General features: G+C 37.9%; 3 protein-coding genes and 1 long non-coding RNA gene across 8 annotated transcripts in view; 2 read left to right on the top strand and 2 right to left on the bottom strand.

Annotated features, from left to right (window-relative positions):
* Positions 1-6,969, bottom strand: part of LOC101882631 (adhesion G protein-coupled receptor G5) — a 32,242-nt gene extending 25,273 nt beyond the window's left edge. Inside the window, exons 1-5 of one of the 2 annotated variants that reach the window (XM_087262226.1) lie at positions 6,633-6,969; positions 6,371-6,445; positions 4,274-4,519; positions 3,992-4,160; positions 1-97 (exon numbers count right to left, since the gene is read on the bottom strand). The exon at positions 1-97 is cut by the window's left edge and continues 48 nt beyond it. In XM_087262226.1, the coding sequence (XP_087118352.1) occupies positions 1-97; positions 3,992-4,160; positions 4,274-4,519; positions 6,371-6,434 (576 nt within the window). In that variant the 5' untranslated portion in view covers positions 6,435-6,445; positions 6,633-6,969. Of the gene's footprint in view, positions 98-3,991; positions 4,161-4,273; positions 4,520-6,370; positions 6,508-6,632 lie in introns of both variants that reach the window. The other variant, XM_087262225.1, reaches the window with a different exon arrangement.
* Positions 6,970-18,246: 11,277 nt separating this feature from the next.
* LOC101882566 (adhesion G protein-coupled receptor G2) lies at positions 18,247-60,087 on the bottom strand. 4 transcript variants are annotated; one of them, XM_087262231.1, is made up of 13 exons: positions 44,278-45,439; positions 43,550-43,671; positions 33,857-33,932; positions 32,941-33,073; positions 31,746-31,862; positions 31,535-31,657; positions 31,401-31,449; positions 31,213-31,313; positions 28,191-28,315; positions 27,060-27,328; positions 23,240-23,345; positions 20,854-21,131; positions 18,247-19,098 (listed from the first exon to the last, which is right to left on the bottom strand). In XM_087262231.1, the coding sequence occupies exons 2-13, from the start codon at positions 43,650-43,652 to the stop codon at positions 18,974-18,976; spliced, it is 1,605 nt and encodes a 534-aa protein (XP_087118357.1). In that variant the 5' UTR covers positions 43,653-43,671; positions 44,278-45,439; the 3' UTR covers positions 18,247-18,973. The 4 variants fall into 4 exon arrangements, with proteins under 4 accessions (XP_087118357.1, XP_087118358.1, XP_087118359.1 ...); XM_087262232.1 differs by lacking the exons at positions 32,941-33,073; positions 33,857-33,932; positions 43,550-43,671; positions 44,278-45,439 and adding an exon at positions 60,004-60,087; XM_087262233.1 differs by lacking the exons at positions 31,401-31,449; positions 31,535-31,657; positions 44,278-45,439.
* mmp15b (matrix metallopeptidase 15b) lies at positions 56,689-132,220 on the top strand. Its single transcript, XM_087262224.1, has 10 exons — positions 56,689-57,448; positions 90,417-90,565; positions 92,731-92,853; positions 92,948-93,255; positions 102,126-102,287; positions 104,339-104,565; positions 116,011-116,149; positions 120,751-120,901; positions 122,642-122,760; positions 123,207-132,220. The coding sequence occupies exons 1-10, from the start codon at positions 57,326-57,328 to the stop codon at positions 123,674-123,676; spliced, it is 1,971 nt and encodes a 656-aa protein (XP_087118350.1). The 5' UTR covers positions 56,689-57,325; the 3' UTR covers positions 123,677-132,220.
* Positions 85,582-89,630, top strand: LOC147843276 (uncharacterized). Its single transcript, XR_015496492.1, has 3 exons — positions 85,582-87,454; positions 87,569-87,878; positions 88,046-89,630. It is a non-coding gene; the product is annotated as an uncharacterized LOC147843276 (long non-coding RNA).
* Positions 132,221-136,585: the final 4,365 nt, after the last annotated feature.

Here is a 136,585-nt window from a genome sequence, read left to right as displayed (position 1 = left end):
CGTAACCACAGTCATAGAAAAATCCTCAGTAACATAAGTTGTGGGTAGAGTAGAATTTGTCGTAGTTATTATGTCATCTATGGCTTTCTTCTCAACACTGCAGAAAGGTGGAAAATCAGGTATCTTTACACAGCAAAGTAGAACAGAAACCAAACCTGAAGCGTCATGAGTTTTCAAAAATTTAGGTCCTACTTTATATTAAGTGGCCTTAACTAATATGTACTTACACTGAAATGAATCATTAGTTACAATGTACTTGTAGTGTAAATACATGTTTTTACATTGCACTTATGACTGATTATTAAATACCTGCAGTGGTTGAATTGTAAAAAAAAATTTGAGGGATGGTACAAAAAAAGAGGGATGGTACGGGGAGTGGGTGCTTGTCCTGTAGCTACACACACACAATGATAACAAAATAGGCCTAAATACATTTTTAATTTAAGAAAATATATATATATTTTTTAAATATCCCCCAACCATAATAAAGGCATCTTTACACAGCAAAGCAGCACAAAAACCAAACCTGAAGCGATATAAATTTTCAACAATTTGGGACCCACATATAATAAGAGGCCTTAACTAAGATGTACTTAAACTAAATCAAACATTGTTACAATGTACATAAAGTTTTTTTACAGTGTGTTTATGATTGATTATTAAATAACTGCAGTGGGCGAATTGTAAAAAAAAAAAAACTAAAGGGGGGATGGTATGGAGGGTGGGTGACGGTTGGGTGGTGTCCTGTAGCTACACCCACACGATGATAACAAAATAGGTCTAAATACATTTTTAATAAAAAAAATGACTTTTTAAATAACCACCAACCATTAATAATCTTAAGCATGTCATTTTTAAGAAAATCATGAAATTAAAAGAGACAATTAATTAATCGACAATGTACACTACCGGTCAAAAGTTTGGGGTCAGTTTTTTTTTTTATTTTTTTTTTAAAGAAAATAATTTTGTTTATCTAGGCAATTTTTCTTAATTGTTAAATATTTTTTTATAAATTGTTTTTATTTTTTTTATAAATTGTTTTTAATTATCTGCTTTTTTATTGTATGTAGTTTTAATAACAATAATAATAATAATAATAATAAAAATAATAATAATAATTAAAACTAATTTTGATTTCTGAAGGATCATGTGACTCTAAAGACTGGAGTAATAATGAGTAATAATGCTGAAAATTCATCTTTAAATCAATGAAATAAATGATTAATCGAAATTATAATCTACTTGTGAACAGTTATTTTATAGTGCATTAACACTTTACGATTGTACAATTTGTACTGTATTTTTGATAGATAAATGATAGATAAATGAGAGGGAGAAGCTTATTTTAAAACATTTAAAAATCCCACTGACCCCAAACTTTTGACCAGTAGTGTAAGTCTTTGACTACTAACAACTGTTTGATTGACTGAATATACATTTACTTTTTTATTTGCAACACTTTGTTTACCTTATATGGCCTAACTACATGAGCTTTTTTATATATGTAAACTGAAATAATATAAGGAAGAATATCTTAACAATCTTAATCAGTATTGTGTTAATTTGAATTATTGACAATTGCAATTTAATAAATTATATATTTTTATATGCCTTTAAAATTGTTTTGAATTTGAGTTTCTTAATTTGAATTTCTTAATTTGAATTTCATAACTTCAATATTGATCATCTGAAATTTAAGACAACTGAGTTTTTGAAGGCTGAATTTTTTTATAGACGTACTTTCAGACAGACTTCAGATTTTTTTGTGGTCTGAATTAAAAGACTGCAGATAACCAGTTTGTAAAAATACAGTTTCAAGTTTTCAAGATGAAAAAATTCAGAATATCACATTCATTCAAAAATTCAAAACCAGAAATTTAGATTGTGAAATTCAGATTCAGCAGAAAGTAGGTCAGGAGTGATCAACAGGGAAGAGTAGACAATCACCGAAAAGTCAAACTAAGAATCACTTGCCTCTGCTTGATTTATGGTTATGGAAGAATTAGAGGTTACGAATTGTGAGGGAATTTATTTGAAAATAAATGAATTAATAAATTTTAACTTTAAAGGCCCTATCATACACCCGGCGCAATGTGACATAAGGCGCGAAGCAATAGTTGTTTGCTAGTTTCAGCTTGGCGCAAGAGCTGTTTTGACGTTTTGCAGCACACTGTTTAAATAGCAAATACATTTGGCTCATATGTGCACTTATATGCGTTCTGGTCTACAAAGGAAGGCGTTCTGAGGCGCACTGCTGGCACGTTGCTATTTTGAGAAACTACTGTATAATAGATTTTTCAATAGACCAAAACAAAGCCTGTCTATTGTCCGGCGCAGAGCGCGTTAGTTGTGCTTAAAATCACTGCTTAATACACACAAAATGTAGAGCAATGCGCAAATATCTTTACATATGAAAAAGAATTAAAATATTGAGGATATATCAAGGATATAATAAGGATAAATATAGGATATAAATATAAAGGATTAAAATATTACAAAGCATGTTATTTTCTAGCCTACTTAAATTTAAAAACACTGCCTTCATGCCTTCTTCATCTCGGGAGGCTTTTTCTGTTTATTCATGACAATGCTTTTGTATAATGTTATTATTATTGTTAGTATTATTTATTATATCCATATTTATATTTGTTTTATAAAAACAAGCTTAGATTTGTCCACCTGTCAGTTTTCAGACCATATGGGGCACAGCATGTGTTTTAGTATATAACTCAGGTTTTTGAACACACTTCGTTATTATTGTTAATTTATTAGTTTGCGGGAAATTAGAACTGAATTTAGAAATAGTTTTGAATTAGTTTGGCTAATTGATGTCTGTGCGTACAAGGTTTCCCCATCCACGAGAGTGAAAGTGAAAGTAGATTATGAGATGTCTTATCTCCCATTCTCGCGCTGCAGATGCTGTGTTTAACTGTTTTCTTGCTAGTGGAATGCACAGTTATTCCACTTACAAAGTTCACCATGTAAATAGCAAATGCGCTTATGGCTTGACGCAGCTGGCCCTTAAAGGGAATGGGAGATGAGACTCTAATTGGTTTGTTCTCAAAACACACCTATAACTCATTAAGAAAATAAGCTCAACCCTTTTAGACCATGCACTACGGCGCAAAGTGGATTTTTACGTCCTTATATTAGCAAAAGTGGATTCTGACACGCCCTGAAAGCGTTTGCGCCCTGGCACATAAAACAAACATTATTTTAAAAACATAATTCAGTCTTTAAAAATTCAGTTTTCTTAAATTTCAGATGTTCAATATTCAAGTTATGAAATTTGAATTTAAAAAAATTTTAATAGCATGTAAATATTCAGATTAAATAAATTACAATTGTCAAAAATTCAAATAAACACAATTCAAATTTAGATTGTTTTGGCTTAATATTACCTCCATACTGTTACACCTTAACCCACCCTTTAACCTACCCATAACACCAAATCTGTCCCTAACCCTACAAGTATCCCACCTCAAGAGCACCAGAAATGTTCTGCGATGCATTATGAACACAGTAAGTACATTGTATTTACTCTCTGTATTAAGTACAGTTGAAGTCAAAATCATTAGCCCTTCTTTGATTGTTTTTTCTTTTTCAAATATTTCCCAAACAATGTTTAACAGAGCAAGGAATTTTTCACAATATTTCCTATAGTATTTTTTTCTTCTGGAAAAAGTCTTATTTGTTATATTTTGGCTTGCATGAAAGCAGATATTAATAAAAAAAAAAGCCATTTTAAGGTCAATATTATTAGCCTCCATAAGCAATATATTTTTAGATAGTCTACAGAACAAACCAGAAGAAACAATTTTCTCTTTGTTAAACAGAAATTGGGGAAAGAATATATCTGGGGGCTCATAATTCAGGAAGGCTAATTATTCTGACTTCAGCTGTATGTACTGGTAGAAACCCCCCAGAAACAAGGTTTCACCCACTTAACTAAAGAATTGTGCATTTTAAAATACGGCAGCATTCATTTTACCCAAAGTAGGTGTCCATCAGTTCTTCGATCACAGCCTTGCACATTTTTTTAATATTCATAATGTTTTTCAGGTCATCTGGTGTAATCGTTTGATTTTCTGTCATTTTTAGTAGCTCCCTTATTTTGCCCAGAATGCATATATTCACAGTACAACTTGTACTAGTGTTTGCTGTAATAGATGAAAGAAAAACTTTCACAAGTTAACACCAAAAGATTAGTCTCAATTGCACATTTGTTCACAATTCTGTTGTTTAACTGGCAATGGAAGAAAAGAAGTCTTACATATGGTGAAGGAGAATGTATTGATGTTCTGATTTTCATCCGTCACACATATATCATGTGGTTGTTCGTTGTATAAGGTTTCATATTTTATGTTGTTGGAGCAATAAGCATCACATGAATTTGTTGTTGAATTACATGTTATTCCATATATGCTGTCCGAAATATTAATGTTGTATCCAGAATTCAGTGAGATATTCATCTCTATTGTATTTATCGATTTAGAACTATTTTGCAGACTTAGACTTCCTGGACAACACAAATTACACAGAATTACACAGTGCAATGCAATGTAAGTAATGTGATGTAATGTAATTTAACAGTACAGTGTCATAAATACACAGGTCATAAATACACAGGTCAAATACAAAAAGACATGGTCAAGCATCAAAATAATAAAAAGTGACACAGCTTAATTCTTGATTTGTACATTAAAGTGTCGTTTACAGTATCATAATTGTTCATCATAATGTTTTTTATTTTTATTTATTTATTTTTTTTACTTAGTATTATTTATATTTCCAAAAATATGTCAGATACACTCTGCAAAAAAAGGATTTTCTTATTTAGATTTAGGAATTATTTTGGTTGTACGATTATAGTCTGAAGATTAATTACAAAAAGACCGCATGTCTTTGGACTGTGGGGGAAACCGGAGCACCCTGAGGAAACCCACGCGAATGCAGGGAGAACATGCAAACTCCACACAGAAACGCCAACTGAGCCAGCCGAGGCTCGAACCAGTGAACTTCTTGCTGTGAGGAGCCAGCACTACCTACTGCGCCACTGCGTCGCCCAAAACTCACTTAATTTTGACATATTATTTCTTAAAACAAGCAAATTTTTTTTTTTGCTTGTCTAGATCAGGAGTTCTCAAACTTTTCAACCTATGACCCCTAAATTAACAATGCCATTGACTTATACCTCATGACCCCCAATATCCTCTAAGGTGGTTATAAACATACAACCCTTGCATGCAACGGTGCACACATATTAATAGTTTTACTTTTACTTTCCCATGAGTAAATTTTTTGTGCAGTATTGGTACTTTTACTCCATTACTTTCCTTCAACCTGCAGTCACTAGTTTTATTTTTCCTGTCTATGGGGATTAGAAAAGTAATCTGAGTATTTGTAATTTGTTACTTTACACCACTGGAAATTTCCACATGGATCATATTTGATATATGCGTTTGTAAGACCTACGTATATAATATCCATCTGATTCATACTTAAAAAAACCCTGTTGTATTTGATTTGATATGCAAAAGGTAAATCAGGACAAAGAGAAAACCCCCTGAAATGTGCTTTGTTGTCAAAATGTTCAGGTCAAATTTTTTTTATTTTTTATTTTTTGTAATAAAAATTAACATTGATGTGAGCAAAAAAACTTGCACAAATGCCTGATGTATCAAATGTGATACAAATTAAATATGAAAAAAAAAATACATTTGAATATTCTCCAATTTCTGTTTAACAGAGTGAAGATTTTTTCAACACATTAATAAACATAATGTTAAGTAACTCATTTCTAATAACTGATTTATGTTATCTTTGCCATGAATACAGTAAATAATATTTTACTAGATTTTATTCAAGACACTTCTATACAGCTTAAAGTTTAGGCAGGTTAGGGTAATTAGGCAAGGTATTGTATAACGATGGTTTGTTTTGCAGATTGTTGAAAAAATATAGCTTAAAGGGGCTAATAATTTTGACCGTAAAATGTTTAAAAAAATAAAACTGCTTTTATTATAGCCGAAAGACTTTCTCGAGAAGCAAAAAATATTATCAGACATACTGTAAAAATTTCCTTGCTCTGTTAAACATAATTTGGGAAATATTTAAAAAAGTTAAAAAAAATCAAAGGGGGGCTAATGTTTCTGACTTCAACTGTGTATTGCATTTTTTCTAGATGGTTTAATAAACATCTTAGTTCCAGAAAATGAGAATTTTCTGCGAATTTTTTTGATATCTCATGTCTTACGGGGTTAATGCTTGACAGATTCAACGTAACAAACTTGAATTAATCAATCAAATGTGAAATTAATAATTAAACATAATAAAATGATTACAAGAAAGCAAGTGTTTTAATAGTTACCACTTTCAATGCAAGTTTGTGTACCATCCAGGCCACAGATCATGACCAGAATTAAAAACAGCATCCTCTCTTCAGCTTTGTGGCAGATTTATCAGTTTATCAGGCAAAAATATAAACATGGAAATAACAAAGTTAATCTGAAGAAAAATTAATCAAATCTGTCATACATTAGTAACACGTTTAGTCAGTTATTAACATCTCATCAAATGTCTTAATAAAAAGAACGCTCTGCATGCAGAAATGAAGAAATTGGTTTACTCACTGTGCTGTTTTTTGAGCTGGTTGAAGTGTTGAGAGCTCTGTATGATCGCTTTAGAATTCACACGCAGAGTTGAATATTAAGCCTCACTCAAATATTGTGGTTTCTGATGTATCCAGTGACATTTCCCATCAGCAGAATACAATGTCAAGCCTTGTCAAGCCTTTTTTTCTCTTTTAATGACACTCATTGACATCATGCTGCAGACTGAACGGTTGTAAAAAGAATAGATCAGTCTAATCTTATGTTTGCCAAGACTTTTTATTGAGAGGTGAGCAGAGCTTGTCATTGATCTGTGTTGATGACAGAAGAGTTGTTTGTGTTGGTAGTTGTCTTACCTGGTCTTGGGTTTAGATATGCAAAGTTGTATGATCTTGTGGGGGGAAAACCCACTGTCCTACTGAGGAAGTTTCCACTGTTTATTTGGAATTATCCATACTTGTTTTTGTTGTTTTAGACCACATGCAAGTTAGACTGTTTGCATTTTGTAGTCTCATTATGCTGAAAAGCATACAAGGATTTTATTTTATTTTTATCAAAGAATCAAAAATCAAAAGATTTTTATCACAAATAATCTTTTTTTCATTTTGTAAATGCATTTTTTGTCTCACATTCAGAACTGCAGGTGAAGAATCACAAAGATTCTGAATGTTTTTTTTATCTTAAATGTGTATTTTTTAAAACGTGTTTTCTGTTTCACTGTGTCTACAAGACATTTACTCGAGAGATGTTATGCTCAAAACATTTATGTTTGTTGTTTGTTCAAATACTTATTTAAAATGAACAGGAATAGGAATTATTAAGTTTTTTCACTGACAATTCATGTTTTATGTCTAATCCACTAAATTGTGTAAAAATAATGAATAAGTTAACTTAATTCCTTTATGTTGTGTAGACACAAATCGATTAGTTTAACTGTTTTTACAAATTTAAGTAGATTGAACATAGAACAATAAACTTGTCCCTCCAAAAAACTCAAGAATAGTTAAATAAGCAATCTGAATAATTAATAACTAATCTGAACAAGCAGCTGTCATTTTTTGAGTATGTATGGAGAATTAATAAAAAATGTCGTTAAGAATTGCACTTTTTTTGTTTGTTTTTTCAGCTTTCTATTATTAATTATTATTTTTTTAATTATTGCTTGAACTGACAATACAAAAACATCAATAAGTCCAGGGCATCACAGACAGATCTTTAAAAGGTTAATATTGTACATATTCAAAAGAAGGTAATGATTCGCATTGAATTGCCTCGTACTATTTTTATTTTTACTTTTTCTTACATTTTACGGGTGATAACAGACAGACAGACGTTTCGGCACAAAGCCTTCCTTAGTGTGACATGTACATAGTCATAAGAAAAAAAAAATAAAATCACATTCAAATACAAATAATAGCCTGCCTGCCTGTTATCACGTGGTGTTCAGGTCCTAATTAATTGGTTCAGGTGTGTTTGATATGGGTTGCAACTGAAATCTGCAGGAAGGTGGCTCTCCAGGAACAGGGTTGGCCACCCCTGTACTAGTGTCTCCTTGTCTTATTAATACTAAATACTAATAAATAATTACTAAATAATAAAATAAAATGTAATTATTAATTAAATACTAATTAATAATTAATACTAAATACTAGAATTTACTGGGTAAATTTTATGTAAAATTTTAAAATGTATTTCTGTTGCCTTATGCAATATTTCCCAGGTAAAAGCCAGGTTCTATTCCAGTCTATATTCTCCACCAAAGACCTCCAGTGAAACTTTCCTTTAAAAGAAATTTTCCTTTTAAATTGTAAAATTCGACGCACAAACCTATTGTTACATTTCTTATCTAACAGACTAACACCTAAAAGCAAAGGAGAATGAATATTTTAAGAAGTTTACAGTGTAACATTGGGTTTTGTGCTGACATTTCTTTTGGGGTGCACTTACAGTACTCAGCTGGTTTGAGTTCTCTTTATTTATCGGTTTTTACTGTGCTCAAATTGCTTAATTTACTCAAATGGATTAAGTTCACAGTACTCATTAGGACTAGTTTTTGAACTTAAATGGTTTGTTGCAATCAGTTTCCTCAAAATGTTTTGAGTTACCTCAACTTTTTGGGCTTTACAGTGAATGACCAGGGAAACAATCAGCCAGACATTTTGTGCAGGAGTTCCATTGGCATTTTTCAGCACATTAATTTTGACCAATCGAAAAGCAGTTTAGGAAATACGTTCAGTTGTCACATGACTGCATTTTGGTTCTTTTTAACTGGTTCGGACCAAAGCAATCAGTGTGGTGTGAAAAGAACCTAAAAACTGCAGAAAAATGCTACAATGTATCATTTGTTGCCCTTGTTCCAGACCAAATGAACCGAACCACAGATGTGAAAGCACCCTAAATTACACTCTTAGAAATAAAGGTACCTAATCTGTCACTGGGGCAGTACCTTTTTAAAAGGTATATTTTTTGTTCCTAACAGGTCCTTAAAGGTACATGTTCTTATCTAAAAAAATACAAACGTGAACCTTTTGTTAAGGTACCTCGGGACAATTTTATACCTTTATTTCTGAGAGTGTAGAAATGAAAATTGTAACTTAGAATTATAAATTAGAACAATATGACAAAATTAGGAAAAATACATTATCAATCAAAATACATCAGTGTCAAAAATGTAAAAAAATTTTTTTTTTGCACTGTAATTTTTATTTGTGGTTTTTATTGGCTGTTGGGGTTTTTATTCAGTTATTTGGTGGCAAGAATGAATTTAAATTAATAACAACAATAATATCAGATTTATGTTTTGTAAAGTTTTGACTAAAAAGTGAATGATTTTATATAGCACTTTAAGAGGACTTGGTTCTTTTCAGAACAGGCCTCGCCATGGTCAGCCAAAGAAGCTGAGTGCACATTCTCAGCATCACATCCAAAGATTGTCTTTGAAAAACAGATGGATGAGTGCTTCCAGCATTGCTGCAGAGTTTAAGTGCTCAGACTGTAAGCCGCACACTGCATCAAATTGGTCTGCATGGTTGTCATCCTAGAAGGAAGCCTCTTCTGTAGATGATGCACAAGAAAGCTCGCAAACTGTTTGCTGCTGACATGCAAACTAAGGACCAGGATTACTGGAAGCATGTCCTGTGGTCTAATGAGACCAAGATAAATTGATTTGGCTCAGATGGTGTCAACCGTGTGTGGCGGCAACCAGGTGAGGAGTTCAAAGACAAGTGTGTGTTGCCTAACATCAAACATGGTGGTGGGAGTGTCATGATCTGGGGCTGCATGAGTGGTGCTGGCATTGGGGAGCTACAGTTTATTGAGGGAAACATAAATTTTAACATATACTGTGACATACTGAAGCAGAGCATGGTCTCCTCGCTGCGGAAACTGGGCCGCAGAGCAGTGTTCCAGTATGATAATGACCCCAACCACACCCCCAAGATGACCTCTGGCTTGCTAAAGAAGCTGAGGGTAAAGGTGATGGACTGACCAAGCATTTCTGCAGACCTAAACCCCATAGAACACAAAGTCAGTTCTGCAGTGTTGTCCTATGAAAAGTTTTAAATAAATATTTGCAGAAATATTTTGTGACTTACTGTATGTATTTTGTGTTGGCCACTTTTTGTAAAACCCTGAGGTACTTTTACGCTGGCCATCTACGTGTTTCTAATGTGTCTCCTGTTTTTGTTGCTGCAGTCAAGTTCATTAAAAAGAAAAAAATAATGCCTGCATGTGCTTAGCATGTTAATACAACAGTAATCGGGTAGTGTTTGTGTTGCTTTGGCTTTTTCGGGGTTAGTTATTATTATTTCCCGATTGCAATAGAAAAAGACTGGGAAATCTCTGTGGACTGATGGCATTTCATGCCGTTCAGCCTTAAAATCTTAAAATGTAAGCAAAATCACCTGTTTTGTCATCACTTTAGACATTACGCTAGAGATTCATTCAATACTAGCTCTAAAGTGAAATTGGTGAAGTAGCAACAGCATCTGTTCTGACGTCAGCTGCAGATGTAAATAAATGGTGGAAGAAAGTAGTTCCTCATACAAAAGGTTTTTTTAGACTCTCATGTTTTATTTTCTTTATTATATACATGAATATGCCATTAAACTGTATAAAAGCTATATCAAACTTGTAGCAGTGCGATATAACTGTGTAACATCACTGGTGAGACACTAAGCCATGCCTCCCACCAGTACCCAGCCATATTGCACTGCTACTCATGTGATATTGCTCAGATAGTATATGATACAAATAATAATATCTACTAAAAACATGAAAATTAGGCTACAGTTTACACCGCTTAACAGAACTAAACAAAAATGGGAAACTGGAAAAAGGTTGCCTGGTTTAACAAGTGTTACTACATTCAGAATCAACACTATGAAAGCATGAATCTACAGTGTAAAAACATGCTAGGTTCCATACAAATCCTTCATTTTGTTTCGCACAAATCGGTTAAGTTAAATAAGTTAACTTAATTGTTTTCGTCAATTTAAGTGGATTGAACACAGGGCTTGACATTATCTTTTTTTGATCTCCAGCCACTGTGTCTAGTAGATTTTCAACTTTATTTTCACTAGCCACAATTTTGTTGTTGGGAAAATATACTTTATATGCATAAAATTTAACTTTGACATGCTAAAATTACTTGATTTAGATTTTGTTATGTCCATATGCCTCCTCATTCATTTCACTTTTGTTGCGTGTTGTGTTTGACCTTGCTCTGTGTACATAAGCAAATGGGTTGTGCTTTCATAGTGTTTCTAATAATCTTTTTTTTCTCTTGCCACACTAAACATTATTTCCTTACCCCAAAATTTAAATAATGTATATGATAATGTCCCAGATCACCAGTTAACTGTAGATAAATAGAGAGTTAATCTCCTATTAAAACAATGTTATTGTAAAGGATGATAATTAAAACACATTAACAAGAATAACTATAAGCAAAAGAAAGTAGGCGTAAAACACTGCGATAATAAAAGCCTGATCATCCTCTCATTCAGTACTCAACTGCTTTCTTTTGCTCGCACAAATGTTATCAGTCGTGCTAATCGCATTTGTACACACATTGACAAATGATCTTAAACAAAAGTTCTAATCTTTAGTGATGAGGCAGTACTGGCAATTTAAAAAATATTTTCATCCGGTCAAAGTGGCTAGTGGAGGTGGCGGTTTGGCAGATGCTAATGTAAAACCTTGATTGAACATAAAACAATTAATTGTTTAATTAATAAAAAAGACTTGAAAAAAGAAGTGCGTTCATTTCATCTCATTAAAAAAAAAAAAAGTAGTATGGGTTTCCCAGTGATGGGTGGCAGCTGGAAGGGCATCCTCTGTGTAAAACATATGCTAAATAAGTTGGCGGTTCATTCCACTGTGGTGAACGCAGATTAATAAAGGGACTAAGCCAGAGGTGTCCAAACTCGGTCCTGGATGGCCGGTGTCCTGGAGAGCTTAGCTCCAACCCTAATCAAACACACCTGAACCAGCTAATCAAGCTCTTACTAGATACTAGAAACATCCTGGCAGGTGTGTTGAAGCAAGTTGGAGCTAAACTCAGGACACCGGCCCTCCTGGACTGAGTTTGGACACCCATGGACTAAACCAAAAAGAAAATAAATAAATGAATGAATGAGTATGAACAACCAGCAAAGCTCATTTGTGTGTATCCTGCTTTGTACCGGCAGTTCAAGTTGGTGGTGGTGATTTTGAAATAATCCCTGCCCCTTGATTTCCTGGAAATAATTTGCTGGACATTATAATCAATTAAAATCAAATTGTTGATTTTAATAGACATTAAAATCAAATTGTTAACAGGAACATTTGTACTCATTTTCGTATTGCCTCATGGATAAAATAAATAAGTTGTGCCCAATGACACACTTTACACTTTATACTTTTACTCAGCCTTGCAGCAAATGGACATTTGTAAAGCAATTGAGTCTTTTAGCTACAGAATCTGAAAGCCCCAGCTACCATGGCACTATTTCAGCTTTATCTTTAAATCCAATAGAACCTCAATCAACTGGATGAACTGACTTTTCTGCTTTACAGTAATATATTTGCTGCTAAAATTCATTATGCGATAGAAAGTGTTTTATTTTAGTGCACCCTTTCACCCCTTCAAAATACCACAATCAAAAGGTTGGAGGAAAGATTCAAACTAAAATCTCTGAAGGTTAAGCAGTCAGAAATTTGCATGACGTATACAAGACCTTGCTTTGAATGACTTCAACCCATATTTGCTTTTACAGGACTTCACTAGTCTCTCACATCACTCTGCTTTGATCTAGTTTCTCTCTTCTTTCAGTTTCTTTCATGATTTATGACTGTAGCTTTGTTAGCGATTAATTTGGTGCCAAGGATTTTCCTCAAAATTTTAAAGTTTAGGTCAGGACGCTGGACTGGCCATTACATTTTTTACATGTTCTTTTTTTTGTTTCAAGGAACTGCTTTACCCATTTTGCTGATTGATAAGGCTCATGCATTACAATAACTTACTGAGTAGGAGATGAACACCAGGGATGTACTGTATGTTGCTAGAGGAGCTTATAATAAACATTTGCATTCACTCTGCCATGTAAATTTACCAAAGGCCCAACTGCTGCTTCAGAAACCACCAGCAAACCATGACACTTCCTCCTCTACCTTTTGCTGACTTTTCTTGTACAAGTTTTGGGTTTAGTGTTTACCCAGTTTGATGATAAACACAATGTTACCTGTCAGGACCACTTTGGACCAGTTCTTTGTCCACACAATATGCTAATCAGCAAACGTTAGTCAAGGCCTTTTGATTCTTTCTGCTGATAAGCATGAGGAAGCCGGAAGAGAAGAAATTTAGGTCAATATCTGCCAATTTTACAGATATTTAAAATCCGTGACTAGTCTCCAGGTCTGGCCAAATCTTGTTGCAAAGCTGCTAGTTTCACCCCGATATTATCCAACCCTGTTTTAACCCTGTTATCAAAGTTTCAAATAGATAGATATTTTCAATATCCTCTAGGATGTAGAGCAGCCAGCCACATGACGTGCCACTTCTCCCACCTGTCCATCAAGTATTCAGCTGCAAACGTCCCGGCAGTATAAGTGGGCTCTCCCGAGCCCAAACTTCTCGTCGAGAAAATGGTGTCAATTACGTTCAGAGACCAGTTGATCAAATCCATAATTCCTTATTCGTTTGGATAGCAGGGCACAGAGAGCCTCAGAGATAGAATAAGACGAGACAAGAGGAGCCAGCCAGGAGAGATATAGGACAGAAAGGAAAAAAGTGCAACTGCCTTCACCGAGAGCCAAAGAAAATGTTGCTTCTGTTGGAAAACATAATGTACTTTTGAGGCTTTTTTAGTCGAGTATATAGTTGTTTAGATTGCAACTATGCAGTATATTTATAAGAATAGTGCCTATTTAAAAATATTTATAATTTCGGAGAGGTTTGGTCATAGAGTGGGTTTTCTCCAAAGTCTCCAAAATGTTGGGAAACTACATGACAAAATCTTTGTCCTCTTTAGCGCTGAATTGGTGCACAATTTTAGCTGCAGTGTTAAACCGATAGACCCTTTGAGATTCTCTGCACTCTTTACTCTGGATTATGCAATTCCTTTAAACCGAAAATATTGACAAAATGAAATGGCCTGCCCAGAGTCCTGACCTTAACTTAACAATCTTTTAACAAAGTCAAAAGATCAACAAAGTCATCGCTCAGTTAGCTACGGTCATGAACTGTGGAAGAAACTGGAAGAAGATCCACTGACTTTTCTATGTTTGTAACAATTATGCCAAATGTCTGTGCTCTTGATATCTGCAAGTAGTTCTTGAGAGCATCTATTGCGCAGTTCAATTAAGATGTGTTGGTTTCTAGAACATCGTCAGTACTGTTAACTGATTTAACAGAGAATTTATCTCCATCTAAAAATGTTGCAGTAATGTTGAGCAATGTAAATTTTAATCTGTAAACACCATTTTTGGCTGATAAATTTAGGTTGCCTGAATATTCGGTGCATCAGCAGCGAAGAGAAAGAGCTCTAGTGACAACCCTATCAGCTAAAAGCAGAACTGGAGATTACGTGGATGGATGCCGTACGAATGTAAATTACAACCATAAAAATAAATTCAATGCAAATTGTTTACAGGAAGATTTGAATTTTCCTATCGACTCATAGGTTATGTAAAAAAAAGTTCCAAATGACGGAGCTGAGTACATGTCATTTTGTCATTAAAGAGAAAGAGAAAAATCCACTGTTAATTACTTACCAATCCGTTATGAGTTTCTTTTTATTTGGTGAACACTGATATGTACAACAACTTAGTATTTGGATTGTTTTACAATAGACAAATGAAAAATAAATTACAGGTATTCTTTATTTTAGAAAATATGTGAGAAGAGAATAAAAATAGATAAAATGGTATTTTAATTGTTAACATTGTTAACACTGTATTTTTTTACAAACTGCTGCCTGTAAGTTACTGTAAATTCTACAGGAAATTGTTAACAGTGCACAAACAAAGATGTTCTGAGGAAAGCTGGAAAGTGGTAACCACTGACATCAATAGTTGGGAAAACAAACACTTCGGACATCAGTGGTTTCTGTTTTTTTAGCATGTTTTTCCGAGTATCTTCTTTTGTGGTTAGTTGGTTCAAGCTGGTTTGTGACAGCTGAAGCGTGATAAATGATGACAAAATTTTCACTTCTGGGTGAACTATCTTTTTGAGCAAGCTCCACCCTGATCAAAAAGTAAAAACCTGATATGGTGCATGAGGTGTCCACATTTAGACCAGTGCACTTTTTTCTTTTTTGGAAGTTTTAGCATGAACACACTAATGTTTCACAAATGGAAAATGGAAAAAAAATACTGTGCAACAGAAGCTTTTAAGCACTACACACTGATATTAAGAGCCCTGACATTTGGCATTTTTCAATTCTGTGATTTTTATAATATTGCATATATGCATATTGCATTCTATTTTCTTTCAGTTGGTCAGGACTCTGGACAGGCCATTTCATTTTGTCAATGTTTTCAGTAATGTTTTATGCGATATAGAATATGAATACTTGGAATTGAGCACTTTGGATCTTATTAGCTGTATCGATCTCTATTTATACAAAGAAAAAGACAGTTGAAGTCAGAATTATTAGCCCTCCTTAGATTTTTTTTTTCCTTTTAAAAATATTTTCCAAATGATGTTTAACAGAGCAAGGACATTTTCACAGTATTTCCGCTAATATTTTTTCTTCTGGAGAAAGTCTTTTTTTTAAATTCATTTTGGCTAGAGTAAAAGCGGTTTAAATTTTTTTAAAAGCAATTTTAAGGTCCAAATTATTAGCCCCTTTGAGCTATATTTTTTAATATTTTGTCTACAGAACAAACCATCATTAAACAATGATTTGCCTAATTACCCTAATCTATCCTGCCTAGTTAACCTGATTAAGTTGTCTTTAAATGTCACTTTAAGCTGTACAGAAGTGTCTTGAAAAATATCTATTAAAATATTATTTACTGTCATCATGATAAAGATAAAATAAATCATTATTAGAAATGACTTCCTAAACGATTATGGTTAGAAATGTGTTGAGAAAATCTTCTCTCTGTTAAACGGAAATTGGGGGAAAAAAAAATAAACCGGGGAGCTAATAATTCAGAGGGGCTAATAATTCTGACTTCAACTGTATGTTTATTCGGAAAGTACGGTTATAGCACCTTTGTGAGTCATTCCAAACTTGTAAGGCTTTTTAATCACCTTTTTAAAGGCAGCATTGCCGATACAATAATATACTTTAAGGTGCACTTCTCATTTCCTTGAGAGCTTTATCTCAATAAACTATTTGCTGTTTATTAATAGTTATTAAGGTAGAATGGTTTAGCTATAGAAATAGGGATGTAGAATGAGATTATGCTGTATTTTAAAATAATTAATATACACTGCTATTTTATTGTAACAATAGACAGGTAATTAGCCAGCAGTAAATAGTTGGAATTGGTACTTAAACTAAAGTTCTACGAATAAGTCTGTAAGCAATTGTCCACTCCCATTCCTTTAGCCGTTCAAGTAAAATAACCCATGTCTCTGAGTCCTTAAATGCAGTTAAAACAAGGATGAAACTAGTAGGTCTGGTATATAGTCACAACAATATGAACAATGAACAACAGCCATTTTATAATATACAATATTATCAAATAGTTTTTTAATGTTTTTTTGGGTGGATCATGCCTTTTAATATATGCTTTGGTTCTGTCTTTTTTGACAGACAGACAGAATTTTTTTTTATTATTCTCCATATAGAAATGTTCATTGCTGCAGCTTCATTAATAAATAAATAAATACATTTTATGATGAGAATAAAACATTACACTCTAATTCTTTATTTAACTGAGAAATTATATAATTAAAAATATATATTTTTTCCCTTTAAATGTATTTTGTTTTACATTTTGTTTATTTTTGGCTTGTGGTTATCTTTAATTGATAATATGCTTGGCCTCTAAGAATTACATTTATAATATGTTATATTTCTATTGTATCTATATTACTATTATATCTATTATAAAAAAATAAAATAAATAAAACTAGTTTTATTTGTTTATTTAAGCGTCTACTTTTGTTTATTTTCTGGATCTGTATGTTGCATCAGTGCACTCATTTGTGATCATTTGGTGCAGAACTTTCCATTTTAATATTCTTTCTTGAACTTTCCAGTTTAAGATATGTACATTTCAAGTTTTAAGATATATTCTTGTACTTGTGGGCTGAATTTAGAGTGTACTTTGTTTTTAAAATTCAAAGCCTGAATATAATAATAATAATAATAATAATAATAATAATAATAATAATAATAATAATAATAATAATAATAATATAACAAAAATACATCCGATTTTGAAGCGATGACATACCATTTTCAAAAAGTAAATTCCAACCCTTTCACAGTTTTGGGTTGGAAGGTAATCCGCTGCATAAAGCATATGCTGGGTAAGTTGGTGGTTCATTCCGCTGTGGTGACCCCTGATTAATAAAGGGACTAAGCCAAAAAAAAATGATTGAATAAAATAACAACCCATGATAAATTTCTGTTAATGATCAATAATAATCATTTGAGTTCAGTGTTGCCTTTACTGGCCACTAGATGGAAGCAAATACATATCCGTTTGAATTGCTGGCACTGAGTTTGCAAAGTTAATCTTGTACAAGTATTACAATTGCTTTTGTATATGTTTGTACATTTATTCACAAACAGGCAAAATTAAAATTTTAAATGTTTTAAATATAAGTTTTATAATATTTATATTTATACGTTTATTTAATAAGTATTAATATGTAAGTTTTCATTCATTCATTCATTTTCTTGTCGGCTTAGTCCCTTTATTTATGTAAGTTTTGTTAAAATAAAAATCTCATTGCTTCATTTTATATAATTTTTTCACTATATATTTTATCATTTTGGCCACAGTTTAAAATAAGGTTTTATTAGTTAATGTTAGTACTTAAAATAAATGTACAGAATTTAATAATCATGGTTTAACATAATATTAATAATACATTATCAAAATCAAACGTTATGCTGGTTAATATGAACTAAAAATGCATGACTTTATTGTCATGAACTAGCATAAACAATATAGATAAATGTTTTGTTCACTGCTTGCTTTTTATTTTAGTTATAGTTTTGTAACCACATCAGTTTAAACTTGACAGATATGAGAAATGTAAGGAGTTGAAATGAAACAAGATAATATATTTCTGCCACGTACACATCTGACAGAATCACTATGTTGTCAGTATTTTTGCATAGACTCAGTAATCCCACTGAATGACTTGTGGATCTCATTAAATGTTTTTCCAATCATTGTCATTCAGCTAACTAAATTAAATATCGAGCTTAATAAATGTACATTGTAAAAAAAGATCAATTACATTTAGGAGCTACGAGATTAGTACAAAATTAAATCCTTCTGCAACAACCCGTATCCATACACTAAATAGTGAAACTAAATCTATACATTTTTGAAAATCTATATACATCTATACATCTTTTTTAAAAGGTTTGTTCACCCCAAACCCACAAAAGCAAACAAAATACAATATCTATACAGAAGAAAGGTGGATATACTGATTTAAAACAAAGTTGATGAATGAAAAGAAAGCTGACATATTCCCTCTTCCATATGTTAATCCATTTATAATGTCCATTACAAGAAAAAAGAATGATTATGAGTGTAAGATATGCCTGAATTGTCCCCTGTGGCTTTGAACACTTACGCCTTGTCCGCTATCAATATCTAGTGTGCTTGGCGTGTCCTAAAAAGTGACAGTAGAATATTTTGATTACCCCCATATATGCGGTTTGGATGCAGGATTTTACATATTAGGTATTTTCTATTGCTTTGTTTTTTTCCGTGGTGCTGTTGTCAGTGGATAAAGACTTGACATGAGTGGATTTCTTTTTCTCTGGCCTTGCTGTCATGCACGTCCACTGAAAGATAAAAAACCCTGCCAAAAATATAAAAAATGCAATCAATTACTGTAACTGTATTATCGTATTAGTAAGATTAGTCAGTACCAAAGCCAAAACTAGAATTAATAAAACAAAATAACTTAAAACCATAGTGCAAAAATTAGTACACCCTATTGTATATGTTAGGGAAAATGCTAAATAAACTTTTAATTATGAGGGAAAAACAAAGAAAACTATATGAATATTAAATTCAGTTGAAATTGTTGTCATTTGTAATTTTTTTTTATTTATGATCCTTTTTTGTTCACAAAGCTGTTAGGAGACCAAGCTCTTATTTTAATAAATATAACTACAACATACACTGTAACAACATACACTTACCGGCCACTTTATTAGGTACACCTGTCCAACTGCTCATTAGTGCAAATTAGCAACGCAACGCAAATCAGCCAGTCACATGGCAACAACATGTATGCGCAAATGCCTTGTTGATGACAGAGGTCAGAGGAGAATGGCCAGACTGGTTTCAGCTGATAGAAAGGCAACAGTAATTCAAATAACCACACGTTACAACCGAAGTATGCGGAAGAGCATCTCTGAATGCAAAACACGTCCAACCTTGAGGCAGATGGGCTACAACAGCAGAAGACCACACCGAGTGCCACTCCTGTCAGCTAAGAACAGGAAACCGAGGCTACAATTTGCACAGGCTCACCGAAATTGGACAATAGAAGATTGGAAAAACGTTGCCTGGTCTGATGAGTCTCGATTTCTGCTGCGACATTCGGGAGTGGGGGGGTCAGAATTTGGCATCAACAACATGAAAGCATGGATCCATCCTGTCTTGAATCAGCGGTTCAGGCTGGTAGGGTGGTGTAATGGTGTGATGGATATTTCCTTGGCACTCTTTGGGCTTATTAGTATCAGTTGAGCATTGTGTTTACACCACTGCCTACCTGAGTATTGTTGCTGACCATGTCTATCCCTTTATTACCACAGTGTACCCATCTTCTGATGGCTACTTCCATCAAGATAACGCCCCACATCATAAAGCGCGAATCATCTCAGACTGGTTTCTTGAACTCACTGTACTTCAATGGCCTCCAAAGTCATCAGATCTCAATCCAATAGAACACTTTTGGGATGTGGTGGAATGAGAGATTCGCATCATGGATGTGCAGAAGACTAATCTACAGCAACTGCGTGATGCTATCATGTCAATATGGACCAAAATATCAGAGGAATATTTCCAGTATCTCGTTTAATCTATGCCACGAACGATTAAGGCAGTTCTGAAGGCAAAAGGAGTACTAGTGAGGTGTACCTAATATAGTGGCCGGTAAGTGTATCTAGTCTATATTCAATGAGATAGGGATAAAAATATTCATGTACTCATGTATACTCTTTTGTGCTATTATGCTACAGTAAAAACTGCTTATCTATGTTATTTCTTGTACAAAATACATCAGCTATGTCAATAAAAAACACTCTGTTGAGTTCAGTTTACACTTTGCAGAGTAAAATTTTCACCAAAAGCTGACAGAGCAGAGATCAAGGTTTATATTACTATCATAATGCATTTTATAACTGTAGTTAAACTGAAAAACAGTCATTCGTGATATATATGAAAAATGTCAATCGACAGATTTTTTTGTTTGTTTTTGTTTTACAGTGAGTGCTTCTGCAAAGTCTTCACACTAACTCCAGTTATAAATTACAAGTGTGAAATGTTTGATGATGATAAGCCGTGACTAAGCATTTTGTGACTAGCCCTCATTAGAAAAACTTACCTTGCAATGTATTTGAAATGCAGAATAGGTAGAGTACAGGGTAGTTGGTATATCCAGAGCCAAGAAAGACCAAGCCCCATGATGAACCCAGCAGACACATGAGCCCCAGCACTGTGATGGCATCCTTCAGGGATTTGAACTTATTCTTACTGTCCACTTGCTTCAGCTTGAAGATCTGTCTGGACACTGTGATCAGGACTACTGTGTTGAATAGGAATACGACAGAGACGTAGGAAAGGTTCACGCCGTACAGGATAAGAGGCTCTGTGATCCAGCAGCTGTAAAACACGGTGCACATTTCTGATAGTTAAAGAGGGCTAAACTGTTAACAATGTTCTGAAGACTCTACGGTAACTTACTGTAAATCAATTAGAGCAAAAATACTGTACTTACATTTACAGCACCATTTATGTTGCTCTATATATATATATATATATATATATATATATATATATATATATATATATATATATATATATATATATATATGTATGTATGTATACTGTATTGTATGTCTTTACTGTAAAATATACAGTGATTTTCACAAAGCAACTTTATAATACAGTAACATGCTGTATAACTGTTCTACAGTAAAATACAGTTCATATTACATCTCAGTTCATCGATAACTTACTGTAAAATCAACTACAGCAAAAAGCAAAAACACTGTATTTGCATTTACAACAACATTTATCTTATTGTATTTACAATATTTTATATATCTACTGTAAAATATACAGTGATTTTCACACAGCAACTTTAAAATACAGTAACATACTACATATCTGTTCTACAGTAAAATACAGTACATATTACATTTCAGTTCACTGGTAACTTACTGTAAATTCTATTATAGCAAAAAGCAAAAATCCTGTATTTAGATTTACAGCACCATTTATCTTGCTGTATTTTATATTTATTTACTGTAAAATATACAGTAATTTCTATAATTACTGATTACTGTAAACTATTGTGATTTTTACAATGCAACTTTAAAATACAGTAACATACTGCATAACTGTCCTACAGTAAAATACAGTTCATATCATGGTTAAATACTGTGTAATTTACAAAACATGTTAACAATGTCATAAAAAATGCAAAAAAAGAGCTGAAAGCAGTTTAAATGAAAAATGTAGATGATATATAAGGACTTACAATGCATTTGAAGCATTAGAACTGGAAACCGTAGTTTCTATTGTATATCCTTACTTTAAAATATACAGTAGTTTTTACAAAACAACTTTAAAATACAGTAACATACTGTATAACTGTTCTACAGTAAAATACAGTTCATATTACATTTCAGTTAATCGATAACTTACTGTAAATCAATTACAGCAAAAAGCAAAAATACTGTATTTGTATATTTACAGCACCCTTTATCTTGCTGTATTTACAATATTTTATATATCTTCTGTAAATTATACAGTGAATTTCATAATGCAACTTTAAAATGCTGTAACTGCCCGCATAACTGTCCTAGCAGTACATTTCAGTTAACCAGTAACTTACTGTAAATCACTTACAGCAAAAATACTGTATTTACATTTACAGAACTATTTATCTTGCTTACTGTTTACTGTAAACTATACTGTTATTTTCACAATGCCACTTTAAAATACAGTTACATACAGCATAACTGTTCTACAGTAAAACACTGTGTAATTCACAGAACAAGTTAACAATGTAATAAAAAAATGCAAAAAAGAGCTGAAAGCCAGTTTAAACGAAAAATGTAAATGATTTAAAAGGACTTACAATGCATTTGTAGCGTTAGAACTGGATAATGCGATTTCTATTGTATGTCTTTACTGTAAAATATACAGTGATTTTCACAAAGCAACTTTATAGTACAGTAAAATGCTGTATAACTGTTCTACAGTGAAATGCAGTTCATATTACATTTCAATTCACTGGTAACTTACTGTAAATTCAATTACAGCAAAAAGCAAAAATACTGTATTTAGATTTATCTTGCTGTATATACAGTATTTTTATATTTACTGTAAAATATACAGTAATTCAAAAATGCAACTTTAAAATGCAGTAATAGACTGCATACCTGTCCTACTGTAAAATTTTATACATATTACAGTACATTTCAGTTCACCACTGACTAAATCATCTACAGCAAAAATGCTGTATTTTCATTTACAGCACCATTTATCTTGCTTACTGCTTACTGTAAACTATACAGTCATTTTCACAATGAAACTTTAAAACACAGTAACATACTGCATAACTGTCCTACAGCAAAATACAGTTCATATCACAGTTAAATACTGTGTAATGTACAAAACATGTTAACAATGTAATAAACAATGCAAAAAATAGAGCTGAAAGCTGTTTAAATGAAAAATGTAGATGAAATATAAGGACTTACAATGCATTTGTTAAATTAGAACTGGATAACTTGATTTCTTTGTTGCCATAAAAAGAATAATGGCTTTGAAGCGACAGCAAACTTCCAACCACAGCAGCAGGGACTCCTGTTATTAAGAGGAAGAGATTGCAGGATGAGCCACAAAACTGAAGAAACCTTTTTTATGTTTCTAGTTTTATAAAATCATGGTCAGTTTCTTTGTGCATATTTTGTTACACTTTGTAACTTGAAAACATACTTTGGTTGGACCAATTATCCTAGTGTAAACCTTTCAAATATTGAAAAATCTATCAACATTGTTTGGTGAACAATTACGAGTGTTAACAAATATAAACACAAGTACGGAGGGGATGGAAATGGATACTAGTCTCTAAAAAGTAAGTATAAGTACAATAAAATTGACTGTGTTGTAAAAAGATGTACGTGAACCCTTTGGGATTATTTGGATTTCAGCATAAATTTAACAGAAAATCTGTTCTGATCTTTAACAGACAACAACAATAGAAAAATAGTTTGTTTATACTAACACCACACACATATGATATGTTTACATTTGGTTCAATTGTTTAATGAACACAACATGTAAACATTTACAGTGCAGTGTGGAAAAAAAGTATGTGAATATTTTGGTTTAATAGCTGGTGGGCCCCCAGTTATTGGCAGCAATAATCTCAACCAAGCATAGCAAATCAGACCTGTACAACAGTCTGGAAGGATTTTGGACCATTCCACTTTACAAAAGTGTTTCAGTTCAGCAATATCCTTGGGCTGTAAATCGCTTTCTTGAGGTCATGCCACAGCATCTCAATCTAGTTAAGGTCAGGACACTGACTGGGCCACTCCAGAAGGTGTATTTTTTCTGTTAAAGCTATTTTGTTATTGATTTACTTCTATGCGTTGGGTTGTTGCCATGTTGCATCACCTATCCTCTAGTGGTGTAACTGATCACAAATCTCATGTTTCGGGTCACATTATAGTTTCTTTAGTCACAGATCGGACTATTTTTCTAATCAGCCAAAACGGAGAGGAGACAAATGTAATTTTCTTTCCATTTATTACAAAAACAGTACTGCATGACACTTTTGGTTTTAACAAACAGAACTCAGAACCTGTGATTTTATTAAAAACGAAATGAATAAATAATCAGCTGTATAAAAAAATAAATAGTAAATTATTCAGAACTGTGAAAAATTCACCGTTACTACCACTGTTGCTGATAACACTACATGTATAAAGTGTATATGTTATATAAAATGTACATTTAAATGTATATTTAGTCTCATTTTTAATAAATGATTTAGTTATTCACTAATAAAACTTCATGTTTCATTGCTTTATGATAATTTTTGAGGAATTATTCAGCAGCATTTTGTTGATGGCTGGTTGTTGCCACCTATTGGTTAGATAATGTAATTGCTGCTGACAACTTTAATTTTTAAGCATCTTTAAATGCATATGACGGTGATTTTAATCTTTACTATAAACATCAGTGGTTTTTTTTATCTAAACTATAAACTGTTATTTCTTAACTTCTGTGTTTTTTGACTGTTTGTAACTTCATAACTAACCCAAAAGACTTAAGACTGAATCTCTTAGAATTAATAAACATATTTAAATCACCATCATAATTTATGTTGCGTGGGTGTTGAGATCCCGATCTTTTAATGATTATCGTGCAGCTTCCACTGATTGCATTAATGCAGGTTAAACAAGTAGTGACAGAAAACATCTAATAAACCCACCACATCCCGAATAACACACCATCACTTCTTCCATCATCGTTATATGTTACAGGAAAGCCTAAATGCTTCATAAATGTGATTTGATTGACGCGAGAGGCAACAAATTTAGGATTAATCTACCAGTAAAAAAATTATTAATCTGTGGGTCATGTGTGTTCTGAACTGTGGGTTGTGATCCATATGAATTTTCTACGATCTGAACAATCTGTTACACCCCTACTATCCTCTGTGAAGCTGCAGTTGGCAGACAGTTGGTCTTGAGTATTTCTGCAAAATGTCTTGATAAACTTTGGAATTAATTTTTCTGTTGATAACAGCAATCTGTTCAGGCCCTGAAGCGAGAGGGGTCTGGATGCAGACCGGGTGCAGGTACAAGCTGTGCTGCATTTGATGCTTTTCAAGAGTTCCCACTTAGATATGCTTAGTGTGTATAGACCTTTTTCTTGGAACGCAAAATTACCCATGATGCTTTGCATGTATGCGCAAGGAGAATGCTAAGAACTTCCGGTCAGTAGCTGATGCATGTAAACAGTCACATTTGGACAGCTTTGAAACGATAGTTTTAATTTATTTTACCAGCTTTTATCATCTTTGAACTAATTCTGTTGTCCATCTGCACCATCTCCTGGACTGATCACTGAAAAAAATGTGATCTAATAGGATGGAAAACAGCTGCTGTGAGGCATTTTCCCCTCGTTGTCAGACGGCATCTTCTGCCGTTTACATGAAGCCTCGTAATCGCTAAAGTCAACAGTTTCTCTTTATTTCAAATATATAACCATCCCAAACAAATGTAGTTCACCAAAATGTTTGACAGACACATACGTAGCCTGTACTGTCCCACTGACCCACTGATTTAATAACTGTTACAACGTGAAAATATAGGCGTGTCATTTCGAAATGACAGAAAAACACAAACCATGGTAAAAACAACACATGAAAAGAAACATAAACGGCTCGCGATTAGAATGAACCGCAAATCAGCCAGCAGAGGATACGTAACTAATATTTATTGGTCATTTTTGTTAATTGCATGACTTACATAAGTTTCATGCTAATAATACGGTTCTGACAGATTAAAACGGTTTTAACAGACACATTTCTAAGTTGTGTGTCACAAAAACACTCTGTAATATATTAAAAACGTTATTGAAACCCATTTTCGGAGCGCAAATTACCAGTTGTAAACTTTGTAAAAGGAAGTTTTTAGCATTCTACCGGAAGACGCTGGTTGCTATGGCGCCCACCATGCAGCAGCCATGAAAAAGGTCTATAGCAGGTTTGGCATGCTGTCCCAGGAGAGAAACCTAAGCTTGGAAATACTTGAGCCCAAGGCTGCCACCTGGTCAATAAGCATATAAGGGGATCCTTATATCCTTATATAAGGGAGTTCAGGTAGGTCTCGAGAGCTTACCCTTAGAAAAGAGAAGAAAAGGAGGAGATGGGGTGGAAGGGGGGATTCTTTCCAAACGAAGATAGAGCAGTAGGGAGAAAACGATCCATTTATAGTAAGCTTGAATCACTCTGATTGGATTATTACTGATTACAGATGGGAAGCCAGTCATGCTCAATCAAACCACGTGCTCCACTTGAAATTAGTTTGTGAAACTTCACTTAATACACACACACATGCAGTAACTCCTAACATAAACGTTCAATAAAAAACATGGAAACATATAATGTTTGTGTGGTGTTTGTTTAAGCAGACAGAGTTTTTCTATTGTTGTGACTTAGATGAAGATCACAACATATTTTTTGTCTAATTTATGCTGAAAAATATATAGATTTTCCAAGGTTGATTGTAAAACAAAAAAGTATATATAATTGATCTTAGGATGTTATGATCAATTAAGTTTTACAATCATTTTAGTTTGAGTTATCATTATCAAGACAATGCTTGAAAAGTTGGACTGATATATAACAGTTAAGTGTTAAGACCTTAAGTGCATGATTCACAAGTTTGCTTTTTATTATTTTAAATAAATGGGTATTAAACAGCATTTCTTCTAACTGTACAAACAACCTTGGCTGCAGTTTTTTGTATCTTGTTTTTGGCTCTATTTGGTTGTGATGCTCACCCCATCCGATCAGAGACAGCTTGACCATGTAGTACTTGATGTAAATGTTGAAGACTCTGGCCAGAAGGAGGTAGAGATGCATGGCTTCAATGGCCATCCAGGTGAAAGAAGACAGCAGGCTGTAGTGTATAGTCACAGCTATAAACACACACAGTCCGTTCATGGACAGTGAGGCCACCCATTCGCTTAACATGAAGCTCGAGTTGAGGAGAAACAGAGCAGCACTCAGAGACACATGAATGCTGCTGGACACCTCTGTCCTTACTTTCCTGTGAAACACACGCAATAAAACTGGTCAAAGTGCTCACTGAGACTGCATTTGTTTAATTAGAAACCAAGTTAAAACATTGATCTTATTAATAAAAGTCTTTCAATTGTAAAAAAATTTGGTATTTGTATAAATATTTGGCAAACTTAATTTTCAGCATTGCTATTCCAGTCTTTAGCATCCCATGATCCTACAAAAAAAAAAAAAAACATCTACTATATTGATCTTATACTTAAGAAATATTTCTTCTTATAATAAATGCTAAAAACTGTTTATTTTCTTGGTATTTTGTCAAAACCAGGGTAAGATAATAAATATATAATAATTATGGTGTTAAATAATAATAACAATAATAAAAATAATACTTTGATTTAGCACTAAACATTAAACTGATCAAAACTACCTGTAAATATAGTAAGTAATGTGTGTAATATAGCCCATTTCATAAGTTCACACTTAACTGATGATTGATTATATAGCTTGTTTCATGCTGTCCCGGGAGAGAGCCCTGAGCTCATAAAATCCTCGAGCCCGGGGCTCCCTCCCGTTTGCAGGGCGAGAGGGAAGTTTTAAGACTCAAAATCACCCCACAGTGGATGAAAACATCCCTAACAGCACATAAGGGTTAACAACCACCAGACAAAAACAGAAACCAGAGCATTGGAATGACTTCTGAAGGATCATGTGACACTTAAAACTGGATAAATTGGTGTTGATAATAAGTTTAGCCAACATGAGATAAAATCAAAATATATTTCTAAAATATAGCATATTTTACAGTATTATTGGTTCAGTTTACAGTATGTGGATGCTTTTAGTATCAACATAAGGAATAATGTGTATGAAAACTGAAAGAACAGTACTTGTTTAAAATGAAGGAGAGAATCGCAGATGCAGAAAACAATGTAGATAGACTGCAGCCTACATAGCTGATGTACGACAAGATCTCCCACTGGCTGGCATCAATGTTGTTGTTGCCCACCTCCACCTGGATGGGAGGAATGGAATATAGTACATGAGACATTTAATTATACCTATATTAGCAGAGCAGGAGTTGTTGCATGTTTATTAATGGTCTTAAACAATGATGGTCAGTTTTGGTCCTGGAGGGTCCTGCTGACTTTTACTCGGATCATAATCAAACAGCTAATCAGCCAGCTTGGTTTCCATCATCCTGTGTTAGGCAATGGGTGTTTTTCATAAAAATGAAAAATAAAATCTCATCCACACGTGCATGAAAAAAAAAACTTTATCCACATGAAAACGTAAACGTTATATAGATATAAAAAATATACTCATCACCGTAAAAGCATATTCAGCTATCAGTCATCTCAAGAAAGTGTTATTATCAGTTCTGTTTGGCTGTATTCTGATGCCCCTGTTCCGATATTAAGTGGAATAATCATTCATGTACTGGTTCAGTATACATGTTACAAGCCCTATTAGCATAGTTATATGCAGATGTGTTAGGTCACACTGGCAATTGCACAGAAACATGTAAACAACAGAGATTGTGGCACACAATCTGATGTCACACAAAGGAAATGGTGGCTTTGGTTTTGCCGGCCACAGGACGGCACAGACTGCAGTGTATTTGAAAACATCCAACCCAGGCTCATTATGGATAAGTACCCCTGCATACACTACTGGAGAGAGCTCCTGCTCTTCTCACATAAATCCACCAGAGGCCACTGTCAATTGACTGACTGACTGACTGACTGACCGATTGACTGACTGACTGACCGACAGACTGATTGATCGACCGGCTGACTTACCGACTGATACCCAATTTAGTATTGGGTATTTAATTTAATTTAGTGGCTACATCGTATCGATTCGTACGGTCTAATTTGTACAATTTAGTACGATTTGCTCATTACCCAATGACAGTTGGGGTGGGGTTGGGTGCCACGTCTCCTTTTTAAAATCGTTCAATTTTATATGACTGAACTCATACGAATTTGTACGAATTATGGCGCATTGTTGGCTCATTGCTATTTTGAGGCAACAGAAATAGACTGCATTCTGCAGATGGTGTTTATCTATGTGGAGATGGTCTTTAAATTTTTTCTTGTTAGTGAAGCATTTTTTTTTTTTAACTTTTTTTACAAAGTTCGCAATATAAACAGCAAATGTGCCATGGCGCGATGCAACAGAATTTTAGAGGGAATGGAAAATTCACATTCACATTATACTCAAAACACACCCATAATTGATAAGGGATTAAGGACAGCCCTTTTAGACCATGCACAAGGGTGCAGACCACTTTTTTATCCTTAAAATAGCAAAAGTGGATTCAGTAGGGATGTAACGGTATTGTAAATACCGTAATACCGCAATAGCAATTTTTTTTCAATATTACCGTAGTCGCATGACTCGATAAAACTATAAGTCTTCTGAGAAAATTTGCTCAGGCGAATGAAGCGAACGGGAGGTAGCGGAAACTACAATTCCCATCAGCCCAGGCTTGGCCATCATCCTTTGCAGTCTGTTGTCGCTACAGATCCAGTAATGCGGAAATGGAATGTGCTGCTAGTAGCGGGGATGAAAAAGAGCTGGAGATGATCGAACCTAAAGCGGGTTTTAAATCAAATGTATGGAAGCATTTCGGTTTCTTTGGGGGTGTTGTTGTTGTCGCCGCACGCGTACTGAATAGCGGTGTTGTCGCGCGCATTCTGATCAGCTGTGTTGTCGCGCCCCTACTGAAGGGCGGGACGGAGGGTATGTCGTGTCGCGGGGGCACTTTTGATCATTTTGGAAGGGCACTTTCTATCCAAGACTAAAAAGGGCATGTGTACTGCACAGGTTGAGCCCTATGTGTGCACGTGCCTGCAAGTTGGGGAATACGACTAATAACAGTCATGGGGACTGCAGAACACAGCACACTGTTCAGATTGATGCAGACATTGACTTGTACCGCAAAGAGACCTCTATCTCACTCATGGCTTGTCCTCTCAAGTGGGGGAAAGACAATGCACAACGTTACCCACTGCTGTCAACCTGGGCCAAGTCATATCTCTGTCCCAGAAACCTCAGTCCCAAATGAGAGGTTTTTTTTTTCTGTTGCAGGGGACATTGTGAGAGATTGTGAGAGACATGCCAGAGATCCCAGCTTTTACCAGATTATAGTTATATGATAATTTTCCTTAAAACCCATCTCTATCTAAGTGAGTGAGTGATTAAATGTTGAATGTGATGAGTTTTCAACAAAACTAAATTGAAACTTTATTTTTTTACATGGTTTAATAATTTTTTGTTATTAAAATTGAAAAATTGAAGTTCCTGTTTCAAAGCTTATAGATAGATGGCTAATTTGTATGTCACTGACACTTTTTGGGGGTATTTTCATTAGTTTTGTTTTTCCTGTAAATGATTCAACAAATACTGTACCGTGCCATTCATACCGAGGTATTACCGTACAGTGAAATTCTGATTACCGTTACATCCCTAGGATACAGACATGCCCATAATGCTTATGTGTTATCTGATTGTAGACTTTGCGCTCAGATTGTTAAAATAGAGCCTAAAGTGTTTTAAGTGCAAAAAAGTGTTGATGTGAATTGCAGTAGATGGAGACTCATTAGCCAATAAACTCTGACGTAGCAAAGATTACACCCATGTGACACACTCCATTGTGCTTGCCTGGTTTACAGTTGGTTAATAGCTTACCAGTACTGCAGTCAGTTGCTCTAACAACTTGATGAAAACAACTTTGAAAATATTAGGATGTTAAATTGTTAGGATGTGAGCCTCGCTAATATCTTCAAGATCACTAGAAATCTACCAGCAGGTATGTTTGATTAGGGTTAGTGCTAAACACAGAATGGTGGCCCTCTATCACTGAAATTGCCCATCTCTGGCCAAGAAGAATGCCTCAATACTCACTAGAAGCACTGCGAAAGGGGTCATGTGGTCACAGGAGCACTCCACAATTTCATCACTGAGCTGAGTGGTGTTACAGCCATCTGTTCTCCATGTGTCGTTTCCTACGTATGACAAATAAATTCACTTTAGTACAAAAATGATGAGGGATTATAATTTCTGAATGAACTCTACCTTTAGTTTCCACCTACCTGTTTCACCTGTTTCATCAAAATATTGACAGGAATATACATATTGCAACTACAAAATCAATATAAAAACACAATTAAAATGTTACATTTTTAGGAGGAGATATTTTGAGAACGTTTGGAAATCGAATGCTTACGTTTGATTGGTTCGTGTAATTATTCACTGGGAAATATATTTTAAGAGGATTGGTCAGATTCGCAATGACACGCCCATTAACTTCAATCCTTATGATTTTGGACATTATAGAAACATTTTTTGGCTGTGAATACACAGACAACACAGGTTATTGTGGTTGAAATCAAGTTTTAGAGATGAAATAGCGAGAATAACAAACCAAAAAATCTTACGTTAAACTGCTGATCAGACATGTAGGTAACTACTCCAACTTTCATCTCGGCCTGAGAGACATTTTGGAAAATCTCTGCTGGAAGCATAATTTGTATCGGTTCAGTTTGACCGGGCACCTTGAAATGAAAAGAAACATATGTAATAATTTTGGTAATTCATTATTCAAGTGCTTCTTTTAAACATACTCACCCAGGGGAGTTTCACACATGAAATTGTTAACATACTAAACCCTGGATATCTTTGGTTAGTGAATAATTCTGGGTATTCATCAACAGACATTTCAAACTGTATATTCTTAAACACTGGGTTAACATTTTTGTTTGCATATTCGCAGTCTCTGTGATTGCACAGTTTCTGACTGGCTAATGTATCTGTTGGCAAGTCTCCAGAAGACATCGATATCGATGATACTTGAAATACTTGGTATCGCATCTAAAAGAAAATATATGGTATTGCCCATCCCTAGTTTGTGTTAATTTGCACAGAATGCCCATTGCAACTAAAAGCCCTTCATATTTTGAACGATGTTTATGAATTAGTTTTTAGTTTAATATCCACATTATCATATACACTTTTTTAAACTGTGTGAAAAACTGCAACCTGTTATATACAGTAGTCTTATGCTAAGTTCAGACTGCACGACTTGTCACACTGCATGACTATATCTCGGTTTGCAAACTACGTCTTACAACCAAACACGCATGAAACAACATGAGGTCACATAGTATATCTTTTGTTATTACTAACAATGAGAAAGAAGCCTTATTTCCTCCATTTTTTTTGGGTCTAATTAGACTGAAAAGAAGCACTTTAAACTCCTCCCTGTTGACCTGCAGATACCCTGCATGTAATCGCCGATGATATTTTCAGTCAGAACACATTTCACATGGCATGATTTTGAATCACCGACAGCTTCAGATATTTAGCATGCCAAATATCTCACAGGTGTCAGTGACTCATCAGCGATTCTCTCAGATCGTGTCTTTGATAGTTCACAGAGTGTAATTGTTACTCGCGTGAACAAGCACAAATTTTCCTGTGATTTCAGGCATTAGTCTGTGATTTCTCAAAACCTGTTAATGAGTCATAATCTGGGCTAAAATCATGCAGTCTGAACTAGGCATTAGGTGTCACTTAAAGTCTTTGTAAAATGATATCATCAGTGTTTTGAACCCTTGGGGAAAAAAGTCTTACATTTGGAGCGGAGATCCAGACAGGTTTGTGTGTCCAATCCATTATTAAGACTCCCATTACGAAGTCTATGGAACTGTAATTCTGTGATTTATCTGTCAAATTTAAAATGGTGTTCAAGAAGCATTTATCCTGTCTGCATAAAGAGATCATTGAAAAAAAGAAAAGAAAAGAAAAACTCAATCAATAAAAGTTTAAGATCTTTATTTAGGATTTTATTTAAAATCTTAACATCTAAAAAAAATCAACCCAGGTACCCTGTATACATTTCTGGACAGCACTAAATATGTGCTAGGAGCTAAGCTTTTTTGCAGTTTTTGTTTTTGTGACTCCACGAGAGGCTGCTGTTTAAGCTTTTTTAGATCTCAGATTTTTCTCATGAATGCTATTCGTGCCTGCTGTTCCCGCATAAATCCACCAGAGGCCACTATCAACTGACTGACTGATGGACTGACCGACCGTTACCCCCAACCACCCTCTTCCCTAAAGCCAATCAACATTGTTTTCAAAAGCAATCCAGAAAAAAAAACCCTGTTATTTTCTTGTATATTTAATCTTTTGCCTTTTGTTTTACCTGCTTTCTGGAACAGTTCTTCACTGGACTTGAACCCTGTTGTCGCATTTAACTCCTCTTTGCATCTCAAGTTCAACAATGTACATGGCGAACCACTGGGAAAACTGGTAACAGCGGAAAAGCTGGCCGTATGGAGCTAAATGGCCAGCTAGTAAGCGCGAAAAGAAACAAGCCGGCAGCGGCGTCATACCGCCCCATATCTTTCGTTTTAAAGATGAAGTGCAGCCATACGTAGCTCTGGCTACATAATTTTTGCTCTTCAGAAATGTATACGGGGGTGCATTTTTTGACGGGGAATGTATACGGTGGTGCAATGAGCTTGTATTGAAAAAATACAGCGTTTACCTGTGCATTGTTTTACAATCTTCTAAATTATCATGTTCAGGTTTCTTCATCATATTATTAACATTGTTTTTATCACCTATGAGAAAAAATGACAAAAGCAATGAAAATTAAAGCTGCAAGCAGCGATGAAAGGGACCTCGCACCTGGGCTGTTGACAGAGAACAGCGAACAACATTAATTTAAGCTGATACACACACACACACACACACACACACACACACGCACACACACAAACACACACATATAATCACAGATTTTTGCCAAACTTCTTCCTGTCAGCAGGTGGCGTTATGACTGTGACTTAATATTAGCAAGTAGATGTCTTCAAGTGAGGAATCTTATCGAACCTGTACATTTTCAGGCAGGTCAGAGATTGTGTGGCTGAATTATAAGCCAAACTTCCTTCTGTCAGCAGGTGGAAATATGACTGTGACTCAATATTGGCATGTAGATGTCTTCAGGAGTGGAATCTCATTGAACATGTGCATTTTCAGGCAGATAAGACATTGTTTGGCTTAGCTCCCCTTCGGTTGGGGAACTCCAGTGCTATAAGTGGATTTGATCTTTGTGAAAATCCACGTATGGGAGGTTTCGGATCAGAAGCCGCTTGTCTGAAGAGTATTGAATGGGCCAATGAATGAAATGAATTGGCAGCGTAAGCTTGCACAGGTGTGCTGCATTGCCAATTATCCCAGCATATAAGCACACCTGGAGCGAGCAAACGCCATTCTTTTCGCTTCAGATCCTTTCTGAGTGAGTCGATGAGGGTTCCTCTTGCTAATTCAGCACTTCAGAGCGAACGAGTGTCTCCCGGTCCAGAGTGGGTTTTCGCGGCGGCAGACGGTCGAGCTGGGTTTCTCCCTTGCCTGCGGTTCTTTGGGTCCGGTCCTCCAGAGCGGTGTGTATTGTTGCTAAGCTTTCCTAAAAGAGCAACACAGTCGTGCAGCACGTCCTTTTCAGGATGGCGCTCCGACTGTGCGCTTCTAGATGCGGGGGTTTCCTGGCTCCGGATGATGGACACAATCACTGCATTGCATGTTTGGGGGTCCAGCATGTTAATGCGGTGCTCGCGGGCGGTTCATGTCGTCATTGCGATGCCATGACCGTTGCACAGCTAAGATCGCGGCTAACTTTCGTAAGAGAGCGAGCCACCCCAGTTGCCTCCTGTTCTAAAAAAGCAGCGGGCGCTCGGGCAGATCTGAGGGTTCCAGTGGGAGATAATCCACCGCCCAAGGGCTCGCGGATCTCTCGCTTCTCACAGTGCTCCATCCAAGCTTCTGGCAGTGAGAGTGATGCGTCTAACCAGATGGTAGCTCTCACGCTCGCTGACACCGGAGATCAGATGTCCTCCGCGGCATCGGAAGGTGGGCTTTCACTGTCTGACGAAGATCCGGACCCGCTCGCCCCCTCCGGGCAGGAGAGCGATGTCAAATCGGATCCTGAAGCGGACATGTTAGCCGTGCTTTCTCGGGCTGTTTCGGCCGTGGGGTTGGAGCTGGTTCATCCCCCAGCTCCGTGGCCGGACCGACCTTTGAAACCTCTCGTCCCCTTCTTCCCGGAAGTGCACTGTAGGCTCACGCAGTCTTGGAGGGCACCTTTCTCTGCCCGTGCTGCGTGTCCCTCCGCCCTCACCACCCTCGACGGTGGAGCTGCCAGGGGGTATGAGGCGATCCCGTCAGTGGAGCGCGCTATCACGGTCAATCTTTGTCCGCGTGGCGCCTCTACGTGCCGGGGTTTGCCCCGCCTCCCGTCCAAAGCCTGTAGGTTGTCTGCCTCCCTCGGAGCTAGAGCTTATAAGGCTGCGGGCCAGGCTGCTTCTGCTTTGCACGTGATGGCCACCTACCAACGCTACCAAGCGCAGGCGCTGGCCGAGCTGCACGAGGGCGGGTCTGACCCAGGCTTACTACATGAGCTGCGCACCGCGACTGACTATGCTCTTCGGACTACTAAGTCTGCCGCGTTTGCGCTGGGGAGGACGATGTCCACACTTGTGGTTCATGAACGCCACCTCTGGCTAAACCTGGCCGATATGCGCGATGTTGACAAAGTTCGCTTTCTTGACTCGCCCATATCCCAGGCTGGCCTGTTCGGCGATACCGTTGGTGAATTCACCCAGGAATTCAAGGCGGTAAAAGAGCTATCGGCTTGCGCCTCCGGCCAAGCGGGCGCGGCATACACCTCAAAAGCAGGCAGCCCCTTGTCCCCAGGGTGTCGTTAAGTCCGGTAAACGGACCGCGAAGCGTCCCTGAGACAGGCCATCCGGAGAAGAGGAAACTTGCTCTTTCCCCGCCGAAGGGAGGGGCCCCGATTACAACGGTACTTTTCAGTGCCACCAAAACATCAATGAAAGAGCACTTTTCCCCTTCCCCGGATGTGACATCCGGCTCGCAGATTCTACGTGCTTCGCCAGTGGCTCACGAGCGCTGGGGGGACGGTCTTCCTTTCCTCAGCCCTCCAGCCCCCTCTCCGGAGTCAGGGTGCGGAGCCAGAGCGAATCGCTCTCCTCCAGCTCTTCCGGGGGACCCTCGTGCTTCCCGGATCAGCACACCCACTCCGCACTGCCCCACCGCTGGTACGTCAGCGATTGTAGCGATGACTCCATTAGCGAGGGCTCTGCCTGCCTGGTTAGTGCGGGCCAGCCCCTCGCGGTGGCTCATACGCACAATCAGACTCGGTTACGCGATTCAGTTTGCGAAACGGCCCCCCAAGTTCACTGGCGTGTATTTCACCAGGGTCAACCCCCTGTCTGCCCCTGTCTTGCGAGAGGAGATTGCTGCCCTCCAGGTGAAGGGTTTAATCGAGCCAGTTCCTCCAGCCGAGATGGAGAGTGGGTTTTACAGCCCATACTTCATCGTACCCAAAAAGAGCGGTGGGTCATGACCAATCCTAGATCTGCGCGTTTTGAACCGCTGTCTGCACAAGCTGCCGTTCAGAATGCTCATGCAGAGGCGCATTTTCCAATGCGTTCGTCCTCGGGATTGGTTTGCAGCCATAGACCTGAAGGACGGGTATTTCCATGTCTCCATTCTTCCACGCCACCACCAATTTCTGCGGTTTGCGTTCGAGGGTCGAGCGTGGCAGTACAAGGTCCTCCCCTTCGGGTTCTCTCTGTCTCTGCGGGTCTTCACCAAACTCGCGGAGGGTGCCCTAGCGCCCCTTCGGCTTGCGGGCATCCGCGTACTCAATTATCTCGACGACTGGCTGATTTTAGCCCACTCGCGGGAGAAATTGATTATGCACAGGGACAAGGTGCTTCGGCATCTCCGCCTACTGGGGCTTCAGGTCAACCGAGAAAAGAGCAAACTTGCCCCCGTGCATAGGATCTCTTTTCTCGGGTCGATCACCATGGTAGCGCACCTCTCCGAGGAATGCGCTTGCCTGTTGCTGAACTGTCTGAGAGAGCTCGACAGCAAACTAGTGGTCCCACTGAAGTTCTTTCAGAGGCTCCTGGGACATATGGCATCCGCAGCCGCCGTCACGCCGCTCAGATTGCTCCATATGAGACCACTTCAGCACTGGCTTCACGATCGGGTCCCAAGACGCACATGGCATGCGGGCACACACCGGGTCTCTGTTACTGCGCTGTGTAGCCGTGAAAGGTGCCCAGTTGCATTGGCATATCAATCGCATAGAGCTGTTGGCAGTGTTCCTCGCTCTCCACCACTTTTTACCGGTGCTGGAGCGGCAACACGTGCTGGTCAGGACGGACAGTACGGCAGCGGCGGCGTATATCAACCCCATGAGGGGTATGCGCTCTCGCCGCATGTCTCAGCTCGCCCGCCGTCTGCTCCTCTGGAGTCACCCGCGGCTGAAATCGCTGCACGCCATTCACGTTCCAGGCACGCTCAATCGTGCAGCCGATGCGCTCTCACGACAGCTGTTACGCCCTGGAGAATGGAGACTCCACCCCGAGACTGTTCAGCTGATATGGGCGCGATTCTGGGAGGCCCAGATCGATCTGTTTGCTTCCCCCGAGAACGCTCATTGCCAGTTGTTTTTTTCCCTGACCGAGGGCTCTCTCGGCATGGATGTACTGGCCCACAGCTGGCCTCGGGGCATTCGCAAGTATGCGTTTCCCCCAGTGAGCCTGCTCGCGCAGTTACTGTGCGAGGTCAGGGAGGACGAGGAACAGGTTCTGCTAGTTGCGCCACTTTGGCCCAACCGGACCTGGATATCAGAGCTCTCACTCCTCGCGACGGCTCTCCCCTGGCGGATCCTCCCCTGAGAGAGTACAGGACCTACTCTCTCAGGGACAGGGCACCATCTGGCACCCTCGCCCCGATCTTTGGAACCTCCACGTGTGGTCCTTAGACGTGAGGAAGACTTAGGTAACCTACCGACTGCGGTGGTTAATACCATCACTCAGGCTAGAGCCCACTCCACGAGGCGCGCCTACGCCCTGAAGTGGAGTCTATTCACTGAATGGTGCATCTCTCGCAGAGAAGACCCCCAAAACTGCCAGATCAGTGTTGTGCTGTCTTTCCTTTAAGAGAAGTTGGACAGCAGGCTGTCGCCCTCCACTCCCAAGGTTCACGTGGCCGCCATCTCTAAGATTTCTGTCCCTGAAGACAGCTCTGCTGGTCGCGTTGGCCTCCATCAAGAGGGTCGGGGACCTGGAGGCATTTTCGGTCAGTGACTCGTGCCTGGAATTCGGGCCGGATTACTCTCACGTCATCCTGAGACCCCGCCCAGGTTATGTGCCCAAGGTTCCTACCACCCCCTTCAGAGATCAGGTAGTGAACCTGCAAGCGCTGCCCCCGGAGGAGGCAGACCCAGCCCTTTCTTTACTTTGTCCAGTTTGCGCTCTGCGCATTTATGTGGACCGTACTCAGAAATTTAGATCATCTGAGCAGCTCTTTGTCTGTTATGGCGGTCGGCAGCAGGGAAGTGCCGTATCGAAACAAAAATTATCCCACTGGATTGTGGATGCCATTTCACTCGCTTATTCGAGTCGAGGTCAGCCGTGTCCCCCGGGAGTATGTGCACACTCCACTCGGAGCGTTGCATCCTCTTGGGCACGTGCACGCGGCGCCTCTCTAACAGACATCTGTAGAGCTGCGGGCTGGGCGACACCCAACACATTTGCAAGGTTTTACAGTCTGCGAGTGGAGCCGGTTTCCTCAAGGGTATTAGGTAACCCTTTGGTGATTGAGGAAACAACTCGGTAGGGTGTTGAGACACGCTTGCTGCGCCATTCTCCCTAACACGGAGATACGTGTGCCTTTTTATCTGTCAGTAAAGTTCCCCGTCAGGTGAGCCCTGCAGATTCCTCAGTGGCCCCCAGCACTGACTCAGCGGAGGAGTCACTCGCTGGCCCACTACGTTTTAGGTCTGCCCGCTGGTAAGCCCGCGTTTTGGGTATAGGTGCCTGCTATGCGTGATCCCCACTAGGCGATCCCATATGCTTATTCCGCCACGGTTAAGTCCCCCCCCTGGGTGGACCCGTGTCTTCCCTCTCCGCTAACCACTTTTTTGCTATGCGTACTCTCCCTTTTTAGGGCTAGTCCATATGTAAATTCTGCCATCTATCCCCCCTTGGGTAACGGATGGCCTCCACAGCGTCCTCCCTATCGGGATTGCATGCTTCCCAACGTACTGTCGTATTTTCCTAGAATCATCTAGATGCTCACGACTTCCCAAAAATATATATCTAATATATCTAAATCTGTAAGACTTCTGTTGAAGTAGGATAAATTAGGGCCAGGGACACGTTGGAGGACCGCGCCTCCCATGATGTGGGTGCGTCACGCTTGCTTGACTATCCCCTCATCGGGGGCGTTGGTAAGGTGCAGTCATTATGGCGCTTTCCATGGCGCTCTCCCATACGTGGATTTTCACAAAGATCAAATCCACTTATAGCACTGGAGTTCCCCAACCGAAGGGGAACGTTCAAAGTTACAGAAGTAACCCTTCGTTCCCCAAGGAGGGGAACGGAAGTGCAAACTCCGTTGCCATAATGCCTGTTCCTTATTTGTTTGAAAGTCTCTTCAGCTTAAAAGGATGGCACTTGCTCGCTCCAAGTCTGCTTATTTGCTGGGATAATTGGCAATGCAGCACACCTGTGCAAGCTTACGCTGCCAATTCATTTCATTCATTGGCCCGTTCAATACTCTTCAGACAAGCGGCTTCTGATCCGAAACCTCCCATACGTGGATTTTCAAGATCAAATCCACTTATAGCACTTCCGTTCCCCTCCTCGGGGAACGAAGGGTTACTTCTTTTACCTCGAACGTTAGTAGTTGAGTTATAAGTAATTTCCTGTTGCCAGCAGGTGGTGCTATAACTGTAACTGGATATTAACATGTAAACATGTTAAGGTCAGGACTTAAATGTGGATTTTGAGGCAGATCAGATAATGCATGCCTGAGTTATAACAACTTCCTGTTTTGTGGCGAATTGTCAAAGTTTGTGAGGCCGCTACGGACACGCCCTTTCATGAAAAATCTAGATCTTTGCTATTTAACATCGCCAAGACAATTAGATGACAAAACCCAATTTTTATGTTGATCCGGTTAGATCCCAAGGAGGAGTTCATTAAAATACAGCCCCTGGAAATGGCAAAAATGCCACTTTTTTGGAGGAAAAATGAAAAATATCTGACTTCCTGTTGGGCTTTAGATTTTGCTCCAAGAGACTTTTTTGCAGGTTTGGCATGTTTGAAGTGTGTGGCAATTTTCATGCATGTGCGTGAATCAAAGCTTGGGAGCCAGTACGTCAAAGGTGCATAGGGGGTGCTGTCGAATCAATTTGCCACACCCACTTTTGAAACCTACAAACAAAAATTTCGCCACTTCTGGGGCAGAGTTTTGTGAGTTTTTGGGCATGTTTAGACCCTCAAAATCGTGATTCATTATGGAAAAGAATAATAATAAGAAATAGAGCAATTCCAATAAGGCCTATGCACCGTTCTGGTGCTCGGTCTCTAATAATGTCATCAGAAGAAAAACTTTGACTTTTTTCCCATAGACTTATGGATTAACTCTTAAGGCTCTATTTTAATGATCTAAAAGCAAAGTCTATGCAAAAGCATTAAGGGCATGTCTGAATCCACTTTTGCTATTTAAGGATGGAAAAATACAGTTTGCGCCCTGGCACATGATTTAACAGGGTTGTGCTTATTCTCTTAATGAGTTATGGGTGTGTTTTGAGCTCAATGTGCATTAAACCAATCAGAGTCTCATCTGTCGTTCCCTTTAAGAGTCAGTTGCATTGCACCATGGTTCAAGGATTGAAACCGCGACTGTTTTGGTGTCATAGACGAAAGTGAAGAGGGTTGGAGAGTTGTGGAAGAAAATGAAGAGCAGAAGAGCGGTGCGGGGGGGTGTGTAAGGAGGAGGATCTATAAAAAGAGGTGCCAGATTTCAGAGGTGCCAGATCCAGATTCAGCTTGTTCCGGCACAAATTAAGTCCTACGTGAAAGGTTCTGTTTAATCCTTCATTCAATCGTCAGGATGCTGTCAGCCATCCAAGTGGCAGCTATACGTAAAATTTTTCACCGCGTACACCTTCACAAAAGGGCTTGCATTCATTAAAATTAAACTAATATTGCAACTCATAAAAAGACTGTTATTGCTATTTAGATGACGTGTGCAAATAATAAGTTATATGTGGATATCTGTGCAATATCAGACCCCACCTGTGAGAACAGCACAGTTATTATTGTTAACTTTGTTCATCTCATTCAAGTCAAGCAGTGTGAGCAACAGGGCCGGTGGGCGCATGCTGATTTTGTTTGTAAGTTTTGATTAGTGTTGATTTCAAATGGAATAAATCTGTTAATATAGAACTTCTAGTAACTGTGCTCATAAGTGGGTGCGACAAAATTTTGGCTGGTGCGACTACTTTTTTAAGGTTAGGAGCACCAAAGCTACCAAGCAAAACGGTTCATTTGGAGCTCTGTATTTACATAGTGGACTTTGTAAGCGGAGAAAATCACAAATCTACAAAATCTAACTAAGTTTTTAGATTTTGACAAATCTAAGTTTTTATTGAAACAAATATAAATATGCATGGGCAGCATGATGGTGCAGTGGGTAGCACAATCACAAGAGATCACTGTTTCGAGCCTCGGCTGGGTCAGTTGGCATTTCTGTGTGGACTTTGCATGTTCTCCCATGTTTGTGTGGGTTTCTTCCAGATGCTCCGTTATCCCCCTCAAGTCCAAAAAACATGTGGTATAGGCAAACTGAGTAAGCTAAATTGTCCGTAGTGAATGAGTGTGTTGGAATGTTTCCCAGTGATGGGTTGTAGGAAGGGCATCCACTGAGTAAAATACATGCTGGATAAGTTGGTGGTTCATTCCGTTGTGGCGACCCCTGATATAAGGCCCCTTAATAAAGGGGCTAGACGAAAAGAAAATGAATTATTAATAAATAAATATGCGTATAATAAATAATACTGCTATAATAATAAAATTAGTTAAATGCAAATTGTCATGAATAACCTGAAAAAAGCCCCTCGAGATGAAAAAGGCATGAATGTAGTGGTTTTTATATTTATGTATAAAATAATAATTTTTGTAACATTTTAATCCTTTATGTTTTTATATTTAAAGATATTTGTGTATTGCTGTACATCCTTTGTGTATTAAGCAACGTGTAAGCGTTTGGACCCACATAGGCGCATAACTAACGCGCTCTGCGCTGGACTTCAGACCAGCTTTTAGTTCATCAATGTCACAATCTATTTCAGTTTCTCAAAATAGCAACGCGCCAACAATGCGATTTAACACACCTCCTTTTTAGACCAGAACACACATGAGTCCACAAAGTGGCGCAAATGGATTTGCTATTTAAACAACGTGGTGCAAAACATGAAAATTAGGCTTGTGCTGGTCTGAAAATAGCAACAAACTATGCCAAACACATCCTATGCCGTGTGTATGATTAGCCCTAATGTTTTTAATTCACTTTAAAACAAACAGAAAATACATATATTTTTCATTTTAATCTTTTTTTTTTTTTTTTTTGCAATGTAGAAGGTCATATTAAAATAAAATTATTTCTGAAGGATCATTAAGGACCAGAGAAATGGCTGCTGAAGTAATTTATAATTGCATTTTAAAATGTATTAAAATATTAGTTATCATTTTTTCATTTTCTTGTCGGCTTTGTCCCTTTATTAATCCGGGGTTGCCACAGCGGAATGAACCGCCAACTTATCCAACACATTTTTTTTTTTACGCAGCGGATGCCCTTCCAGCCACAACCCATCTCTGGGAAACATCCACACACACATTCACACACTACGGACAATTTAGCCTACCCAGTTCACCTGTACCACATGTCTTTGGACAGTGGGGGAAACCGGAGCACCCGGAGGAAACCCACGCAAATGCAGGGAGAACAAACAAACTCCACACAGAAACGCCAACTGAGCTGAGGATCGAACCAGCGACCCAGCAAGTTTCTTGCTGTGAGGCGACAGCACTACCTACTGCGCCACTGCATCGCCCTAAAATACTAAACATTTATTTTAAATTCTAATAAAAGATTGCTTTACTGTTGTATTGTATTTCAAATCAAATAAACACAGCCTTGATAAGAATAAAAGACCAAATACATTTACATTTCTTATTATGGTTTGTTTTACATGAACCATGATCATGCTGACTTAGTGTAAATACATTTCCTTATGATTATACAAAAAAGCAGTATTGAGAACTAAAGTACAAGTGTGATTTCTGGAACTTACTTTCTGTTTTTGTCTTGGGGTTTTGGTATTGGCTTGTTGGGAGGGTTTGTCCATCCACTTCATATATCATGATCAGAAGAAGAAGAATTTTCATATTTTTCATAACTTTTGCAATGATACTTCTGAAGTAAATGAAATGAAAAGACTGATGTTGAAGTAAAACATATAGTGATCTACATAATACAAAAGCTGCTAAACATTTACAGCGGATCTCACTTTTGACTAGTAGCTTATTTATTTACATATTTGATGGTGAATTAGGATATTAAAATGCACATATTAATATTTTTTTCGACATCACTTAATTCTGTCCCATGCCTACACTTTAGGTAAATGGTTGAAAACAATTTGTATGGTCTGAATTTAAAGAAACAAATTAAGTTAAACATTGCAACATTAATTTTTTAGCTTAAATTCAGCCCATGCAAATTGTTCGCAACCACTTACCTTAAAATAATTTAGTAAATACATTAATTTTTCTTCGGCTTAGTCCCTTTATTCATCAGGGCTCACCACAGCGGAATAATCCGACTTAGCAAATACAATTAATAATTTTTTTTCTCAGTGCATTTAACCACTACAGCAACAACCTTACTATTAATAAATACTAAATCATGATTTATTAAGTGCAAAGTTAGTCAGATCTTCTCATCCATAAAAATAGGACTAATATTTATGCTTATTTCTCTGTATTTCTGTTTAAATGCATTTATAATGTCTTTTCTTACCTTAATGATTGTCTAGTTATGTATGCTGATGTAGTGAGAGCTCTGTGGAAACTTTGCAATTCACAGAGTGAGAAAAGAACAGCCGGACTCAAATTTTGTGGCTTCTGTCATGCGATCGGAGCTCTTAAATGACAGGTCACAAAGACGAGCCTTGTCATCACTCGCATATGATTAACATATATACAGTACATATGTAAAATAAAGGAGGAAAATAGACAACACTAAAAGGGTTGCTGTACTGGAACTACATGTAATTCATACATTTTACAGTGTATGTGATATGACCACGATTTTCTACAATTCAATGTTATTTCTTCTTGATTTACTTCAGCTCACTGCCACTTCCTGATCATACTGTGCTCATTTTAGCTTGGGTTATTTTACTTGATTACAAATGTCCACGGTTTAATTTTAGGAATTTAAATAAATTAGTTACATTGGAATTAACCTAAGTATTTTAAAAGTAAATGTTATGAAATTAAATAATATGCTTATAAAAATGAACAGTTTATTACTATACCATCGTAAATGAAATGTTTGAAATGAAATATCACGCTCACAAAAAGGTGCCATGCAATATCCTGCCATGGTGAATTGAATTGCATTTCTTGAAATGCTGAAAGCCTTGATTTGAATAAATGAGATCATTGAAGGAAATGACAGACTGTCATTTAACTTAGTTTGAAAACTTTGGTACAGCAATGAACATCAAAACAAAGACAAGAAAACATTTAACAAAATGTTTCGAATGCATTTAGAAAATGTAGCAATCTGATTTCCAGCTATAATACAGCAGCTTGTATAATTAACTACATTCAGATAATAATATAGTAGCCTACGCTGTAAGAAAATGCTGGGTTCCACACAATTTCAAAAATAAATAAATGAATAAATGTTTTCCCAACACAAATCGATTAAGTTGACTTAATTGTTTTTACAAATGTAAGTGAATTAAATATAAAAACTTGAGTTGTCCGAAAAACCCTGACGAGTTGGTTTATTCAGCTAATTTTCAAGAAATAGTTTGAAGTCCAAGCAGACAAAATTATTTTTTGAGTGTACTCTCTCAGAAATAAAGGTGAGGTGCTATCTTTTCAAACAGTCTAACCTTCCATTAATAGGCCTATTGGATCATTCCCTTCACCATTTAATTGACTTAGTGAAGTAAACAATGTTTGATAGCAACAACAATTCTCTGCCACTTCATTTAATATAGGAGGAAGTTTTGAAAGTTCTGTGTATCCCCCTGTTTATTTTTTACCCTAATTTCTGTTTAATTGAGAGAAGATTTTTTTTAACAAATATTATCTCAATAAATATTTTTTTTCAATTAATATTATATATAATAATTATATATAATTTTAATATTAAAAATATTATCAGACATACTGTGACAATTTCCTTGCTCTGTTAAATATCATTTGTGAAATATTTAAAAAAGAAAACAAAATTCAAAGGGGGGCTAATAATTCTGACTTCAACTGTATGTATATATATATATATATATATATATATATATATATATATATATATATATATATATATATATATATATATATATATATATATATATATATATATATATATAGCAAAAAACCTCTAGTGCCATCTGGAATTTTCCATTTTCCTCTAAAATGTGCATATTTCTCAGAATCCTATGTTTATGTTCAGTTATTACACTTTAAATGCATTGAAAATAGCTTATTCTTCGCACTAAGAGTAAAATTACAGAAACTACACACAACTTGAGAAAAATGCTAATTTAAGATCAAAATTTCACATGGCACTCTTTATATGTAGAATACATTTTGTCTTTTTATTTTTCTATAAAAAGTGCTGTCTTGAAGTTGATGTCCTACGGTTTAAATCATTTAAACTATTTAATGCAGATAACGTGAACATAGAACTATATATGCTGATTATGTTTCCACCTAATGTGTGGCCAGTAAAATTGCCATCAAGTGCTGCTGCTGCCATGTAAAGGGTGTCTGGAGTTGTTGACCTGTCTGTATAGACTGGAAGATTATTAAGTGTTTGTGTTTCATATATTATGACACTTTGGCAGACATTTTTCATCTTCGTTAACTATAGAGTGCACCTACAGAATATTGACATTTGAAACAGCCAATAAAGTATTGTGGGTATCATCAGTGTAAACACCAGTACACCATATTTAGGTGTTTTATATTTTTAAAGTTCCTCTGCATTCTCTGTTACTTTCTTTAAACATAATTTCCATCCTTACTCCAATCATTGATCACCTTCTTAGAAATAAATCAGATTTCTGTTCTTATCTCAAGCTTAGGAAAATAACAGAGACAGCACCAATCAGAGGCCACATTTCTATGATGTCATCATATAATGTAGACTTGTATGAACTAAAGTATTTTAATACAAAATATTAACCCATTTTCATGAACCCTATTAAATACAAATGATAAAATACTATTTTTTATTTAAAATCAGTACTTAAAAATACACGTATCATAAATACTGCCCATCCCTGCATATTAGTACTTATAAAGTACCTTTTTAAGGTGTGGACTTTTTAAGTACAAAAGTGTGCCTTTTAGGTACAAAGGTGCACCTTTTGGAAAGGTACATTCCCAGTGACACCTTTCATATCTTTATTTTCTGAGAGTGTATGGTTTTTAGTACATAAAATATAAAGGTGGTATTTGAAAATGTGCATCTTCTTCTGTTTTGACTGTTTTTGACACATTATATCAGTAAGCAACACTGTTTCTCAAAAATGTAGGCTGACACATGCATTTCCAATGACACTGGCTTGGTCTTATGTCCTGTTTGTGTGTCTAGAACGTGTACTGATCAGCTCTAGATCGTCTCAACTGCTTTTCTTACTCATTTCAGTGTGTGTTTGAATAAAGGGAATGGAAAGGGGCTTTAATTTGTTTGTGTTGACAGATGTCAGAAAGCACTCTAAATTGACAGCTGTATACAATCTGCAGCTCTCAGCACACTCTCAGTTCTGCTCTTATCTCTGACGCTCACCCGAAACCTTTAATACACAAGACTGTTCAAATAGACTAAAGCTTTTTAGAAGTAGAAACAAGCACAAGACAGACGCCTCGGTAATGACAAGTGGAAGAACCTCAAGAATGCAAAGACAGATTGACGTTTGCTGATTTTCAACAGTTCAGCTGTTAAAAGCAAACTACATGGTTTCAGTTAAAGGGATAGTTGAGACAGAACTGAATATTCTGTCATCATTTACTCACTCTTTACTCATCAAAAACTTGTTTGAGCTTAACTTTTTCTCTTGAACACACACACACACACACACACACACACACACACACAAAAGTATTTAGTAAAATGTTTCAAACCGGTTCACCTCCAGAGCATTTGTTTATGCTACTAAGGAAGTCTGTGGTTACTGGTTTTCAATTTCCATCATCATAATATCTTCTTTTGCGTTCTCATAATAGAAACCGCTAGTTAGTAAAAACTGAGTCAATTTTCATATTGACTCAATATGAACTATCCCTTTAAGATAAGTCCTTTTTTTTAATATTATAGAATGGGGATATTTTTGTTTTTGCTTCTGTATGGCTACATAAATTAATTAGGACTGACTATTTATCTGGGGTCTGTTCTTCGTATGTGGATTACTCAGTTAGCCTGATTTGACGATTTGACATGATCCAGTATCGTTTCGTTCGTCAAAACTTATGCAAGTGTTGTTGTCAAAACAACAGGTCTGGTACCTCAAACCTGCTAGGTAGCAGGTTTATTTAATATAAACAGGATTAGATCGGGTCTTTTGAAGCAAAGGTAATACTGAAAGTATGTACTGAATTCTGACATTTTCTTATAGTAGTAATTATATACTCTTGGAAAATTTGTAAAATAGTTTTTAAAAAAATATATAGTTTCAGTTTAAGCTTAAAATATATATATATATAAATAAAGCTTATGCAATCTGCACTCTGAAATGAAAGTACAAAAACAGTGATTCTCACCAAGGGTATCAAAGAGAACATTTATTAATATAGACTTTTAGACACAAATGCATACTATTTTAAGGTACCAGCTTTAATTTGTGTATAATATTAGACTTGCACAATATTAGACATTGTGCATGTTTTGACAGCTGATATGTTGATGGTTTGATGCTTCGCTAAAGTTGCAGACATTTTAACTGATATCAAATTGCTTTTTGTGATGCTAAATTAATTTAAACAGCCAGTTATTCCTTAGGCCAATTAAGAAACTTAAATAGGCGAGTATAATAAAGAATATTCGCTCTAAAGTAAAACGAAATAAATTGTTAAATACTCTTGATACATGAAAGTGTAAAGCCTGCAGCCAACAACAAAGATGGAAAGTTATTAAGCTACAATATAAAATAATTATATGAATTGCATGTCATATTTAACAAACCATTTACTGTGATTTTTATGTAATTTTGCCCACATGGATAATTGAATATTAATCAGATGATGTCATTATGCTGCTTTGCCGTCAGCCAATTGTTGCATTGCTGATCATGATGTCAAGGATCGATAGATCAGTCCTTCACAACAGAAGAACCAAATTAGCCAGAGATCAGTAATCGAGATTAAAAAATCCAGGATCTGCCAAATCTTTTTAGATCATTTAAGCGAGGTACAAAGAACAGACCCCTGGTCCAAAATGTTAGTTGTTTTATAGTAAAAACCATTATTGTTAAAAAAACAAGTGAATAAATAGCTATGAATCTTTTCTGTTAAAGCCGCAAAGAGGAAATGAGTGGGGATTTAACACAGGCTCATTCTGAAAACGTAGTCCTATGTACGTTTCTGGAGATCGCAAATTAAGTACGTATTTCATGCTGCATTTCATGTTTTAAATGAACGATACGGGGTGGTATGATGCCATTCCTTTTTGGAATGACTGCTTACCTCCGTGAGGACGACTTTCCCACTGCAACCAGTTTGTCCAGTTAGCTCATCATGTACGCTGGTGGACTTAAGACGCAGAGAGGAGTTGACAACGGTGACGGGTTCGAGTCCACTGAAGAATGGTTTGTAGAAAGCAGGTAAGACAAAAACAGAATCCAAAAAAATTGATTGTAGATCTCAAATTTCTCTTGTGAGTGCCATTCACACCAGCTGTTCTCACGTAAATCCACCAGAGGCCGCTGTTAACTGACTGTTTGACTGACTGTGTGACTGACTCACCCGTCTCCTTAAACTCAACCAATAGTGTTTTAAAAAGCACAGATTGACCTGCTCACTCACTTAGCTGAACCCAGCCGACAGTTTTGAAAAGCAATGCAGAAAAAATGCCCTTAAAAAAAGCTGTTTTTTTTTTTTTTACTATTTTTTTCAGATTTTACCTCGCCCTGATTCTCACCCTGTTATTTACTTGTTTATTTGCTGTTTTTGGCTTTTGTCCCACCTGCTTTCTAGAACAGTTCTTCACTTGACTTGAACCCCGTTGTCGTGGTCAACTGCCCTAAACAACAGAAAAGCTGTCCATATGAAGGTAAACGGTCAGCTGATAAGTGTCAAAAGGAACGGCATTATACCACCCCGTAGTCTTTGTTTTAAAGATAAAATGCAGCCATATGTGCTTCTGGCTAAATAATTTGCGATTTCCAGAAATGTATTTTAGGGCTAAAAGCAACAAGTTGACTCTTTTAAAAAAAAAGTGAGTTATTCGTTATAGCTTCCACTGTTGACTTCACTTTTAGTAAGGATAGTCCATTTACTAATTTTAATTATTGCCAATGAATCGCTTTAAAAGCAATGGGTTTACTCATTTTTTTTAAATGTCAATTTGCTTTTTTTACAAAAAATGAATAAAGCATTTAACACACAATATAACTGGCAACATATTCCAAACATGAATGATCTGGGTTTTTTACTTAAAATGCATCTAAATCATAAATTTTTTTTGCTTCTGTTAAAATCAATCGATCGATTAATCAATCAATCAATCAGTCAATCAATCATTCAATCAATCAGTTGGCAGCTGTTTCTAGAAACATAATGTCTTACAACAGTCTTATATTTAAAAATGGAGTAAACATGTCATTAATAAAGACTTTTTAAGGAGGCTTTCTTAAATGTATAGAAATACCCTGCATTTTTATAATGCTTTATGCATTTCAGATGATGTCAAACCAGCTTTACAGAGATGAACACCTCTTAGAAAAATCAGGTATGAAGTTTAATCAAGAACCTAAACAGAATTTTTTACCAGGAATTTTTCCTTTGAAAGATCTTGCAAATAGGTTTGTTTTTTATTGTGCTTCCTTTCCAAGTGAACATATCTATGTTTGTATATCTCATAGGTACATATGCAAATCACTTCTGTATGATGTTTCACAAGAAATCAGTCACGCCAGCTCTAAAATGGAAAATGTTGTTACAGGTTTATTGCGGGGTTTATATATAATATATATAATATGTATAATATATAGTTAAAATCAATTATTAATTAATAATCAGACTAATATTATTATTATTAATTATTATTAATATGATTTTTTTTCTCTCTTTTAAATATTTCCCAACTGATGTTTAACTGAGTAAGGAAATTTTCTAGAAATTTAACTAGAATAAAAGCAGTTTTAATTTTTTTAAAAACAGGTCAAATTTATTAGCCCCCTTAAGCTAATTTTTTACATTTAATTTTTTTTTCTGTTGTTTACAGAACAAATCATCATTATGCAATAACTTGCCTAATTGCCTGAATATTAGTATCTTGAAAAATATTTAGTAAATATTATTTACTGTCATCATGGCAAAGATAAATTAGTTCAGTAATTAGAAATGAGTTATAAAAACAATTATGTTTAGAAATGTGTTGAAAAAAACCTCCTCTCCGTTAAACATAAATTGGGGGAAAAATAAACATATATATATAAATATATATATTACTTTCAATTTTAAGCTGTAATGTAATGAGTTTTCCATAGCGGTTTTGTGGTTACCCAGCCGGCATTTCAACGGTGATTCAACGTTGAATCAACGTCAGGTCTATGGTTGGATCAACGTTGAATTACCTTTCGATTTTGCAAATTGGATCAACGTTTATATAGTGACGTTGTTTCACCGTCGGACCACCACCGGTGATTCACCGTTGAAATCACAACGTTGTTTCACTCTTACCTTCTTCATGGGTGAATTGTGGTCGTTTTGTAGACGTTGAATGAAGGTTGAATTACCTTTCGATTTTGCAAATTGGATCAACGTTGATACCGTGACGTTGTTTCACCGTCATACATTTCAACGTAGGTTAAATAGAAACTACATACAACGCAAAGTCCATAAATATAGCAAACAAATTTTTACTAATAAAAAATACACGACACAAATACACAACTTAGTCTGTGTATCAATTTATTTAATACACACCTCATTATTTCAATTATTCTAAATATACAGCAACATTTACAGCATACATAGTTCATTAAAACCATGCAGGTTACTATACATGCTGTACACTCAAATACAGAAAAAAGGCATACAATTAAATAGTCACTTTTTAATTAGGTTTCATGAATTAAAGTTAATGTTTACTAACATGAACAAAGAACAAATACTTGTACAGCATTTATTAATCATTTAATTAATTGAAATATGTCCCGATGCTATTAAAATCAAAATGTGTGCTTGTTAACATAATGCACTGAGCTGACATGAACTGTACTTTCTTTATATGAAAGATGCTTCATTGCTCTTTGTTCATGTTAGTAAATACATTAACACTTACTAATACAAACTTATTGTAAAGTGTTACTGTCTTCAGAAAGACAGATACTAACTAAATTAAACTAAGTACCTAAACTACGCTTCAATTCTGTTTACAAAGTTTACAAAATACCCATTTTTAAAGTGGCTGCAGTAAAAAAATAAAATAAAAAACATCACTCACAACTAAGAATCACAAGTGAAATACATTACATCTGTTTGAGGTTTTATAGGTTGAGAGAAACACTTGAGGTAAAAGATGGCACTGAGGACAAAGAATCAAGTGTAAAACACTAAAACATCTATATCAGTCTAGCACTTAAATACATATTTATTTCTCAAACACCAGGTGAGTTTCCTACAAAATCAATAATGAGGTTTGCTATTCCAATTCATTGTGAATGAATGGCTTTACTTTCACAATAGTGAAAACTCATGCTATAATCTAATCCTGACATTACTCCTTCACTTTGCAGGTCTGCATGCTAAATATTTAGTAGTTTTTTTTTTTTTGTATAAAGTACATCTATTGTGTTTAGCATTACTGCAGCAAAACTGAGCACCTGTGACAGTGGAACATGTAGACAAATATTTCAGTAAATCATCAAGAAAATGTGTAGAATATATGGTTTGATTCTCTCTCACAAACACAACAGTAAAAGCAATTTGTTATTCCATTATTATTATTAGTATCATAAAAATTGCATGTTCACATGGGTCTTATAATAATGGCTCACATTTGTGAATGTAGGACCACTATTTCACTATTACATGTCACATTAAGTGTTCATATAGGTTCTGTTATTAATTACTTGTGTCATCCCAGAGACCTGTTAATCTTCAGAACACAAACTAAAATATTTTTGATTAAATGCTTCTCATCCTCTACAGACAGCAATGGTCCCAAGATGGTCATTGTCAAGATAAGGCACAAAACACATTGTCAAAACGTTCCATGTGACTTCAGTGATTTCCACTGTGAACATACCAAGCTCCAACAACACTTTAGTGAGGCAAATCAAAACAGTAAATACAAATGTGTTTGCGTATATCTCTCCCGCATCAGATCAGCGTGTGTGTTTACTACGAGCAGTATGCACACACCATGACCTGTTGTGGCAAAGGCAAACAAGTTATTTTTACAGTACTTACTGTGATTTAACCTTTATGACAAATGTACTGGACCTGTTACACATATCACTATCTTTTATGAACACAAATTTCACTGTAACGGATGCTATTGTTTTGCTCCAGTTATACCTTTAGAGAACACCTTACTAGTCAGACATCCATACAAAAGCAGAGAGTTTGGTCTTGTGTAGCAGAACTGCAATAGATGTCTGTCTGTCTAGGCTGACACTGGTTTAGGCCATCAGTATGTCCTTGATGCCCTCAAATGGAGCTTCCAGAAAACCTGCAATAAATGAAATATGAGGTTACAACTAAGTTGGTATCAGCTATTATACAAAGTGAAATTCAAATATTTATTTTTTATTGCATCCAAATTTGTCCTATAATATCGCCACACTCAATAATTTTGACTCATCCATCTGAATATTCCTAACTAAGAGAAGTGAAGAATTAGGTGTGATGTCGTCAGGAAGCCCTTCGCCACTACTGGTGCCAGCATTTCCAGAATTCAAATTTCAGATTCTCGAAAAATAGCTTTTTTTTTTTTAACAAAGGCTGCAGTGAAAAATCATGAAACATTCAACACATCTAATAATTACAAGTTGTTGTAAACCATTACATGTACTGTAAAAGCTGTTTAAAGCTTTTTAGACATGGTTGAGAAAAACTCTAGAAGGAGTAGCACTTTTGCAAAAGTCTGCATGTAGGACAGAGAATTAAAGGGATAGTTCAAAATTTGTATTCTGTCGTCATTTACTGACCACGTTGAACACAAAAGAAGATATTTTGAAGAAAGCTGCAAATCTATTTAACCATTGACTTCTATAGTATTTTTTTCTACTATGGAGGTCAATGTTTACAGGTTTTTAGTTTTTTTTTTTTCAGAATAGCCTCTTTTGTGTTCAACAAAATAAACTCATAATGGTTTTAAACCATTTGGGGAGTAAAATGTGAGTAAATTTTCATTCTTGGGTGAACTATCCCTTTCAGTTGGAAAACACCAGAATTCTTAAGTAGACCCTTTTCGCAAGACAGATGATGCATTTCATTTGTCATCTTAATCCTCAAGTTTTTAATATTTAGATTTATTTAAATAGCATGTTTATTTATTTGTTTTAATGACATTTAATAAAAACAACTTCTCAATGACATCACATGTACTGGACCTGCTACACATGTATCACTATTTTTTTTAATACAAATTTCACTGTAACAGGTGTTGTTGTTTTGCTCCAGTAATACCTTTAGAGAACACAGTAGTAGTCAAGACATCCATACAAAAGCCTTGGCATGGAGTAGCAGAACTGCAGTCTGTCCAGGTAGGCTATCTGCGTGTTCTTGATGCCCCTCAACTGGACCTTCCAGAAAACTCAGAAAGTTAAAACCCATTACACCTTTTATCTGCTACTATACAAAGTGTAATTTAAGCATTAATTTCTCACTAAATACATATTTGTTCCCCAATACTGTCACATAGTATAACATCACAACATGATTTCACAATAATAATATCAATATAACAATATAATATCACAACATAGCCTAACAATCAATAAACAAACATATTAGAAAGAGAATATCACCATGCTTTTGGTTAACCAAAGCACTAAGAAGATTTAACAGATAGCTTAGTTAAAGGTAAAGTAAACTTACATGGACAAAGCCTTTTCCATTCAATGCTGTGCAAGTTACATCTCTAAAAGCAAAAACAACAACAAGTTCACTTTGTAATAATAACACTAATAATACAGCGTATAAAATGGATATTGTTTTATAACGTTGCTCAGTAACTTTAAACTGCGTTTGGAGTTTATCGCTTTGAATTTGCCATAAAAACGCTCATTTAGACTAACGTTAAACATGTGACATTACCTCGAGGTTAGCTGCGTCACCGGAGCGCAAACAAGACTAAAAACAAACTGGAAAGTTTTAAATGCTTCAAAATTCGAAACACTACACCAAGTCACATTTAAGATGTGTGTAAAACAAAATCGGGGGGTAAATAAAACTTTAAAGCATCTAAAACACGCTTACCTCTGAATTCTGCTGCACTGCAGGTCAGGTGTTCGTAATTAAGTGAAGTGAAGCGCTGCGCGTGGCCGCGTGCGCCGAGTCCTCCGATACCATGGTAACCAAACATGTTGAATATTGGGTGAAGCCATGACGTTAATTCAACATACAGACCATGATAAAAAAAATGTCAACGTTGATTTGTACAAGGATTTCTGTAACTTTTTTCAACCATTTATCATTCAACATTGTTTCAACATTAAAGCAACAACTGACGTATTTTCAACCACATTTCAACGTTGAAGCCTTGTCATATGCAGGCTGTTTTTCAACCGTTCAACATTAAACGTTCTATCAACATTATTTCAACGTTCAAAACACATCTGACCTTATTTCAACCATATTTCAACGTTGAAGGTCGGTCGTGTGCCGGCTGGGTAATATATCTACACAAGCGTGTTTCTGCCTGGCAAAAAAACAGTAGTCCGGCAGGAGGCGATCTTTGACATTAGAAGGATAATTGACCAGTTTACAACATCTAGTTCTGAGTGTCATTCAAGAAATAGAGCGGTTTTCTCAGTCACATTATTGGGCTAATTCATTTCATACAATCTTGTTAAATGTATTACAAAAGTCGAGATATAATAAAAAGAGTTTGTCTGTCTAAGTTTTAGATTTTAGTCTGAATGTCTGGTTGCAGTCTAATTGTCTTCTTTAAACGTAATAGACCTTTTTTTAATGAAAATGTGATTCATTTTTCTTTTATCTATTTTGTGTTTGACTTGTTTACCTGTATTTAATAATCTTCATACGTTTATGTATCTGTTGTATAGTATCTATTGTTAAACTTAATTTTTGCTTTAGAAAAATAAAAATTTCACGTCAGTAAAACATAGTAGCCTACTAAATTAATTGACAACTTGTTTTGATGTTATTCATGTGATTTAGAAGCTACAAAATATGATAGGTTTGTGATAAAATTATCAATACTACAAAAATTATATAAAAAATTAACATGAGTGAAAAAAAAACTACTATTCTAAACTTATTTATAAACACCATTAAATACTAGCACTTTCAAAGAATAGATCTTAGAACATTTTTAAAAGCGTTTTGCCTAATTTTGTAATTAGAAAAAAGTGATACTGTTTATCCAGCATTTATTCTTTATTCTGTTTTATAGAAACAGTATCGATCCACCCTATAAGCCCCAATCTACCCCAACACAATTTATTCATGTTGTTCTCACACAAATTGAATAAGTTAACTTAACAAATTTAAGTGGATTAAAAGAATTAAGTTGTCCCCAAAACAATCTCAGGAACTGTGTTGTCTCGGCTTATTTTAAATAAGTAGTTTGAACAGGCAGCAAAAATATTAATGAAGTGACAAGATACTGACTACCTTTTTATTATAGCGCTCTAGTGCAATGCATGGATTTATGTGTTTGTGTCCTGGTAACTGTCCAGACTGGAGGTGGCACTGGACACTGTACTGATGTCCGTGTCGCTGTGCTCCTCCTCCAGCGGGACGCGCGCAGGATCCGGCACAAAGTCCGAGTCACTGCACACATGAGCGGCGTCACGAGCCACCAGCGCGCGCGCGGCGGACACCACCTGGAAACCGTCCAAGAAAACTGAGAGAAACGCGGAGTTTATCGAGAAGAAACTATCATATTAAATCTTTACAAGCAGGGCGGTGATCCAAGGCAGGTGTCTCCGTCATCTGCTAACAATTTGGGCGCTCTTGTACGAGCCCGAAGAACCCAAATCTCTCTTGAGTAACTGCTGCAACAGCGCTGTATTCATGCTTCGTTTACAGACTCAAACTACAAGAGGAAATTGCGCCGTAAGTTTGCACAGCGTCTGCTTTGAAGTAGGTTGTAGTTGTAATTCGTTTTATAGGAACCACGTGAGTGGGATGAAACGGGCATTAAGTGGGCGCACCCGCGGGATATGATACCGGACACACTCTCAAACTTCAGCCAGAGCGCCGGACCTCTTTGACGACCTCTGTGGTACGAGTCAAATCTCACCGAATGACTGTTGCACAGAAGAGCCGTGCGCGCGTCTGCAGAAAGGACACGCCATGCCATTGGTTTTAAACTGAGCGCATTGGACTTGTTGGTGCTTTTGGTTATAGTTTGATTGAACTCTCCGTGGTTGGACTTTGAAGAGACTCCAGCATCACTGATCCCGGTGGGAATGATGGCTGTGTTGTGGGATGACCCGTTCACGTTGCTGTGGAGACGGACTCTTGTGTTTTCTCTTCTGCTGCTCTTGATGGGTGTACCACGCACCTTTGGGGACGAAACCTTTAGTGGAGAGGTGATTATTTCCAGCTATCAATTACTGCACACTTTTAGGAGACCAAACTGGTTTTAATGTTTAATATTGCTTTTTGGTTTGGTGAATGTGTTTGGTTTCATTTTTTATGACTTTTAAACAAACAAGTTTATTTAGAAATAATAACATTATACATATAAAGTCAAATATACACATAAACACAGAAATGTTATATTTTTAATTAGGACTACAACAAGTGATGGACATTTGACATGAGTTGTATACAGGTATAATATTTGGTGTGTGTTTCTTATTTATGTATGTTGACAACATAATTTTCAACTAAAAACAAACAACTTTTTGTTTACATTTTGAAAACAAACTTCTGAAAAATGCTTAAAACAATACCATTATTGTCTTTGTCTATAAAAACTAATAGGGAAATTGGTGACATTGTATGTGCAGGGTGTCCTGATTATGCCAATCAGTTGATGCTCTCTGAAATTTACAAGAGGAGACTGCATGTTTAGTCATTTTCATTCATATCTGTCTGCTTCAATGGCTTTATTATACGGTGGCCGAGAGAGCTTAACGTGATGCAATTACAAAAAAAAATGCCAGCAAATCCGTTTGACAGCACACGTGCTCCAAATCCTCACAACGCAAACACATTTTTGAAAAAAACGCTCTGCATTTTTATACAAAGCGAACAAACAATTAAAACAAGCTGCATTTTCTCACAACGCAAATATTTTACGAAAATGCCTGCATTTTCTCTCAACACAATGGACATGTTTCAAGAGGACCCTAAAATGTAACGACCTGGCTATTTAGGTTATGGTTATTTAGGCTAATAAATGCTAAAGACACAGGAATTGGGATATTAAAGTAAACAAACAAATCTCACCTTTTAAAGATCACCTACAACTTCACTGAGCAATAGTCATGGCACAGCAGCATCTGTCACCTTTTTGCGTCCACTTGAAACATGTGCTTTGTTCTTTTTGTGTTGGGAGAAAATGTTGACTGTTTGGTTTTACAGTTCAAGTATGTGTGTGCATTTAAATATACATACTAAATATACACTACACACATGTATTATGTAAACAAACTTTTCTTTTGTAAGAGATTAGTCATGATTACTCATTAAACAGCACTGATTTTGAGGGACATATGGGCACAATATATATCAGCTTAAATGATTATTGTTCACTGCTGTCTGTCATCCTAAGGCCACCGGGCGGCGGTGAGCCCGGGTGCGAGGTCCCTTTCATCGCTGCTTGCAGCTTTAATTTCATGTTTGAGTTTGTAGTGTTTCTTCACAAAGAGAGATCACCAACTGCTGTCCTGGCTTGAATATTGCAGCATTTTCAGTTGTTTTCTCTAACCCCTGTGAAATGGTTTACTGATGTCTGTACACAAAATGTTTTAAAAAAATGGCAAGGGAAAAACCTTTCTGTTTTTAGTACATTGTTACTATGTAAACATGCACTGATGTTTGCTTGTGCATTTCTTCTGAAGAGCAGTCTTGGGTCTGGTTTTAATGGAACAGCTGATTTAATCTGGATGCTTGTTACCCACTGTATGGATTTCAGAGAGCAGATTAGAAAGCTGACGTTGAGCTTCTATCTTAGCACACCAGCATTCTTGCCTCTGAAGATCCTGCAGACAAACATTGGGCTGACTTTATTTTGAAGTGGTAGGAGGTTCTACAGCTTGTAGTCTGTGTGGTTTGAGGTTAGCTAGTGGTGTGCCACCCCATGTATGTGTGTGCTGCCGTGGTCTAAACCCTGTCTTTGGTGGTCTGGCACTGTGCAGAGACTGGCAGAAGCAAAAGTACTGAACCTCTCTGGATTAATTGTTCTTCTCATTCATACTTATTCACCAATCTGGCAGAGCAGATAATTCAGCTATCTGTCACAATTGAAGACTTCAAGGACAACACATTGACTTAAATACACAGACATGTACAAATAGACATCACCTATACACTATATTACTGCAGGTTATAAGTTTGTTTAATAACTTTAACTGTCAAAAGCTATTAGTTACTAGCTAATTAGGTAAAGTTATTATCAACTAATAAAGTTAGGGTTATAACCTTTTCAGAATTTGTTTGTAATACAATATTGTGCTTCTTTTGTGAAGCTCATTTGACACAATTTCCAGTGGTCATTCTGTCATGATTCATCTGGAATCACCAAATAAAACTGAACGTCTTCCTCTGTGTTGAAATAAATTGATCTTAATTGAGCTGCTTTAACCTGCAGTTTCTTCAAGATGAGGGATGCTTAACCTTGTCTAGAAGATGATTTGGCTTTGTGAAATGGGTCATTGGGTTCTCAATGGTGGAAATAAATAAATGTTGAGACTAAGGGACTTTCTGAATGTGTGCAGACATTGTTAAGAGTGATATTGCTAGGGCTGTTCCAACACACTTGGTTGTCACATATACCCGTTTCCCATTAGTGCTAGACCAGAGCTAGTGTTATAACTAGTTTGGATTACAACAGAGAATGACTTGTTCATGCAGCATGCCATAATTTGTAGGGCTGGGTGATTAATTGAAATGAAATTGCAAACGCGATTGATCATACCTGTGAGTGTCACTCACACCTGGTCAGGAAAGCACGGGTGTGTGTATAGTAGTAAATCTTCTCTGAAAGCCAGAAGGCGCTCCTGTGTGAAATGCCCATAGCATTGCATTATTACTGATTCAACATGACTAATAATCACAGGACTACTGAATTATCTCACTTATTTCAAACACTCGACTGAAGTTATGAAGTGAGTTTGGAGTAAAACAAATGTTTTTAAATGCGGTATTTTTGTGTATCATTGTCTACCCACAGTCATAGTTCGCTAAAAAGCTATGCAAATCAGCTGTCAGGGAACTATCATCTTAATTTTATTATCTGATTAAACTGTTTTCAATTTTGAACGGGATTTTTTTTATAGCTTGTCAGTGAACTACAACTATGTGTAGTAAGTGCTGCTCCATCTGAAAGCATGTGCTGGACACGTGCAAGTATAGGCTTTACTGACAAAATTAGCACGAAAGTCGCCTATGATTAATTCCCCAGCCTAAGTATTTTGTATAGACAGAAATTGCAAGTGATAATAATGTGTTCAGCGTTGTGTTTCACTGCTATATCAAAGTTAACATTCAAAACATTTATTTTGTCTTGTTGTTTACAGTAAAGGCTGGTTTATACTTCTGTATTGAGTGATCGCCATGACCCACAGCATCTACCTTGCTTGTAGTTGTGCATTTATACTTCTTCGTGCTGTTTGTGTTGCTCTGCAATAATGGTTCTGAAACAATAGCTGGAAGGTTTTTATTTTCCTCTGTGTCGAGTTTCTTCATGGGAGTTTTGACTTTTCTGAGTGCTATCTTCATGTACAAGTAGCTAAAATTTATTCAAAGGAGAAAACTGGCAGATGTGCAACAACTTTAATCATAAGGTAAACACAAAACAACAGTTTCCATCTGGAGCTCCTGCATGGGACTCGACAGTTGTAAACACTCCCTCCATCAGACTCACAGCCCTCTCGTGGCTCTCACCACCACCTACACTCGTCACCGCTATCACAGCATTTGTGATACGCGTCATTGTGAAGTGTAGTTAAATTATTTTTGAGAGGTGTGCATCAGTGGTGGTGTCAACCACGACAAGGGCTGCTACACCATATGTGTGCGTTTGACGCAGAGGTATAAATCAACCTTAACCCTGCCCCCAGTCCCTGACGCAAGCAGTTCTGTTCTTAAGGCTGATTTATACTTCTGCGTCAAGCCCACGTGTATGCTACGGCGCAGGATATGCATTGACGCATAGCCCTACGCCATGGCTGTTGGAGTCGCTGACGTGCATGTCGCACCGACATGTAGCGCAAGGTCTGTGATTGGTCGGCTTGGTAGCGCTGATGAGTCTGGGCGGCACAGAGAGCTGCACGAGCCAGATGGAGCGATTGTTTACAAGTGTGGAGTTCCGTGAAAGAGCTCTGGATGGAAAGTTTTGTTTTGTGTTTACCTCATAGTTAAAGTTGTAGCACGTCCGCTGGTTCCTGCCTCAAAATGAGCAAGTTTGAGCCACTTGTACATTTAAGAAGCGAAAAAACAAAATACCAGTGAAGAAACTCGACATAGAGGAACATAAACACCTCACTGTCAACTAGCATTTCGGAAGTGTTAATGTAGACCAACAGAGACAGCACGCAGAAGTATAAATGCGCGGTTATGCATGTTGCATGCACCGTGGGTGACGCCGGTCACCTGACGCAAAAGTATAAACCAGGCTTGATGCTGCATTCCAGACACAGTCGGACGTGCAAATTTCAATGGTGAAATGTCCCACTTCCGACCCCAATGCATTCTAGTCAATTGTGTCTCACAGTTGCATTTTTGCTACTTGAGATGTAAATATTTCATTATGCCAATTTTATTATGCTAATTTTATTGTGCCAATTATGGCTAAAACTAAATGAATAGAAAATGCTAGCTGCCCGTTGAATACAGCTGAGAAAAAACAAAACTATAATTTATTAATCCACTTTAAAGCTAATATAATATCAGAAATAGCCTTTCTATGTTTCACTATGCAGAACTAGCTGTCATCTGTGAATTGAATGAAGCATTTTGTTGAAGTCGGGATTCTCCGATCTGCCCTGAGCTCACTGGTCAGATGTCAGATCTCTATTCGCATTCTAGACATTATTTCCAAGTAGGAAGTAGGAAAACTTCCAATTCTGAGTTATCTGGAATGCACCATTACTTGTAGAACAGCAGGGTTTTGGTGCTACTTGAGAACTTTTTTTTTTTTGGTTCAGAGCTGGTGCTTTAGGTTTTTAGATGTTACCATTTTGTAACTAGGCTCTGGCTTTAAACCAGCAGTCAAACTACCTTGGTGGAAGATGTGTAACAATGACCACATTATCACTGATTATCACAATCAAACTGGCGACTTTCTGCATGGGAGTTGGTTGCTCTAACAAGGAGGCTAAATACCATGGCGTGTAGTGTCCGTCTCTAGAGCACCTTTTGAGGTCAGAAGAGTGAGGATTACCTGCACAGCACATCACTAGCTGACCTCTGCTACACTAAAGTTGCACAACTATTGACTTTAATAGCAATCGCTACTGAAAATATAATAACCCGCTAATATTTGGTTGTTGTTGAGCGCATTCTTAAACACCACTGATTGGCCATTGTTGTCACATGCACAGATACAAGGGCACTTTAGTTTTTTAAAGCCACTTCGATCAGTCGACCCATCAGCGGATTGCTCATATGTCAGTTTATTGACAGATCTGCTGATGGACGTAGATTTAAAATGCCAAATCTTGTTTTGCTTGGTAAAGAGTGGTAAACCGATGACCTTCATGGCCAATCACAGTCATATCTGTTGAGCACATGAACACAATGGGTAAAAAAATCTGTGTTTAAGACCTTTTACACAATTTCCATTTATTTTTGCAGAGAATGTCTCTGGATTTCTTAAATGATCTGATTGTCTGCATCATTGTTCTGTGGCATTGTTCAGCGGCTGGTCATATGGTTGAACATCTACTGATTTCAATCTTGAGTAATTCTAGCAGTCACAAATGTTGAGTGACAGCAGACAGGCATGCACATGCCACAGTGGTAAAAGGATTTTTGGGGGATTAAGCGTGTTAAAGCATGTATTTTTGAGTATGGTGGGATAACTGTGAGGACAAAGGCTTGGTTTCTAAAGTCTTAACCTAATAGAGTAATGTATATTATAGAGCTTGAATTCTCTTATACACAGCTTGTGAAGTACATTAGATTTGTGGTTTTGAAGCTGATCTTCCATTTAAGGTTATGCTTTTCTTTTATGCTGCAATGATCAGTATAAATCTACACCCTAATTACCACATTGACAGAAAATATGGATGTGACCTCAATCATTTTTTGTTACACGATGTATTGCCCATTATGCAGCTCCTCATGGGTGCAAACAGACTGAAATTAAAAGGTGAAAAGATGATATTTTTCAAGAATTTAAATGTTCTCCTGAGTACTATGAATAATAATAAATCAAAAAGGACTTTGTTTCAAAGTCCTTACAGGTCTGGAGATAATGTGAAAATATGAAAGCATAACTCACTATATAACCAGTAAATAAACAAGTAAACAAATACTTTTCACTAAAGGAAAGCTCCTCTTTTTTTGGAAATAGGCTTATTTTAAGTTAAACAGTTGAGTTTTTGCATTATTAAATCCATTCAGCCAATCTCAATGTCTGCCGGGAGCACTTTTAGCTTAACTTAGCTTAGCATAAAGCACTGAATCTAATCATAGATATACAAACTAGATATTGCATACAGACTCTGAGCATGGTTCAATAGTGCAGCGACATTTGTACAGTGCTCCCAGGTCAAATGTCATTCAAGGACACTAGTCAACAGCAAAGCCACTGTGAAAATGCTGGACTTTAGCTATGTATACTAAAATTGTGGCTCCATTAAGGCATTCCTTCCAATAGACAACAATAGCGTAGGTAACATCTAATGTAAATATCTATGGAATCTAATTAGACCTTCAGCATCTCGTTTTGATTATTAGACTATTTAAAGCTTGACACTTATGTTATTATTATGTTATTAATATCATTGTTATGATATTGCCCTTAAAAACATTATATATATATATATATATATATATATATATATATATATATATATATATATATATATATATATATATATATATATATATATACACACACACACACACATAATATATATGTGTAATATAATTGCACCTTGGCAATATGCATATGGCAGCAAAGTTCCTTGATTATTATACAGGAATGAGAGGATATTTCATATAGCATTTTTGAATCCATTCCACCAATCTCACGATCTGGCGGGAGCACTTTTAGCTTAGCTTAGCTTAGCATAGCATAAAGCACTGAATTACACCTATAGCATCTTGTTTTGATTATTAGACAATTTTTATCCAACAAATTAAATTCATTCATTTTCTTTTCGGCTCAGTCCCTTTATTAATCTGAGATCGCCACAGCTGAATGAACCGCCAACTTATCCAGCAAATGTTTTACGCAACGGATGCCCTTCCAGCTGCAACCCATCTCTGGGAAACATCCACACACTCATTCACACACATTCACTACGGACAATTTAACCTACCCAATTCACCTCTACCGCATATCTTTGGAATGTGGGGGAAACCGGAGCATCTGGAGGAAACCAACACGAATACAGGGGGAACAAGTTAACTCCACACAGAAACACCAACTGACCCAGCCGAGGCTCGAACCAGCAACTTTCTTGCTGTGAGGTGACAGCAGTACCTACTGTGCCACTGCGTCGCCCCAAATAAATATTATTTATTCTTATTTTATTGCACCTTTTGCAGCCATGGTATTGCAGCAAAGTTCCATGATTATTATGCAGTAATGAGAGGATATTTCCTAGACATATCGACTTTGAAAAAATCAAATTAGCACCAACCCAAGCTCATTCTGGAAACGTAGCCCCGCGGACGTTTCTGGAGACGACGTTTTACGTGGCCGGAGGTACGTAAAGGCCGCGTTTGTTTTTTTTTCGAGTGAACGCCGCGGGGCGGTGTGGCGCCGCTCCACCCCTCCTCTTCGCGCTCGCCGGCCGACGGCTCGCCTCCGAGTGGAGGGCTTTCCCGACGCAATCAGTTTGTCCACCTAGCTCACAGCGTTGCGTCGGCGGAGCGGAGGCCCCGGAGGAGGAGGACGAGCCGGAGCCAGCCGCGTTGGACGACGACCGGGATCGAGTCCGGGGAACGGCGGGTTCCGGAAATCAGGTAAGACGAAAAACGGAATCCGGAAAATAAGGGCGAGAACGCGGCGGGATCCGAAAACGCGGTCGAAATCGAAGACGGGGGCTTTTGCTTTTTTTTTTTTTTTTTTTCGATCCGGCGGTTATTCACGCGAGAACGGCGCGGGCGTGCTCCCGGATCCGTGAAAACAAAAAAACGCTCGAATACGTACCTCCACAATGAGCCCGGGTTGGTTAGCACGGTGCATGACATAAATACAGAGGAGTCAAGTAATAAATACAAAAAATATGAAAATCCTTTTGTCGTGAGATGCTAACGGTCTAATCCAATTAAAGGATTTATGCTAAGCTAAGCTAAAAGTGCTCCCTTCAGACCATTTCCAAAAAATAAGTGTTGTGCATTTTTTGCTGAATTTTGTTTTTAATCTTAAATGTGTCCCTGATGTGAGTTTTGTAGTTTCCCTGATGTGTTTTTTATGTTTCTATGACAAACAGATCATATTTGGGGTAATTATTTAAAACAGCAGTTGAGATGTCTGAACGCATTTATTTCAGCTGAATCCTTTTTACAGTGACTGAAATCAAACTCAAAGCTTGAGTCAATTCACCATGTAGACGCGGGACTGAAGATAGGGAGTGTTGTGAATATCTGTGTGGGTGTTGCTCAGAGAGCCTTTTGTCGTACATTTCTTTACAACACAATACTTCATAGAAAATCATTTGCTTTCTCAAACAAAGATACGGTTTCAAAGTGGGGTTTTATGAACATGTCAACAGCATGAACATGACAACAAGGTTCGTCATTAGTTACCTTACTGATAGCCTACCTTTTCTATTGGCTTGGCAGTTCAAATGGAGTCCTTTCAGGATAGGCCCTGTGTGTTATAAAAAAGCTGAGAGGAATGTTTAAATAGATGGGGTGTTTAGAGGTGTTGGCCTGCTCTTCCATGCTGCATGTGATCAGTGAATGCAACAGCTGTTTTCTAAATAGGCCGCAAAAAGAAACAGTTAAGGGACATTTAGGACTGCAGGGCTCTCAGGCAGCTGAGGCGCAACAATGAGACTTCTTGTGTTCAGCTGACTGTATTCAGAGGTGCTGGAGATAGAGAGACAGGAAGAGCACTGGGAGCCGACGGGGGTTTATGAGGACTGTACTTCATAGGAGTCGACTGTATCACTTCCTGCAACCTTATCTCTATCCTGCATTTAACCCCTGGAGTCCTGCATCCCCCCCCTCATCCGTGGAATATCTGGCACGTTGCATCCTTGTAATTTTCCCACAAATCTCCTGGCGAGCTGCTTGTGTGGGATAATGAATGTGATTGGACCGAGGAACCGCATTAACTGCTAATTGTATCCGTGTCTTTGCGGATTGTACTTGTGCTTTTGACTGGGTAGGTCTATTTCCTCTTATTAGGAACCAGGACCACCAGTGCAGTTAGCGCAAAGTCATCATGAGGGCAGTGCAATAGATTTGATAGGCCTTGAGGATGTCTGCTGTGTGGCTTTATTTGAGTAGAAATGAACCATCATATGCAATAAGTTTGGATTACTCTTTAACTCGGCATTCAAGAATGGATTCCGTCATTTCAGATTGGTGTTTGGTTAATGAGACTCTCAGAAATGTGCAAAAACCAACATAGGCTCATTCTGAAAATGTACTCTTATATAAGTTTCTGGAGATCGTGACTTATGTAGACAAGGAGTATGTATGGCTGCATTTCGTTTTTAAAATAAATGCTACTGGGCGCTTTGACGTTTCTTTTCGCGCTTAACAGCTGATCGCTCACCTCCGTGTGGACGGCTTTTCCATTGTTACCAGTATGCCCAGTGGCTAGCCGTGTACGTCGGTGGACTTTTGATGCTGAGCAAAGTTGACCATGACGAAAGGGGTTTGAGTACATCAAAGGACGGTTCCAGAAAGCAGGTAACACAAAAACAAAAGTCAAAAAATAAAATAAACAAGCAAATAACAAGATGAGAATGTGGTAAAATTTGAAAACGTGGTAAAAATCAGGCTGCTGTAAGAGCTTTTATGTTTTTGGATTGTTTTTGAAAACACTATTAGTTGGGTTTAGGGAAAGATGATTGTACGTCAGTCGATCGGTCAGTCAGTCAGTCAGTCAGTCAGTCAGTCAGTCAGTCAGTCAGTCAGTCGATAGCGGCCTCTGGTGGATTTACATGAGAACAGCAAGTACGAATGGCACTTGCAAGAGAATTTTGAGATCTGGTGTATTCGTGAAAAAAAAAACTACAAAACGTATGTATTTGGCGCTCTCCAGAAATTTATATAGGGGTACGTATTTAGAATGAGTCTGGGTCGGCAAAAACACTAGAGGAGAGCCAATAATTGATTTAATGTACTCACACTATGTACAGTTGCCTCTAACTGGGCCAAAGCTGATTTAATGTAACAGTTAAGTGAGAGATATGATACAGAAAATTTTTTTTATTAAACGTTTTTTGATAAATATAAAAACAGATGACTACATGATTTTTTGGATGTAAAAAAAAAGTTATCACTATGAAATAAATTACTTAATAAATTAACATTAACAACAGTAGTGTTAAAAAAAATGTGATTCTCATTTTAGCCAGAATTGTGCAGCCTTAGGCTGTACTCACACTATGTACTGTTGCCTCTAACCGGGCCAAAGCACCCTTGTCCCCCCTCCCGTTCCCCCCGATGGCTCGCACTCACATTACAATCGGGTTTGGGCACGCTTACATCATCGAAGCTGCGCTATTCAGTAACAGCACTCTCGCTAAGCACAGTAGAGATTTCTCTAGTTATATTGCTTGGGATGCGGTGACTAGCACTCAAATATTTCCCCTAAGAGATCCGCCACTTTTGGCACTCATAAACAACCATAAAGTCCTTGTGCTGCAGGAATTAGGAGGTTGCTGAAGGTGCGCAGCTGTGGTGCAGTGAGGGGTTTGCGTCTTTAATAATCTATGACAGTTTACGTTCATTAAACAGTATCAATGATTAATAAATCCATATGAAACAGTCCCTTAAAAGTAACAGTTTCGGGCTTTGGTGCGTTTTGCACTCACACACAAGCGTACCGTGCCAAAGTCCAAGTTCAATTGCATTCAATTCAGCTTTATTTGTATAGCGCTTTTACAATGTAGATTGTGTCAAAGCAGCTTCACATGAAAGGTCATAGTAAATTGGAACAGTGTAGTTCAGTTTTTTAGTGTTTAAGTTCAAAAACTCATTGATGCATAGCTCTACCAATCCTGAACCATGCAAGCCAGTGGCGACAGCGGAGAGGGAAAAAAATTCATCTGATAGGAGAGTGAAGAAAAAAAACCTTGAGAGAACCAGACTCAGTTGGGCATGACAATTTAAATTTCTCGCTCACCGCAGTGAACCGCGTTCAGGCCCACCTCTTCCAACTGGGCCAGAGCCAGCCAAGTGAACCGTGCCTTAACCCGATTCAGCACACTTACACTTGTCAAACGATCCGGGAACCAGGCCTGGGCACAGTTCGGATAGTGTGAGTACGCCCTTATTTGTAGGTCTCAAATCATTTACAACAGGTCTTAATTTACCTATCTCCATGTAAACTTACCCAATCAGGCCAACACTTATCCAACAATCCATAACTTTATTAAGTCAGATGCTTTAGGTCTAATTGGATTCAGAGAGAAGATTTTTTCAACCCATTTCTAAGCATGATAGTTTTAATAACTCATTTCTAATAACTGATTTATCTTTGTCATGATGACAGCACATAATATTTGACTAGATATTTTTCAAGACACTTCTACACAGCTTAAAGTGACATTAAAAGGCTTCACTAGGTTAATCAGGTTAACTAGGTAGGTTAGGGTATTAGACAAGTTATTGTATAACAATGGTTTGTTCTGTAGACTATCGAAAAAAATGTAGCTTAAAGGGGCTATTAATTTTGACCTTTAAAAAAATTAAAAACTGCTTTTATTCTAGCCGAAATAAAACAAATAAGACTTTCTCCAGAAGAAAAAATATTATCAGACATGCTGTGAAAATTTTCTTGCTCTGTTAAACATCATTTGGAAAATATTCCAAAAAATAAATAAAAGGTGGGCTAATAATTCTGACTTAGGCTGTGTTTATTTTTTAGAGGGGACAATTAAAAATCTTTTCCACTGTCCGTTAGTATAAATGCTTAATGTTTGGAACTGTATAAGTCTGAAATTTAATTTATAATGATCTTGAAAATGTTTTAAAAATTGTTAAATTTGACTTGGTGAAACCTGCAGACACCCCGAGGTAAAATATGTTTTTCCTCAGGAAAAATGCCATAACTGAGGTTAGTGTGGTTATTTCATTCCCATTCGAGTGTTTATGCACATTAGCTTGCTGCTTTATTTATTTATTTATTTTTTATTTTTTAATAAAAAATTTTGTTTCAAAGATTTAAAATATCTAAATTAAAGAGACAGGTGTTGTTAGATTACAAATATTAAATTTAATCATAAGCTTGTCAAACAGTTTTATAGAATTTGATTTCTCATTTAAAAAGGTAGGAGCTTGCACTTGCATGCTCGAGAGATGTTTTAAAGATGGCCACCAAGTGAGGTGACCTGCAATAAAAAAACATTAGTGCTACTTCCATCTCCTCCTGAGAAGTCATCATTTGAATATTTGATTTAGTATAGCATTAGTTTCCATCGATTAAGGTTTATTGATTTACACTGGTGGAAAATGAAATTGACAACTGATTGATGCTCATGATCCTTTGACCCTTGAGTCTAATTTCATAATTGCCTCCTATTGCCTAATGAAGATATAGTCCAAATGTGTTTTTAAAATCTATTTGTTGCTTTTATCCCCCAGTAAGAGCTGCACAGAGCTAAAACAGATGACATTTGTCATTGCATTATTCCACAAATCAGTTAACCGAGACATCAGAGCCAGAATCTCGTCTGGAGCACCAATAACCCTATGCGTTTGAACTCATTTCACAGTATTTGACTCCTCTACTCCTCCATCATGTTCTTTTTTCCTGTCGTCCTCTTAATCTTTTTCACTTGATCCGGTCCGCTTGCATTCCCTTCCCTCACTTAATGACCAAAAAGTGGCACGCACCCAAGGCCCTAGCAATAATAGCGCTCTCTAGTCGTTAGATTCTTGGCTGACATTGTTCTGGACACACACACACGCTCTCTCTCACACACCAAACCCAAGCCTTTTTCACGACGCGCTGTGAATCACAGGTTCTTAGAGGACGTGCTGTTGGCAGAGGCTCTCAAGGTCCCATTGAGCCAGCGGTTGGCACGGTGGCTGATGGGACAGAAAGATGGCTCTCCTTGCCTGCAAAGCCTTACTCAGTATGCATGTCATGGGATGTTGTGATGGTGGAATGGACGCTGAAGCACTTTAGACTTTAAAAGCGGGTTTATCTCATGCATCACTGTTCATTCTGAAAGCATGCACTTGGGCGTCTGGCATCACTTTTTCTTGTTGCCATTGATTGCGGAAGCTTTTACAACAATTTTGACCTACAAAAATTAGTACTTTAATAGGTATAATAACCCAAAAGTATTATATGAATTGCTTTATTGTGTATACATGTTCAGAGTAAATAAACGCTTCAAACTAATTAAATTAAAAAAAAGCATGATAAAATAATTGGTAACACTAAAATCTGATTAGTAAACGTTAGTTATGCATAAAAATTAACAGTGAGAAATAGCCAGATTATTGCTATGTTATAGTAAATGAAAAGCAACTGAATTTTTTGTTATAAATTCCATTTAATAAAATGATTCTGACTTTTTTTTAAGGACATTAACATAATTTAAGATTAATAAATGCGTTTGTATTTGTCATTTTGAAAATGTACCTCTATATACATTTCTGGAGAGCACCAAATTCGTCCCAGGAGTTTTGATTTTTCGCAGTTCTTGTATTCGCGAATTTACCTGAGGCCGCTGTGTATGCTTTTTGAGTTCTTAAATTTCTCTTGCGAGTGCCATTCGCGCCTGCTCTTTTCGCTTAAATCCACCAAAAGCTGCTGTCCACTGATTGTCTGAGCGACAGATTGACCCACCCTCCTCCTTCCCTAATCCCAACCAATAGTGTTTTCAAAAGCACCGACTGACCTGCCCACCGCTTTTCCCAAACCTAACCAACAATGTTTTCAAAAGCAATCCAGAAAAAAAAAGCCTTTCATGGCTGCTTGATTTTTTTTACCACATTTTCAGATTTTACCACATTCTCACCCTGTTATTTACTTGCTTATTTTAATTTTTGGATTCTGTTTTTTGTCGTACCCACTTTCTGGAATCGTTCTTCACCGGACTCGAACCTTGTTGTCGTGGTGAACTCTACTCTGCGTAAAAAGTTCGCCAACGTACATGGCGAGCTAACTGAACAAACTGGTAACAGCGGGAAAGACGCCCATATGGAAGTAAGCGGTCAACTGGTAAGCGCAAAAAGGAACAATGTCATACCACCCGGTAATCTTTGTAATCCTATGTTGAAATTAACTGATGTTAACAAATGAAAACGTACATAGTTTCATGTCGTGGCCTGAATAACCTAAAAATGTTAATATTTGAAATTTTTTAAGTAGTATTTAGTCTTTAAGCATTTGATGCTATGATGAACAACCAACTAATATACAACAATCTGAATATTCAAAAAAAATAATAATAAATAAATAAATAAAATAAAATAAAATAAAATAAAATAAATAAATAAATAATATATATATATATATATATATATATATATATATATATATATATATATATATATATATATATATATATATATATATATATATATATATATATATATATATATATATAAAGCCTTAAAAAATAAATAATAATATAAGTATTCATGGTATTAGGGTTAGGGTGCCAAAAATATAGATATTGTGCAGGGTCAATATAAACACAATATATTTAAATATTGAATACTGGCATATGTCTAATTAAATAATTTATTATTATTAAATTATTAAATAATATTATTAAATTATTAAATAATAAATTATTATTAATTACATTTTTAAGTGACAACAATATCGACACTGTGCATAGTTAATATTATGATATTTTGAATTGCCAACAGTATGGATACTGTGCATGCTGAGAATTAAAATATATTTAACTACTAAATATTGGCAAATGTGTAAAATATTAAATAATAAATATTTATTTTTGGTATTTTGAAGTCCCAACATTATCGATACTGTGCATGTCAATATATCATGATATATTGAATTATTGAATATCAGCATATATCTAAAAGATTAAATAATTATTTATGCCATGTTGCATTTCCAGCAATATCGATACTGTGCTTGTTTTGTATTGCGATATATTGAATTATCAAATATCGGTTTATGTCTACATGCAACAAATATGTAGGAGAATGATCCCAAGTGCCCTTGATATAAGGTAGGAGCTTATAAAGCATGAAAGTAAGATCATTGTTGTCCTTTGTGAGCCAGCAAGCAGAACACCAGGGTAATGTCTTTGTCGAGCACACACACCCTCCCACCTCTCGCCCTGCTGAAAGCCCCAGGGCTCGGAGTGCCTGAAAGCAGCACAGTCTTATCTGTGGGGGTGAGGTGTGTCTTGCCTTGCACAGCCCTCCAGCACTTCCCTGTGGGAGACACAAGGAAGATTGTGCTCACACAGAGAAAGAATGTTGGATTTGGTGTAAAGACACAAGTGTAGTTGCTCTGTTAAAAGTGATTAGGTAACTTTACTTTAAAAAAGCAAATTTTACAACTCCCCCCTTGAGTTAAACAGTTGAGTTTTAGCATTTTTTTAATCCATTAGCCAATCTCTTGTTCTGACAGGAGCACTTTTAGCTTAGCTTAATTCAGCATAGACATTGAATTGGAATAGACATTTGCATCTAGCTCAAAAACCAAAGAGTTTCAATAATTTTCCTATTTAAAGCTTCACGCTTCTGTAGTTACATTGTGTACTAAGACTATGTTGCTCTTTTGGCTCTCACTCTGGTTTAATAGTCAATGAACTTTTCTGACATACACTGTAAAATATTTGACCTTAAATTTACAGTAAATTACTGGCTAATAATTGTATTACTTTTACAGCAAGGTTCTGTGTGTAAGTTCACAGTAAATTATTGTGAGGTACTTCATATCAGCTATAATTCTGTAAATATTTCTAAATGGGGTATATGCCGAGCTAGTGTGTTTCCCATACTGATAAACTTCTTGTTATTGTTTTTTTTTTTTTTCATTTTATATGGTTCCTTTTACAGCATCAATGTTGTAATGTAATTCAAATACAATCAGTTTAACAGACTTTAGCATTTATTTAGTTGCTCAACCGTAAAACGAGACAAATAGCCATTTGCTCGCACGCGCCCGTCAAAATCGGCAGGCTAGCACAGAAGCTCCATTGAATATACTGCAGTAAAATAAATGCTTATATTATAAAGACAGTAGAAAAAAAATTACTTAATGCAGTGCTTCTTGTAAAATCTGACACCCACTTTATATCGGATATCAATCAGCCTGTGGAAATTGCTCCTTTTAAAAGAAAACAGAACTTAAACACTTCAATTTTGCATTGGCATACAGTTCACCGGAAACGATTAACCCAGGTTACTGACAAATTAAAAGTTATAAGCATGCTTCGGCATATACTCAATAATTAATAAAAGTGCCTGAACTTGCATAAACGTTAATTTGTATTCATTTCTGTGTTGAAGAAAATGGTAATAGTGTTTGAATTCCAATAACTAACGTGCAAAAGATACAGCCATTTTACAGTAATTTGATGTAATCATGATGCCTTACTTTAATTTCACAATAAAATTCTGAATACGTAAAAATGAACAGTTACATTTTGTAAAGTGACACTAATGTAATTTACCTTGAAAAATTACAGTAACCTGTTGTGAAGTTCTGGGAAGTTATTAGTGTACCATGGCTGCAGCAGGCACAATATAAACACTATACATAATAATAATGATAGTACTACTAGCACTATACTTAAAATCGTTATACTATAATCAGTGTTCAAAAATGAAACAAACTAATATTTTGATGAAAAATGCAAAAGTTGGTATTGTTGACACTGTCTAAGTGACTGAGAACTAAGTTGCTTTGTGACACACCATGAGCTGCTCATGTGCAAAATGAGCACAGAAACATGCCACTTCCACACATTTTACACTATAAAGTATTTTTTTTTCAGGCTGACTCAAACAAACTTTTTAACGAGTCATTTAAAGTTTAATGTAATGTAAAAAAGTTTTTGTAAAATTTACATTAAAAAGACTTATATAGGGTTGTATAAATAAAGTAAATAAGTTAAAACATGATTAACTTAAAGTATCTTTCCTTTAATTATAACTTAATTTTATACATATGTCTGTGCTTGATTCTGACTGGTCTGTCACAACTTTCCAAGGAATGCTATTCAGAGATAACAACCTCTAAATAACAGGCGAGGTTATTCATTCAGGAACTACAATTCCCCTTCGGGGGGAACTTCAGCACTATAAGTGGATTTGATTGTAAAATCCACGCATTGGGAGGTTCGGTTCAGAAGCTACTCGTCTGAAAGAGTATTGAACGGGCCAATTAAGAATGAATTGGCAGCGCAAGCCTGCGCAGGTGAGCGGCATAAGCAATCAACTGAGTATATAAGCTCACCTGGCGCCAGCAGACGCTATCCTTTTCGCTTCAGAGACTTTCTGATCGAGTCGATGAGGGTTCCTCCTGCTGTGACCAGCGATTCTGAGCGAACGAGAGCATTCTCCCGGTCCAGAGTGTGTACACGCAGTGGCAGACGGTCGAGCTGGGTTTCTCCCTTGCCTGGCGTTCTTTGGGTCCGGTCCTCCAGAGCGGTGCGTATAAAGTTGCAAACTTCACAGAAAGAGCAACACAGTCGTGCAGCACGTCCTTATCAGGACGGCGCTCCGACTGTGCGTTTCTGGATGCGGTGGTTTCCTGTCCTCGGATGATGGGCGCGGGCACTGCGTTACATGTCTGGGGGTCCAGCATGTTAATGCGCTGCTCGCGGGCAGTTCATGTCGTCATTGCGATGCCATGACTGTTGCGCAAGATCGCGGTTAGCCTTTGCAAAAGGGCGAACCACCCCAGTTGTCCCCTGCTCTGCAGCGGGCACTCGGGCAGATCTGAGGGTTTCAGCGAGAGATAATCCGTCGCCCACGGGCCCGCGGACCTCCCGCTCCTCTAAGCGCTCCATCCAAGCTTCGGGCGGGGGAAGCGATCCGTCTAACAGATGGTAGCCCTTACGCCCGATGACACCGGAGACCAGATGTCCACCGCGGCATCGGAGGGTGGGCTTTCATTGTCCGATGATGATCCAGACCCGCTCGCCCCCTTCGGGCTGGTGAGCGCTGTCACTACGGATCCTGAAACGGACATGTTAGCCGTGCTTTCCCGGGCTGCTTCGGCCGTGGGTTGGAGATGGTTTATCCCCCAGCTCCGCGGCCGGACCGACTAGAGGGGCGTTCCCCTCTTCCCGGAGGTGCACAGTAGGCTCACGCGGTCTTGTAAAGCACTTTTTTCTGCTCGTGCTGCGTGTTCCTCCACCCTAACCACTCTTGACGGTGAAACAGCCAGGGGGTATGTGGCGATTCCTCAGGTTGAGTGCGCGATGGCGGTAAATCCGGGCGGCGCCTCTTCTTGGCGGGTTCGCCTCGTCTCCCATCCAAAGCCTGTAAGTTATCTACCTCCCTCGGAGCTAGAGCTTACATAGCTGCGGGCCAGGCTGCTTCCGCCTTGCATGCGATAGCCACCTACCAGCGCTACCAAGCGCAGGCGCTGGCCGAGCTGCACGAGGGTGGGTCCAACCCAGGCTTACGAGCTTCGCACCGCCGCCGAATTAGCTCTTCGGACTACTGAGTCCGCTGCGTGTGCGTTGGGGAGGACGATGTCCACATTAGTGGTCCAGGAGCGCCACCCCTGGCTGATATGCGCAAAGTCGACAAAGTCCGCTTTCTTGACTTCCCCATATCCCCAGCCAGGTTCGGCGACACTGTCTGTGAATTCACCCAGGAATTCAAGGCGGTGAGAGAGCAGTTGGTGGGTGATGTCTTATCGGCGGTCCGTAGCCCGCTCCGCCCGCCGTGTCATTCATACCTGCTCCTCGCCGAAGGCGCCCGCCTACGAGAGCTGCTCCGCCCCCGCACACGCCTTCGGCGAAGCGAGCGCGTCGGGCACCTCGGAAGCAGGCAGCCCCCCTGCCCAGAACGCCGCTAAGTCCGGCAACGGACCGCGAAGCGCCCCTGGGACAGGCCATCTGGAGAAGAGGGAACTTGCTCTTTCCCCGCTGGAGGGCGGGGCCCCATTTCCAACGGCACTTTTTACTGCCATGAAAACATTATGAAAGGGCACTTTTCACTTCCCCAGATGTGACAGCCCGAAATCTGCCAGTCTGGGACGCTATGCTTTCTAGCTTGCAGATTCGGTGCGTTTCGCCAGTGGCTCACGAGCGCTGGGAGGACGGTCTCCTTTCTCCCACCCCTCGAGCCTCCCCTCCGGAGCTCGGGTTTGGAGTGAGAGCAAAATATCTCACCTCCAGCTTTTCCGTGGGACCCGCGAGCTTCCCGGATCAGCACACCCACTCCGCGCTGCCCCACTGCTGGTACGTCAGCGATTGTAGCGATGAGTCCATTAGCGAGAGCTCTGCCTGCCTGGTTAGCGCGGGCCAGCTCTTCGCGGTGGCTCATACGCACAATCAGACTCGGCTATGCGATTCAGTTCGCGAAACGGCCCCCCAAGTCACGGGTGTGTATTCACCAGGGTCCAGCCCCCTGTCCGCCCCTGTCTTGCGAGAGGAGATTGCTGTCCTCCTGGCGAAGGATGCAATCGAGCCGCTCCCTCCAGCCGAGATGGAGAGCGGGTTTTACAGCCCACGCTTCATCGTGCCCAAAAAGAGCGGTGGGTTACGGCCAATCCTAGATCTGCGCGTTTTGAACCGCTGCCTGCACAAGCTGCCGTTCAGAATGCTCACGCAGAAGCGCATCCTCCGGTGCGTTCGTCCTCTGGGTTGGTCTGCAGCATTAGACCTGATGGACGCGTATTTCCTTGTCTCCACTCTTCCTCGCCACCGACAGTTTCTGCGGTTTGCGTTTGAAGGTCGAGCTTGGCAATACAAAGCCCTCCCCTTCGGGCTCTCTCTGTCTCCGCGGGTCCTCACCAAGCCCGCGGAGGGTGCCTCAGCGCCCCTTCGGCTCGCGGGCATCTGCATACTCAATTTCTTTACGACTGGCTGAATTTGCCCTCTCTTTGATTATGCACAGAGTTGATTATGCACAGAGACAAAGTGCTCTGGCACTTCCACCTGTGGGGGTTTCAGGTCAACCGAGAAAAGAGCAAACTCGCCCCCGTGCAGAGGATCTCTTCTCTCGGGCTGGAGCTGGACTCGGTCACCATGGCAGCGCGCCTCTCCGGAGAGCGCGCTCAGCTGATGCTGTACTGTCTGAGAGAGCTCGACAGTAAAATAGTGGTCCCACTGAAACTATTTCAGAGGCTCCTGGGGCATATGGCATCCGCAGCCGCTTCATGCCGCTCGGATTATTCTATATGAGACCACTTCAGCACTGGCTTCACGATCGAGTCCCCAGACGCGCATGGCACGCGCGCGCACACCGAGTCTCTGTTACTGCGCTGTGTCGCCGCGCCCTCAGCCCTTGGAGCGACCCCTCGTTCCTACAGGCCTGGGTGTCTCTAGAACAGGCGTCCAGTCTTGTTGTCGTTTCAGCAGACGCTTCCAACACGGGCTGGGGGGCTGTGCGTTGCGGGCATGCGGCTGCGGACCTGTGGAAAGGTACCCAGTTGCATTGGCATATCGCCTGGAGCTGTTGGCAGTGTTCCTCGCTCTCCACCGTTTTTTTCCGGTGCTGGAGCGGCAACACGTGCTGGTCAGGACGGACAGTACGGCGGCGGTGGCGTATATCAGCCGTATAGGGGGTATGCGCTCTCGCCGCATGTCTCAGCTCGCCCGCCGTCTGCTCCTCTGGAGTCATCCGCGGCTGAAATCGCTGCACGCCATTCATATTCAGGCAAGCTCAACCGTGCAGCCGATGCGCTCTCACGGCAGCCTTGCGTCATGGAGCATGGAGACTCCACCCCGAGTCTGTTCAGCTGATATGGGCGCGATTCGGGGAAGCCCAGATCGATCTGTTGCTTCCCCCGAGATCGCTCATTGCCAGTTGTTCTTTCCCTGACCGAGCGCTCTCGGCACGGATGCACTGGCTTACAGCTGGCCTCGGGGCACGCGCAATACGCGTTTCCCCCAGTGAGCCTGCTCGCGCAGTTACTGTGCATGGTCAGGGAGGACGAGGAACAGGTTGCTGGTTGCGCCCCTCTGGCTCAACCGGACCTGGATGTCAGAGCTCTCCCTCGCGATAGCCCTCCCCTGGCAGTCCCTTCGAGAGAGCACCTACTCTCTCAGGGACAGGGCACCACCTGGCACCCTCGCCGATCTTTGGAGATTTTTAGACGCGAGGAAGACTTAGGTAACCTCCGATTGCGGTGGCTAATACCGTCACTCGGGCTAGAGCCCCCTCCCCGAGCGCGCCTATGCCCTGACGTGAAGTCTATTCACTGAATGGTGTGTCTCTCGCTGAGAAGACCCCCGTAATTTGCCAGATCAGCGTTGTGCTTTCTTTACGCCGAGAGAAGCTGGAGAGCAGGCTGTCGCCCTCCACACTCAAGGTTACGTGGCTGCCATCTCCGCTCTCATAACGCGGTGGCTGGCAGCACCGTGGGAACGCATAACCTCATCATCCGGTTCCTCAGGGGCGTTAAGCGAATTAATCCACCCCGCCCCCTCTCATGCCCTCTTAGGATCTCGCCCTCGCTACACAAGCCGCGTCAGATCCCTTCGATCCTCGACTCAGTATATTTCTGTCCCTGAAGACAGCTCTGCTGGTCGCGTTGATATCGATCAGAGGGTCGGGGACCCGGAGGCATTTTTCGGTCAGTGACTCGTGCCTGTAATTGGGCTGGCTTCTCTCACGTATGAGACCCCGCCCGCGATATGTGCCCAAGGTTCCTACCACTCCGTTTTAATACGAGGTAGTGAGCCTGCAAGCGCTGCCCTCGGAGGAGGCAGACCCAGCCCTTATTTATTGTCCAGTTCGCGTTTTGCGTATTATCCGGACCGCACTCAGAGTTTAGATCATCTGAGCAGCTCTTCGTCTGTTATAGCGGTCGGCAGCAGGGAAGTGCCGTACCGAAATAAGTTCCCACTAGATTGTGGATGCCTTCTTTCACTATCAGAGCCGAGATGAGCCGCGTCCCCCGAGAGCGCGTGCGCACTCCACTCGGAGCTTCGCATCCTCTCGAGCGCACGCACGCGGCGCCCCTCTAACAGACATCTGTAGAGCTGCGGGCTGGGTGACACCCAACACATTTGCAAGGTTTTACAATCTGCGAGTGGAGCCGGTTTCCTCAAGGGTATTAGGTAACCCTTGGTGATTGAGGAAACAATTCGGTAGGGTGTTGAAACACGCTTGCTGCGCCATTTTCCCTAACACGGAGATACGTGCGCCTTTTTATCTGTCAGTAAAGTTCCCCGTCAGGTGAGCCCTGCAGATTCCTCCGTGGCCCCCAGCACTGACTCAGCGGAGGAGTCACTTGCTGGCCCACTACGTTGTAGGTCTGCCCGCTGGTCAGCCCGCGTTTTGGGTAAAGGTGCCTGCTATGCGTGGTCCCCACTAGGCGATCCCATATGCTTATTCAGCCACGGTTAAGTCCCCCCCTGGGCGGACCCGTGTCTTCCCTCCCCGCTAACCACTCTTTTGCTATGCGTACTCCCCCTTTTTAGGGCTAGTCCATATGTAAATTCTGCCATCTATCCCCCCTTGGGTAACGGATGGCCTCCGCAGCGTCCTCCCTATCGGGATTGCACGCTTCCCAACGTACTGTCGTATTTCCTAGAATTATCTAGATGCTCACGACTTCCCAAAAAAATATATATAAATCCGTAAAACTTCTGTTGAAGTAGGATAAATTAGGGCCAGGGACACGTTGGAGGACCGCGCCCCCCATGATGTGGGTGCGTCACGCTTGCTTGACTATCTCCTCATCGGGGGTGTTGGTAAGGTGCAGTCATTATGGCGCTTTCAATGGGCTCCCAATGCGTGGATTTTACAATCAAATCCACTTATAGTGCTGAAGTTCCCCCCGAAGGGGAACGTTCGAGGTTACTAAAGTAACCCTTCGTTCCCCGAGGAGGGGAACGGAAGCACTATACTCCGTCGCCATAATGACTGTCCCTTAGCTGTTGAAAGTCTCTTCAGCTTAAAAAGGATAGCGTCTGCTGGCGCCAGGTGAGCTTATATACTCAGTTGATTGCTTATGCCGCTCACCTGCGCAGGCTTGCGCTGCCAATTCATTCTTAATTGGCCCGTTCAATACTCTTTCAGACGAGTAGCTTCTGAACCGAACCTCCCAATGCGTGGATTTTACAATCAAATCCACTTATAGTGCTTCCGTTCCCCTCCTCGGGGAACGAAGGGTTACTTTAGTAACCTCGAACGATCACCTTGGGCGCCTGTGAATCCGTTCATGTTATATACTTGCATTCATATTCATGTATTTGCTTGTCTGTCAAGCCACGTTTTTGACTATTTGGCACCATTTTGTGAATGAATAATATGAAGGTTAGTCTATGCTTTATTCATATGAATTGGTTTCTGCCAGCTTTGCGTTTTTGACTGTTTGCCGCCATCTTGTGACTGAATAATGTGTAAGTTAGTGTATACTCCCTCAGCTGTTTTTGTTTCTGTCAGCTTTGCATTTTTGACTGTTTGCACACCATCTTGTGACTGAATAATGTGTAAGTTAGTGTATACTCCATTAGCTGTTTTTGTTTCTGTCAGCTTTGCATTTTTGACTGTTTGCACACCATCTTGTGACTAAATAATTCGCAAGTAAGTGTACAGTATACTCTGTCAACTGTTTTTGTTTCTGTCAGTTTTGCTTTGAATTAAATAATTTATAAACTCTTACTGATCAGAACAATATTTTTGTGTATCCGAGTAAAAAGCAGGATAAAGAGCACCAAGGGCGATTGTTTTCGCAAAAACATAACATATTTTCATGACTTTTTGATCATACTGTGTAGAGCACAGGTGTCAAATCCAGTTCCTGGAGGGCTGCTGCTCTGAACAGTTTAGCTTTAACTCTAATTAAACACACCTGATCAAACTAATTGAGTTATTTAGGTTTGTTTAAAATCTACTGGTAAAAATGTGTTGAAGCAGGGTTGGAACTAAACTGTGCAGAGCCGCCGCCCTCCAGGAACTGGATTTGACACCTGTGGTGTAGAGTTTAAAGATGTGAGATTGTAAGTAACCAAATCTTTTAGGTTTTATAATATATGGTCGTATCTGTCAAAGCTTTGTATCCATTTTTTGTTATACAAATTATAATGTCTTTGACAGATGAAATAGGTCAATTTGAGGCACGAAACACTGAAGAGATGTAAACAGCTGAACTTTGACTGCAACCCAAACAGCTGGTTTGTTTCGTCAGAGAGTACGATGAGTGTATTGTTTCAACTGTCAGTGAGATTGACACAGCCACCTAAAATGCAGATGCTTTTGTAAACCCTTGCCGATTTGCAATCTGGACACCTCATTTGAACCGCAAGCTGTTAATATTTTGCTTATAGCTTATATAAAGGTTTTTGAACAAATTAAATTGACAAAAATAGAAATAATTTTGCATTAGGGCTGCACAATATATTGTTTTAGCATCAATATCGCAATGTGATCATTCGCAACACATTGCAGGATTTGCAATGTTGAATGGATTATAGTTTCATATTTGCTTGTGTTTTTGAGGCCTGTGGTTGTATGAGGATTTTATACAACAAACACTACACAGTATTATTTTAGATTTGACTATTGAAATACTGTATGCCCAAATGTTGTCATACCCCTCGAAGTATACGCTGTTTATTTCATTTGTATCTTTTTCTTGATTGCATTTATCTATACTAACTGACAAAAGACTTGTCGCCTATACAAGTTTTAAAAACAACAAATAACAACTTGACTTCTAGTTGATAATTTGGTATCAGAAGTGGCTTATATGAAAGGCTAAGGCCTTGCTTATTTTACCAAAATAAAATATGATCTTGCCTTGATGTTTAATTATTTAATTAGGACAACAAGGACTGACTTTGCTTAAACAAAAGTCTTGTCACTTAACAGAAATAATGTACAGTATAGGATATAAAGTCATGGTGTAGTGTAAAAAGATTTAATATTGTGTATGACTCCCATGAGCTTGGACGACAGCATCACATCTCTGCAATGACTCAAATCACTTATTAATGAAGTCATCTGGAGTGGCAAAGATAGCGTTCTTGCAGGACTCCCAGAGTTCATCAAGATTCTTTGGATTCATCTTCAATGCCTCCTCCTTCATCCTACTTCAGATATGCTCAATAATGTTCATGTCTGATGACTGGGCTGGCCAATCCTGGAGCACCTTGACCTTCTTGCTTTCAGGAGCTTTGATGTGGAGGCTGAAGTGTGAGAAGTAGTGCTGTCCTGCTGGAGAATTTGCCCTTTCCAGAGAGATTGTAATGTAATAGGCAGCACAAATGTCTTGTTACCTCAGGCTGTTGATGTTGCCATCCACTCTGCAGATCTCTCGCACGCCCCCATACTGAATGTAACCCCAGACCATGATTTTTCCATCACCAAACTTGACGGATTTCTGTGAGAATCTTGGCTCCACGCGGGGTCCAGTAGGTCTTCTGCAGTATTTGTGATGATTGAGATGCACTTCAACAGATGATTCATCTGAAAAGTCTACCTTCTGCTACTTTCCCAAATGATCAACTAGAAGTCAAGTTTTCATTTGTTGCTCTTACAACTGGGTTCGATGACAAGACTTTTGTTAGGTAGTGTATGCTTGCTGATTGTTTATTTTATTTTGTGCAGATGCACTACCTTACAGAATCCTCCCAATCCATTTAAAATGATCAGTTCTTTCCAAATCGAGATATTCAGGTCATCTGGTATTCATATCACAGTATATATTGCAGAAAAGCTAAACATTGCAATGATATTTTTCCAAAATCGTGCAGCCCTGTTATGAACGTTGGCTCATAATTACTTTCTGCTTCTGCAGGCTATAGATAGCTGGTTTTTGGTGTGTTGGCATGTTTCTCCTAGCCAGAACAGGGCCAGCTATTCAACGGTTTGCCTGTTATTCAGCTGCCTTCACAGCACAAAGGCCTGTGTTTTCTGTGGCCATGGAAAGTGGAGATCTGGACCAGGCAACTGTGAGACAGCCATGGTTACTGAGTAGGAAGAGAAGGAGACATTATAGAAGCAGTGACCCCAGCCCACACGAGCCCTGTGGGACGTCCACATTAGCCTTCAGCTAATTAATACCAGGTGAAAAACAGCACTGTGTATGCACAAACACCATTGTGAGCGATTGGTTCTGAATTGCTTGTTAGTATTGCATTTTTCTCTTGGTAACAATTCACTTATTTGCCAGTTTTATCTTAGATGTTTCTGCTAACTTACACAAGTAACAGTTAGAAATAAATGAGATTAAATGATTAAGTTCTAAGTGATTCACTTTTGTAAGCATGATTTGATGTGGACAACAGTTATCAAGTATACTTTCATTTATACTTAAGAGTATTATATTATTAATAATAGAAAAATATATTAGTAAATAGATAATTACTTCTTTTCAATTTTATGTGAGCTTATATCTATTATGTTCACCGTAGTGATGAAGATGTATGGCCATTTCTGTTATCTTAACATCATGTTTAATTTTTTAGTAAAACCTACTCTATTTAGATGGTAATGCATTGAGATGAACGTGCATGTTCAATCATTCATTCATTGGGATGAAACGGCTCAATAAACAGATTCACAAACAATGGACACTTGTGGCTTACATATAATATTCATTTACACAAATAAATTCTAATATTCATTAGAATCAGTGAGTCCCTGACTGGAGGCTCATTCTGACCAGATCATTTGAACTCACGAATCATTACCTGGAGACTTGCTGTGACTGAATCATTTGAATCAGTGAGTTGTTAACTGGAGTCTTGTTCTGACTGGATCGTTTGAATAAATGAGTCATTAAATGGAGCCTCTTTCAGACTGAATAATTTGAATCAATAAATTGTTTATTGAGGACTCCCTCTGTTAACTAGAGACTAGTCGGACGATTAGTTCATTTTTAAATTTCTGTACAGAGAGGTCATGTTTTGATCTTTGATTGGTCTTATGCAGTCACAGGATGCAATTTCACAGGTCAGAGTTCACCAAGCTTAAACTTTGCAATGCAGCAAACTGCGAAACTTGTCACACGAGCTTGTGTTTCCAGTCTGCCGCATTCACATGGGTATAAATGGAAGTCTATGGGGAGAAAAGTGCAGTGCGACCACAGCTTTCCTCTGATTGGATGATTTGAATGTGGATTGTTAACTGGAGACCCGTTCTGATTGGATCATTTGAATCTGTGAGTTGTTAACTGATGACTTGGGCTGCAACCAAAATCGCCTACTGCTCAAGTAGGTACTACATTTTAATTTAAATTTACAAAAAGACCATTAGAAAAGGACATTTTATATAGTATGAATAGTATAAATGTTAGTATAAATGGAAATCGGACGTACTACAGCCGCCATTTTTCAATTTTTCGATTACTATGGATTTTCTAACACTATGAATTTAGACATACTACTTAGTTGACATACTGGATTTTGCCTATATTTTACATTTCTGTACAAAAAGGTCATGTTTTGATCTTTGATTGGTCTTATGCAGTCAAGGGATGCAATTTTACAGGTCAGAGTTCACCAAGCTTAAACTTTGCAATGCAGCAAACTGCGAAACTTGACACATGAGCTTGTGTTTCCGGTCTGCCGCATTTGCATGGGTATAAATGGAAGTCTATGGGGAGAAAAGTGCAGTGCAACCACAGCTTTCCTCTGATTGGATGATTTGAATGTGAATTGTTAACTGGAGACCCGTTCTGATTGGATCATTTGAATCAGTGAGTTGTTAACTGATGATTTGGGCTGCATCCAAAATCGCCTACTGCTCAAGTAGATACTACATTTCAATTTGAATTTACAATAAGACCATTAGAAAAGGACATTTTATATAGTATGAATAGTATGAATGTTAGTATAAATGGAAATCGGACGTAGTACATCCACCATTTGTCAATTTTTTGATTACTATGGATTTTCTATCACTATGAATTCAGACATACTTCTCGGTTCACATACTGGATTTTGTGTATATTTTAAATTTCTGTACAGAGAGGTCATGTTTTGCTCTTTGATTGGTCTTATGCAGTCACGGGATGCAATTTTGCAGGTCAGAGTTCACCAAGCTTAAACTTTGCAATGCAGCAAACTGCAAACTTTTCGCACGAGCTTACTGTTCCAGTCTGCCGCATTCACATGGGTATAACTGGAAGTCTATGGGGAGAAAAGTGCAGTGCGACCACAGCTTTCCTCTGATTGGATAATTTGAATGTGAATTGTTAACTGAAGACCCGTTCTAATTGGATCCTTTGAATCTGTGAGTTGTTAACTGATGACTTGGGCTGCAACCAAAATCGCCTACTGCTTAAGTAGGTACTACATTTCAATTTGAATTTACAAAAAGACCATTAGAAAAGGACATTTTATATAGTATGAATAGTATAAATGTTAGTATAAATGGAAATCGGACGTACTACAGCCGCCATTTTTCAATTTTTCGATTACTATGGATTTTTTAACACTATGAATTTAGACATACTACTCGATTCACTTACTGGATTTTGCCTATATTTTACATTTCTGTACAGAGAGGTCATGTTTTGATCTTTGATTGGTCTTATGCAGTCACAGGATGCAATTTCACAGGTCAGAGTTCACCAAGCTTAAACTTTGCAATGCAGCAAACTGCGAAACTTGTCACATGAGCTTTCTTTTCCAGTCTGCCGCATTCACATGGGTATAAATGGAAGTCTATGGGGAGAAAAGTGCAGTGCGACCACAGCTTTCCTCTGATTGGATTATTTGAATGTGGATTTTTAACTGGAGACCCGTTCTGATTGGATCATTTGAATCAGTGAGTTGTTAACTGATGATTTGGGCTGCATCCAAAATCACCTACCGCTCAAGTAGATACTACATTTGAATTTGAATTTACAACAAAACCATTAGAAAAGGAGATTTTATATAGTATGAATAGTATGAATGTTAGTATAAATGGAAATCGGACGTAGTACATCCACCATTTGTTAATTTTTCGATTACTATGGATTTTCTATCACTATGAATTCAGACATACTTCTCGGTTCACATACTGGATTTTGTGTATATTTTAAATTTCTGTACAGAGAGGTCATGTTTTGCTCTTTGATTGGTCTTATGCAGTCAAGGGATGCAATTTTGCAGGTCAGATTTCACCAAGCTTAAACTTTGCAATGCAGCAAACTGCAAACTTTTCGCACGAGCTTACTGTTCCAGTCTGCCGCATTCACATGGGTATAACTGGAAGTCTATGGGAAGAAAAGTGCAGTGTGACTGCAGCTTTCCTCAGATTGGATAATTTAAATGTGAATTAACTGAAGACTCAATCTGATTGGATCATTTGAATCAGTGAGTTGTTAACTGAAGACTTGGGCTGCATCCAAAATCGTTTACTGCTTAAGTAGATACTACATTTCATTTTGAATTTACAACAAGACCATTAGAAAAGGACATTTCATATAGTATGAATGTCAGTATAAATGATAATCGGACGTACTACATTCGCCATTTGTCAATTTTTCGATTACTATGAATTTTTCAACACTATGAATTCAGACATACTACTTGGTTCACTTACTGTATTTAGCATACTACATAGTATGGACATATTTCAATCACAGCCTTGCTCTAATCTGATCATTTAAATCAGTGAGTTGTTAACTGGAGACTTGTTCTGACTGGATCATTTGAATCAGTGACTTGCTTTTGAATCTAAGCTGTGAGAGGATTATTTGAATGAATCAGTGAGTCGTTAGCTGAAGAATTGCCCTGACCAGATTATTCATTCATTCATTTTCTTTTCGGCTTAGTCTCTATATTAATGCTGGGGTCGCCACAGCAGAGTTAACCACCAACTTATCCAGCATATGTTTTGCACAGCGGATGCCCTTCCAGCCGCAACCTATCAAAGGGAAAGCCATTTACACTCATTCGCACACATACATACACTAGGGACAATTTAGCTTACCCAATTCACCTGTACATTTCACTTTTCACATGTCTTTGGACTGTGGGGGAAACCGAAGCGAACGCAGGGAGAACATGCAAACTCCATACAGAAACGCCAAATGACCCAGCCGAGGTTTGAACCAGCGACCTTCTTGCTGTGAGGCGACAGCAATACCTACTGCGCCACTGCGTCGCCCCTGACCAGATCACTTAATCAATTGTTGATTTCAGAACAGATGCAGTCAGATCCCTAGAATTTATGACAGAATTGCTAATATTATTTGATTAACGCTCCTAAGCAGGTGATGATTTCCCCAGTATAAAATGTGCTATACTCCACTACATTTCAAAGCATAATATTGTACTTTTTAACTACATTTTAGAATTGCTGCAGAGTAAGAAGAAAAAGTTCCCAAAATAAAATTACTCTGATAAAGTTATTGAAATATGTCCAGTAAGTACAGTAATAAAATGAATACCTGCTTAAAATCCACCACTTTTTCCACCAGTGTTTAAACTTTCTTGTCAAAACTCAAAACTCTTTTGGGTTGCACAATATATCGTTTCAGCATCGATATCGCAATGTGTGCATCTGCAATAGTCACATCGCAGGATCTGCAGTTTTGAGTTATGATTATAGTTGATCAGGAAAAACAGTTCAGGACAGACGAGAATTGTGTTTTTATTGCAGAGTTTAACCATAATGAGATGAAAGTTTTTCAGTTGCATGTGTTTTTAAGGCCTGACAGCGTTCAAAGTATTCAGGCACAAGAAATGTTACCATTGTAGCTTCAATAAAGGATAATTTTATTGAAATATTCACACAGTAAAGCAAATTCTGAGCCTGAATACTATTTGACTGCCTCAAAAACCATAAAACACTGTTCATTTCACTTTTATCTTTGCTTTTAATAAATTTTTTGACATTTTTACGAATGATTCACTTCCCTGCAGAATCATCACAATCAATTTAAATGAATAAATCCTTTCTAAATAGCAGCTTTCAAGTCATCTGGTGAAACTGTTTATATATTGTATGATCTGGTAAAAATGTATATACTGTATATCTCGCAGATAAAAAATATCGCAATGTCAGATTTTTTCCAATATCGAGCAGCCCTACATTAGACTTGTTTAAGAATAATCTGGGAACCAAGAGAAATCTCCATCTGCTCTCTCAGCTTTATGTCATGGATAGGTGAAACAATTGAGAAATCTGATTTCCTGACTTCTGTTTGGTGGCCATAGGCACCGGGTGGGCTTATCAGTGGGTGGTTTAATTACATAATTTGGGTTAATTACCACACTAATGATGCTAAGCTGTAGCTGTAGTCTTATTTAATGAACATCAGAGCCTTACATAATGCTTTTACCCCCTTAAATGGTCTCTGTGGCTTTTTGGATTCCCCCACCGTCTCCAACGCGTGAGGCAGATGTGTCGCTCTGTATGTTTCTGGCTTGAGGAAAAGCCCCGGGACATACTCTGCTTCTGAGGCCTGATAAACTGACTGGCCCAGCTGGTGCCGTCGCCCCTCAATCTGTGCGAGAGTGTTCTCACACAGTCTGGGCCGGTATTAAGTGTCAGCTTATAACAGGTGTGACGCTCTTTCGGTCTGTGACAATATCGGCTTTCTCTTTCATTCTCATGGCAGTGACAGACTGATGTTGTTTTCAATCGCTGTGGTCTTAAAGCGGTCACATCTTATTTTTAATGTAACTGTTATGAGTCCCAGTTTTAGTTTTGTTTTATGACTTTAAACCCTCTTTGTCTAATCCTAAAAGATACTTTGACAGGTTTTAACTACTTTATAAAATGTATCTATTAATCAACAGTTTTCCTATTTTAAGTGTTTTCTGTTTATTTATGGTTGTGAATTGCATTATTGGATGTTGATTTTTCTCTGTCGACTTCTTATGTTAAAAATTCCACTTTACAGTTTAATAAAGGGACTTTAATTGACATTTTAGTAATGATATATTGTATAAGAAATAATATATGCACAAATAAGTTTGTAAAATAGCAAAAAATGTACTGGCAGATTATTAAATTGTTTCGCTTGCGTAATATACAACAACAACCCAGACAATATCACTTTAAACTATTAAAAATGATAATAAAAGCCACTTTTTCAAACTTTTAACGGTTAAAAGTTGTTGGAAGAAAGATCGAGCTCCCATAATGGAATTTAAAAGCATAAACAAATTGAAAAAAGAAAATAAAAGCATGAATCAAAATATGGAAATTTATGCTAATGAACGGATATATTTACGTTATATTAAGCCCTGAATGTTTTCCCAATGATGAATTGCAGCTGGAAAGGCATCCGCTGCTTAAAACATATGCTGAATAAGTTGGCGGCTCATCCTGCTGTGGCGACCGGGGATTAATAAAGGCACTAAGCAGAAAAGAAAATGAATGAAGCCCTGAATGTCATGAAAGCCATGGTTGCCTTTAAATCACTTGGATTGTAAAATGTTATAAAAAAATAACTATTTACAGGGCTTCATTCATTCTCTTTTCTTTTGGCTTAGTCCCTTGTTTATCAGGGGTTGCCACAGCGGAATGAACCGTCAACTATTCTACCATTAATTTACGCAGCAGATACCTTTCCATCCTCAACCCAGTACTGAGAAACACCCATATACTCTCACACACTCAAACACTACGGCTAATTTAGTTCATTCAATTCACCTGTAGTGCATGACTTTGGATTGTGGGGGAAACCGGAGCACCCAGGGAAAACACACGCCAACACAGGGAGAACATGCAAACTCTACACAGAAATGCAAATGGTCCAGCTGGGACTCGAACCAGTCACTTTCCTGCTGCAAGGCTACAGTGCTAACCACTGAGCCACCGTGCCGCCTTAAATATGAATTTTTTTTTTTTACAAAAACTAATTTACCATTAACATCTCACAAGAGTCCAAGGAAGATTCAATCCCTTATGTTATCAGCAGCTCTCAATTCCATATGTCTGTTTGTCTTTCAGTCATGGCTGCGGATGTACGGCTACCTCCCGCAGGCCAGCAGGCAGATGTCCACCATGCGCTCAGCTCAAATCCTGTCCAACGCCATCAGTGACATGCAGCGCTTCTACGGGCTGGAGATCACCGGAGAGATGGACCCCGGCACCATCGAGTAAGAGATGCGCTCGCTCCATCACCTGAGCTAATGTTTCAGCTACAACCATCCCAAAGCATTTATTTTTCATGTTGCACTTAAATCCCACTACACTTGAAATTGAACAGAAACAAAGAGCTAACCTTAAAGAAACCTTTAGGAAATACCATGGGTTATTTAATGTCCAAGCAATTCTCTTTTTTTTTAGGTGGAGGATGTTCTTTATTAATATAGACATTACCTTTTTTTAACTAATAATGTTGTCTGCCTGGTTTAAATGCATGAGGTTTTTAATGATTAATTATTTATGCTAATACACTGTTGGTTCTGTATTTTTCCCCCCATTTATTTTTCTAAGGTATTTCAAAATGTCTTTGTTAATAGTGTAAACCATATGAGGAGAATCACAACAGTGCAAACATTGTTTTGAAGAAGTAATATACAGTAGATAAAGGTACAAAACAGTATATTTAAAGGGAATCTTTACCTACAGTAGAAATGTAAATGTACTCACTATTTACTCGCCCTCAAGTGATTAGTGTTGCCAACTATTTTCAATGAAAAGGCTCTAAGCTCTGCCGGAAAAGTCGCTAAATATCACTAGATTACATCATACATCAATTTGCATATAACTGACGTCATCACGTCTAACAGTTTCTGTTTGATTAACAGCCTATGGTTAATAATGGTGTATTTACATTTGCTTTACGCTTTATGCATGTCAATTTAACTAAATTTATTGCTGTTTGAATATAGTATATCAGTATAGATGTGTAGTAGTGATGTGCAAATGGCGGTTAAATCTGCGGGCGCAGATAATCCGCAATTCAGGCGGGTTGGATAATAAATAAATACATTATGTTTAATTGCGGGTCGATTGCGGGTGGATGTATTGGGACATGGCAGTGGATCAGCGAAAAAACAGAGTGGGCTTTGCAGAATGGGAAGATAAGTCGCCCAAAATAATGCATAAAGTGCAAGAGTAGCCTTCTGTTCACAGTTTCAGTTAGAAGAGTCATCAGAGGAAAACCTGCTATTTTTCTGGGAGAAACAAGATTGCTTATTTACACGACTGCAGTGCATTGCGAGGAGAATCATCTTTATTCCTACAACAAGCGGTGCAAGCGAACGCTCATTCAGTGCAGCTGGCCGTGTTTTGGAGGCGAGGTGGAATCGCCCAAATTTAGGCACAGTAGATGCTGTTCTGTTTTTGCACAGTACAAAGAAAAAGGCCAAGTAAACATAACAAAGCTGCCAGTCAGGCTGAAGTGGCACCCTTTTTGTTATCTTGATCCTGTATCTGTAAAGTTAAAATGTCTTATTTTTATTTTCTGTATTTGAAAATGAAGAAAATTATATTCAAAAACAAACTTTTGTTTTTATAAATAAATGTTCATTTAAAAACGTTTAGGATTAACGCATTGTTTTACTATCAGATATGCACAGATTATAGCTCTCTGAATCTGCTGTTAATATCCACGGTGACCTATCATCATGCCTAAAACAAGTCCCGGAAGAAAGCTTAAGGGATCTTCGTGCCTAGGGCTCCCCCCTTTCGCAGGGCGAGGGGAAATTGAGCTCAGGTCGATCTCAGACTCCCCCACTGCTGAGGCCAAGGTCAACTTCGTGAGAGCAAGACATTAGAATAAAGATTTAGGCTTATTTTATCTATATCATAGAGCATATTTGGATGGTGGGAGGAAAATGGGGAACCCGGGGGAAACCCATGCAGACACGGGGAGAACATGCAAACTCCGCACAGAAATACCAGATGGCCCTGCGAAGACCCGATGCCATTGATATTCTTGCTATGAGGCAACAGTGCTAGTCACTGGGCCACCGTGCTGCCAATTCTGGATAAAGATGGAAGCAGGGGAGGAGGGGGTTTCTTCCATACAAAGATAGTTGTAGAAAGGGAATAAGGATATATGTATAGAGACGGGATCCTTTGATTGGAGGATGTTGATTTGCTAATGTGGACCAATCATGAGCACATGCTCCTCTCGAAATTTGTTTAAGATTAAACTTCACTTTGGGGGACAACTTAATTGTTTTCTATTCAATCCAACTAAATTTGTAAAAAAGTTAATCGATTTGTGTTTAGACAACATGAAGGAATTGTGTGGAACTTAGCAATTTTTTACAGTGTAAGCACAGACCCTCATCTGTTTCTTTCTTTTCAGGGCCATGAAGAGACCCCGCTGTGGGGTCCCAGACAAGTTTGGGGCTCAAATCAAGACCAATGTACGACGGAAACGTTATGCCCTCACTGGCCACAAGTGGGACAAAACTCACATAACCTTCAGGTGAAATCTGACTATTCAATCCATATCCTCATTATTCTCAGGGACTTTATAGATGTCTTTATAGATGTCTTTCTTGTGTCTGTCTCAACCGCAGTATCCAGAACTACACTCCTAAAATCGGGGAGTACAACTCGTATGAGGCCATCCGAAGGGCTTTCAAAGTGTGGGAGAAAGTGACGCCGCTCACATTTGATGAGATTCCTTTTCATGAGGTCAAATATGGTCGACGGAAGGAGCCAGATATCATGATCTTCTTTGCGTCTGGTTTTCACGGGGACAGCTCACCGTTTGATGGAGAAGGTGGTTTTCTGGCACATGCTTACTTCCCTGGTCCAGGGATGGGTGGAGATACTCACTTTGACTCGGACGAACCGTGGACCATTGGATCACAAAACCTACAAGGTGAGTCTTAAGCGTTTTTTTATTGTGTAATATACAGAATTATTAGTCCTCCTGTATTTATATTTTTTGCTACCAAGATACTAGTATTCAGCTTAAAATGCAATTTAAAGGCATTTAAATGGGTTAATTAGGTAAGTCAGAGTAATTAGGCAAGTCATTGTTTAACGATGGTTTGTTCTGTAGACAATCGAAAAACAATATTGCTTAAGGGGGCTAATAATATTGACCTTAAAAAAGTTTAATGAAAATTAAAAACTGCTTTTATTATAGCCGAAATAAAACAAATAAGACTTTCTCCAGAAGAAAAAAATATTATTGGAAATACTGGGCAAAAATTCCTTGGGAAATTTGGGAAGTAATTGAAAAAGGAAAAACATCTTTTTTGACTGCAACTGAAGGCAAATCATGTAATATTGGTCAAATGGTAATATTTGAAAAACTGATTAAAGATTTGGGGTCTGTAAGATATTTATGTTTTCTTATATTTGTCACAATCGCCAGCGATCTAAACTCTATAGATCGCTGGAATACACAGACTACAAATCCGTCATTTCATAGACTACATCTCCATACATGCACTCCGCTAACACACACATGTTCCATATCCTGACTGATTGCATACACAATACCGGAGGATTGTCAAGGACTGATTACACACACTATATAGGCAGCACACACACTCACTCTAGTTGCCGAGTTTTGTTTACTGTTAGTGACATTTCAATGTGTTTTCTTTGTCTTGTTTTGCCGTGTTTTTACCCTCGCCTTGTTTATTAGTGATGGTGAAAGGAAGCTTTCTGAATCAGTGAACCGCTCAACTCAATTGTATAAGAAAAAGGTTCGTTACTAGAAGCTTTCCAAGTCAGAGCTCGATGAGGACCTCTGCTGGTTAAAGTGTGGGAAAGCTCTGTGTTGCAAAAAATGTCAAATGTTCACAACTGACCAGTTCATTCATGTAGTAATACAACAACAGTAATATAAACTAATTACTCAATTACTGTAGTTTATTACATTATACTACCAATGACTGTGGTGAAATCCAAGATATTCAAAAGTTTTTATAGTTATCGTATTCCAACTGGTCTTTTCCCCACTGCTTTATTCCAAGCGAGGATCGAACCGGCGATTCCTGCATGTGAGGCGAATGCTCGAGATAAAGTTATGTAAAATCAATGTAAAGCTACATGGTTGCCGTGCACTTTTCTCCTATGTTTGCTTTTGAAAACACTATTGTTTGTGTTTAGGAAAGGGTTTAGATCAATGCTCTTCTAGGTCAGGGGTGTCCAAAGTCAGTCCTGGAGGGCCGGTGTCCTGCAGTGTTTAGCTCTAACTTCCTTCAATACACCTGCCTGGAAGTTTGTAGTATACCAAGAAAGAGCTTGATTAGCTGTTTCAGGCGTGTTTAATTGGGGTTGGAACTAAAATATGCAGTACACCGGCCCTCCAGGACAGAGTTTGGATATCCCTGTTCTAGGTGATCTGTATGACAAACAGTTAGTTTGTCATACTTCTCGCGGACATGTACAAGAAGGACGTATATCTAAAACAGACAACAAAACGTACCCCAAGTAATGTATTTCAGATTTGAAAAATGTAGATAGCGCCCTCTAGTGGATTTGTCATCTGAAATGTGCAACAAAGCGTACCCTGAACAATGTATTTTACTAAAAAAGTAGACCAAGGCATGGATTTCCAATGAGCCTGGGCTGATATGTTCTTCAGACCAAAACAACTATACTCATTTAGATTAGAGTCTATTGATTTTAACCCTTAAACCCCAAATCTGTTGCAGACAGAAAAGAATAGTGTCACTTTTGTAAGTCAGTTTTTGTTCACCCTAATTGCCTAATAACAAACCTGTCCTCTCATTTGCTATTGTGATCACAGGATTTTATGGTCCTGTGGAGGTGAGGGACTTCATTAGAGACACATGGCTAGTTCTGTGTGGCAGCATGCTGATGTATTGTGAGGGTCAGACATGTGTGGAGACTAATTTGCACTTTGCAGCAGAGAAGCGTGAAGTATGTAATGGACAAAAGATATATTGTGGTCCAACATCAGTGACCACATGAATTGAAATGGATTGTTTTTTATTTTTAAAAATAGGATGTCGGTGAGTTTTACATATATCAGAACACTACATTTAACCCCAGATCTAAGTTCATAGACAAAGAATTACTCTAAATGTGACCATAAAACCGGTTTTAAGTGTTAGTTTTTGCGACTATCATCTGAGGCTGATTCATAGGCTTTCCATGAATGTGTTGTTTGTTAGGATATAAGCCAATATTAGGCTGAGATACAACTGTTTGACCATGTGGAATTGAAAATTCCCATTAAAGTTGTCTTAATGAAGTTTGCAGCAATGCACATTATCAATACAAAATTGAGTCAGTAGGAAAAAACTATAAAATATAACTTCATATTTAATTAATATCCTAATGATTTTTGGCATGAAAAAAAAAGAAATCTGTAATTTTGACCCATGCTACTGTATGTGTTTTTGTTTATTGCCAAAAATATACCTGTCTAACTAAAAAGGATTTTAATCCAGAAAAAACTCACTATTTACTACTATTTACTCTCCCTCAAGTGGTTTTTAAAGCTTTATGAGTTTATTTATTCTGTTGACACAAAGAAAGAAAGCTGTAAACCTCATTGACTTCCACAGTAAGAAAAACTAATTCTATGGAAGTCAATGGTTACAGGTTTTCAGCATTTTTCAAGATATCTTCTTTTGTTTTTAACAGAAGAAATGAACCAGTAAAGGGTGAGTAAATGATGACGGAATTGTTATTTTTGGGTGAACTATATATCACTTTAACTCAAGTGGTCTCAAAGTATATAAAGATAATAATATACACTAATATAAGATAATGATATAATACAAAGACTAATATAAGATAATAATGTAATATAAAGATTTAGTTTAAAAAAATGCTCACAATATTGCTCAGCTATAATCTGATCGACACAAAGGAATGATATAACCGAAATCATTTTATTAATTTTTTTTTTTTTACAACTAACGTACAATAAAACCATTCACAGCCAATCAAAATCCATCATACATTAGCAAGCATTTAGCTTCAGCTCTTGCATATAATACACAATGGGCCTCATTCAGTTTATTCGACCATGTGTGTGCACAAATTTGCCTTCAAACGTTGTCTCAGTCTTTATTCACCAAAATTTTGGTGCTTGTGAAAAGCTGCATTATATCTCAAGCTATGAGGTTACTTTTTAAAGACTAATAAAAGGTCTGTAATCTGCATTAAAGGTGCTTATTGTGTTTGTAAATGATACACTTTGCCCATTACGTCTTTAACCCTTTATCAAAGCCATATATTGTCTCGTTATTGACATTGAATCCAATACAAAAAAATAAAATTTTAATAGTCTTATAATAAACCCCAGTAACTTTCAAAATCACCAGCGATCTAGCCCTTATTGAGATCATTCGAACTACAATTCTGCCACTGAACTGCACTACATTTCCCATCAGGCACTTCACACACACACCAGTTCCGGATCACCCATGATTGCACACACACAGCTGAAGCTGTTGTAAGCACTGATGACCAAGACTACTGTAAATATGCAGCTCTCATTCTCACACACATGGCTGAGTCTTGTTGTTGTTCTCCTTGTTTATTTTTCCCTGTGTGACCCTTGCCTTGTTTACATTGATTGCCGCCTGTATTGACCTCTTTGTCTGTGACCTTTACCATGCTTCTGGATTACCTTTATGCTCCGGTTTGTACCTGTTGACGTCAGAGTTCGGTACGTTTAGCTGTTTTGGATACTGTCTTCTGAACGTTTTTGAACGTTTTTCGTTTTTATAACGTTCATTTGTGTGCTTCTCGAGTCGCTTTCTGTATGTCCAAAACCAAACAATTCAGTAAAAGCAGAATGACCGCGATTTCCGTTTTGGCGCTTTGCTTTCGTGGCTGTCACCTTCTAACAGCCGTACACAAAACAGCAACTCGATGATGCAAGTATACCCGGGTTCAGAAGGAAAAAAAAAGACAGTGTGAACACAAACCAGCCAGGAAGGTGGCAAGGGGGGACAATCAAACTTGGGTTCAGTCCAGGTTGAACCAAGTGTAAAAGCACCCTTAATAAAACTGCAACTGGATCTTCAACTCTGTTGTCCAGCATCACTTTACGTTACAGTAACACTCCAGTTTTTTTCAATGAGTGCCCTAAAAAAGGTTAAAGGTTATAGCACAAAAACATCAAATATTCAGCTCTAACAAATGTAGAGTAGACTGTTTTATCAAATGACAACATAAAAAAACTTGATCTGCACAGAGTACAGCCAACAGACAACTAGAGCGTGCATTTTGAACCAAATGAGAGTAAATAATTTATAAGAAAGTTTCTGTAGTCTACGTTTATTATTGGAAAAGGCAAACCAGCACTGTAGCAGAGCTTGTTTGCTGCTTTGAATATGAATCACGTTGATCACTTTCATCATTCCAGAGCAAGTTTGTTCTGAAAAGATTTGCGTTGTGGAATGCTCAGATGTTTGCTTTCATCTCTTTAGCTTTTCTTCTTGCGCACTTGTTTGCTAAGATGAACAGCTAATCAGAGTTATCTCTCTCTCTCTATCTCTCTGTTCAAAGAGCTGAAAAAGCCAACAACACGGTCTGAATAGTGTCGACAATGTGAAACATGCTGGAAAAACTGAGCCAGTAGATACTTTTTTGGTGGTTTGCTATTTGCTTGTCTTCTGCTTGTTGTGTCACAGTCCTAACGCCTCCATGAAATTCAAACTGAACTTTTTTGGCTTTTATCTTGAATATAAAGGTTATAAATAATTGTGGTTCTTAACTGGTTTGGCCATGGCACTCATAATATGCCATAATCATTAAGCTAAGACTCATTTATAGAGATGAAGGCAAGATTATTAGACCTCTTGTGAAAAATGTATTCTTTTTAAAATAATTCTCAAGCACTGGAAAGACATTTTTAAACAGTATTTTTAATAACTCATTTCTAATTACTAATTGCTTTTTCTGTACCATGATGACATTACATAATATTTTGTTCTGCTAATTTGGCAATAAACTAGTATGAGTTTCAGCTTAATGTGCAATTTAACTCGGTTAATTAGGCAAGTTTGACAAGTTTTAATGCATTATATTATTAGACTATTATTTTTTATCCACTGAATGGATAAAAAAAAAGGTTTCAAGTCAACTGTTTGACTCTAGGAGACTTAATTTGTTTTTGGAAAAAGGTTGATTTTACAGAACAAGTCTCCTATAGAGTTAGATAAACTAAATGTAGAATTCATTACCTCAATTTTTTTGTTCTGACGGTGTCATTTTAGCTTAGCTTAGCATAATAATTGAATCGAATTAGACCATTAGCATTTTGTCCAATTAAAATGTAAAAAAAAATGTTTTAATAATTTTCCTATTAAAATTTTCCTATTTCAGTGTCACTTTTAGCGTAGCTTAGCATAATTCATTGAATTGAATTAGACCATTAGCATTTTGTTAAATAAGAATGTAAAAAAAAATGTTTTGATAATTTTCCTATTTAAAGCTCGACAGACGAAAAAGGAAAAGTAAGCATTTATGGTCTAATTTGATTCAATTAATTATGCTAAGCTAAGCTAAGCTAAAAGTAACCATGCCAGAACAAGAAATCGGCTAAATGGATTTAAAATGGTTCAAGACATCTGTTTAACTCTAGGAGACTTCCAAAATAAGCATTTTTTAAAAGGAAGTGTTCCTTTAAGGATGATATAAAATTCCTCTAATGCTTTCTTTAATTTCTACAGTTACTAGGAAAGACTTCTTTGTTGGAAAACGGGTTAAAAGTCAATCATAATTTTATGAATGAATGCGTCATGACACATTTGATAAATTACCGACACACTGACTGCAGCATTCACGGAGGAAGCGCATAATGTAACTTCAAAAGGCACCGGCACAGTTATGTACAGCCTGTTTCTGTAGGTTTGTAATGTCTGGCTACAGGATAATCATTGTTAGCAGCGGTTGAACTTGAGGTCAGCGTGTCACAGCTGTAAGGAGAGATGTCTCCCATTGCCCTGAAGTTGCATCTTTTCGCTCACACAAGAGCAGCTTTGAATGACGAGAGCGTTTTGTCTGAAAGCCGCCATTGATTGAACTGTCTGAAAGCATTAGGACAGCCAGCTTAGTACTTCTCTTATCTGCACACTTATTAGATCTAATGATGTTTCCTCTCTGGAAAAAATAGGATGAACGAGTATCGAGTCTGATGACTTCATAGGGCATTCATTGATGTCTGCGCTGGCTAATAATGAATAAAGGGATTTTTTTTTTCTTCGGAAATAAGAATTGCTGAGGCATTTACACCCCTTGGGTCACAAATCATTGTGACAGTTGGAAAATGGAGACTAAAAACCAGTCACTGACTGAGTGCACTGTCATTGCAAGCATTCATATAAATCACTGTAGTGTGCAGATCATTGTAAAATTTCACAAACACTTTTCTAACTAATAATCCATGTTGAAATGAAGCAAGTATTACAGAACTTATAAGGTTTGGAATACCTTTTATAATGCTTACAAGTTGTAAAACAACTAACAAGTTTTGCAATACACTGTAAAAATGCTAGATTTCAATTAATCAATTTGTAATCACAGCCATATCACCCTGCATCCCAGGGTTACTCACTGAAGCTAAGTAGGGCTGGTCAGTACCTAGATAAAAGACTGCATGGGAAAACTAGGTTGCTGTTGAAAGTGGTGTTAGTGATGCCAGCAGGGGGTGCTCAAGCCGCAGTCTGTGTGAGTCCTAATGCCCCAATATAGTGAAGGGGACACTATACTGTCAGTAAGCGCTCTCTTTTTGATATACGTTAAGCCGCTGTTTTCACCCTCTGAGGTCATTAAAAATCCCATGGCATTTCTTGTAAAGAGTAGGGGTGTAACCCCGGTGTCCTGGGCAAATTCCTTTCTTCGGCCTTTACCCATCATGGTCTTCTAATCATCTCCATCCACTGAATCGGCTCTATCACTGTCTCTCTACTCCACCTAGCTGGTGTGGTGAGTACACTGGCACTGTTATCCTGTGGCTGCCGTCACATCATCCAAGTGGATGCTGCACACTGTTTTTATCATTAATCAAACAACAAAAGGACAAAATCACTCACTGCTCTTGAGTGAAGGACTTTTTTAAAGTAGTTAACAGGGCCGGAGCAAGCTGAACTGGCGATTTAGGCGAACAATGATCACGCTGCACTCGACACGAAAGTGAAAAATAAAGTGACCGATATGCCAATAAAAGTGAGGATCCTGAGGGAGAGGGTGGGTGTCGTAGTGAGGACTGGGGGGTTCGCAGATACCACCCTTAAGATTCTGCCACCCTAGGTCTGTCTAGGTCGTATCTATGGATGCGCTGACCCTTGTAGTTAACTCACTAACACCACAGTACACACTAACAGTGTTATTCAGACACCTCACCCCAGAAACTGAGCCCCCCAGTCTCCCGGATTTTTTTGTGTGTGCATGAGTGCATTAAAGCAGTGCAGTTAAACACCAGCTTATATGGCTCCATTCATTACAATGACACATGACACACATTCAGTCTTAATCTACACTGACTCTTCACAGTTTCATCTTTGGGTAGAGAAAATAACACTAACTTTCCCTCACATTTCCAATAATATCCAGTCTTCATGACTCATGACTTCAGGATCTGTTTGTCTTCCCCTTTTCCTTTGCTACTGTGTTTGTGGGCGGGACTGCAGGTTTAAATTTTCCCGGGTTTGCGTGCGCAACAATTGGGCAGGGCGTATGTTTTGTATCGACGTCACGCCGAAACAGCTAAAGACTCGTTATCAAAACGATTCATTTGAAGCACTATACGTCGACTCGTTTATAGATGAATCAAGTTTTAAACACTGTGCACTTTCAGATTTAAGCCTTAGCTGGGTATTTCACTTCACTTAGAGCTGTGTTACACACTACTGTACATGGAAGGTCATTTTCAAAAACCCATAATAGGTTTAAAATCCTTTTTTCCTTTTAAATCCTTTAATTCTTTTTCATATGTAAAGATATTTGAGTATTGCTGTACATCTTGCGTGTTTTAAGCACTGTGTAAGCGTTTTAGGTGCACAACTAACATGCTCTGTGCTGAACAATCTATTTTAGTTTCTCAAAATAGCAACACCCAACAATACACCTTAGCACACCTCTTTTCTAGACCAGAACACTCATGAGTCCACAAAGTGGTGCAAATAGATTTACTATTTAAACAATGTGGCACAAAGCGGGAAAATTACTGTTGCGCTGATCTGAAAATATGTCGTGTCAAACACGTCTTGCGCCTTATTGCACCGGGGGTATGACAGGGCCCATGAAGTCTCCAAGCATTTGGTGCTGTTTTGAACAACTGCCAAAACAATGTGAATATTCTTAAAAAGTGATCTAAAAGCTTAAATAATAAATAATTATTTGCAGTATTTTGTAGTGCCAACGGTATCGATATTGTGCATGTTTGTCATAACATATTAAATTATTGAATATCATACATCGTTGTTTATGGTTTTAGATTTAATTTATAAATCTATTTAGCGTTACCTATCTAAACATAGCTTAATTGCCTTATCTACTGCAAGACCAGTGGTGGATTTGTATAATGCGAGCACTTAACTTTGCAGCAAATGTGATGCTGTCGTTGATATGCAGTATATCATGTGTCCTCAAGCCGTAAAGTGCAGCTGTGAGCGAATGAAGATGAATAAACTGTTGTATCAGACATTCTTCACTAGTGACCTCAGTAAATCAGCTCCGTCTCCTACTGCTGACCATTAGATTTCTCCTATACTCAAGCGTGTGATATTTAATCTGTGTGTCCCGCAGGTAATGATCTGTTCCTGGTAGCCGTTCATGAGCTGGGCCATGCCCTTGGACTGGAACACTCCAATAATCCTTTGGCTATCATGGCGCCTTTCTACCAGTGGATGGACACGGAAAACTTTGAGCTGCCTGAAGATGATCTCCGCGGAGTCCAGCAGATTTACGGTAACCTGATGATTGTGAAGCTCATAACTCATTCATTCATTCATTTTCTTTTCGGCTTAGTCTCTTTATTAATCTGGGGTCGCCACGGACATAGCACTAAAGTCCAGCATCTTTACATTGGCACACTGACTTGAATAGTGTCGCTAATAGGCGGCGCTATTGACGCATGATCAGGGTCCGTATGCGATATCTAGTGTATATATCTATTAGCAATTAGGTATAAATTAGTAATTAGAAACTAGGGTAACACTTTTATTTTGATGGTCCGTTTGAGTATTAGTAGACTCTCTGCTTAATTTCTGTTGATATGCTTCTTCAACAGACATTTAACTGACTATAGGAAACTTTGCAACTTACACTAACCCTAAATAAATAATTCTGACTTCAACTATACATTCAATGAACTGATTGTATATTACAATACAGTAAGAGTGTTTTATAATGTATTATGAGAGCTAAAATAGTCTAAAGAAGTGTTTAGTCAAAACTATGGACTAGTGTTGAATACATTGATACATTGTGCATTTGTTCAGGTCTGGTGCTTTTCATTTACAAACCCTGTTCATTGTTTGTCTCCTTATCAGCTGCTTTATCATCAGTAAGAGCCAGCAGAAACTGTTTAAAGATTTACAGCTTTATATTTTGTTTTGTTTGCTGTTAGTTTCCTGGTTAATGTGGTTATCATAAACACGTGCTGTTGTAAAAACTTTATTTTGTTTGTTTAAATGCAGTAAGCAGTTTTTTAGGGAGTAGGTCAGTTTACTTTGCCTGGCCATTTTCCTTTGAAATAATCTGGTCTTTGTGGACTCAGTAATGTTTATTTAAGTTTGGCATGAGGGAGATAAAGCCGTGAGGTAGCAGTAGAAGCACTTCACATGAAGCTTTGATTGTGACATGGCAGTTTATTTATCGTTTCACTTATTGGCACCATTGTTATTGAGCATACTTTGTTGATCGAATTTATTTTTTAAGTAATGAAAGGAAAGAAATTTAGTAATTTATGACAGTCAAACTTTTTCTTCCCAATTTTTTATTCTTTTATTATAGGTTTTAATAGAATTTTACTACTATGATTACTCATAAACTATAATGACTGTGTATTTTAATGAATACTTTTATTTAAATGTTTGTAATTTAAAGATTTTTAAAGGTTTTATTTAAATTAATTTAAAGATGTTAATTTTAATTTAATTATTTCAAGATATAAAATTTAATTTAATTTAAGGTAAAGATGTACAATTTAATTTACCGATGTACATTTGATTGTATGTAAAGATGTACAATGTAATTTAATTTAAAGATGTACAATTTAATTTAATTTAATTTGAAGATGTACAATTTGATTTAATTTAATGTTAAGATGTACAGTTTAATTTAAAGATATTAATTTAACTTAATTTAGCTTAATTGGATTTGTTTTATTTTAATTTCATTTAAATTTTTATGTACAATTTAATGTAAAGATGTGCAATTTAATTTAAAGATGTACAATTCGATTTAATTTAATTTATTTGAATTTTAAGATGTACAATTTAATTTCATTTAGCATAATTTAATTTATTTTATTTTTATTTAATTTATTTACAATTTAATTTGAAGATGTACAATTTAATTTAATTTAAAGATCTTAAAAATTAATTTAATTTAATTTAATTTAATTTAAAGATGTTAAAATTAAATTAAATTAAATTAAATTTAATTTAATTTAATTTAATTTAATTTAATTTAATTTAATTTAATTTAATTTAATTTAAAAAAAAATTAAAGTTTGCTAGAATGTGACCACAAACCCAGGCATAAGTGTTTATTAAATTGTGAAATTGTGCTGTTGACATTATTAATTGAAGTTCTGATATATTTACTCTAGATATGATCTTTATTTAATATTGTAATGATTTTTGCAATGTAAAAAAATACAATGCATATTTACCTATTGCCAAAAATACACCTGTGCAACTTAGGACTTGCTTTGTGGTCCAGGATCACTAATGCTACATTTTTTATTGCTGCAAAAAGTAATTAGTTATTGTTTGTCCCACTCTTTCTCATAGGACCCCCAAACAGCTCTCCGACCCAGGCTCTGCCCACTGTGACCCCGCGACGTCCGGCTCATCCAGACCCCAGAGCTCCTAATCCTCCTAAAAGTCCTCCAGGAGCACCTCCTCGCCGGCCGGACAAGCCTCGCACCACTGACCGCCCGGATCACTACGGCCCCAACATCTGTGAGGGCAATTTCGACACTGTCACCATGCTCAGGGGAGAGATGTTTGTTTTTAAGGTGAGACCCTCGCTATCTAAAAACTTGTTTAGTTTTAGACTTTTTAAAGCCATATTATGTCATTTTCACCACTAGAGGGTGCGTATTCACAACAAACAAATGTATAGTTTAAGTTTATGAGAGTGGAATGATGGGAGTTGTGATCTTCATTTCATCCATACTCACAGCTGTGATCGTGTGAAGAAGAAGCAGCACTGTTTTATTAAACTAAATAGATTTTAGGCTTCTGTTTTAATGTTGCTTTATTGAGTCTAATAAAACAAAATAAAATAAAGCTTCTTTATATTTCCCTGTTTTCGATAATACCAAACATGAACATCCATATCACACAAAATCTGCAGAGACTCACGTCTGGTCTGAGCCCCTCCCCATTTTTAGTCTATGGTAATCAGTAATTGGCTCCTGTACTAAAAGGCGGGGTTTTACACCATATAGCAATTGATGATTGGCTCCTGTACTAGTAGGCGAGGCTTTATTCACCATATTGACCGTTAAACATTTCCCCATTCAAAAAAATACGATTAACATGTCTTGTGTATTCTGGAACGTAGGTTTGCACTTGACATTGGTGGGGACGGTTGAATAAAACAATATAATAATAATAGGCCTGTCAAATGGTTAAAAAAATGAACGTAATTAATCAAACATTTTTCTGTAATTAATCATGATTAATGCCATACACAGGCTGTATTTTTTTCTGACAAATTGCTTCAACTGAATTTGGACATGCTACTCTGAGAGATTTGGAGAACTGGCTGGGATCATTTACTTTAACATTAGCTGTTTATTCTGCAGTTAGTTTTCAGGGGATGTTATTCACAGCCTATATCAGTCAGCTATATAGTGAAAGTCTGTGCTTCACGAGCATTAACGGCATTATCTTGACGGACTCATTCAGTAGCGAATTTACATTTACAGTTTGTGTATTACACTTTCGTTGAAAAAAAAGGACCTTATGTCCACCTAGATCCTCACTTGTGTATAACCCAACACACCATACTCTAGCATGGGATAAAAACAGTCCACTGCATTTGGCGCTGCTTGTATCTAAAGACAGCCACAGCCTCTCACATGATAGCAGGAAAAGGCACAGCCAATCAAAATGTCCAAATCCGTTTTGGGGGGTGGGAGGACTCAAGGAGAGAACGTGATTGAACCATTTCTGCGTGTCAAGGTTGATGTTGACAGTGTGATTTTTTTTTATTTTATTTATTTATTTATTTTTTAATGTGGATTAAATTATTGATGGGGACTTTCTATGGTCGGTGATATTTGTGGGGACGTGTTGCCTCCGTCCACCCTAAATCTACGCCCCTGTGTGTATTCTATAGTCTTTGGACACGGTCTGTCTCAGTTGTAATTGCTTTCTGGATTTGAACATTCTTTGAAACATTTGGCATAATGTAAGTATATTTGCCAGCACACTGTATAACATTGTTCGAGTAGTTTTTAGATATTCTAATGAACTAATTTGCATACATTTAATTAGTTATGAATAAAAGCCCTCAGATTTGTCTCATTTTAAATTTCATACTGATAATGATTGGTGAGGAATGATGCAGGACAACAACTAAAATGCAAGGTATTGGGATAAATGTTTTTCTTTCTCTCATATTTGTGTCATATGATATAGTTAAGCAATATCACATGAAGAACAAGTACAGTATCACACGAGGGATGTTTATGTCCTGCACAGCACGAGTGCAAACAGGATACTGGAGCTACAGTAAATGATTCAATGAACCAATGAGCTATTCATATACTTTATTGCTGAATCCAACTATTTGTTCAAAAGAATCAACTAAATAAATAACTCCGAGGCTGACTGTTTAGATATGTACACTATACCTTCTGGCTGTTTTAGGTTCTTTTTAATTTCATTAATCAAAATATGTCATATTTTTCTATTAATAACAATGGTTAAAAAAATAAAGGGATAGTTTACTAGTTTACTCCCACATTTAATCATCAATCATCATTATCATATTCCTAAAAGTATTTCGTTAAGTAAATGTCTACTAGACACTTTTTAAATTCACAGTAACAGGAATGACTTAAAAGTTAGGAACACTTTAGTTTTTTTGACAGTTCGCGCTGTTAAGTACTCGCTTATTACTTGGGCCAGATGGAATCTGCCGACATTTTTTTCTATTTCTGCGCAGAATTTTGTTAAAAATCTATTTTATCTGTATTTTAATGCGAATCCAATTAGATCAGACTTAGATTAGACTTTATTTAATAAACAAAGCAAGTCTTATATATGATAAATCTACTGAAAGTGACTTTACAAACTGTATTGTGAATGAACTATATTAACATTTTATATTAGTCAATATTATTACTGAAATTAATTTAAAAACTGAATAAATATAAATTTACACACATTTACAAACGTAAATAAACAGAATCAATGATGGGCCAAAAATCTGCGGAAATCTGCAGAATTCTTTGCGCGCAGATTCCGTGTGGGCCTACTTATTACTTGTGTATCATTAAGATATTAACAATATATTAGTAGCTATAAAGTATTTTGCATCCCTATATTCAAAACCTAAACCTAACTACTACTATAATAACTATTAATAAGCAGATAATGAGCAGGTTGTTGAGCTAAAAGTCTTAGTTAATTGTTTGTTGATATCATGAATTGTGACTTAAAAATAAAGTGTTAATTGGGGATAATTTCTCAGTCAAACAGAATTCCCACAGGTCATGAAATTTTTGGAATATCATAGAACTTTAAAAGGTTCATTCGAGATATTTCTGATTTTATTTCATGGAAAGTCATGGAATATCATGGATTTTCATTTGCTGTTTTAAATGTTTGTTTCCATTTAAAGATTTTTTTTTGCATTGTTTTCACATGGTTTGGTTTCGTATAGTTTTTCAGCTTTATTTTATTCCTTACATGCAATCATTTAAGTCAAATGCAATTACCAGACTGTACCTGTTAATTAAGGCTAACATATCTGGATAATACTCAATTTAACGCTTTGGCTTAAAAATAAACAGTTTAAAAAAACCTAAAAAGCTTGACTGGGTGTGAAAAAGCAAAATTTTTAACTTTTAAAACCACTATCAAGCTATCAAATATGGGAAAAGGAGCACTTATCAGCCATGCAAACATTAACTAATGATGACTGATAACAAGGAGTTGGATCCAAATGCAGCTTTATTAAAGAGTAGTCTGGCAGGCAAGATTAATTCTGGAGCAAATGGTAGCATAAGGGGATTAAACAAAAAGAGTAGTCATTGTAACGGGTAAAGAGGTTGAAGCAAGCATCAAAGCAAACCTAAACAGTAAACAAACAAGAGGACAAACACATGGCAATAGGTTATATGCTGAAGGTTGCCTTAAGGATTTTTAATTTGTCAGTAACTTGGGTTAAGCACTTCCGGTAAACTGTATGCCATTGCAAAATCAGCACATTTAAGATATGTTTTCTTTAAAGATCAGCAATCTCTGTAAAGTCAATTCGCGAATTTGGACTTCATACGAATCAATGCATGGAGGAATTAGGCGGAACTAACGAAACTGAAAGTGTTTGGCGGAAGCAATTGGCTGACGGAGCTTGCCGAGGAGATACGGAACTTGCCGAGGAGATACGGGAAGTGCCGAGGAGATACGGGAAGTGCCGGGTGAATGCGGAAAGAAAAAAAACTCACATGGCAAGTGCATGCATGCAGACGCGCTGTGAAAGCTGAAGAACGCGATCGCTGCATTAATAAACTTTCACGATTGCATGCAGAAAGTTTTAAGCTGCAGTGAGTAAGGAAGGGAAGGCACATCAGCACTTGGTCATCTCAGGGACACTGATGGTATGAGAATTGACTTTTTCTAATTACAAGGACTGCCACATGCATTGCCTTATTCATAATATATGTGCAATATAAAAGACAGCTACTATTTTGTTGCACTGTAGTTCATTATTTTGTGCATTATAATACTTTGTGCACAATATTAAGTTAATCATGCTGTTCATTTATGTAAATAGTTTATGTAAAGTGAAATGCTTGCATTAATATTAAGAAGTATTATTTTAATATGCAAATTAATAATGCTGAGTCAAAATTTGTGAAGGAACTGTCTTTATTTATATTACATTGTGTTTGTTTAAGTCAGTATTGCGAATAATGTATATTTTATATATTTTGTTCCTTTTCTAAGGTTATCAACCTGTTGCTATCGCAGCTACTGGTATCGCTACTACTGTTCAAGCGCTACAGTATTGTATTATTGGGCAAACTGAAAGTTAAAATATAAAAGCTGAAAAAGCCTTGGAGTTGTTCCCTGTGTCCCCTGTTATTGGCTGAAGCTCTTTCGAGTTAGAAGCAGATACTGGTGTGTGAAACCCATAAGAACTCGACAATCTCCACTGGCTAAGTGATATCCGTTATAAAGTGGGTCTTAGATTGTACAAGAAGCACCGTATTAAATTACATTTTCCCCCGCCATGTCTTTATAATATGAGCATTTATTTTACTCCAGTACATTCAATGGAGCTTCTGCGCTAGCCTGCCGATTCTGATGGGTGCGTGCGAGTAAACATTTTTTTCTATTGTTTTACGCTTGAGCAACTAAATGAATACCAAAGTCTATTTAACTGATTGTATTTTCATTTCATTACAACATCGATGCTGTAAACCGAACTGTATACAATGGAAAAAAGTCTCAATAACCGGTCAAGAAACACTAGCTCCGCATATACCCTATACAACACTGGAAAACTCTTCGCAGTTCTCACTACAGATAACAAGACTCCACCCTGGAAGTGTGTGCGAATGGTATCTGCATAGCCAAGAGGTGCCAAAGCTTAGTCCTCGAGGGCCAATGTCCTGCAGATATTAGCTCTAACTTATCTCAACACATCTGCGGCTATGTTTCTAGACAGCCTAGTAAGTGATTGATGTGTCTGGTTGGGTTGGAACTAAACTTTGCAGGACACCAGTCCCACAGGAGTTTGGGCACCCCTGATATAGCCCATGTAATTGGTGGTGATGAACAGTAGCTGTGTTTATATAATCAGGAGGTGAGCTGAAACTGGTGTGTGACTGCAAGGCACGATGGGATATGTAGTTCGGATCAGTGGCAAATGTGATATGATTTGTCACACTCTAAAGGGTATTCAGCTTAGTGACCATGACAATAACTATCTATTGTTGCTCTTATAGTGATTATTCAAGTCCTGCAAAATCATATTTAAGCTAAGCCATTTTAATATTATGCAAGTACAGTTGAAGTCAGAATTATTAGCCCCCTTTTGATTTTTTTTTCTTTTTTAAATATTTCCCAAATTATTTTTTAACAGAGCAAGAAAATGTTCAAAGTATGTCTGATAATATTTTTTCTTCTGGAGAAAGTCTTATTTGTTTTATTTTGGCTAGAATAAAAGCAGTTATTATTTTTTTTAAACATTTTTATGTCAAAATTATTAGCCCCTTTAAGCTAATTTTTTTATCGATAATCTACAGAGCAAACCATTGATATACAATAACTTGCCTAATTACCCTAACCTGCCTAGTTAACCTTATTAACCTAGTTAAGCCTTTAAATGTCACTTTAAGCTAAGCTAAAAAAATAAACAGTGGCGCTAATAATTCAGGGGGGGCTAATAATTCTGACTTCAACTGTACAATCGCAGCCTCTTTTTATGTTCATTAAAGCTCAAGAAAATTCAGCTTTTTAGTTAGTAAACGTCAGATAATTGATATTTGATTTAATATTTAGGGAACCCTGGTCAAATTGAATACATTTTTCATTTAATTGATTCATTATTCATAATTCATTATTTTAATGTATTGGTGGTCCTATTTTGTAGCAATGGAAGCTGCTATCTGCTTATGTTTGTGTGAAATATGTGCCCAACATGTTTTTGATAGGCTTCGTTGGATTCACTCCACCACTGAATTGTGAAAAAAACCAAGTTGAGTTCCAGGTGAAAGCTCTGACACACAGGTGAAGGCCTGCTGTGCTCGGCCTGCTCTCAATCAGACTTTGTTGGGCAATGGGCCGTAAAAACCCCAGCACTGCTCTTTGTTACGGTGCAGAGCTCCATAAAGAGGAAAGGAGTCGTGTTTTTGAGTCTGGAGTTGATCAAGAGATTCCTCAGACTTCATCTCCTTTTGCCGGAGTTGCGGTTTTGTGGTCGGGTCACGTCATGTGATTTTTTGTTGGATAAAAGAAGGGCTCTCTGTGGCGGAGGATCTTTAGTGCCTGAAAAACACAACCGCATCATATGATCTTTCACTTTCTGTCCATTAGATGAAGTGGTTGCATTATTTTGCTTTAGTCTTGCTGGTGAAAATCAAGTAAGGAATTTATGGAATATGGAAGACTGAAGAGATATTCACACAGTAAATGGAAATGTGTGACTAAACAATTTTTATGCATGAAAATAAAACCTAATGATGTCATTTGGGAAACATGACAGTGCTGTGGTTAGCCATGTGGATGGAATTAATAGTATCAGAACTGAATAATTTTTTTTCCTTCCAGAAAGCTGTTTTGGTGTTATTAATTTAAAGTTACAATTGTAATTTTCTTTTCTCTTTAAAATTTGTATTTTTTTATATCTAATATATCATTTAGGCTGGTAGAATAGTCATTCATTCATTTTCCTTCAGCTTAGTCCCTTTCCTGCAGGCACAGGACGTCAACATGACGTCATGTTGACGTTGTACCCCAACGTACCCCACTGTCGTGGGAACATTGGATTTAGTTTGAAAATAAAAATTGGGTTGACGTCAGAACTCAATGTCAGGCCCACCTCAATGTTCAACTTCCAACCTAAAATCAACCAAATATCAACGTCTAATCATGTTACATCTTGACGTTGTGTGGACGTTACCACTATGACATCTATCAGATGTTGGATTTTAGTCACTTTTCAACACAACCTAAAATCTACCAAGTATTAACGTCTAATCATGTTACACCTTGACGTTGTGTCGATGTTACCACTATGACATCTATCAGATGTTGGATTTTAATCACTTTCCAACACAACCTAAAATCAATCAAATATCAACAAAATTTGACGTCATTATTGGACATCAAAATAAAGTTGTCCTTAGACGCTGGCTAGACATCGGGTTTTGGTCACCTGACGTTATGACCTAAATCTAACCTAATATTAATGTCTTAGGATGTGTGCCTGCGGGGTTTATTCATCAGGGGACACCACAGCGGAATGAACCGGCAACTTATCCAGCATATGTTTTACACAGTGGATGCCCTTTCAGCTGCATCCCAGGACTGGGAAAAACATCCATAAACACTCATTCACACACATACACTACGACCAGTTTAGTTTGTTCAATTCACCTACAGCTCATGTCTTTAGACTGTGGGGGAAACTGGAAACTGGAACCAGTGATCTTCTTGATGTGAGCCAATAAATTAATACACTAAAATGAACCTTAATATAAGTTGTCACAGTGGCGCAGTGAGTAGCACGATCGCCTCACAGCAAGAAGGTCACTTGTTTTTTGCCTCGGGTGGGTCAGTTGACATTTCTGTATAGAGTTTGCATGTTCTTCCCGTGTTCGCATGAGTTTCCTTCGGGTGCTCCAGTTTCCCCCACAGTCCAACATATGCTGGATAAGTTGGCTGTTCATTCCGCTGATAAATAAAGGTACTAAGCTGAAAAGTAAATGAATGAATGAATGCATTAATGAATGAATGAATAAATAATTCTAAATCTTGAAAACAGTTATGGTGTTTATATAAATAAATAATTGAAGAAAAAAAAACATTTATTTGAAATAAAATTGACATTATAAATGTGTAAAACTATTATTTAAGTAGTTTAATGTCACTTTTGATCATTTAGATGTATCATTGCTAAATAAACAATTTTATCATCTTTTGCATGGAAACATATGGCAATTTCCACAAACAAAAAAATACTATACAGCGATAACTATTATAACCTTGCCACAGCACATTTGTACTAATGGTGACAACATACTGTAGACTCATTCTGAAAATGTAGCCCTGTATACATTTCTGGAGATCATGAATTGTGTAGCCAGAAGTACGTATGGCTGCATTTCATCTTTAAAACGAATGCTTCGGGGCGGTTTGATGCCATTCCTTTTCACGCTTACCAGCTGATTGCTTACCTCCATGTGGATGACTTTTCTGCTGTTACCAGTTTGTCTGGTAGCTCGACATGCACGTCGACGGACTTGAGACATTATTTACTTTTCATTCATAATCGAGTAAATAACAGGGTGAGAATGTGGTCATATCAGAAAATGTGGTACAAAATCAGGTGGCTTTTTTTCTGGATTGCTTTTTAAAACACTGCATTTGGGCTTAGGAAAGTGGGTGGCCGCTGGTTAATCGGTGCTTTTTAAAACACTATCGGTTGGGTTTAGGGGTCAGTCAGTAAATCATTCTGTCGAGATCGACCTGTGGTGGATTTACGCGGGAACAGCAGGCGCAAGTGGCAATCACCAGAGAGATTTGACGTCCTGGGACATATTTTGCTCTCTTTAGAAATGTATATTGGGTACTTAATCAGAATGAGCCTGAGTTGAATGGTAAGCAAGGGGAAAGGTTATTTAAGTAAATCTGAATGTGTTTTTCCAACAGGTGTTACTGTTTAACAGATCTCAGTAGTTACTGTAAGTTATCCATTAGACAGCAATCAGATGCCCTTGAGTGAAGGGCCACCCTGCAGGATTTTACAGTACATGAACTTTGTACAGTATAAAAGGCCAGGATTGGGCCTTCCTCTCTGTAAAAAAAAAAACAAAACATACAAGTTTCTTCATGACTGTTTTCATTTATGTAAAAACAAGGTGTGTGCTACATTCTCTTTCAATGTGTGTGTGTAGTGCTTTTTTTTTGAAGAGTGTGTAGGTAGAAAGTGGGATAAATTTAGAGTGTGCTGGCCACAGAATCAGCTCTGGTTTTAATTTGGGCTTGGTTTGGAACACTCAGCCAGACTGAGTGTAGAGGATACACTGTGTGTGTGTGTGTGTGTGTGTGTGTGTGTGTGTGTGTGTGTGTGTGTGTGTGTGTGTGTGTGTGTGTGTGTGTGTGTGTGTGTGTGCAAACATACATAAAATACACGATCAGATGGAAGAATGGCGAAAGTATGGAAAAGTAAAGAGATCAGCATAACAAAGATCAGAATAATCAATGCCATCATTTTCCCAATCTCCATGTATGCATGTGAGAGCTGGATACTCAAGAAGAAAGACAGAAGGAAGATCGATGCTTTCGAATTGTGAGGCGAATGATGCACATCCCATGGACGGCGAGGATCACAAACAAAACGATCCTGGAGCGTGTCAAACAAAATATACCACTAGAGGGCAAAATCACCAAGCAGCGGCTCTCGTTCTTTTCAATATCATGCGAGCCAACTTCATGGAAACAGCTTTAATGCTCGGTGCAGTGAGTGGATCGAGAAGAAGAGAGCGTCAGAGAACACGATGGCTGGACACAAGCAAGACTGACACGAACTTGAACATGGAACAACTGAAAGAAGCAGTCAGAAATAGGAAAGCGTGGCAAATCACGATCTATAAAGTAAATCTTCACAAAAAAATATGAAACTGCAGTTCTGTTTTCAGCATTGATGATGTGAGAAATGTTTTTTGGGCATCAGATCATCATATTAAAATGATTTAAGACCATGTGATACTGAAGATTGGCATAAGCAGGGGGTGCTCAATATTATATATATATATATATATATATATATATATATATATATATATATATATATATATATATATATATATATATATATATATATATATATATATATATATAATATATAATATATAAGTCCTAATGCCCCAGTAAAAAGTGAAGGGGACACTATACTGTCAGTGAGCACCGTCTTTCGGATGAGATGTTAAACCGAGGTCCTGATGCTCTGTGGTCATTAAAAAGTCCCATGGCACTTCTCGTAAAGAGTAGGGGTGTAACCTAAAGTCCCTCAATCAGCCTTTACGATCATGGCCTCCCAATCATTCCCATCCACCGAATTGGCTGTCTCTTCACTCCACCAATAGCTGCTGTGTGGTAAGCGCATTGGCACCGTTGTCCTGTGGCTGTCCTGGATGCTGCACACTGGTTATTTTACATTTGAATATGTACCTTAAATATATACATCATACATTATAATACATTAAATTAAATTTTGTGTATTTAAAAAAATTACATTTTAACTAAATCTCGGATTGAGATCTGGTGACTGTGGAAGCCATTTGAGTGCAGTGAACTTATTGTCATGATCAAGAAACCAGTCTGAGATGATTCGCGCTTAATGACGTGGCGTGTTATCCTGCTGGAAGTAGCCATCAGAAGATGGGTACACTGTTGTCATAAGTGAAGTTTATTCATGAACTAATTTCCAGAGGATCACGTGCTTATGATTTATCACGGCCGGTCCCGTATTTGCTAATCACTATCTTACAATCAAATAAGCCCTAAGCTACTATAAATAACTACAGTTTTCAGTTCATTTTATCTTCGTTTGGAAGAAACGAAGGCTCCCCTCTCGCTCTGCCAACAGGAGGAAGCCCCGGGCTCGAGGATCCCTTGAGCTCAGGGCTCTGTCCTGGGACAGCATGCCAAACAAGCTTTTATAAATCATCAGCTAAGTGTGAACTCTTGAAATGGATGGACATGCAGCATCAATACTCAAGTAGGCTGTGGCGTTGACATGATGCTCAATTGGTACTAATAAGCTCAAAGTGTGCAGAGAAAATATCGCTCACACCATTACACCACCACCACCAGCCTGAACCGTTGATACAAGGCAGGATGGATTCATACTTTCATGGTGTTGATGAATGTCCCAGCAGAAATTAAGACTCATCAGACCACGCAACGCTTTTCCAATCTTCTATTGTCCTATTCTGGTGAGCCTGTTCGATTTGTAGCCTCAGTTTCATGTTCTTAGCTGAAAGGAGTGGCACCCGGTGTGGTCTTCTGCTGCTGTAGCCCATCTGCCTCAAGGTTTGATGTGTTGTGCATTCAGAGATGCTCTTCTACACACCTCGGTTGTAACAACTGGTTATTTGAGTTACAGTTGCCTTTCGATCAGCTCGAGTTGAATACATAGAATGCATCTATTCATATTTAAAGTCATTGGTCTTAGAGGATTGAAACTACACAAAGGCAAGTAATTAATAATCGAGTTTTTATTTTTTGGTGAGCTAACCCTTAAAAAACTGTAATCTGATTATCTTTCAGTTAATTGTTGATGGTTAGGAGAATGTTTAGGGATTTTGTAAGCTTAGAAGTCTAGAGAAAAACCTTTTTTTTTTGTCTGGAGGAGCACCAGAAACCCTCATAATCTTGGCAGTACACATATCAGCTGAGGGTTGAGAGACTGCTAATAAACCTGAGCACCGTTAGGACAGAAATACACACGCATCATCGTCCAGTCGCTGATTCATCTCATATTGTCTCCTCAGGGTCGCTGGTTCTGGAGAGTGCGGAGGAACAGAGTGCTGGATAATTACCCCATGCCTATCGGACACTTCTGGAGGGGTCTGCCGGGAGACATCGACGCCGCATATGAGAGGCATGATGGGCGATTTGTGTTTTTCAAAGGTATTCCCCCTTTCTGACTGCACTTGAAAACTGATATAGCTCCGTGCTGCTAAAAGTTAATATAGACCATAAAAATGTTATATCCGCGAGAGGAATTATTACCCAGGCTGGCAGCGTTACATCACGTTGAAGTGCTTTTTACATTAGAACAAGCCATCTATTTCCACGTTTGTCATTTAGTACAGGAAGCGTCCTTGATTTCCCTCAGCCGCTAATGTGCTAGTCTGATGGATTTTACAGGTAGGGTTTCAATGACATGGCTTTTTTGGGTTTATATATGGATTTAAGGTGAATGGAGCATTTAATTTGAAGCTGTATAGTTCTGGAGATTGACTATAAATTTTGAGAAGAAGCAAATCCCAGTAAATACCTAAACTGTTATAAATAGGTTCTTATTTCGAAGACATGATTAGATTCTGCTTACGAAAACATGTAAATAACCTAATGGCTGCAAATATAATTAAAATAATATGACGTAAGCCATTCTACTTACACTCACCGGCCACTTCATTTGCACATCCATGATGCAAATCTCCCATTCCACCACATCCCCAAAGTGCTCAATTGGATTGAGTTCTGGTGACTGTGGAGGCCATTTAAGTACAGTGAACTCATTGTCATGTTCAAGAAACCAGTCTGAGATGATTTGTGCTTTATGACATGGGCGTTATCCTGATGGAAGTAGCCATCAGGAGGTGTGTACACTGTTGTCATAAATGGATGGACATGGTCAGCAACAATACTCAGGTAGGCTGTGGCATTGACATGATGCTCGATTGGTACTAATGGGTCCAAAGTGTGCCAAGACAATATTCCCCACACCATTACATCACCACCATTAGCCTGAATCATTGATATAAGGTGGGATGGATCCATGCTTTCTTGTTGTTGACTGCAAATTCTGGCCCTACCATAAGAATGTCCCAGCAGAAATTGAGACTCATCAGACCAGGCAACGTATATCCAATCTTCTATTGTCCAATTTTGGTGAGCCTGTGTGAATTGTAGCTTCAGTTTCCTGTTCTTAGCTGATAAGAGTGGCACCCGGTGTGGTCTTCTGCTGCTGTAGCCCATCTGCCTTAAGGTTTGATGTGTTGTGCATTCAGAGATGCTCTTCGGCGTACCCCGATTGTGGTTGTTTGAGTTACTGTTGCCTTTCTATCAACTGGAACCAGTCTGGCCATTCTCCTCTGACCTCCCTGCCGCTCACTGAATATTTTTTCTTTTTCAGAACATTCTCTGTAAACCCCAGAGATGGTTCTGCTCGAAAATCCAGTAGTTCAGCAGTTTGTTAAAAACTTAAATCAGCCCGTCTGGCATCAACAACCATGCCATGTTCAAAGTTACTTTAAAGCTCAAAAGACTATGATCCATCCACATGGTTAATCAGCTATAGATCACATAAGAGCAGCGGCCGGAAAATAACAAGAATTATTTATATTACTTATTAAATTTCGCATTAAATGTATTAGATTAACGTCTACCCCTACCCCAACCCTAAACCCAACCGTCAAAGTAATATAAAAACAAATCTACATCTGGAGTCTTCTCTATTAGTATAACTTATTAACCATGTGGATGGATCATAACAGCTTTCTGAGCCAACCAGTATGGGCAGAAGGCCCTTACTGGCCCATGTCTATCAGCTGATAACCACTGACAACGCTTATTCAATAGAGTGATAACATTCAAAGCAGGTGGTAATGCTTACCAAATAATAATAATAATAATAATAATAATAATAATAATAATAATAATAATAATAATAATAATAATAATAATGAATGCACGACAAGGAAGCAGAAGATAATCACACCAAAACTTTAAACCTACACAAAAGTATATAAGGAAGCTAAATCACCTTTGAATTGGACAACTGTTGGCACGGTAAGCTTTAAATTAGATAAAAACCCTGTTTTGTGTTGACTACATGACAACAAAGCTGAATAATAAGTTATGGGTTCATGCGGTTTTCTTTACTCCACTGCCGCTATAGAAACGCCATCTTGTTTTCATTTTTCTGATTGGTCCAAGCCAGTCACGTGATTCACTTCTAGCAATCTTACTGGAGAATCTCAAAAACTTGCAGATGACTAGTCTAAGGGATCCTTATTCACTTTTGCTGACCATTCTTCCATCAAACTAAAAGTAGCAAAGCAACATCGGATGGCATAATTGCTCTAAAAGTTATCCCATGTATCATCACTTTAACACATTCATCAATTTGACAACAAATGTGTAGGCAAATTCTCACAAAACATGCTAACACAGACACAGAAATGGGTCGAGGGACCCCCAAAAGTGACAAACCCAGCTGTATCCTGTTTACAGTCTTCAGTGTTGTCAGAAACAGTGTTGTATAAAAGCAACAAGGAACCGTATGACCAGGAAGTTAAAATAAAGTAAAAACTCACCTCTCAGATCTCCAACAACACCTCTGACTCTAAACAGGCACCTGCTAGATTTGTACATTTTTGGGGTCTCCGCTACATTTCTGCTGTGGCCTGTGCTCTTTGTAGTGTTTTCTTAACTTGCAACGCGTTTGAGCTCTCTCGGCCACCATATGAACTTCTAAAAAACTACTGATTAATATCTAATATTTTAATAGTGAGAGTTTCTGTGGAGGTGAATGCATATTTGTTGCACTTGAGGAAAGCTTGCTCCAACGAAGCCCATGTAGGGCAAGTGATGTCATTGGCAAGGCCCTTTCAAATTTGGATTTGTGCCATTGGAGAAAGCCGAGCCACCAAAAATCTTGGGGAGCAACATCTGTTCTTTGTGAGGCGAGGCCATTGCGTCAGCTAGCGGTTCTACCAGATGCGAACAGCAATGGTTGGACTTGGAAAAGGGCCCACTGATTCAAAAGGGTCTATGAGGATGGTGCCTCGGTGTCTGCCATACTGTAAAATATTAAAATCTCTCAAGCTTATATCAATGTTCCTGCAACGGCTCCATGCAATGGAGAAATATTTCGGAAGTCGAACCAAACCCACATTGTTGGTGCATCATTTGCAGTGTTGTAGTGTGTTATAATAAAGAATAAACACAAACCTGTGGTTCAGGGCTGGAGATTCTGTGACTGTGTTAAAGGTTGGAAAGTCCCTGTACGTGCACCATGAAATCTTGTTACCCACCGGCCTCCCACTTCTTGTCTTTTCTACTTCCTCACCATTGTTTTCAACCTCTGCTCACTTTTTCAAATCTATCTTTGAAACTTTTGAAGTTATTTTTTTTTTTTTTACCTAATTTGTTAGTTTTTCCAAAAGATGGCTGATTTTAAAGACTTCAGCTACACCAATGTGCTGCATTCTAATTATAAATGAATGGAGTGCAATAATCAAAGTTAAAAAATAAATTTTAATAATAAGATAGACCTGTTGGGAGCTCCAACGTTGCTCATATATATTCTTTTGTCGAAGTAATTCAACAGATGTTTAAAGGGATAGTACACCCAAGAAAAAATGTATTTTTATTTACTCATACTCATTTACTTATCCTCCAATTGTTCAAAACCTGTTGAGTTTCCTTCTTATTCTTAACACAAAGAAAGAAACACTTGGAAAAAAAAATGCCTTTCAGTTTTATACTATTTTTTGTTCCTACTATGGATCAGGGGTGGGTTTTCCAAACAACGACTTAATTGAACTATCATAGCTGCGGCTGAACTATCATAGTACGATGCATCGTTTGGGAAATGAATGATGTAGTGACGATTGTTTATCAAAACCCATAGTTTCTCTGTCGCAGATCCATCGCTTGAACCACGTTAGTGATAACGGAAAATGCCCATAATGATGCTCTAAACTGGGTGGAGTATCAACTTTCTTAGAGAAGAACCTAGTTATAACGTTTCGGTCTTCTAACCTTTATCAAACATATACACTTATTGAATGTAACAGCGGCGACACGGTGGCTCAGTAGGTAGTGCTGTCGCCTTAGAGCAAGAAGGTTGCTGGTTCGAGCTTTGCCTGGGTCAGTTGGCATTTCTGAGCTTGCATGTTCTCCCGTGCTTGTGTGGGTTTCCTCCTGGTGCTCCGGTTTCCCCCACAAGTCCAAAGACATGCGGCACAGGTGAATTGGGTAGGCTAAATTGTCTGAAGTGTATGTGAATAAGTGTATGGGGGTTTCCCAGAGAGGGGTTGCAGCTGGAAGGGCGTCTGCTGCGTAAAACATATGCTGGATAAAATGTAGGTTTATTCCGCTTTGACGACCCCAGATTAATAAAGGGACTAAGCCGAAAAGAAAATGAATGAATGAAAATAACAACATAATTAAGAAAACAATAACTAATGTATGCAACTGATGCAGACCAACCACACTGAAAAAGATGATTCATTGGATTTTCTTAAGGTAATATATTTAAATGGGCTAAATTTAAACAAACAAATTAAATGTACTATGTTCAACTTTATTTGTTTGTTTAAATTTAGCCAATATAAATGGTTTGCAAAAAATTGTAAATCCAATGAATCATTTATTTCAGTGCACCGTGAGAAATAAAACAAGCTTTTTCCAGGTTAAAACACTCAGAATTCACATATAAACAGTATCAGCCTGTCACTACATCCTCTTTCTTTCTCTCTGCGACCCTCCACCTGTAGGAAGTCAGTACTGGTTGTTCAGGGAAGCCAACCTGGAGTCCGGTTACCCTCAAGAGCTGATGGACTATGGCAGAGACATCCCGTATGACAAAATAGATACAGCCATCTGGTGGGAGCCTTCTGGCTTCACTTACTTCTTCAAAGGAGACTGGTGAGGCGATTTTATGTACAACAAGAATTCTGCCTGTAATGTTTAATGTCTAGTTATTGACCTCAAGTTGTTTTGTTGTTGCTTGAGATATCTTACTGACCCCGTTTACAACAGACCTTAACTTCTGACACAAATGATAGTTTCATGAAGCAATTGAATCGACCCTCAAATATGTGAATACTACTACTACTAATAATAGTTTCAACTTGAAATATAATTGCATAAATATTTTAGAGATTAAGATTTCATTTATAAAGATTTAACTATGATATAGATACGTACATTCAAGGTAAGAAATAATATATTTTTTCTGCAGCATGTTGCAACATTAAAATCTTGATTATTTATTTTGGTTTTATTTATTTATTACATTTTTTGTTTGTTTGTTTGTTTGTTTATTTATTTATTTATTTATTTATTTATTTATTTATTTATTTATTTATTTATTTATTTATTTATTTAAAAGTCTTACCTACTATAGCTGGTACTGTTTAGAACTATTAAATTGGCTTTACTTCAGTGTTTTGAATTGCTTTTGCATTTATGATATACAGTGCTCAACATAATTAAGTACACTACCTGACATAATCTTGTCCCCTATCCGTTTTTTAGGAACAACAAATAATAATGTGACTTCTAGTTGATCATTTGGTATCAGAAGTGGCTTATATGAAAGGCAAAGGCCTTTAGATTAGGCTTATTTTACCAAAATAAAATAGGATCATGCTTTGATTTATATTTATTTAAATAGGACATGGCAAAGAAAGCTTTCTTGCAGGACTCCCAAAGTTCATCAAGATTCTTTGGATTCATCTTCAATGCCTCCTCCTTCATCTTACCCCAGACATGCTCAATAAAATTCATGTCTGATGACTGGGCTGGCCAATCGCCCCAAAACTGAATGTAACCCCAAACCTTGATTTTTCCTTTACCAAACTTGACTGATTCTGTAGGAATCTTGGGTCCATGCTGGATCCAGTAGGTCTTCTGCAGTGTTTGTGATGATCGGGATGCAGTTCAACAGATGATTCACCAGAAAAATCTACCTTCTGCCACTTTTCCAAGTGATCGATTAGAAGTCAAGTTATTATTTGGTGCTCTTAAGACTGGAATGAACGATTTTTGTGAAATAATGTACACCCCATTTTGAAAATGAATATTTTTAGCAATTTCTTAGTGAATATAGGTAATATATTTTGGTGCCATTTAAACAGATTTTAAATGAATATATTTATTTAAATAATATTTTAGCCAACAAACATCTTTAAAAACATTAAGATAATGCATTTAAATTCATGTGAAATATTGGAAGAAAAAATGACAAACTACACAATTTCAACAGAATTAAAAAAAAATAGTTTCTCTTGAGTTTTGCTCTTTTTATTTATTTTGATTGAAATTTTTATCCTCATATATCAATTTAAGTGTACTTATTTTGCACCGTTATCATACATTATTTTGTTAGTTTAGCTCCAGATTTGCATTCAGAATGACTAATCAACGCACAAATATAATATAGTAAAGGTTCCTATAGAAAATACTAATTTAAATGAGTGATTTGTGAGGGTTGTACTCATATATGCTGAGCACTGTAAAAGCAAAGTGATCACCCTGAAAGTGGTTTGAGTGATTTCAGTGTTAATATCATGCGTATATATAGGGATACTGTGCTGTTGCTGAAATGTCTGCATTGAGGAAAGTCAAAATGATTTGCAATGATTTTTGTTTGATAAACTACAGGTACTGGCGCTTTAATGAGCAGGACAGAGCCGCAGATCAGGACTACCCTAAACCAATTAGTGTGTGGGGCACTTCTGTGCCGTCGTCTCCCAAAGGGGCTTTTCTCAGCGATGATGGAGGTGAGTGAGTCCAACAGCCTGTCTCCTTAATGTACCGTCAATCAAATACTAGAACAAAGGAAGTGAGAGAATGTATGAAATGTGATTTGAGGAAATAATGCGATATTATCAGGAATCACTTATATCACTAAAAGCCCTTTCTCATTAAAGGAATGTACCTGGTTTAAAATGGTTAAAAGGATCTATGACATGCTATCGATAACAGATACAGATAATAACTTAGATTTCAATCTAAAAATCTTCGTTCAAAGGGCTATTCACCCCTTCCCCTTAGCCCTACGCCTTCAAGCTAAAGAGAATTGGGACAACCTTACCCCTTGGCGTGCACGCGCAAAACGAAGGGTAGGGGTAAGGGGAAGGGCTGAGGGGTAGAATTGGGATTGGGCCTAAGTAATGCCTAAAGTAATGCCGTTGCCTAATTTTTCACTTTTTTGTCTCTGAAATAGCCTACACATACTTCTACAAGGGTGCAAAATACTGGAAATTTGACAATCACAGAATGACAAGCGAGCCGGGCTACCCAAAATCCATTCTTAGAGACTTCATGGGCTGTAATGTGGACCTCGATCCTGACAGAGACACTGATGTGGACCAGGGACGCAAGTGGCCCGATCGGCCACCCTTCAATCCAGACGCTGGCCGAGACAAAGACAAGGACAAAGACAAGGACAAAGAGAGAGACAACACCAATGACGCTGACTCTAAAGAAGAAACGGAGGAGAAAACCAATGAGGTGGATGTGGTTCTGAAGATAGATGAGACGGAGCGCACTATGAACATCATCATGGTGACGGTACCCCTGGTCCTGGTGCTGTGCATCTTGGGATTGATCTACGCTATCATTAACACGCTACAGAGGAAAGGAGCGCCCAAGTATTTAGTTTACTGCAGACGATCATTCCAGGACTGGGTTTAACCTCTGGGAATGACCTGGGATCCTGGTTCTGCCTTTTTAATTCAATCATCTAAAAACTTTGCACACACAAAATACATACACACATATACATATACTGATACACACTCACATGTTCATGTTCACCCTTCTTTTCCTTTCCCATGGTGCTCTCCTAACATCTTGACTAGTCTATTTATATTAGAAAGTTTGCACATTGATTTTGTTTTTATTTTACTTTTTTAATATATTTTTTTGAATTTTTCAATCAGTTGTTTGTGGGTTTATCTTCATTGCAGTCTTTAAGATGCCACAATCTTGATCTCCAATTATAACGTACAAGAATGGGAAGTCTTGTGTAACGGAGGCTAGCTAGCAAAGTGCTATGCAGGTAAACATCACTCCTCTGACCTCAAAAGCTGCTCTAGCAACAGACGCTAGAGGCCATGGTCTTATGCCTCCTTGTTAGAGCAACTGACGCCCATCCACAGCTTTGCCGTTTCGATCCCAGCTCAGAGTGGGTTGAGTGCAATAGGACTGTTGGATTACATGTGGGGGCTCGTCCGGGATGGAAGTGAGGTTTAGGGGGGTGAGTGTAACGGAGGGCAGCTAGAGAAGTGCTGTGCAAGTAAACCTCACTTCTTTTACCTCAAAAGTGCTCTAACGACAGGCACTAGAGGCCATGGTTTTTAGCCTCCTTGTTAGAGCAACGGACTCCCATACAAAGAATCGCCGGTTTGATCCCAGCTCAGACCAGGTTGGGTGCAGTAGGACCGGTGGGTTACACTTGGGGGCTCGTCCGGGATGGTAGTGAGGTTTAGGGGACTGATTGTAACGGAGGCCAACTAGCGAAGTGCTATGTCCGTAAACCTCACTCCTCTGACCTCTATAGGTGTTCTAGAGGCCATTGTCTTTAGCCTCCTTGTTAGAGCAACCCATACAAAGAATTGTCAGTTTGATCCCAGCTCAGAACGGGATGGGTGCAGTAGGACCGGTGGGTTACACTTGCAAAAAGTGAAAGTTGAGGATATTTTCTGCATCCGGTTACCTTTTCTCAGGACTTGTTTTCCAACTGACAGGGCAAGTCATAAGTCATCAGTGGCCAATTGCATCATAACTTGTTCATAATTTGTTGCTGTATATACTGTAGTGGGGTTTAAATGTCCACATAGAAAGTCTGGCATTTAAAATATTATTTAAACCTGAAATTAAACAGGATGTTTAAAGATATTTTTTAAAAAACTGGATTAATTGGTAAGGGTTTTTTAAGCAAAATATTTTATGTTCTTGCTGATTAAATTACTTTATTTACCATTTTAAGTCAAGTCACAAGCAACTGGACTTGGTTATTCAACCACTTGATTTAATTATACCTGCTATTTGTTTTGGTGTCATAAAATAGGGACTTTTGCCTTCAGTTTGCTTACCTTGTTTGATCATAAATTTTTTTATTGGGCCTTGTTTTAACAACTGTGCCTTGGTCCTGCCAGGCAAATCTTTTTTATGGGTTCAGCCCATATTTGTAAAGCCCTCTTGATTACTTTTTTTGCAAGCTGGTGTGCTTTTTGTTTCAAAACTCTGCCGATTATATCTATATTTTTTATTGTTTGAGGTTACTTTTATTTAGGGGGTTTGAAAAACTTGAACAATTTGCTGAGTGGACATTTATATTACAGTTCAATCAAATCAAAATATGAAAGAATAGAACTATAAAATGCATACCACTTGCGTACACCAATTGTAAACGCAGTAAAATACACTTATGAGAACATCTTGGGGCCCAATTATAAATAAAACCCTTAGTAGAGGTCCGCTGATTTAGTGAATGCTATAAAGCTAATTTTAAAAACAGTGGGGGGTGAAACCATTCCCTTACTTCCTTCTACCCCAACCCAAACCTCTCCCTACCAAAGATATACCACTGTCATCGACTGAGTTGGCTCTGGGACAAGAGGGAAAGAAGTAGGGACAACTGTGAGTTCAAAAGGAAAGGGTTAAGATGAAGAAACATTATATCTTAAGTCTTGGCAAAAGCGCTTATGATGTTAGTACAAGTGTGAAGAGGATTGTATTACAGGGATCATGGTATTTTAGGGGCGGGGGTGTATAAAACAGGCAGGATTGAGATAGACCAATTGCAAACTTCTTTTGAAAGGCTGAACGTACACATACGCAAGTATGTGAATGATTTAGTTCCCCCCTTTAGTTACCTGCATTGCATTCACAAGCTTGCCACAAGAGGCGCTATTGAGTATAATTGCGTGAATATATAATTTCACTCACAAACAGGCTTGAAATTCAGTTATTAACAGGCAGCTACCCCACATAAAAATCTGATACATGGAAATATATGCAAATTACATATATATTATACAAGTTCATATTTGGATTTCACATTTATAAAGTATATATCGTATATGCAACATTAGTTGCAAAAATAGTTGATTTTTTTGTTTTTTTTAGCCATTGGAGTTATGTATTCAACTACATGTACGATGTATGTACAAAATATGAACATTTCATATATTTTTGAACATACAAAATATGTTCAATTAGATATAATCATGTATTCAGTTTAAGTTTATATATGTTTGTGTATGGCCATATATGAACATATATAATATTATGGCTAATATTTTTTAACATATAATTTGAAAAAAATATGAAAGCAGCCATCTTGCAGTAGAGTGATCCCTCACTATAACGTGGTTCACTTTTCGCAGCTTCGCAGACGTTTTTTGTGTAATTTGACGTGCTTTTTTTCTACAGCGCAGTGTGTTCTGTGCCCTGATTAGCGCATTGTGTTCTACATCCTGATTAGCTGTAGACCATTGTCAATCAATCTTCTCCGTGCCGTGTCTCCTGTACAGTGCAGAATGCGTCCAGCTTGCCAAATTTACACAAATGTTTGATCACTAGCAGTGTGACTCTGAAGCTCTGTACTGTATGTTTTCAAGTTTTCTCCCCACAATGTCGACGAAACCATCTGCACCGTCAAAGGCACCTGCGGTAGCAGCCAAAAGGTAGATGCTAACCATCACACAAAAAGTTCTAGACATGCTAAAGGAAGGTAGAAGTTACGCGGCTGTAGGCTGCCATTACTGAATAAATAAATGAAGATCAAATGGTTTTGATCTTTGGTTTTATTTTATAATACTGGACTTATTTTTCCATGAATGTTTGAACTTTGAGAGTGTTTAAACGAGAGAAAAGTATGAAAATGCTAATGCCTGTCTGAGAAAAGTGTATAAAGTGCGTAGCGAGGGGTTTTACAGCCTTAAAACATCTATAATACTTGCAGGGATGTTTTTAGGACATATCTCCCGTGAATAACGAGGGGCCACTGTATTACAAAACATTATGGAAATCTAAATATAAACTTGTAGCCTATGTCATGTATGTAATTTGCACACATTGCCATATATCTGATTTCTGTGTTGGACAATTTGAAGACAGTCTTGCTAAGCAAGTTTTGGTTAAACTGTTCGTTGCTAGCTACCAGAAAACATTTAATGATACTTGACATTCAAACTTCATGACCTCATCTTACGTTTGATGAAGGTTGGAGGAAGATTGCATGTTAAGTCTATCAGACAGGAATATGCATTTTGGTGTAGCATTCACATTTGTGTTAGCATACTTGTGTAGAGTGTATTTTTAGCTTTAGCTTGAACCGCTTGGTAGATAGCATGCTAAGCAGTAGTATCCCTAAATGAGAGCTTGCTGGCACACAGTCCCGTGGCCCACATTACCAGGATCCACTGCCAGTTATTTTTGGAGTGCATTCCTCGACCAGCAGTGGAAACAGGGTCCTTGTTTCATTCACAACTTTTTCACGCTAATGTGGTCTAGTAGGCAAAGCAAGTTTCCTAACATTGTAAGCTATAATGCTGTCTGGTTGGTTTGTGTTTGCTTGGTCTGATGTTTAACCTAGGTAAAGACAGTAAAGACATAGAAGGCATTAATAATAATAATACTGACCCCACTTTTTAAAGTGCCCAGTCATAGACCCTTTACAATCAGTGACAGAGTTTCTCTTTTCTTAGTGCTAGAGGTAGAGTGAGGCGAGAACGAAAGTGAGTGGTATTATAAATATTGTCCTGTCAGACAACGTAGAGCAGAAAGCACTTTCATAAATATTATTGGAAGAGTAGAGGAGACACAGGACAGTCATGATCGGAATGCTGTCACTGATGAATCCCACCAAATGCGGTTGCCAGGCGATCCCCCCCTCCTCACAGTGCTCCTGTCGTCCGGGGAGATTTGGAGGAGAGTTAATCAGACATAAAAGCTCTGCTGTCCCTCCCCCGACGCCCTCTACCTTCTCCTCCACTTGCCCAGATCAATGAGGAATACATAAACAGGCTTGAAAGATTTCTGAAATGCTCACTCTCAGGGGCTCACTTACTGTTGGCCTTATTCCTGTCTTATACCCACTGTAGCCCCGTGTGTCTGATTCGTACACTCCTTTTTCCATAATTTATTAAGTTCTATGGTATTAGCATGGTATTTTGGACATGCTGTAGTACAATTATAATACATTTTTAGTAACACTTTAATTGAATGGGGTGTTCATGGTCTCATGGCAATCATGTTTATGACAGATTTATGACAAGTTCTGTTGTCATGACAAAGACAAACACAGTTAATGATGTATAGGATTATGTTAAGATGTCATTACAAAGACATCTCAAACAAGGTCACATGATACAACTGAGTAAATAACACTTAATGACAGTTGTCATAAGCAAGCATAAAAATCTCATTCATATTCCAGACGTGTCGTTGTAATATGATTAAAAATGTCGCATTATGGTCTTATAAACACCCCTTCAAGTAAAATGTTATACAATTTTAGACACAGCTATGATGCTTATGTGTTGGAATTCTTTGAAGTACCTTGACCATAAAATAATCTACATCAATCGGATAGCTATTTAACGTGGCATTCAGTCCAGGGTCATGGTTCCTTGAGGCCCATGGGCCAACATCTTTGAAGTCCCATCCCTTCATGTTTGATCAAATGACTTAAGCTGACCGACAACAGTAGCCAAGTCTTTTAGTTATCTCATGAGGTCAGTTTGCTTTGAGGAACTTTGGTCACTAGTTGATAACTCTGTATATCTCCCACTATGTGCACAAGTCCCTATTGGCCATGTCCTACTACATGATCTGAGGGGTACAGGGCCATAGTGGTCATGTCGCTGAATTTAACAAGCAGGCTGGCACCTTGTAGTAATATCTCACACCAAATGCATTATGGCCCTAGTTGTTTACTTGGTCTGTGGGGCCATTTACATGACAACAGCATATTGTCACTTCCCTAAAGGTACTATTTAACAAAGGTGACGCCACCAAATACTAGCTTGGTATTTGTATTACAGCTTGTTGGCTGTTTTTTTACAGATGTGCAAACATGGATCACTTTAAAAATGTTGTCATGTAGACATGAAAGTTTTTCAAAATGCAGTGGGAAAAACTATTCCATTTCAGAGAACCGGTCTCTTGTGGTAAGTTACACCCCTGTACAAATTAGGTTAGTGTGTGCAAAATAGTCAATGTCCTGCAGAGTTTAGCTCCAGCTTGCACCTGTCTAAAAGTTTATAGTGTCCCTAGTCAGAGCTTGATTCAGGTGTTAAATTATAACAGGAGTTAAACAGTTCTGGACAGTATCCCTACAGGAGCAGCATTGGACACTCTAGGGCAGGGGTCACCAATCTTGGTCCTGGAGGGCAGGTGTCCCAACAGAATTTATTTTCAACATGCCTCAACACACCTGTCTGAAAGTTTATAGTGTGTCTAGTCAGAACTTGATTCAGGTGTTAAATTAGAATAGGAGTTAAACAGTTCTGGACAGTGTCCTTACAGGAGCAGGATTAGACACTCTAGGGCAGGGGTCACCAATCTTGGTCCTGAAGGGCAGATGGCCCAACAGAGTTTTTTTGCAACTTGCCTCACACCTATCTGAAAGTTTATAGTATGCCTAATTAGACCTTGATTCAGGTGTTAAATTCGAATAGGGGTTAAAATGTTGTGGACAGTGTCCCTACAGGAGCAGGATTGGACACTCTAGGACTGGGGTCTCTTATCTTGGTTCTTGAGGTCAGGTGTCCATATAGAGTTTATTTGAAACTTGCCTCACCACACCTGTCTAAAAGTTTATAGTGTCCCTAGTCAGAGCTTGATTCAGGTGTTAAGATAAATAGGAGTTAAAATGTTCTGGACAGTGTCCCTACAGGAGCAGGATTGGACACTCTAGAGCAGGGGTCACCAATCTTGGTCCTGGAAGGCAGGTGTCCCTACAGAATTTATTTCCAACATGCCTCAACACACCTGTCTGAAAGTTGATAATGTGTCTAGTCAGACCTTGATTCAGGTGTTAAATTATAACAGGAGTTGAACTGTTCTGGACAGTGTCCCTACAGGAGCAGGATTGGACACTCTAGGGCAGAGGTCACTAATCTTGGTTCTAGAGGGCAGGTGTCCCTACAGAATTTATTTCCAACATGCCTCAACACACCTGTCTGAAAGTTTATAGTATGTCTAATTAGACCTTGATTCAGGTGTTAAGATAAACAGGAGTTTAAATGTTCTGGACAGTGTCCCTACAGGAGCAGGATTGGACACTCTAGGGCAGGGGTCACCAATCTTGGTCCTGGAGGGCAGATGGCCCAATAGAGTTTTTTTTCAGCTCGCCTTAACACACCTATCTGAAAGTTTATAGTATGCCTAATTAGACCTTGATTCAGGTGTTAAATTCGAGTAGGAGTTAAAATGTTGTGGACAGTGTCCCTACAGGAGCAAGATTGAACACTCTAGGACTGGGGTCTCTTATCTTGGTTCTTGAGGTCAGGTGTCCATATAGAGTTTATTTGAAACTTGCCTCACCACACCCGTTTAAAAGTTTATAGTATGCCTAGTCAGACCTTGATTTAGAGTTAAAGTGAGATAAGAACTAAAGTGGACTGGACACCCCAGGACAGGGATCACAATTTTTGTCCTGGAAGTTTAGTGTCCCTGCATAGTTTAGCTCCAACGTGCCTCAACACACCTGCCTGAAAGGGTTGGGGCTAAACTCTGCAGGACCCCCTCCTCCCCCCAAGTTGGGTGACCACTGCTCTAGGGGAACTTAGTGGCCAGATTACTCAATACTTGTTGGGATCCTTTTTGTAGTCTGAGTGATGAACTTGTGCTTTATACACCAAGGATGCGTCCCGCCTTGTAACAAGTCCCATTTGACACTCTTTGAGTCACTGAGAACTGGTACCACTTGTTTAGTCATGATAGTTCATTTATTAAATATAGTCCCTGTACCATGGTACCAGTGCAGTAAGGGTATAAAAGCACTAGTCTAGATTGCATAAACATTTATGTTCCTACACTGATTTTTTATTTCTTCTTCTGTTTTGTTTTCAGAGATAAGGGTGATTAAACAAGATTGTGGTAGACAATGACTGACGAATAATCAAAACGGTCTGTTTATTTGTTAGTATGTGTTACTGTAGATGTATAATGTGTTCTGTGTCACTTTGAATCAACTCTTGGCCAAGTTTAGGACTGGCTCTTATAACAATGGCCCCTCTCTCTCTTGCTACATTATTGTCCTGCACATTGCTTCTGGCCAACAGGAAAATAGACTGGGCCCTCAGCCAGGGTCACAGCGCTTCCTCCCACCAGCGCTCACACTAACATTGCATACTAACAACGGCCTCTGTTTAGAAGGCTTTTGAGTGTGAATGTTCTCATAAACACAGCTCAGGACGATTGCTACTTTATGCAGTGATGGTTTTTCAAATGGAAACTGACCACTCAAATGGACTGTACAGTGAAGTACACTTCTCTTTGTGTGTCTGTATATTCTCCTGATATAAACTTGAGCTCTGATCAGAGGTGCCTCTAAGAACATCCATCCACACCATTATTAACCCGTTGCAGTACTTCAATCATTACTGACTTGCTGAAGACAAAAGGTTGAGACAATATGTGTGTTCAACTGTGTAGAATGAGACAGTGTGTTTGCGTTTGCCTGCACCATTGTGTGGTAGGGGAAGGTTTGAAGTCAAAATCTGTCCTATTATTGCACCGTGCATTTTGGTCATGCACACTGTCTTAAAGGGAATCTCACTTTACATAATGAGCCTTACACAAACATGCTGTTCAGACAAAATATACAGTAGTAGCAAACCATTAATGTTTAAAGCAATGCTGTTATTGTGCACAAAGCTGCGCTGTAGAGTTTTCTTAAACACCTCATCCTTTATTAATGATGGTAAAATGAAATTGAGTTTGATTATAATTATCAGTTCATATTTTTCACCTTGTAACATGATCTTAAATTCAGTCATTTTCAAAATTGTAAATAGTACCGTTTCAATATGTTTCCTTTGTATTTTGTTTTTTTAGAATTTTACCTTGTTAATAACATTCCGATTTGTGTTATTGATTATTTTCTTAATTAGAAAATGAGGATTTTATACATTTGTGTTTGTTCACATCTTGTGAGTGTTTAACGATCCATGCTGGACATGTAAACAGTAATAAAAAAAAATTAAAAAATGTAAGAATTAAGTCTGTTTTTTTGTTTTGTTCTTTACAAAAATCCAAAGATGTTTAAAAAAGTACATACAATTTACATTTCCACTGACTGGTACAGTTAGGTACGGGTCGGTACGGGTCATCTTTATCAGGCTTGCTTTTCCACTACAAAGGGTACCTTTTTGGTGGGCGGGGTGTTTGACAGAAAGTTTCAGTCGACGTCATTCTTGCTCGAATAAATTTCAACAGTAAAGCTGCACGGGTCGTTCACATATCATATGAGAAGCACTTTTCACAAAACAGATGCTTTATACACATAAATACTTGTTTATAAATGCTTATTACTACTTTTTCTATGAACATAATTTGATTATAACTCCAGATCAAAATAGCCTACTGTAACTAGCCGTCTACAATTATATAAAATAAATAAATAAATGCGACATATATGAACACATACAGACCCCTTACAGTCTACGATATGTTACTAATGGAAGAAAAAATACACACAGCATATAATTAGTCCTTACTTGGGTTCAAAAACAAGTCAGTGCAAACCTCTCATCTGTGTCTGTAATCTTCACGACAACATGTAAGCTCTGTTAAAGAGTAATTCTTTCTTCCGAGTTCATAATAGTCCAAAAGGCGATGATAAACATGAAAGTTTGTTTGTAGTTCAGGTTGCTGAAACAATTTGCTCCTGTGTTTTCTTGGGCTTCTGCTTTGTTTGTTCCCACTTTACTCTGGCGTTTGTTCTTTTCTTTTCTGAAAGGGTCAGATTTCGAAGACACCAGTAATCATACACACTTTATTATCATCAGCTTATGAAGTTCGTTACATTAAATATAGAAGCGATCGCGAGCTCCCTGGAGAAAGCGAAAACCGCTCACACTTTTAGGCAACCTCGTAAGAGAACAACAGGACATGGCAGATTTTGTTCTTCATGGCTTTGTCTGTATATCATGATAATAACAAGGTTTGCTTGAGCTCAGGTCATCCATAGCTCGTTAATATATGCATATAGTATTACAATGTAATGTCTTGGCTGTGTATTTAAAAAACAGGGCAGGGGCCTGTTTCAGAAAGGAGGTTAACTGAAAACTCAGAGTATTTTAACCCTGAAATGAGAGAAACTCTGGGTTTTCCGTTTCAAAATGGCAGGTTTGTTAAACTCAAGAAAGCAGGGTAAGTCAAGCCTGTTTCTGAAAGAAAGGTAACTTTAACTCAGAGTCAGTTACTGTGGTAACTTACTCTGTGAATCTAACCTGGTCAGAAGCAGGTTTTATTCTCTAAACTCAGAGTTTCTGTCTGTCTCCTCCCCTTTTTTAAAGATGAAGCGGTATTTCTTGCCTTAGCCTTACGTTTCCACCCACCTATTTTAATGCTAATTTTGGATACGTGCATAAAAACGATTAATAGAAACGTCATGATGCACATAACTTTTTAAAATATGCATAAAAAACGCGCATAACTGAGTAGGATAAATTTTTATTCGATAGAAAATGTGCGCATAAACTACGATGGAAACACTTTTACTGAACAAATTACAGTATGTACATTAAAAAAAAGATCATGATCATATGATAATGAAAATGTGTGTAAATGGACAAACCAGCAGGCTGGGCACACTGTAACATGTCTTAAATATTGTTTTAGTCATTCTAAAATGCCTTAACTGTTTCAGTATTATTGTATATTATTAATTACCTCCGAACGTCTGGTGCGTGTTAAGAGTCTCCGCGTCTCATGGCTTCAGACGCCCCCACGTGTTCATTGTGTTTCAGCATTGTCTTCTGACATCGAGGCGCAAGTACATTAATTAGGCTAAATAAAGAATTAATTGACGCAGCTTCTTCTACCACAGTAAATTCTGTTTTTACTGTTGATATTTGGTGCCAGTTTCAGGAAGTGACAATTTTTTTCTCTTTGACTCGTTGGATGGAATTTTATTTGCATCTTTTATGCAATATTCCAGTTTTGCACATAAATTTATGTAATATATTTGGATGGAAACATAGCTATTGCCTACATTTTAGTCACACACAGAAGAACTGTACTAGAATGGCTTATCCTTTTTTAATAAATAATTAAATTAAATTCACCTTTGACATGCACTGTAACTAGATTAATGGGATTATTATTCTTTCTAAAAATTATTTTTAGCACTGCTTACCTTCTAAATGTTATATTAACCTCTATCACTTGATCAATAAAAAAGGCAGACACACAAGTGCACTGTTAAATCATTTAAAACTAATAAATGTATAAAAAAGTTTAGAAAAAAATATAAACGTCACAAATTACATTACTTATTTTATTATACTTAAATATTTAAATACTTAAAAAGTGAAATTAGGCATTAACTTGAGCAGCTGTTTTCCCACGCTAACTGTCTCTTCTTCACTGATGGTTGCTTCTTTTCAAATATATACACTCATATTTGCTATAACTTTGCATGAGAACATCAAGTTCAGCTGGAGAAAGAAATGGTGATCTCTTTTATAAGATATTGCCATAGTCACTCGTAATGTCTGCGCTCCATTGATAATGCCTTTTTAAAGTCACGGTGCGCGCACTTAACTCTGAGTTGGTCTACTCGAAGTTGATTGACCCAACTCAGATCAGCTGTTCTGAAACCGAAAACTCTGAGTTTTTAATCTCTCGGCAAATCAACTCAGAGTTCAAGTTTAAACTCTGAGTTGTTTGAACCTCCTTACTGAAACAGGCCCCAGTTCTTTTGTTTTCATTCTGGCTAGCTCCAGCTCGTGACGAATCTCTGTAACCAATCAGCGTTCAGCTGCGTTTGTAGCTCCACCTTTCGGTACCCTTTCTTGTGTTTTGGTACCCTTTCGAAAAGGTGCCGAAAAAGTGGTATGGTACGGTTCGGTACTCCTTATGACATTGAAAACGGCCATAAAAGCATACCGAACGCTTATAAAAGATGTACAAGTATTGCTCATTTTTAGTTTGCGTTTGTAAATACATTAGCTAACATTAAAGGGGTGGTCCAGAGCAGGGCTGGAGTGGAACTCCTTTTCAGCCCTGGAGTTTCAAGCATTAGACCGGCCCACCTCAGTTCACGACTGACTATTAAAAGTTTCTAATTGCATTATCAAATCTTTTTCAAGAAAACAGCTGCTTTAGAACTTCAAATGTTCAACAACCTTACAGTTTTATATGTCTTAACAATAAAAATGAAAAAAAAAAATACTCAGGTAAAGATCGAACACGGATCAACAACGTCGTAAAGCAATGTGCTGACCACTGGACCACAAAGGCGCTGTTACACTTGTGTGACCGGAATGATAGTTACATCATCATTACCCTGCAGGCTGCATTTTGTTCATGGGGCTGCGAGACAATAAATAAGAAGAGCGGAGCTGCGGCAAAATAATGAATAAAAAGAGTGAGGCTATGTTTAAATAAATAAATAAATGAAAAAAGTGCGACTGCTGAGAGTGCAAGCAGCTAGAAACACCGGCCCTCGAGGCTAAAAAACGGACTGGCCCACCGGGAACTCTCTCGGTTCTCCCGATTGGCCAATTCCGGGCCTGGTCCAGAGTGTATTTTTAAGGCTTGGTTGTGTTTCTAAGAGGCAAAGCAATGTGTGCTCATACTTCATTTGTAGAAAATCATGGGATTTTTTCAGAAACCTTACTTTAATTATAAACACCTCAGCTAACATGAAAATGACATATTTCCTAGTTCCTCAGAAAGGCCCGACCTCAACAGGTTCAGATTGGTCAGCTAACATAATGTGCTGTGATTCACCAATTGGTGACCAACATTTAAAAATTTTAAACTGTATTAATTTACATACAACCCCAAATCAGAAACAGTTGGGGCAGAATGGAAAATGCAAATCAAAAAAATAAAGTAATGATTTCTAAGTTTACTTTTACATTTCATTGCAACCGATTGCCTCTCTGGCTATACTACTAACTGTACTCAAAAAATAAACAAACAAACAAAAAAACAAACAAACAAACAAACAAACAAATACATAAATAAATAAATAAAATTACTAATGCTTTGATTCTTAGACTTTACACACCTAAAACTTGCCTACAGCACTTATTCATTGTTGCTCTTAGTTGTGTAAATTGCTTCCTTGTCCTCATTTGTAAGTCGCTTTGGATAAAAGCGTCTGCTAAATGACTAAATGTAAATGTAAACATTATTTATTGTGTTCATTATTTATTTATTTATTATTATTATTATTATTATTATTATTATTTCTTTATTTATTTATTTATTTATTTTTTATTGATTTTTATTTTTTTTCAAAATAAATGCGTATTCCAATTTTTGTTCTGGCAACACATTTAAAAAAAAAAAAAAAGTTGTAACCGTAAAGCATTTACAACTTTGTAATGTTACCAACTCTTTTCACAACAC

The sequence above is a fragment of the Danio rerio genome, chromosome 7 (assembly GCF_052040795.2).
Source record: "Danio rerio strain M-AB ecotype USA chromosome 7, GRCz13ab, whole genome shotgun sequence".
Lineage (NCBI taxonomy): Eukaryota > Metazoa > Chordata > Actinopteri > Cypriniformes > Danionidae > Danio > Danio rerio.
Note: the sequence above shows the minus strand (reverse complement) of the source record. Positions and strands in the feature narration are given on the sequence as shown.

Excerpts from the sequence above, each read along its gene's own strand:
- LOC101882566 (XM_087262231.1), bottom strand. The coding sequence starts at position 43,652 with ATGAAAAATATGAAAATTCTTCTTCTTCTGATCATGATATATGAAGTG. Across the intron at positions 33,933-43,549 it reads CCCCAAGACAAAAACAGAAA|GTGATAAAAACAATGTTAAT; the intron begins GTAAGTTCCAGA and ends TTTTTCTCATAG. Across the intron at positions 19,099-20,853 it reads CATTTCAAATACATTGCAAG|GGTTTTTTATCTTTCAGTGG; the intron begins GTAAGTTTTTCT and ends TATTTTTGGCAG.
- mmp15b (XM_087262224.1), top strand. The coding sequence starts at position 57,326 with ATGATGGCTGTGTTGTGGGATGACCCGTTCACGTTGCTGTGGAGACGG. Across the intron at positions 90,566-92,730 it reads ATGGACCCCGGCACCATCGA|GGCCATGAAGAGACCCCGCT; the intron begins GTAAGAGATGCG and ends CTTTCTTTTCAG. Across the intron at positions 92,854-92,947 it reads AAAACTCACATAACCTTCAG|TATCCAGAACTACACTCCTA; the intron begins GTGAAATCTGAC and ends TCTCAACCGCAG.